This window comes from Scyliorhinus torazame, chromosome 15 (assembly GCF_047496885.1).
Source record: "Scyliorhinus torazame isolate Kashiwa2021f chromosome 15, sScyTor2.1, whole genome shotgun sequence".
Classification (NCBI taxonomy): domain Eukaryota; kingdom Metazoa; phylum Chordata; class Chondrichthyes; order Carcharhiniformes; family Scyliorhinidae; genus Scyliorhinus; species Scyliorhinus torazame.
Genome location: NC_092721.1, coordinates 11,987,709 through 12,126,751, shown reverse-complemented (window position 1 = coordinate 12,126,751; position 139,043 = coordinate 11,987,709). Strand labels below are relative to the sequence as shown.

Below are 139,043 nucleotides of genomic sequence, written 5' to 3'. Positions count from 1 at the left end.
ATCTGAGACCTCTTCCCTCCTGGCCTCCTGAACCCCAATTCGCTCAAACCTTCTCGCCAAGACCCCCGACCCCAGACTTTCCTGGGCTCCTCGGCGTGGTGGGACTTCCTGTAGTTCCAGACATACATAGATACACAGAAGATAGGAGCAGGAGGAGGCCTTTCGGCCCATCGAGCCTGCTCCGTCATTCATCACGATCATTGTTGATCATCCAACTCAATAGCCTAATCCTGCTTTCTCCTCATAGCCTTTGATCCCATTCTCCCCAAATGTTATATCCAGCCGCCTCTTGAATATATTCAAAGTTTTAGCATCAACTACTTCCTGTGGTAATGAATTCCACAGGCTCACCACTCTTTGTGTGAAGAAGTGTCTCCTTATGTCTGTCCAAAATGGTTTACCCTGAATCCTCAGGCTGTGACCCCTGGTCCTGGACATACCCATCATTGGTAACATCTTCCCTGCATCTACCCTGTCTAGTTCTGTTAGAATTTTATAAGTCCCTATGAGATTCCCCCTCATTCTCCTGAACTCCAGCAAGCACAATCCCAACCTATTCAATCTCTCCTCATATGACAGTCCCGCCATCCCTGGAATCAGTCTGGTAAACCTTCGCTGCTCTCCCTCGAGAGCAAGAACATCCTTCCTCAGAGAAGGAGACCAAAACTGCCCACAATACTCCAGGTGTGGCCTCACCAAGGCCCTGTACAATTGCAGCAACACATCCCTGCTTCTATACTCGAAACCTCTCGCAATGTAGGCCAACATACCATTAGCCTTCTTTACCGCCTGCTGCACCTGAATGCTTACCTTCAGCGAATGGTGCACAAGGACACCCAGGTCCCGCTGCACACTCCCCTCTCCCAATTTACCACCATCAGGTAGTAATCTGCCTTCCTGTTTTTGCTTCCAAATTATACTGCATCTGCCATTGGTTTGCCCACTCGCCCAACCTGTCCAGATCTTGCTGTAAGATCCCTGAATCGTCATCACAATTCACCCTCCCACCTAATTTGGTATCATCTGCAAACTTTGAAATGTTGCATTTTGTTCCCTCATCCAAATCATTAATAATATATATTGTGAATAACTGGGGTCCCAGCACCAATCCCTGTGGTACCCCACTGGTTACTGCCTGCCAATTTGAAAAGGACCCATTAATCCCTATTCTTTGTTTCCTCTCTGCCAACCAGTTTTCTATCCACCTCAATACATTTCTCCCAATCCCATGCGCTTTAATTTTGCACAGTAATCTCTTATGCGGGACTTTGTCAAACACCTTCTGAAAGTCCAAATATACCACATCGACTGGCTCTCCCTTGTCGACTGTACTGGTTCCCTTTTCAAAGAATTCCAACAGATTTGTCAAGCGTGATTTCCCCTTCATAAATCCACGCTGACTCTGACTGATCCTGCCACTGCTTTCTAAATGTTCCGCTATAAAGTCCTTGATAATAGATTCAAGCATTTTCCCCACTACCGATGTTAGGCTTACTGGTCTATAATTCCCTGATTTCTCTCTACCTCCCTTTTTGAATATCGGAGTGACGTGAGCTACCCTCCAATCTGCAGGGACAGTTCCAGAGTCTATAGAATCCCGGAAGATGACCACCAATGCATCCACTATTTCCAGAGCCACCTCTTTAAGCACTCTGGGATGCAGATGGCCACCGGGCCCGGCTGGCGCTGCGGGGACTACAGAGCTGACAGCCGTACGATTGGCCAGCAACTCTCTCAGGTGAGACTGCATCCCAAGATAGGGCTGGAAGTCTCACCTTAAAGGAAATAACCCTGCAGCTGGGAGGAGTGGGTGGGGACCGCAACATCCCATAACATAGCTCAGTGTGTGGGTTTTAATGCTCTCCTGATCCATCCTCCTTCCTTATGATTTCTAATTTCAGGGGCAGCACGGTGGCGCAGTGGTTAGCACTGGGACTGCGGCGCTGAGGACCTCGGTTCGAATCCCGGCCCTGGGTCACTGTCCGTGTGGAGTTTGCACATTCTCCCCATGTCTGCATGAATTTTGCCCCCACAACCCAAAGATGTGCAGGTTAGGTGGACTGGCCATGCTAAATTGCCCCTCAATTGGAAAAAATATATAATTGGGTTCTCTAAATTAAAAATAAATGATTTCTAATTTCTTTATTCCCTGTTCAGTACCGAGGCAGTGCTGCACTGTCAGAGGTGGCATCTTCCAGGTGACACATTAAACAAAGGCCCCATTTGCTCCCTCAGATGGGTATAAAAGATTCCACGCATACAATTTTGACGAAGAGCGGGGGAGCTCTTGTCAATGTCCCGGGCAATATTTATCCTTCCAATAACCTCACTAACACAGATTATCCAGTCATAATCAAATTGCTGCTTGTGGGAGCTTGTTGGGTGTTTGTTGGCCGCTGTTTCCAACATTACAACCGTGACTAAAACTTTTTAAGTACGTCATTGGTTGTAAGGCACTTTGAGACATCCTGGTGATTTGAAAAGTGCTGCATCAATGAAGTCCTTTTTATCCACAGATTTGCCTCCTCTCCAGTAAAGCTGGGATTGTTCCCCAAAGAGCAAAGATGTTTAAGGGGAGTTTTATAGAGTTGTTACAGCGCAGAAGGAGGCCATTCGGCCCCTCTGTCTGCACCGGCTCTCCAAATGAGCGATTCCCTTTGTGCCATTCTCCCCTCCATCCCCAAACCCCGCACATTCTCCCTGTTCAGATAACACACATAATTCCCTCATGAATTCTTCAATTGAATCTGCCTGCATCACAATCTCAGGCAGTGCATTCCAGGACTTGACCACTCACTGCGTGCAGAAGTCTTTTCTCATAGAACTTTTGTTTCTTTTGCCAATTAAAATCAGTGCCCTCTCGTTCTCGATCCTTTTACCAGCAGCAGTAGTTTTCCCCTATCTATTCTGTTCAGCCCTCGCAGGATTTTTGAACATTTCTATCGAACCTCTTTGCCTTCTCTTTTTCCAAGGTGAATTGTCCCAACTTTTCCATTCCAATGAGATAACTGAAGTTCCTCAACCCTGCAACCATTCGCGTGAATCTTTTCTGCGCTCGCACCACGCCTTCATATCATTGCGAGAGTGAGGCGCCCAGAACTGGAGGCAATGCCCCAGCGGAGGCCAAACTGGTGTCGCATGCAAGTCCGACAAAGGTGTGTTCAAAAATTACAAGGGGTTTTGGTGGAATGAACGAGGTGAAAAATGCAGAGGTGAGATGTGGGGAATTTGCTCCACGCAGTGAGTCATCACCTGGAATACGTTGCCTGAAAGGATGGTGGCAGAAGATTCAATAAGAACCTTCAAAAGAGAATTGGACAAATGCATAAAATGTAAAAAAGAGCAGGGTTATGGGGAAAGGGTGGAGGGCGGGGGGGCGCGGCGGGGGGTGGGGGGGGGATTAATTAGAACCTCTTTCAAAGAGCTGACACAGACACAATGGGCCAAATGGTCCTTTTCTGTGCTGTCCGATTCTATAATTCTATGAAGGCATCCACCAGATAGTTGACTCAGAGACCTTTCCGCACATTGACCTTGCCCACGTTCTGTTCTGAAATACACTCATGTAGTTAAATGGCCTCAAAGTCATGATTTTCCAGGCTCCTTGCCAGCAATGTGCTTCACAATGACTGAGGTCACAGAAAATAAGAAAAACGACTTTGTTGCCAAGACATACGCATGTCGTGGCTTTCTTCACAGAAAAGTAAATTAGCTATTGTCAATGAAGCGAGGAAGGTAACTGACGGCACGTCAACTGGGAATAGAGTCAGTGCAAGAATAAAAAGGGTATCATTGAGAGTTGAAGACCAGCCATGATCTTATTGAATGGTGGAGCAGGTTCGAGGGGCTGAATGGCCTCCTCCAGCTTCTGGTTTCTTATGTTCGGTAATGAGGTGCTGCACGAGACTCGGCCCAGATAAGAGGGAAATTAAGGGTTATGGGGAGACGGCAGGAAAGTGGAGCTGAGACATATTGAATAGCAGGGGTGAAAAGGTCAATGGCAGCCCGGCGGTGCAGTGGTTAGCACCCGTCAATGTGCAGGGTAGGCGGTTGGCCAGGCTAAATTGCTCCTTCATTGGAAAATTGCTTTCAAAAAAAGGGATGAAAAGGGTCAGCAGGATTTGAGAGCTTTATAAATCGGGAGCTACAATACGAGGGTGAAGGAATCAAGTCCAATTTGCACAGAAGATTGGTTTGACTCCAGCTAGACTACTTCATGTTGGTTTGAAGACCCCCAGTTGTTGGAGTTGGCATATCTTCACAGCCATATACTGTTCATTTTAACCCTTTGGGGAATAGTGGTGGAAGGATTTCTGAGCTGATTACCAGCCTGTTGAATCCCGTTGAACGCTCCTTCCATGGTCAACAAGTCCTGGCATTGGACTCCGAACCGGAGTTTCTGGTCCAACGGGAGGGGCGTTACCACTGGGCCACAGGGGCTCCAACCAAGACCCCCAGTATTAAGGGGACATTAGACAATTCACCAAGGCAATGGCAGGAGTGTGAAAGTAGAGTTATGAGGAACACTTTACAGATTTGCATTCTTCTACTGCTGAGAGAGAAGATGTTCTGCAGTATTCTCCATCAGTGGGATTCTCCGCTTCGCTGGCAGCGCACCCACGCCCGCGGGTTTCCTGTGGAGTGACCACAATGGGAAATCCCATTGACCGGCTGCGGGAACGGAAATTCCCGCTGCTGGTGGGGCCCACGTCAGAAAACGGGGCTGGCGGCATGGAAATCCTGCCGTGGAGTTTGAAGAGAGATTTATAAAATTGTGCAAGAGGCTTGATAGGGGCAATTAGGCAAAGATCATTCCCTTCTTCCTTGGGAAATCAGTGATAAAGGGGACACCAATTTAAGAAAATGAGGGGAAATGTCTTTATCCGAAGAGCTGTGGAAACATGGAATTCACTATCACGGGGAATAATTGAAACTGAGAGTCTGTCATCTTCAAAGGAACAGGGAAGGTAACAGGGTTCTGGAAAGAGAGTGTGGTATTGAATCATCAAGGACCTTATCCCTACTCCCATTGCCTTGATAAAGCGGTTTATTCATGAGCAGAAGCTGGCATTTGTGTATAGAACCAACGGTATGGACTGAGGCCACTCGGTCCAGTTTATCTGTGCTAGCTCTCTGCAAGAATTACCTACTCAGTCCCCAGCTTTTCAACATAACCCTGCAAGTTATTTTCTCTTCAGGTCAATACACTTTTGAACACCTCGATTGAAACTGCCTCCACCACACTCTCAGACAGTGCATTCTAGACCCTAACCACTCGCTGTGTGAATCTGCCTCCACCATACTCTCAGACAGGGCATTCTAGACCCTAACCGCTCGCTGTGTGAATCTGCCTCCACCACACTCTCAGACAGTGCATTCCAGACCCTAACCGTACATCCTTGTTTCTTCCACCAGTATATCCGTTTATTCATAGATATTTCATAGAATTTACAGTGCAGAAGGAGGCCATTCGGCCCATCGAGTCTGCACCGGCTCTTGGAAAGAGCACCCCACTTAAGCCCACACCTCCACCCTGTCCCCGTAAACCAGTAACCGCATTTTAGCTAAGGGCAACTTAGCATGGCCAATCCACCTAACCTGCACATCTTTGGACTTGTGGGAGGAAACCGGAGCACCCGGAGGAAACCCACGCAGACACGGGGAGAATGTGCAGACTCCGCGTAGACAGTGACCTAAGCCGGGAATCGAACCTGGGACCCTGGCGCTGTGAAGCAACTGTGCTAACCACTGTTCTAACATGCTGCCCAGTTGTTGATAAATAATAACATTTATTAATTTTACACGGGATAAAAGCCATATACTGTATGCGGATGCCAGAATCTGAAACCAAAGAGAAAATGCTGGAAAATCTCAGCAGGTCTGGCAGCATCTGTAGGGAGAGAAAAGAGCTAACTTTTCGAGTCCAGGTGACCCTTTGTCAAAGCTAAAAGATAGAGAAAGTGGAGAATATTTATACTGTGGAGTGAGAATGAAAGATGAGTCATAGCCACAGAAATCCAGGGAACAGGGTGCTAATGGCCACAGAAACCAAGGGAACAGAGTGCTACTGGCAGTCCCGAGAACAAAGGATGTGAAAGGCCAAACAGCAGGGAAACTAACATCAGAGGGTAAACTGTGACAGATGTAGATGTGGGGGAGGGGAGGGGTAGCAAAGGGGAGAAAAGGTAAGGAAAGGGAGATGAGATGGGGGGGGGGGGGGGGGTAAATATATATAAAGAAAGACAAGAAAGAAAGAAATGGTAAAAGATAGTTAAAATGAAATGGGATAAAAACAAAGGGGTCGAAGTGAGGTAGAGCTAATCATCTGAAGTTGTTGAATTCGATGTTGAGACCGGAAGGCTATCGCGTGCCTAGCTGTAAGATGAGATGTTGTTCCTCCAGTTTGCGTTGAGCTTCACTGGAACATTGCACCAGGCCAAGAACAGACATGTGGGCCTGGGAGCAGGGTCTTGTGTTAAAATGGAAGGTCAGGGTCGTGAATGCGCACAGACTGAAGGTGCTCAGCCAAGCGATCACCCAGTCTGCGTTTGATCTCTCCAATATAGAGGGGACCACATTGGGAGCAGCAAATGCTATAGACCAAATTGACAGAGGTGCAAGTGAAACACTGCTTAACCTGGGATGAGTGTTCAGGGCCTGGGATCAGTGGGTTCCTGTAATATAGGTAATCCAGGTATTGAATTGAAGTTATTTAGAAGCCTAAACATTACTTAGGGAAAGGATTATTCACTGGATAGTTATTGACTGAGCTGGATAACAAGGGACTTTATGAGCCGAGTCCAAAAGAAAAAGGATGTATTTGTCAGGGCTAGAAGGCTGGGAACAGACGAAGCCCATGAGGAATATAAGGAAAGGAGGAAGAAACTTAAGGAAGGAGTCAGGAGGGCTAAAAGGGGTCATGAGAAGTCGTTGGCAAAAAGGATTAAGGAAAATCCCAAGGCTTTTTATACGTATATAAAGAGCAAGAGTGTAGCCAGGAAAAGGGTTGGCCCACTCAAAGACAGGGGAGGGAATCTATTCGTGGAGCCAGAGAAAATGGGTGATGTACTAAATGAGTACTTTGCATCACTATTCACCAAAGAGAAGGACTTGGTGGATGGTGAGTCTGTGTAAGAGTGTGTAGATTGTCTGGGTCACATTGAGATCAAAAAGGAGGAGGTGCTGGCCGCCTTGAAAACATTAAGATAGATAAATCCCCAGGGCCTATTGGGCTCTTCCCCAGAATACTGAGTGAGGCAAGGCAGGAAATTGTTGAGTCCTTGACAGAAATCTTTGTGTCCTCACTGGCTACAGGTGAGGTCCCAGAGGACTAGAATAGCTAATGAAATGAAAATGAAAAATGAATGAAATGAAATGAAAATCGCCTATTGTCACAAGTAGGCTTCAAATGAAGTTACTGTGAAAAGCCCCTAGTCGCCACATTCCGGAGCCTGGTCGGGGAGGCTGTTACGGGAATTGAACCGTGCTGCTGGCCTGCCTTGGTCTGCTTTCAAAGCCAGCAATTTAGCCCTGTGCTAAACAGCCCCTGTTGTTCCTTTGTTTAAGAAGGGTAGCAGGGATAATCCAGGAAATTACAGGCAGGTGAGCCTTATGTCAGTGGTAGGGAAATTATTGGAGACGATTCTTCGAGACATGATTTACTCCCATTTGGAAGCAGGTGGACATATTAGTGAGAGGCAGCACGGTTTTGTGAAGGGGAGGTCGTGTCTCACTAACTTGATAGAGTTTTTCAAGAAAGTGACTAAGATGATTTTTGAAGTTAGGGCAGTGGATGTTGTATACATGGACTTCAGTAAAGCCTTTGACAAGGTACCTCATGGCAGACTGGTACAGAAGGTGAAGTCACATGGGATCAGAGGTGAGCTGGCAGGATGGATACAGAACTGGCTCGGTCATAGAAGGCAGAGAGTAGCAATGGAAGGATGCTTTTCTAATTGGAGGGCTGTGACCAGTGGTGTTCCACAGGGATCAGTTCTGGGGACTTTGCTGTTTGTAATATATATAATGAATTGGAGGAAAATGTAACTGGCCTGATTAGTAAGTTTGCAGACAACTCAAAGTTTGGTGGAATTGCAGATAGCGATGAGGACTGTCAGAGGATACAGCGGGATATAGATCAGTTGGAGACTTGGGCAGAGAAATGGCAGATGGAGTTTAATCTGGACAAATGTGAGGTAATGCATTTTGGAAGGTCTAATACAAGTGGCAAATATACAGTAAATGGCAGAATCCTTAAGAGTATTGATAGGCAGAGAGATCTGGGTGTACGGGTACAAAGGTCACTGAAAGTGGCAACACAGGTGGAGAAAGTAGTCAACAAGGCATACGGCATGCTTGCCTGCACTGGCCAGGGCATTGAGTATAAAAATTGACAAGTCATGCTGCAGCGTTATAGCACCTTGTTAGGCCACATTTGGAATATAGTGTTCAATTCTGGTCGCCACACTACCAGAAGGATGTGGAGGCTTTGAAGAGGGTACAGAGGAGATTTACCAGGATGATGTTTGATATGGAGGGTATTAGCTATGAGGAGAGGCTGGTTAACTTGGTTTGTTCTCACTGGAACGATGGAGATTGAGGGCGACCTGATGGAAGTCTATAAAATTATGAGGGGCATAGACAGAGTGGATAGTCAGAAGCTTTTTCCCAGGGTAGAGGGTTCAATTACTAGGGGACATAGGTTTAAGGTGTGAGGGACAAAGTTTAGGGGAGATGTGCGAGGGACGTTTTTTACACAGAAGGTAGTGGGTGCCTGGAACTCGCTGTCGGGGGAGGTGGTGGAAGCAGGGACGATAGTGACGTTTAAGAGGCGTCTTGACAAATACATGAATAGGATGGGAATAGAGGGATATGGACGCTGGAAATGTAGAAGGTTTTAAGTTAGATGGGCACAAACTTGGAGGGCCGAAGGGCCTGTTCCTGTGCTGCACTTTTCTTTGTTCTTTGACCAAAACCCACAGCCATGCAGGCTGAACCTTTGTTCATAGAATTTACAGTGCAGAAGGAGGCCATTCGGCCCATCGAGTCTGCACCGGCTCTTGGAAAGAGCACCCTACCCAAGGTCAACACCGCCACCCTATCCCCATAACCCAGTAACCCCACCCAACACTAAGGGCAATTTTGGACACTAAGGGCAATTTATCATGGCCAATCCACCTAACCTGCACATCTTTGGACTGTGGGAGGAAACCGGAGCACCCGGAGGAAACCCACGCACACACGGGGAGGATGTGCAGACTCCGCACAGACAGTGACCCAAGCTGGAATCGAACCTGGGACTCTGGAGCTGTGAAGCAATTGTGCTATCCACAAGGCCACCGTGCTGCCCTGAACATGAAGCTAACTGAAGCTTTAACCCTTTCATATCCAAAAACATAAAATTAAACTTACTTGAAGCTATGCATTGTTTCTAATACCCACAAATACAAACATAGATTACTTAAAAACTACCCCTGTTTCCTGACCATAGTAAAACGTGCTGAGGCATTTCACAGGAGTGCTATCAAAAACGAAAAGTGACACCCAGCCACATAGAGAAATATTGGAACAGCTTGGTCAAAGAGTTAGGTATAGGAGCGTCTTGAAGAAGGGGAGAGAGGCAAAGAGTGGGAGGTTTAGGGAGGGATTTCCAGACCTTAGGGCCCAGACTGCGTTGGCAGACTTACCGGAACAGATGAAGCAGTCTCATTCTGTAGATGACCTGTGCGCTCCCTAATTTCAGACTCTCGCCCAGAATGATGGACAAAAAAGTGGGAAAATATGTCATTTCCACTGCGATGTAACAATCAAACTGTGGTTTCCTCACTTAGTGACTCACATTTACTTTAAATTAAACAGCGAGTAGCACCATTAGAAACGTGAGAAACTGCCCCAAACACCAGGAAACATCCATCTTCGACTGACCAACCTTATATTAAAGTGGAAATTGGAAGGGTTTTTTTGTGCCCACTGGTATGTCGAATAGATTCCAGTCAAAGCCTCGTTATGAAAGGATAAATGTCTCATTATGGAAGGCATTGATGATTATAGGCTGACTATAAACATTATTGGTCAATAACAATGTGGAACATTATGAATCCAGTCTTGCAGAGGTGGTGAGAATGAAATCCTGCCTGTGGAGTTAAAGAGTGTGGTTTCCTGGTGTCACGGCCATCAGTCAGAGGTTTTGTTACGTTCGCTGAAAAAGAGAAAACAGATTTTTTTTATCTGTAGATTTATTTTTATTCACGCCGGGGATGTATGTGTCGCTGGCACATCCGGCATTCCTTGCCATCCTAATGAAAATGAAAATCGCTTATTGTCCCAATTGCCCTTGGAACAAAAAGAATGAAATGAAAATCGCTTATTGTCACAAGTAGGCTTCAAATGAAGCTACTGTGAAAAGCCCCTAGTCGCCACATTCCGGCGCCTGTTCGGGGAGGCTGTTACGGGAATCGAACCGTGCTGCTGGCCTGCCTTGGTCTGCATTCAAAGCCAGCGATTTAGCCCTGTGCTAAACCAGCCCCTTGAACTGAGGCTTGCGAGGCCATTTCAGAAGGGGCAGTTAAGAGGCAATCACATTGCTTTGTACCTAAAGCCATGTGTAGGCCAGCCCAAGAAAGGATGGCAGATTTCCTTCCCTTAAGAATATCAGTGAACCAGATCAGTTTTTAACAACACTCCAGTATTTCACGATTGTTACCAACGATGGGATTAGCATTTTATACCAGATTTATTAATGAATTGAATTTAAACTCTCCCCCGGATACCATGGTGGGATTTGAATTAATGTCTTCAGAGTATTTGTCCCAGTCTCTGGATTTCTAGTCCATTGTACTACTGTTACCAAAATCATAATCATTAATATCTTCTCGCGGTCAAATAAATTGGGAGGGTGGATTCTATGTGGAACATTGAGAAGGAACAAAATTACTTATTATTATCTCATTCCATGTTTACGTATGTTCCTGTGGTTTTTAAACTAAATTCAGGGGATTTGGGGGTCGCTGGCTAGGCTATCATTTACTGCCCACCCCTAATTGCCCTTGAGAAGGTGGTGGTGAGCCGCCTTCGTGAGCCGCTGCAGTGCGTGTGGTGTAGGTACACCCACAGTGCTGTTCGGGAGGGAGTTCCAGGATTTTGAGCCAGCGACAGCTCTTTGCACAAGAAGCCCAACAAATTCTGGGCAGACCAAAGAGTGCTTGTCACTAAGTTGATGATCCTGAAGTAGCAACTGATGCTGTCTCGGTGCGCGGCCCTGTGGGCAGCCTGTGAGACACTAAACCCTCCATTATGTGGCTGTTCCCGAGGACCATTGCGAGGCATCTCTCCTTCTCTTCTCAGACCTGCTTTGCAAACGTCGATTCCACAAGGAGGTGGAGAACAACGTCTTTCCCAGCACAGCCATCTCGAGGGCAGCCTTCAGAGGGGATGAGACGACAGGCGTGCAGGAAGGGTCTGATGGGGGCGAGCCCTTCTCACCACCGACCAAGCTATGTCTCTTGGTGCTTGTTTGAAAGTCCTAATGAAGACATGTTCTGTTTGCCTGACGATTTGCAGATGCTATTGTACTGAACTCCACACCACATGACTCACTTAAAGCTGGTGTTGATAAAAAACAAAGCACGGTTTTAACTTATGGGGATAGTCTCGACACTTTAATCCCAGGTTGAGATGCATATTGTAAATCAAACATCAGTGGAGCTCACTCTGCCCCCAGACTGAACTGCAGAACGCAATATGGAAATCACTTCCGTGAAATTCCTAGTCGCAATATAATAACTCTGGAAAAAGTTTGCCGACGAGGATCAATTTTCGTCCATTGCTTTGTAAATTGGATTGAATCTGAGCAGCATTCTAAAACCAAAACTGCAGCTTCAACCATCCCTTAAGAAATTACAGGCGGTTCCCTCCTTGACCTCCACGAAGGTAACCGACTCTTGTTCATTCCTAGTGCGAAGAAGAATTCCCGACAACAACAACCGAATGCATTTCGGAAGCGTCTTTAAATGTCGTAGAAATTTCCAAAGTGCTTCACAGAAACTCTTTCAAGCAGAGTTTGCCATTGAGCCGTGTGAGGAGATATTGTAATGGGTAACCAAAAGATTAGTCGAAAGATAGGTTTTGGTTAAGTGATCATTGAAGGGAGGAACGAGAGAGAGAGATGGAGCGAGACAGAGAGGCTTAAGGAGGGTTTTTTTTTTAATTTGTTCATCCCCGGGAGGAAGGCCAGTATTTATTGAAAAGGGCAACTACAGAGGTTAGCATCTTGACAACCGATAGCAAGGCCGCCTATGCTGGAGTGTTGAAACCCACGATTGTGCAAGTGGTCAGAATTGGTGAGATCTCAGAGGGCTGTAGGAGGTTGCAGAGATAGGGAGGGCCGTGTCCGTGGAGGGATTTGAAAACAAGGATGATTGTTTTAAAACAATGTAGGTCGGCGGGTACAGGGAGAGGTGTGAGTCAGCAGGTGAGCTGGAGAGCTTGGAATTACCTCAGTCAAAAAGCTTTCACTAGTTTGAACATGCGCACTATCATCCTACTATCCAAGATTAAAATTTCTTACTTCACTTTCTTTGAAACAATATCAAAATATCTATTTTGAAGGCTTAGGTGGTGCTGAATTTATAGCATAAACTCTTCAGGTAACAGAATAGCCTGAAATTGTTCTTCGATATTGTCAGCTGAGATATTAATTTTTCAACGAAACAGTTTTCACGCTGAATATTGCTCTTTTAATTTGACCTTCCTCCCAGTTGCAATTCTCATCTTTTTTTGTATTTAGTTTTCTTCTCCATTTTAGTTCTCCACACATTCTCCACCCAGCACCAGGGAGGCAAGAATACAGGCCGCAGGAGCAGGAGTGTGTTGTGGCCATTTCGGAGACATGGAGAGAGCAGGGACAGGAATGGTTGTTGCAGGTGCCGGGGTTTACATATTTCAGTAAGCTCAGGGAAGGTGGTAAAAGAGGGGGAGGGGTGGCATTGTTAGTCAAGGACAGTATTACGATGGCAGAAAGGACCTTTGATGAGGACTCGTCTACTGAGGTAGTATGGGCTGAGGTTAGAAACAGGAAAGGATACGTCACCCTGTTAGGGGTTTTCTATAGGCCTCCAAAAAGTTCCAGAGATGTAGAGGAGAGGATTGCAAAGATGATTCTGGATAGGAGCGAAAGCAACAGGGTATTTGTTATGGGGGACTTTAACTTTCCAAATATTGACTGGAAACGCTATAGTTCGAGTACATTAGATGGGTCCGTTTTTGTCCAATGTGTGCAGGAGGGTTTCCTGACACAGTATGTAGATAGGTCAACGAGAGGCGAGGCCATATTGGATTTGGTACTGGGTAATGAACCAGGACAGGTGTTAGATTTGGAGGTAGGTGCGCACTTTGGTGATAGTGAACTCAATTCGATTATGTTTACTTTAGTGATGGAAAGGGATAGGTATATACCGCAGGGCAAGAGTTATAGCTGGGGGAAAGGCAATTATGATGCGATGAGGCAAGACTTAGGATGCATCGGATGGAGAGGAAAACTGCAGGGGATGGGCACAATGGAAATGTGGAGCTTGTTCAAGGAACAGCTACTGCGTGTCCTTGATAAGTATGTACCTGTCAGGCAGGGAGGAAGTGGTCGAGCGAGGGAACCGTGGTTTACTAAAGCAGTCGAAACACTTGTCAAGAGGAAAAAGGAGGCTTATGTAAAGATGAGACATGATGGTTCAGTTAGGGCGCTCGAGAGTTACAAATTAGCTAGGAAGGACCTAAAGAGAGAGCTACGAAGAGCCAGGAGGGGACATGAGAAGTCTTTGGCAGGTAGGATCAAGGATAACCCTAAAGCTTTCTATAGATATGTCATGAATAAAAGAATGACGAGGGTAAGAGTAGGGCCAGACAAGAACAGTCGTGGGAAGTTGTGTGTGGAGTCCGAGGAGATAGGAGAAGTGCTAAATGAATATTTTCCGTCAGTATTCACACAGGAAAAAGACAATGTTGTTGAGGCGAATACTGAGATTCAGGCTACTAGACTAGAAGGGCTTGAGGTTCATAAGGAGGAGATGTTAGCAATTCTGGAAAGTGTGAAAATAGATAAGTCCCCTGGGCCAGATGGGATTTATCCTAGGATTCTCTGGGAAGCTAGGGAGGAGATTGCTGAGCCTTTGGCTTTGATCTTTAAGTCATCTTTGTCTCCAGGAATAGTGCCAAAAGACTGGAGGATAGCAAATGTTGTCCCCTTGTTCAAGAAGGGGAGTAGAGACAACCCTGGTAACTATAGATCAGTGAGCCTTACTTCTGTTGTGGGCAAAATCTTGGAAAGGTTTATAAGAGATAGGATGTATAATCATCTGGAAAGGAATAATTTGATTATAGATAGTCAACATGGTTTTGTGAAGGGTAGGTCGTGCCTCACAAACCTTATTGAGTTCTTTGAGAAGGTGACCAAACAGGCGGATGAGGGTAAAGTAGTTGATGTGGTGTATATAGATTTCAGTAAAGCGTTTGATAGGGTTCCCCACGGTAGGCTACTGCAGAAAATACGGAGGCATGGGATTCAGGGTGATTTAGCAGTTTGGATCAGAAATTGGCTAGCTGGAAGAAGATAAAGGGTGGTGGTTGATGGGAAATGTTCAGACTGGAGTCCAGTTACTAGTGGTGTACCACAAGGATCTGTTTTGGGGCCACTGCTGTTTGTCATTTTTATAAATTAGGGGCAGCACGGTAGCATAGTGGTTAGCACAATTGCTTCACAGCTCCAGGGTCCCAGGTTTGATTCCCCGTGGGTCACTGTCTATGCGGAGTCTGCACGTTCTTCACGTGTCTGCGTGGGTTTCTTCCGGGTGCTCCGGTTTCCTCCCACAGTCCAAAGATGTGCAGGTTAGGTGGATTGGCCATGCTAAATTGCCCTTCATGTCCAAATTGCCCTTAGTGTTGGGTGGGGTTACTGGTTTATGGGGATAGGGTGGGGGTGTGGGCTTGGGTAGGGTGCTCTTTCCAAGAGCCGGTGCAGATTTGATGGGCCAAATGGCCTCCTTCTGCACTGCAAATTCTATGATAATAAATGACCTGGAGGAGGGCGTAGAAGGATGGGTGAGTAAATTTGCAGATGACACTAAAGTCGGTGGAGTTGTGGACAGTGCGGAAGGATGTTACAAGTTACAGAAGGTCATAGATAAGCTGCAGCGCTGGGCTGAGAGGTGGCAAATGGAGTTTAATGCAGATAAGTGTGAGGTGATTCATTTTGGAAGGAATAACAGGAAGACAGAGTACTGAAATGAAAATGAAAATGAAAATTGCTTATTGTCACAAGTAGGCTTCAATGAAGTTACTGTGAAAAGCCCCTAGTCACCACATTCCGGCGCCTGTTCAGGGAGGCTGGTATGGGAATTGAACCGTGCAGCACGCCTGCTTTAAAAGCCAGTGATTTAGCCCAGTGTGCTAAACCAGCCCCTTAACTGGGCTAATGGTAAGATTCTTGGCAGTGTGGATGAGCAGAGAGATCTCGGTGTCCATGTACATAGATCCCTGAAAGTTGCCACCCAGGTTGAGAGGGTTATTAAGAAGGCGTATGGTGTGTTAGCTTTTATTGGTAGAGGGATTGAGTTTCGGAGCCATGAAGTCATGTTGCAGCTGTACAAAACTCTGGTGTGGCCGCATTTGGAGTATTGCGTGCAATTCTGGTCACCGCATTATAGGAAGGATGTGGAAGCATTGGAAAGGGTGCAGAGGAGATTTACCAGAATGTTGCCTGGTATGGAGGGAAGATCTTATGAGGAAAGGCTGAGGGACTTGAGGCTGTTTTCGTTAGAGAGAAGAAGGTTAAGAGGTGACTTAATTGAGGCATACAAGATGATCAGAGGATTGGATAGGGTGGACAGTGAGAGCCTTTTTCCTCAGATGGTGATGTCTAGCACGAGGGGACATAGCTTTAAATTGAGGGGAGATAGATATAGGACAGATGTCAGAGGTAGGTTCTTTTCTCAGAGAGTAGTAAGGGCGCGGAATGCGCTGCCTGCAACAGTAGTGGACTCGCCAACACGAAGGGCATTCAAATGGTCATTGGATAGACATATGGGGCGAAATTCTCCGGTATTGGCGCGATGTCCGCCGACTGGCGCCCAAAATGGTGCAAATCAGTCGGGCATCGCGCCGCCCCAAAGGTGCGGAATGCTCCGCATCTTGGGGGGCCGAGCCCCAACCTTGAGGGGCTAGGCCGGCGCCGGACGAATTTCCGCCCCGCCAGCTGGCGGAAAAGGCCTTTGGTGCCCCGCCAGCTGGCGCGGAAATGACATCTCCGGGCGGCGCATGCACGGGAGCGTCAGCGGCCACTCATGGCATTCCCGCGCATGCGCAGTGGAGGGAGTCTCTTCCGCCTCCGCCATGGTGGAGACCGTGGCGAAGGCGGAAGGGAAAGAGTGCCCCTACGGCACAGGCCCGCCCGCGGATCGGTGGGCCCCGATCGCGGGCCAGGCCACCGTGGGCGTACCCCCCGGGGCCAGATCGCCCCGTGCCCCCCCCAGGACCCCGGAGCCCGCCTGCGCCGCCTTGTCCCGCCGGTAAGGTAGGTGGTTTAATTTACGCCGGCGGGACAGGCATTTTAGTGGCGGGACTTCGGCCCATCCGGGCCAGAGAATCGCGGGGGCGGGGGGGGGGGGGGGCGCCAACCGGCGCTGCGCGATTCCCGCCCCCGCCGAATATCCGGTGGTGGAAAATTCGGCAACCGGCATGGGCGGGATTCACGCCAGCCCCTAGCGATTCTCCGACCCGGCGGGGGGTCGGAGAATCTCGCCCATGGACGATAAGGGAATAGCGTAGATGGGCTTTAGAGTGGTTTCACAGGTCAGCGCAACATCGAGGGCCGAAGGGCCTGTACTGCGCTGTAATGTTCTATGTTCTATGTTCTAGATGGCCTGTCAAGCCTGCTCCTCCATTCAATGCCTTCATCGCTGATCATAGGTTTCATGGACGGCAAGGTGACACAGTGGTTAGCACTGCTGCCTCACAGCTCCAGGGTCCTGGGCGCAATTCCGGCCTCGGGTGACTGTCTGTGTGGAGTTTGCACATTCTCCGGGTGCTCCAGTTTCCTCCCACAGTCCAAAGATGTGCAGGTTAGGTGGATAGGCCAGGCTAAATTGCTCTTAGTGTCCAAAAAGGTTAGGCGGGGTTACTGGATTACGGGGATAGGGTGGAGGCATGGGATTAATTAGGGTACTCTTTCCAAGGGATGGTGCAGACTCGATGGGCTGAATGGCCTCGTTCTGCATTGTAAAGTATATGATTCAACCCCACCTCCCTGCTCCCGCTGCACTGTCAGAGGAACTATTTTTTCAGATGAGGCAGGCCCACCTGCCCTCTCAAGATCCCATGGCCACCATTTCAAAGCAGACTGTGGTGGTCGCCCCAGTGTCCTGGCCAATACTTATCTCCATGTCAACAACACAACAACAGATCATCTGGTCATTCCACACTGCTCTTTGTGGGAGCTTGCTGTGCACAAATTGGCTGTCACGTTTCCCACATTACAACAGTGACGACACCTCTGAGGTACTTTGGGACAACCTGTGGCTGAATAAATGCAAGTCTTTCTTTGTTTCAGTTATCCGGCATAGACCCTGTGGGCAGAATGGCCTCCTCTGTGCTGTATAACCCACCTTCGCCTTAATTCCTGATATTGAGGTGATGAAAGTCAGAACATTATGAACAGCCCTGTGGCTGTCAAAATATTTCCATTATTTTATTTAAAAACAGATTAAAGTCAATGAAGCAAGAATGTGGTTCTTTGGAATTTGCTTGCTCCCGTGTGATTTATTCTGCTCTCTTTGTGCAGAATGGTTGAACCTACAGAACAAACCCACCGCAGCCACAGTCATCAATCATCTTCCAGATCATTTTTCATTCCACGCTTGGACAAGAAAGTAGCTGGTGTGGGAGAATTTCATTCAGCAGTCAACTACCTCGCTTATCTCCAGACAGGAGTCATTATATTTAATGGAAAAAGGTCCATCTGGTCTCTGCACATCTCCTCCCACTCCTCTGCACCCCACCCTATCAGCATATTCTCCGTTCTCGCTGGCAAAGTAACGGGACGGACCTGCAATGGGGAATCCCGGCCCGCTGTCACTTAGGCGAATGCTTTTTCACTTTTTGAGTGATTGGATAGCTTTCTAGATCGGTCTCCATTCTCTCTTTTCTGTAACACTACTCTGTCGACTTCACCTTGCATCTGATAACCTGTGGTTAGAACCTTGGTTAGCACTGTGGCTTCACAGCGCCAGGGTCCCGGGTTCGATTCCTGGCTTGGGTCACTGTCTGTGCTGAGTCTGCATTTTCTCCTCGTGTCTGCGTGGATTTCCTCCGGGTGCTCCGGTTTCCTCCCACAAGTCCCAAAAGACGTACTGTTAGGCAATTTGGACATTCTGAATTCTCCCTCTGTGTACCCGAACAGGCGCCGGAATGTGGCGACGAGGGGCTTTTCACAGTAACTTCATTGCAGTGTTAATGTGAGCCTACTTGTGACAATAATAAAGATTATTATTATTATCCTTTTATTCCTTTCCAACCCCCCCCACTTCCCATGTTGCTCATCCAGATCCCCCTTAAATAACTGTCCTGTGAGCAGAGATTGAGGAGACTGGGCCTGTATTACCTAGAGTTTAGGAGGTTGAGGGGTGATCTTATTGAAACAAACAAAACAAGTGCTCTCACGCCCCCAGGTGCTCCCGTGATGCCCGACGCAAACTGGAAGGACAACATCTCATCTTCCGATTAGGCGTGTCACAGCCTGCTGTACTCAACATCGATTTCAACGGCAATGGACTGTGAATGTTCCCCTCCATCTGGACTCCACCCCATTTGTGTTTGTCTCTCGGTTGGCCTCACTCAACGCGACGCCACCCCGCTCCCACAGGGCCACTCCCACTGAGCTCTGACCTTGTTCTCCGATTAACAAAATCGGCTATCTTACCTTAACCACCATTAACGCTCGTCAGTCCTTACTGGCACCATGAACATCGCACTTTCTCTTACGTTGATCACATCTTTGTCAATCTCTCCTTTACACCGACCTATCCCAGTCCTTCTACTCTGCCCCACCTCCCCCCAACCACCCCCCCCCCCAACCCCACCACCCCCACTCTCCAGCTCTGTAATTCATGCCATTTCTATCCTTCTTCAGTTCTGTAGAACTTGAAAAGTTAACTCTGTTTCTCTCTCCACAGCTGTTGCCAAGCCCCCTGCGTTTACCCGGCATTTACTGTTTTTATCTCAAACTTCTTAAGGGGCTGGACAGAGTTAGATGCCAAAAGGATGTGCCCCTGGCTGAGAGTGTCGGAACCAGGGAACACTGTCTCACAATAAGAGTTGAGACATTTAGGACTGAAGACGAATTTCTTCACTCAGAGGGCGGAGTATCTTTGTAATTCTCACCTGTGGTGGGGGGGTGGGGGTGGTTTGAAGGGGGAAGGGGTTGGAAGAAGGGTTGGGGGGGTTGAAGGGGGAGGAGAGGTGGATGCTCCCGAGGGGGGGCGGAAAAGTCTCGGGGGGAGGCAGGGTTTGCGGGGCGGGGGGGGGGGGGGGGCGTTGGTGTCTACTCACTTGTGCTGCTTGGTGTAGTTTATTACCTTTTTCGAAAAACCCATCTGGTTCACTAATGTCCTTCAAGGAAGGAAATCTGCTGTCCTTACCCGGTCTGGCCTATATGTGACTCCAGACGCACAGCAATGTGATTGACTCTTAACTTTCCCCTCAAGGGCAATTAGGGATGGACAATAAATGCTGGCACAGCCAGCGACGCCCACATCTCATGAACAAATAAAAAAAAACATGCTCTGGTTGAATGGCAGAGCAGACGCGAGGGGCTGAATGGCCTACTCCTGTTCCTAAACATCTATTCTATTCATAGTCATGGAGTCAGAGTCATAGAGCACAAAGAGACTCTTCAGCCCATCATCTGCACCAGCCATCCAACACCTCTCTATTCTAATCCCATTTTCCAGACTTATCTTCTATGGTTTTCCAAATGCTCTTCTAGTTCTCCCCGTGTCTGCGTGGGTTTCCTCCGGGTGCTCTGGTTTCCTCCCACAGTCCAAAGATGTGCAGGTTAGGTGGATTGGCCATGCTAAATTGCCCTTAGTGTCCAAAAACGTTAGGTGGGGTTTACTGGGTTATGGGGAGAGGGTAGAGGTGTGGGCTAGGATAGGGTGCTCTTTCCAAGGGACGGTGCAGACTCGATGGGCCAAATGGCCTCCTTCTGCACTGTAAATTCTATGATTCTATGATAAATGCTTCTTAAATGTTGTGAAGTTCCTATCTCCAGTACCTGCAATTCTTGGCATTTGCATGGTTTCTATACAGATACATAGGAGTTCCAATGTATTCTACAAAGTATCTGTCCTCTGTAAAAACTGATCACTTCCTGCGATTAACACACTGCAGTGCCACAGTCATTTATTTTTAAATTAAGGGCTAAATCGTGAGGATTGATTGACGCAGTCACTAACATGTAACAGAAGGCTACAAAGACTTGTCCGTGACCAGGGTTTTCAGTGGCTGTTGCAGAAATGAAGCGGGCTTCTTCCCTAAACACGATGCATTGTCAGCACTGAATGTTGCACAGTTCTGCTCTAATCTCTGCCTTCCTATCACTTGCTGGCACCGTGTGTTAAACAAACTTCCATTCCTTTTGTCGTTTGCTGAAATATGGCCTGAGATGCTCAACGGTTTAATGGCTCCTGATGCGTTGGGTGTTCTGGATCACATACAGGTCACCAACACTTGATGTAGTGCAACACTATTTTATTAAAAGGTTAACTATTTAAACATACTTGAACTGTGGGTAAATACGATACCAGCTTTAACTAAAGACCTTTGCCTTGTCCTAACCAGTTGATGCACTCAGCACATGGTGAATGTCTGTGTTGCAGGCTGTGAGCTCTGTGCTCCTAGCTAGCTGCTACTCGAATGAGCGGGAACTCTGATGTCCCCTGTCTTTATAGTGCGTGTGCTCTCACTGGTGATTGGCTGCAGTGTTGTGTATGTTGATTGGTTCCACTGTGTGTCCATCAGTGTGTGTCTGCACCATGATATATATTATGACAGCTCCCTTTATTTGAACACGCCTCCAGAGTCTTCTGGCTATTTAAGTAACTCAAATGAGAAAGAATTTCTTTGGAAACAAGAAATTTCCAATTCATTTCCAACGGTTAGATTTCCATTTCACTGTTGAGTAACTTTTCCAATTAAAAAATCCAATGGTTTTCGGCTATCTGTGTAAACATTTATTGAATGTACTGGGCTTAAAGTTGAAACTAAAGCAGTTTTTTTGTTGCATCACTGAAAATACTTGTTAAACATTTTGATAAATGCTAGAAAATTAGATTGATAGACTTTTGTTGTGTAAGGCTGTTAAGGGTTATGAAATCAAGGTGATTACATTGAGTTACGGTACGCATCAACCATGATCCAATTGAATGACAGAACAGGTTCAAAGGGTTAAATGGCCTCCTCAAGTGCCTGTGTTTCTATGATTTGTTCCTGGATCCATTATTATAAACTTCCAACTGAATAACCGCAACTTGCCTAAATAAAGAAAAGCCCCAAAGTGCTTCACCAAAATGTTGCCAAACAACAGTCGACACTGTGGAAGAATGTGGGGATTTCAGGTGTATTGTATGAGCTGTATTTGGTGCTGTAAGGGTTAAAAGCGGGGGTTAGTGTGTGTATGACTGCTGCGGTAATGTTTTTTCACATATCCTGGTTTGAAAGACAGCTAGGTTTTTTTGGTGCCAGGGGTGTAATTAAAGCATCGTAAAAGCTTGGGCTAATGGAGTTTTATTTATATTAAGAGGGTCCCTGTGGAGTAGTTAATTAGAGACAATGGGTACAATCTAATCAGATCTCGCGAGACGTTCCAGTCTTACATGGCTATGTGAGTTTAAGAACCCACTTAGCCATGTTTGCGCTGGATCTAATGGCCACCCGGCGTCTATTGGCCTCGCTGAGGAGACTCCAGTCGGGTCTTCGTCCTCCAGGTACCAGGCCTTAAAATTGTGTTGATGACCATGGACCTCCATTGGACAGGACCATGATCCAGTTTTACAAAGTACTGCAGAAGAAGAGAGTGACAGAGAGAGAGAGAAAGAGACAGAGAGAGAGAGAGGATGAGCCATTGGTTTAACTTGTCATTCAAAGGAGAGCACCCTAAAGCAGTCCCACAGTACTGTACTGGAGTATCAGCCCCGACATTTGTACCGGTTTAGCTCAGTTGGCTGGACAGCTGGTTCGTGTTGCAGAGTGATGCCTATAGCATGGGTTCAATTCCCGTCCTGGCTGAGGTTATTCATGAAGGCCCCGCCTTCTCAACCTTGCTCCTCGCCTGAGGTGTGGTGACCCTCAGGTTAAATCACCACCTGTCAGTTCTCAAAAGGGGAGAGCAGGGTAGCACGGTGGCACAGTGGGTTAGCCCTGTTGCCTCACGGCGCCCAGGTCCCAGGTTCGATCCCGGCTCTGGGTCACTGTCCGTGTGGAGTTTGCACATTCTCCCCGTGTGAGGCAGTACTGCTAACCACTGCGCCACCATGCTGCCCCTTCCATTTGCCTTCTTTGCTGCCTGCTGTATCTGAACATTTGTTCACTGAGTGCCTTCCATTGATTGTCCACCTTCCTTTCAGTTATGTTTTCCAGTCCACCATAGCCAGCTCATGCCTCCATCATAGTTACCTTTATTGAGACCCTAGACTCAGAATCAACTACCTCACTATCTACCTTGATAAAGAATTCTACCATATTATGGTCACTCATCCCCAAGGGTTCTCTCACAAATTGATTGCCAACTAATCCTTTCTCATTGCACAACACCCAGTTCAAGATGGTCTGTTCCCTTGTTGGTTCCTCAATGTATTGGTCCAGAAAACCATCCCGTACACTCCAGAAATTCCTCCTCTATTGTACTGTGACTAATTTGAGTCACCCAATCGATATACAGATTAAAGTCACCCATAATCACAGATGTTCCTTTATCGCAGGCATCTCTGATTTCTTGTCTAATGCTATTCCCAACATTACCACCACAGTTTGGTGGTCTGTGTACCCCCCATGAATGTTTTTTGCCCCTTGGTGTTTCTGAACTCGACCCACACAGATTCCACATCATCTGTGCGAATATCTTTCCTCAATATTGTATCAATATCTTCTTTAATCAACAATGCAACTCCACCATCTTTTCCTGTCTGTCTGTCCTTCCTAAAAACTGAAAAGCCCTCAATGTTTAGTTCCCATCCTTGGACACCTTGGAGCCATGTCTCCGTAATCCCAACTATATCATCTCCCTTTACATCTACCTGTGCAACTAATTCATCCAATTTATTTTTCATTATTTAAAAAAAATTTAGAGCACCCAATTCTTTTTTTTTCCAATTAAAGGGAATTTAGCGTGGCTAATCCACCTACCCTGCACATCTTTGGGTTGGGGGGGTGAGACCCAGGCAGACGCAGGGAGAATGTGCAAACTCCACACGGACAGTGATCCGGGGCCGGGATCGAACCCAGGTCCTCGGCGCCGTGAGGCAGCAGTGCTAACCGCTGCATCACCGTGCCACCCCCATCCATTTTATTTTGAATGCTCTGCGCGTTCAGGTACAAAACCTTTAGGCAAGTCCTTTTAATGTTTCCATTTGGGTCTTTCTCGGGGTACAAACTAAACCTAGTGAGTATTTTGTGGTGTCTCGGCCGGGGGTGGGGGCAGGGGTGGGGGGGCTGCCATTCCGTAGGGCAGGGACTCACTTACAACATTTCTAGTTTGGTGGGGAGAGTGAAAGCTGATTTGGCAAGGTGGGATGTTCTCCCTCTGTCACTGGCGGGTCGGGTACAGGCGGTTAAATTGAACATGTTGCCGTGATTTCTGTTTATTTTTCAATGCCTGCCGATTTTCCTGCCAAAGGCTTTTTTCAGAGAGATTGTGGGAAGGATTACTTCGTTCATTTGGAGAGGGAAGGGGGCCAGAGTTAGAAAGGTGCTGCTACAGAGGGGAAGGCAGGCAGGGGGTTTGGGTCTTCCGAACCTGATGTATTACTACTGGGCGGCGAATGTGGAGAAGGTGCGGAGCTGGATCAGAGGGGTTGATTCCCAGTGGGTCAGGATGGAGGAGAGTTTGTTCAGGGGGTCATGGTTGAAAACACTAGCAACAGCGCCGCTCCCGATAGCTCTGGGGAAATACTCAGGGAGTCCGGTAATAATAGCTTCATTGAGAATTTGGAGGCAGTTTCGCCAACACTTCGGGTTGGGGGCAGGGTCAAGAGAAATGCCGATTCGGGGAAACCACAGATTTGAGCCAGGGAGGTGGGATGGAAATTTTCGGAAATGGGAGGAGAAGGGGATTAAGACACTAAAAGATTTGTTTCTTAGGGGTCGGTTTGCAGGATTGAAGGAGCTGGAAGCGAAGTATGAGCTGGAGCAGGGGGAAATGTTTAGATACATACAGGTTCGAGATTTTGCCAGAAAGGAGATACAGAGATTCCCGGTGGAGCCGGCCTCCACATTGCTGGAGTAGGTGCTGACGACAGGGGGACTGGAGAAGGGGGTAGCGTCAGCGGTTTACGGAGCTATTTTGGAAGAGGACAAGGCACCACTAGAAGAGATCAAAGCAAAGTGGGAGGAAGAGTTGGGAGACGGTATAGAGGAGGGGTTCTGCTGTTAGGTGCTCCGGAGAGTGAATGCCTCCACCTCGTGTGTGAGGTTGGGGCTGATACAGCTGAAGGTGGTATACAGAGCACACCTCACGAGGGCGAGGGTGAGCCGATGCTTTGAAGGAGTAGAAGATGTGTGTGAACGTTGCGGGGGGGGGGTGGCGGGGCGTTAATCGCGTTCATATGTTTTGGTCCTGTCCAAAGCTAGAGGATTACTGGAAGGAGGTTTTTAGGGTAATCTCTAAAGTGGTGCACGTGAAACTGGACCCGGGCCCGCGGGAGGCCATATTCGGGGTGTCAGACCAGCCAGGGTTGGAAATGGGTGCAGAGGCAGATGTTGCTTCGCCTCGTTGATCGCCCGAAGGCGGATCCTGATGGGTTGGAGAGCAACCTCTCCACCCTGTGCCCTGGCGAGGCGGGGGGACCTGTTGGAATTCTTGACTCTTGAGAAGGTTAAGTTTGAACTGAGGGGAAGGATGGAGGGGTTCTACAATTCATGGGCATTATTCATCATGCACTTTCAAGAACTGGACAACATCGAACATTAGTTGGGTGGGGGGAGGGAGGGTGGGGGGAAGGGGGGAGGTGTGTGTTAATAGTGACAATGGGTGATTCCTGATTCCTTTTTGTCATTTGTTTATGTGAACATGCGGGCTAATGTTTGGGGTTTGGTGGGAGGATGGGATCGTTGTTATTGATATGGGGATTGACATATTTGTTACTGATTATTGTTTATTGTTGGTGGGTGTAAACTTGGGAGAAAATGTGAAAAAGGAGGAGAATAAAAAATATATATATTTTAATAATCCTTTTAATGTTCCTTGTCCCGTCCCTACTATTTTTGACACAGATAATGGATGGCAGCAGACTTTAACAAGCTGACGGGATCTTTCTTTGCATTTAAGCAGACTTGAAGCTGGTAACATGTTCCAAACATGACAGATTATTGCACTCTGTTATTGCACTCTTGTGGACACATGTGGTATATATGGAAAACAGATAGATGAATAATGGGTTATTGTGGGACTGCACGATTACCAGCTCCGATTCTCAGGTTAAATATTTAAAAGACATTACGCTATAAATCAGTCATGCAAACTAATCATTGATTCCAACCGTGTTATGCTCAGATGTGTTTTTGTATTTTTAGGAAGGTGAAGATACTGCCCATTACAAGCCACAATCACAAAGTACAGAAATTCTGGAACTGCTGAACAAGCCTCTAGATCAAAGATTGCTGTTATATTATTGCTGTATTATTCCATTATGATTTAGGAATGATATGTTCATGTGTATCTGTTCAAAAGTATCCAGAGTGCCACATCACTCACCGCTGTGCTACAGTCTATGTAGCAAACTGACAATGTATCAGATGCACAGGGTGAAACCTGAAATACACTTATCAATGAAGCTCCAGCATTTCAGTCGAAACGTGTGATTGTTTTGAACTTCTGGGAATCACATGACCCAGCAGTTGTTAATTAAATTAATATTTGGAGGTCATTCTTCCAGAAGGCATGTGTGTATCCTCTAAATGTGGGAGAACCTTTTCGTACACTGGCTTAGATAGGCTCTCGTACAAACCAGATTTTGTATTATTTGGATGTTGTCAACCTGATGCCTGTGACAGTTCGGTCAGTATCACCCATTTATTTCTGTAATCACTGTTGTCAGGGAGTTATGACTGTGGAATGCGTGTCACGGTAGCACAGTGGTTAGCACTGTTGCTTCACAGCTCCAGGGTCGCAGGTTTGATTCCCTGCTTGGGTCACTGTCTGTGTGGAGTCTGCACGTTCTCCCCGTGTCTGCGTGGGTTTCCTCCGGGTGCTCCGGTTTCCTCCCACAAGTCCTGAAAGACGTACTGTTAGATAATTTGCACATTCTGAATTCTCCCCCAGTGAACTCGAACAGGGGCCGGAATGTGGTGACTAGGGGCTTTTCACAGGAACTGCACTGTATTCATTGCAGTATTAATGTAAGCCTACCTGTGGCAATAAAGATTATTATTATAAGGGTGGCGCAGTGGTTAGCAATGCTGCGTCCCTCATGGTGCCAAGGTCCCAGGTTCGATCCCGGTTCTGGGTCACTGTCCGTGTGGAGTTTGCACATTCTCCTCGTGTTTGAGTGGGTTTTGCCCCCACAACCCAAAAGATGTGCAGGGTAGGTGGATTGGCCATGCTAAATTGACCCTTAATTGGAAAAAATGAATTGGGTACTCTAAATTTATATTAAAAAATAAAGATTATTATTATAAATGCTGGCCTAGCCAGCGAAGTCCACATCCTTTGAATGAATAAAAGAATATATGAAAGCCATTGCTAGTTTGCTGGTATCGAGTGCGACTGTGTTAATGAATGAGAGCCCTGTAAGGCAAATTGCCAGACTGTACCGCCCCTGTGACAGTGATGAATGGCTCCCACTCTCATCGCATTCCCTTACTGCTCTTCATTTCAGTAGGCAAGAGCACCCCCTTAAGGGCTGGAGCCATAATGCGGCCAAGCTTTGATCTGATGACCATGGCAATGAGAATAAGCCCATGTTCAGGTCCTTCAGTACAAAAAAATTATTTTGCATGATTTTTGTTCAATTATTATTTCAATAAAGCGGCAGCTTAATCCACGTTTCTCAGAGATGGGTTAATTTTACAGCTTGTTTTTCGAGGCAGTTAAAGTGGGGAAATACATTCTTAAGATGATGGATTTGGTGCTGGCTTCTCCTGTCGCTGTGGCAGCCGAGTGTTCGGCAAGGCTGGCTTTGTGAAATGCTCACTTTCACTGGACCTGATTCCGTTCCCCTCAGATGTTCGACGTCAGAGATTTTTCCATTTGGGGTCTATCCGGGTTTGTTTCTTCCTCATGCTGTGGGGCGCAACTTAACAGGCTCCGAGATTGAATCTCAGAATGTCCTTGTGCACACGATTCAAACAAAGGGCTGGATTCTTCCGCCCTGCCCATCGCAAGATCACCACAGGCGACCAGAGAATCCTGCCCCGAGTGTCGTTTTGGGCAGGTTTGGTGGGGTGTTTCTCATAAGGGTTTTTGGAGAAGATCCTCACGGGTATTCGAGTTGGATTGGTTTATTGTCACGTGTACCGAGATACAGTGAAAAGTATTTTTCTGCGAGCAGCTCAACAGATCATTAAGTACGCGAAAAGAAAAGGAAATAAAAGAAAATACATAATAGGGCAACACAAGGTACACAATGTAACTACATAAGCACCGGCATCGGGTGAAGCATCGAGGGTGTAGTGTTAATGAGGTCAGTCCATAAGAGGGTCATTTAGGAGTCTGGTAACAGCGGGGAAATATGTTTTCGAGTCTGTTCATACGTGTTCTCAGACTTTTGTATCTCATAGAATTTACAGTGCAGAAGGAGGCCATTCGGCCCATCGAGTCTGCACCGGCCCTTTACTCAAGCCCACATCTCTACCCTATCCCCATAACCCAGTAACCCCATTTAACCTTTTTGGGCACTAAGGGCAATTTAGCAAGACCATTCCACCTAACCCGTACACCTTTGCTCTGTGGGAGGAAACCGGAGCACCCGGAGGAAACCCACGCAGACACGGGGAGAACGTACAGACAGTGACCCAAGCCGGGAATCGAACCTGGGGCCCTGGAGCTGTGAAGCAACTGTGCTAACCACTATACTACCGTCCGCTCTATGGAAGAAGTTGGAAGAGTGAGTAAGCCGGGTGGGAGGGATCTTTGATTATGCTGCCTGCTTTCCCCAGGCAGCGGGAGGTGTAGATGGAGTCAATGGATGGGAGGCAGGTTCGTGTGGAGGATGAAGTGTTGGGTACTCTGATACACAGACGGACCAACACGGTTGCGAATGGTACAACGCAGTTTTATTTCAATCAACTATTAACATAGTAAACTCTGGTACTCAGCACATGGTGAACGTCTGAGTGGCTGGCAATGAGGTCTGTGCCCTGAGCCCTCTCCTGCTCGAGTGCCCAGGAAGTGTCGTGTTCCCTGTTTTGTACTGTGTATGCTCTTGTCTGTGATTGGCTGTCGTGTTGTGTGTGTTGATTGGTCCATTGATCTGTCCATCATTATGTATGTATATATGTGCTATGATGTTCACCTGAATATCATGACATCCCCCCTTTTTTACAAGATTATGTGCCTACGTGGTTATAAATAGAGATGTGTACTGAGTGCAGCTAAATGTGTGTGTGTGTGTAATATTTACAGCATGTACATGGGGCTTAACTATATACAAGGGGCGATGTCGGGTGTGACATAATAACGAGGTTGTACCATAACAAAGAACGGGGAAATGTTGAACGATAAAACAAATTCCTGTAACGATAAGAACATAAACATATTAACACAGTGGTTGCATGAGTTCAATGTATAAACAGTCTCATAAGTCCAGTCTAGTAGGTGGGTGACGAATTCGGGTAGACCGTCAGCGTGGCACACCATTCATCACCCAGATTGATCGTGTTAACTCGGTTCCCATCAATGACCGCAACACGGAAGGCGTCTCGGTCATCTGTGTCACCGGTCTGGATGTCGTCTGGGCACGATTCGTAATGGGGAGGCTGAATGGTCCGCACGTCCCTGCGAGGTTGTCGGAGTTGTGGAAGATTGACAGGTTGAGCTGCTCGACAGTAAGCAGCGTCGTGGCCCACCTTGCCACAGCGTAGGCATTGTCGGGTTCTTGCGGGACATTGCCGCTTTAAATGTGCAGCTCCACAGTTGCCGCACGTCGTGACGTCATGGCGTTCGTTGCGCCACTGCGCATGCGCAGTTCGGTCTTGCGTCGAGCGCGCCTGCGCATCACGTCCCTCAGTATTGCCGTAAGTTTTGGCGTGCACAAGAGCGGGAGGCCTTGAAAAGCGTGCGAAATGGCCGCTCTCGTCCGGGCCGCGGGCCGGGAGGAACTCGATCGCCTGGACCCATTCGGCCTCGTGGGGCACCTGGCTCGCCGATCCGGCCGCGTAGGACCCCGGCCACGCCGATTCGGTCGCCTGAAATTGGGCAGAGCGGCTAGTCGCGTTTTCGTGCCGGACACGGGCTTCGATTGCGGAGGCTAAGGTGATGCCTTTTATTTTTATGAGCTGCTGGCGTAGGGTGCCCGAGGCGACCCTAAAAACGATCTGGACCCGAATCATGGAATCTGAGGTGGTGTCGTAACCGCAGGACTGCGCGAGGATGCGGAGATGCGTAAGGAATGACTGAAAGAGCTCATCCTTACCTTGCAGGCGCTGCTGGAAGACATACTTCTCGAAGCTCTTGTTGACCTCGATGTTGAAGTGTTGTTCGAGCTTGAGAAGGACCGTCTTGTATTTGGATTTTTCCTTGCCTTCCGCGAACACCAGGGAGTTGTAGACATGGATGGCGTGTTGACCTGCCGTGGTGAGGAGGATGGCGATCTTTCTGGTGTCCGAGGCACCCTCTTTGTCATTGGCTTCCAGGAAGAGCTGGAAGCGCTGTTTGAACAGCTTCCAATTGACACCGAGGTTCCCAGCGACTTGCAACGGCTGCGGTGTGTTGACGGTGTCCATGGCGCAGGATGGCAGATTTGTGGGTAGGTATCAAATCACTCCTGGTACCATGAAGTGTTGGGTACTCTGATACACAGACGGACCAACACGGTTGCGAATGGTACAACGCAGTTTTATTTCAATCAACTATTAACATAGTAAACTCTGGTACTCAGCACATGGTGAATGTCTGAGTGGCTGGCAATGAGGTCTGTGCCCTGAGCCGTCTCCTGCTCGAGTGCCCAGGAAGTGTCGTGTTCCCTGTTTTGTACTGTGTATGCTCTTGTCTGTGATTGGCTGTCGTGTTGTGTGTGTTGACTGGTCCATTGATCTGTCCATCATTATGTATGTATGTATGTGCTATGATGTTCACCTGAATATCATGACAGTGGACTGGGCAGTGTTCATGATTCTCTAATGTTTCTTACAGTCTTGGGCCAAGCAGTTGCCATACCAGGCTGTGATGCAGCCCGATAGGATGCTTTCTATGGTGCATCTGTAAAAGTTGGTAAGTGTTAATGTGGTCATGCCAAATTTCCTTAGTTTCCTGAGGAAGTATAGGCGCTGTTGTGCTTTCTTGGTGGTAGCATCGACGTGGGTGAACCAGGACAGATTTTTGGAGATGTGCACCCCTGCTAACTGAAACTGCTAACCATCTCCACCTCGGCCCCGTTGATGCTGACAGGGGTGCGTACAGTACTTTGCTTCCTGCAGTCAATGACCAGCTCTTTAGTTTTGCTGGCATTGAGGGATAGATTGCTGTCACTGCACCATTCCACTAGGTTCTCTATTTCCCTCCTGTATTCTGACTCGTCGTTATTCGAGATCCGGCCCACTATGGTCGTATCGTCAGCAAACTTATCACTGGAGTTGGAACCAAATTTTGCCACAAAGTCGTGTGTGTACAGGGAGTATAGTAGGGTCTAAGTACGCAGCCTTGCGGGGCCCCGGTATTGAGGACTATTATGGAGGAGGTGTTGTTGTTCATTCTTACTGATTGTGGTCTGTGGGTCAGAAAGTCAAGGATCCAGTTGCAGAGTGGGGAGTCAAGTCCTAGGTTTTGGAGCTTTGATATGAGCTTGGCTGGGATTATGGTGTTGAAGGTGGGGCTGTAGTCAATATATAGGAGTCTGATGTAGGAGTCTTGTTGTTGAGATGCTCTCGGGATGAGTGTAGGCCAGGGAAATGGCGTCTGCTGACGACCGGTTGCGGCGGTATGCCAATCGCAGTGGATCAAGGCGTTCTGGGAGTATGGAGGTGATGCGCTTCATGACCAACCTCTCGAAGCACTTCATTACGACTGAAGTCAGGGCCACCGGACGATAGTCATTGAGGCACGTTGCCTGGTTCTTCCTTTCTCTCTTTCGCCTTGCTGTGCTTGTTGTGGTCGTTGTCGTTTCCTGAGCTCTCCCCCCCCCCCCCACGGGTTTGTGTTCCCTCCTCTTTCTTCCCTTCTGGCTCCCCTCTGTCGTTCTCCTTCCCTCACAGTCTGATTGGGATGCTAGGCAGTGACACTCGACTGCGAAGTGGCACATCTACCCACGGGAATCCACTTGAGAGCTATGAAGTGCTCATATAACTAAAAATGCCAATTCCCTATTGGCAATAGCCTTCAGTTGTGCAACCAGAGGCCGGCGTGATCAGAGGGTTGTCCGCACTTAGCTCCTGAATAGTACTTCCTTGTTGGTTCCTCATTATGATGATGTTTGCAACTTTGGAATGGACATTGTGATGAATATGGTGGTCGGCCTGTCCGGATGTATTCAGTTCATGGAGGTCTTCATTCCCTATCACAATTAAATTTATTGGCTTTGGAGATGAATTGGCTTCCAGAAAGCACAGCTTAACGTGATGTCAGAACAAAGTAAATTCAGATAGAAGATTGGACCTCAAAATAAATCAAAGTCCCCAGAAAGTCCAGCCCGCCAAGAGCTCCCGACCAGTCAGACCCAACTCTCCTGTACTCACACCGGGGAGGCAATACCTTATCCACCGGAGGCTTTGGACCGAGGGTCTCAGGCACAAGGATGTAAATTCAAGCATGGGATTGTGGTTGATGGAAGCCAATCTTCTCTGTCAAAAAATATTGCTTCACAGCCCAGGGACCCGGGTTCGATTCCCCGCTGGGTCACTGTCTGTGCGGAGTCTGCACGTTCTCCCCGTGTCTGCGTGGGTTTCCTCCGGGTGCTCCGGTTTCCTCCCACAAGGCCCGAAAGACGCGCTGTTAGGTAATTTGGACATTCTGAATTCTCCCTCTGTGTACCCGAACAGGCGCCGGAATGTGGCGACTAGGGGCTTTTCACAGTAACTTCATTGCAGTGTTAATGTAAGCCTACTTGTGACAATAAAGATTATTATTATTATAGGGGGTTACAGTGATCTTCACCATATTACCTCAGTCGGGGCTCTGTCTTGGGGGTGTTCAGTGGGACGGACAGGCAGCAGCTGCAGTTGCCCCTGGTATGGGTACACACGATACGGGGGGGTGGCCTGTTGTATCCACAGGCACTGAGCCCCTTACCCCACAGCCCAGGGGTGACCCCCCTCCCACCAACTGCCCAATCACTGGCTGTTGTTATTGATTCCTTTAAAGTAACTTTAATTCCTTTTATGATCAAAGGTGATTATTTATAAGTGAACTTAGGATGGGTTATTTGTTTTAAATCTGCGCTATATTATTATATATTTTACATGTGAAATGCATAAAAGTGTTTGTCTGTTTTAATTTAGATTATGGTCATAAGGTTTTAAAAGCTCCCCAGGGCTATTTGCTGTCACTGTCCGTGTAACATCTGATTATTTTTTGATTTGTGTTTATAGAATCTTAGCCCATCGAGTCTGCACCGACTCTCCAAAAGAGCACCTTACCCAGGCCCCGCCCTATCCTCGTAACCCCACTTAACCTTTGGACACTAAGGAGCAATTTATCGTGGCCAATCCGCCTAACCTGCACATCTTTGGACTTTGGGAGGAAACCGGAGCACCCGGAGGAAACCCACGTAGACACGGAAAGGCCGGTATTGAATCAGGGTCCTTGGAGCTGTACCCCGCGCTTTTCCCCATTTGGTTGTGCTTTGTGCAATTGCGCGCAATAGGCACCGAGCTGCTTACTTGGCCCGTGAAAGAATCTTTATAATGGACTGACAGAGAGGATACTTTGGTGCAACACTACTGGTTGGATATAGAAATGAAGCAACAATGGCACCAACTCACTCTACCACCATCCAAGTTAACGATCTCATCAGTAAAGTGGAAAAAACACAAATATACAAAATAGTACCAGGCCATTCGGCCCCTCAAGCCAACTGCACCATTTAACAAGATCATGACCGATCTGATTGCGGCCTCAACGCCACTTTCCTTGCGACCACCAGTGTTTTTCAACTTTTATACGGGGACCCACTTTTGTCAACCGGCTGACCTTCACGACCCACGCGCCACGTTCACTTCCGTTTAATGCGAAAGGGGAGCCTGCTTGGTCCTCACAATCTCAGTTGAATCAGGTTGAATGGAGGAGAGGGCAATGCGATATCAGGTGCAGACATCAGCCAGTTCTAACCTCGCACGTGCACGTCATCATGAAAGGTAATAGCAACAAAATGCTTGTTTTACTCAGCAGTGGATACTCCTGGAAGATGCTACTCCAGAATGCTGTCAGCCTCATGGGCTTTTGGCCTGTTTTTAACGTGGTATCACAGGTCAGCTACAGCAGAATAGCCTTTTAATTTGAAGTAATCTGTAAGTTAATAACTGATTGTGGGGTCTCAACCGCAAAAGGAATCTTTCACCCAAAACTTTGCTTTCAAAATCTGAAACTTCTAATGTCATTTTCCAGCACTTCTCTGTATATAACACACATGGGGTTTGCATCCTTATTTGCACAGGCACAATTGACAAAACCATACCTCAAGAAATTATCTTTTCCTGCTTTATTCCCGAGTTAAGCTTCTTCTTTGTAGGTCCTGGAGCTTTGTACAGAGCTAACACTAGCACTGCTCTGTCCTGCCCTGGACTCTCCTGAGCAGCTCTCTCCAGCAGATTCTGTTGTGAAGTCCTGTCCAGTAGGTACACTGCCTATTTGATTCTCTGGCCATCTCTTACTTTTAAGAAAATCATCCATCCTCACAGTTTACTTGCCTTGCTTGCCAGCAGCTAGGAAATGGAAGCAGCTCTCCTCTGTGATTTTAGCCAAAAGCACGCTCATAGATGGCACTTGACGTCAAGAGCACGTGCAGGGTGCGTGACCTGCTCTCTGCTGCTGCTTCTGGCCGGAAGACTGCCTACAGCCTCATTTATTTTCGTTTAAAAGGCGGCAGCGGCCGTCGTTTTCAATTTAAAAGCTGGTAGTGGCAGTTGGGCACTTCTCCCCTGATCGGTACCACAGCGGGAATGGCACAACCGATTGCTCCACGACCCTCCCGACACTAGCCTGCGGCCCACCCAAGGGGCGCGACCCGCACCTTGAAAAAACCCTGATCTATACCCTTTCACTCCCTTTTCAATTAAGAATAATTAAGTGTAGGAGATTTAAGTTTAGACGGGCAGCATGGTCGGCACGGGCTTGGAGGGCCGAAAGGCCTGTTTCTGTGCTGTACTTTTCTTTGTTCTTTGTTCCTCACCTCCGTCTTAAATGGGAGAGCCCTTATTTTGAAACTCTGCCGCCCCAACTCTTCAGCCTCAACCACCAACTTAGGCAGTGAATTCCAGGAGCCCGCCACCCTGTGGGGGAAAAGGTTTTCCCTTATGCCCCCTCTAATCCTGAAATTTAAGGCCCCTCGTAATTGGCCCCTCAGCTAGGGGAAAGAAGTCTCTATCCTCTCTACTGAGGTGATGTGCCTGTGGGCTACATCATAGTTGGATGGTGTGCGACCTCCAGCCAGCAGATGGCGGTACAGACACACCGTGCGGTCTCCAGACCGAGGTCATGTGACCTGTGACTGCGCTATAAAGGGAGACACATCCAGCCATCTTCAGAAGAAGATTGAGAGGGTAATAAGACAGACATGTGAATGGTCAGTGCTGGGTGCAAGTTCCTGAGGAGTAGTTAGCAGACTCCACGATAACGTGCTCTGTGTCAGATTGCTCTCTTACCACACGAGACTCAATAAAAGATTTTAATTTGAACAAGTCGAGGCGTTTGGTGGATTCCTTCGTAAAGCACAAAGGACCAAACACAACATCTAGGCCCCTCATAATTCTGTACACCTTAATTTGAAAGCTCTTCATGTACTGGACTCTGTAAACATGGTGATGGGTGCGGGCGATGACATTTTGCAGAGTGCTAACTGAGGCTATGGTGAAACAATGAATGATTTGATTAAGTGGGAGTTAAGATATAAAAGACACTCCTTTAACCTTTGCACCAATAGTTTACTAACCTAATCCTAAAACCTGGGCACTATCTATGTAATATTAGACATCTGCAGTGTCTTTGAAGAATAACTCATTAACATACAATAATTCCTGGCTGATGATCTTCCTATAGATGGGGGGATAGTGCAATGCAGAGGCCTGCCAATCTGTGCCCAGCATCGCAGAGAGTGGAATTTACATGGTGGACCGGACTGACCCTCAAACGAAATGTCAGAGCAGGATTCAGGATTCCACAATCCTCAAAAAGACAATCCTGTTGCTAACAGAAGAAGACTAGGTACCAGACATTTCATATGAGTTTTGCAATTGTTTAGTTCAAGCCAAGTAGAATGATTATTAAGTAGGCATATGTGTGTATGCATGTGCAGGCAGACATGCACATACCTGTGTGAAGTGTTAACTTATGAGTGTGTGTGCATATGCGTATATGTGGCAAATGCCTGTATATGTGTGTGTACATATGTTGCTGTTATGTGTACGTTTGTTATGTGTGTGTAAGCTAGGGCAGCACGGTGGCCTAGTGGTTAGCACAGCTGCCTCACGGCACTGAGGTCCCAGGTTCGATCCCGACTCCGGGTCACTGTCCGTGTAGAGTTTGCACATTCTCCCCGTGTCTGTGTGGGTTTCGCCCCCACAACCCAAAGATGTGCAGGGTAGGTGGATTGGCCGCGCTAAATTGGAAAAAATAATTTGGTAATCTAAATTTTTTTTTTAAAGTGTGTGTAAGCACACAAAAATGGATTGCCCCTTAGCTACCTCTGTTCTAAGGAAAACAACCCTCACTATCCAATCTCTCCTCATAGCTGTAATTTTCAAGCCAAGGCAACATTCTTGAGAATCTCCTCTGCACTCTCGCCAGACCAATTATGTCCTCCCTGTAATGTGGTGACCAGAACTGTACACAATACTCCAGCTACGGCCTTACATAGTCCCATCATTCCATCCCTGCTTTTGTCTTCAATATCTCGCCCAATAAAGGAAAATATGCTTCCTTGTCCGCCAGTCCTGCCACGTTCAAGGACCTGTGGACATGCACTTCCTCAACCCCTCTCAATATCTTCCCATTTATTAAGTAGTCTCTTGCTTTGTTTGCCCTCCTGATAGATCTGTACTTGGATAATATATCTTATGTGTCGCCGCACTCATATATCACTATTCAGAACATTTGTTGATAATCAACAGTTCTTGATAATTTCTTCAAATGAAAATACACAATACAGAGAAGTTGGAAATAAACAAAATGGAGGCTTTCAAATAAAAGCACAGGAAATAGCTTCAAAAATGAATGTTGCTCTTTTTAGCCTTAGTTTTATTACCTCTGATTATGTCACCTTTGCTCACGAGTCGCCAGGTATCTTTCTGATACCGCCACGTGGTTCAAGCTCGAGTTATGATTAATAAGTCAGCACACCGCTTAGTAAGATTGAAATCAACGGCCATTTATTATATACAACAATTAATGCTTACACAATAATCCTACTATCTATATCGAAACCTACCACTACTGGCCAATACTTAACTTTAGGAAGGGCCCACCAGGTCAGGGAAACGAATGGTTTATCGAATTGGATCTGGCCCGCGGGATTCAAAAGGCTGATACGGGTCGATGGCTAGGAATCTTTATCGGGTAGCGATCGCAGGAGTCAAACTTACAGTTTCTGGTCGATGTTCTTGCCAAGGTCGCGAGCAGGAGAAGAAGGGAGAGAGAGAGAGAGCTGAACTTGGCCCCTCACTTTATAGGGCCCAGGGGCTTCCCGCCTCTCGGGGCGGCCCTTGACCCTGAGTCCCAAGTGATTGGACTTGTACCCAATCACTGGGTTCAATATGCTCCAATAATGGGGCGATTCCTCGATCAGTGGGTGGTCGTTCACCTGTCTTTGTTTCGGCCACTGCAGGCACCAACAGGTCTGGCCCGGCATTCAATTGCTAATATGTTGCAATTGTTCCCGGGGTAGCCGATTAAACTGCAGATGTCTGGGTTGATGTGCTGCTAATAGTCTTGAGTATCGATCTGGGCCGACGTCCCCAGAGCCGAATACGCTATTCTGTCTGCAGCTGTCCGTTTGTGTCCTGTTGGCTGCTTTTCCCATCAGCCTTTTCGGTTAGCCATTTTAAATCGGGTTTTGGCCCAATTAATAGGGAATCAGCCATTTTAGGTGGCTACATGAAATAAGATGATCCCGGGATGAATTGTTCATACCGGCACCTACAAAGAACAAAGAACAAAGAAATGTACAGCACAGGAACAGGCCCTTCGGCCCTCCAAGCCCGTGCCGACCATGCTGCCCGACTAAACTATAATCTTCTACACTTCCTGGGTCCGTATCCCTCTATTCCCATCCTTTTCATGTATTTGTCAAGATGCCCCTTAAATGTCACTATCGTCCCTGCTTCCACCACCTCCTCCGGTAACGAGTTCCAGGCACCCACTACCCTCTGCGTAAAAAACTTGCCTCGTACATCTACTCTAAACCTTGCCCCTCTCACCTTAAACCTATGCCCCCTAGTAATTGACCCCCTCTACCCTGGGGAAAAGCCTCTGACTATCCACTCTGTCTATGCCCCTCATAATTTTGTAGACCTCTTTCAGGTCTCCCCTCAACCTCCTTCGTTCCAGTGAGAACAAACCGAGTTTATTCAACTGCTCCTCATAGCTAATGCCCTCCATACCAGGCAACATTCTGGTAAATCTCTTCTGCACCCTCTCTAAAGCCTCCACATCCTTCTGGTAGTGTGGTGACTAGAATTGAACACTATACTCCAAGTGTGGCCTAACTAAGGTTCTATACAGCTGCAACATGACTTGCCAATTCTTATACTCAATGCCCCGGCCAATGAAGGCAAGCATGCCGTATGCCTTCTTGACTACCTTCTCCACCTGTGTTGCCCCTTTCAATGACCTGTGGACCTGTACTCCTAGATCTCTTTGACTTTCAATACTCTTGAGGGTTCTACCATTCACTGTATATTCCCTACCTGCATTAGACCTTCCAAAATGCATTACCTCACATTTGTCCGGATTAAACTCCATCTGCCATCTCTCCGCCCAAGTCTCCAAACAATCTAAATCCTGCTGTATCCTCTGACAGTCCTCATCGCTATCCGCAATTCCACCAACCTTTGTGTCGTCTGAAAACTTACTAATCAGACCAGTTACATTTTCCTCCAAATCATTTATATATACTACAAAGAGCAAAGGTCCCAGCACTGATCCCTGTGGAACACCACTGGTCACAGCCCTCCAATTAGAAAAGCATTCTTCCATTGCTACTCTCTGCCTTCTACGACCTAGCCAGTTCTGTATCCACCTTGCCAGCTCCCCCCTGATCCCGTGTGACTTCACCTTTTGTACTAGTCTACCATGAGGGACCTTGTCAAAGGCCTTATTGAAGTCCATATAGACAACATCCACTGCCCTACCTGCATCCATCATCTTAGTGACCTCCTCAAAAAACTCTATCAAGTTAGTGAGACACGACCTCCCCTTCACAAAACCATGCTGCCGCTCACTAATACGTCCATTTGCTTCCAAATGGGAGTAGATCCTGTCTCGAAGAATTCTCTCCAGTAATTTCCCTACCACTGAAGTAAGGCTCACCGGCCTGTAGTTCCCTGGATATCCTTGCTACCCTTCTTAAACAGAGGAACAACATTGGCAATTCTCCAGTCCTCCGGGACATCCCCTGAAGACAGTGAGGATCCAAAGATTTCTGTCAAGGCCTCAGCAATTAATTACCTTTAAGGTAATTGCTATCGTCAATGTTCTGTCCCCTTTCTGGCTGTGATTGGGTCATAATAATTATAGTTCATTTAATTCGATTGAAATGTCTGTCCATCAAATTTTGCCTGCCGAAATATGGTGTGATTGAGATATTTCTTTCCCACCAAGCTTTTTCCGTTGCCATGCAAACTGGACTAGGAACATTGCCCAGATTTTCATACTAACAAAATGTATCCTTGCTTCTGTCTGGCCTATTTTAATCTGATCATTCCATTGCTATTCAGCAGTTTTCACTGTCATGTTTGAAATGTGTGACTTTAGTAAACCATTTTACTTCTAAACCATTTCTTCCTTTAAACCTATTACTTCTTGAAAAGGTAGATTTCTGTCACCTCCCATGCATTAACTCACACTTCTGTGGGTTGAATTCAATTTGCCACTTCTTTGCCCAAATCAGATAAATCACTGACATCATTCTGGCGTCAGCTGCTATCCTTTTCACTATCAACGACAGGGCCAGTTTCTGTGTCTTCTGCAAGGGGGAGGTTATATCTTGTAAGGCCCACAGGGATAATGTTGAGAGGGAGGGGAGGCCGAGGTTGGTGGATGCTATTGTAGCGGTGGATTGGAGGTACTCTGGAGCCCCGACTAGGAGCTGCAGGCTGAACGGAAGAAACTGCAGGGTCAGTTTGACCGAGTGACAACAGGGAAGGCGGTGGGTCATCTTTGCCGCTCGAGGTGGGTTCAGTATGAGTTTGGGGAGAAGGCCAGTCGGCTGCTAGCCCATCAGTTGAGGTGGCATGTGGCTGCACGGGAGATTGCGCAGGTGAGGGGGGGGGGGGGGGGGGGGGGGGGGGTGATGACGCCAGAAAACAAATCAATGAGTCATTTGAGGCCTTCTATCGGGGGGGAGGGGGGGGGGTCTGAGCCTCAGTGGGAGGGCGCGAAAATGGGGCATTTCTTTGGATGGGTTGGTGTTTCCGGAGGTGGAGAATGGGAAGAGACAGGGATTGGGTGGGCCATTGGGGTTACAGGAGATAATGGAGTGTGTGGAGTTGATGTAATCAGGGAAGGTACCGAGGCCACATGGCTTTCTGGTAGAATTTCAGGAACAGTTATTGGCAGAATTGACGCCCCATCTCCTGGATATGTACAATGAGTCATTAGCAAGGGGGGAGCTGCCAGCCATACTTGCACAAGCTTCTATTTTGTTGATCCCAAAGGTGGATAAGGGCCCGACAGAGTGTGGGTCTTACAGGCCCATCTGCCTACTGAATACAGATGTGAAGGTATTGGCTAAGTTGTTGGTCAGGCATTTGGAAGGGTGTGTGCCGAAGCTGGTCTCGGAGGACAGACAGGTTTGTTAACAGGCGGCAGATGTCAAGCAACATCAGGAGGCTGTTGAATGTAGTAATGACCCCATCAAGTGGTAGAGCGGCGGAGGTTATCATATCAATGGATGTGGAGAAGGCCTTTGACTGCGTCAAATGGCGGTACCTATTCGAGAACCTGAGGAGGTTTGGGTTTGGACCACTTTGTGTTTCATGGGTGGGGTTGCTGTATGTGTCCCCCATGGCTGGTGTGAGGGCGGATGTGATGAATTTGGGATATTTTAGGTTGCAGAGGGGAACAATGAAATGAAATGAAATGAAATGAAAATCGCTTATTGTCACAAGTAGGCTTCAATGAAGTTACTGTGAAAAGCCCCTAGTCGCCACATTCTGGCGCCTGTTCAGGGAGGCTGGCACGAGAATTGAACCGAACAGTGCTGCTGACCTGCTTGGTCTGCTTTACAAGCCAGCGATTTAGCCCAGTGTGCTAAACCAGCCCCTAACAAGGCAGGGATGCCCGCTGCCCCCATAGTTTAGGGAGAAAAAGGGGGGAATTTGACAAACTGTTTGAATCATGTTTATATTTGGTTGCTGTTTGTGCATGTTATTGATTGTGTTAGGAATAAAATATATATATTTTTTAAAGGACTAATCGGATATGGTAATCGTCAACTCCACTTTCCTGCCTTATCCCCCATAACCCTTAAAATTCAGTAAGGGAACATACTTAACACCCAGTCTCTATCGTACAAAATTCCACAGATCACTATCTCGGAGAGAAGAAATTCCTCCTCATCTCTGTCTTTTAAAAAAATAATTTTAGAGTACCCAATTATTTTTTTCCAATTAAGGGGCAATTTAGCGTGTTCAATCCACCTACCCTGCACATCTTTGGGTTGTGGGGGTGAGACCCACGCAGACACGGGGAGAATGTGCAAACTCCACACGGACAGTGACCCGGGGCCGGGATCGAACCCGGGTCCTCAGCACGGTGAGGCAGTAGTGCTAACCACTGCATCACTGTGCCCCCCCCCCCCCTCATCTCTGTCTTAAATGGGCCACCCCTTACTCTGAGACCCTCTGGTCCTAGCCTCTCCCACAAAGGAAAAACCTCTCAGCATCTCCCCTGTCAAGCCCCCTGAGAATCCGATATGTCTCAATAGGGTTACCTCTCATTCTTCTAAACCCCAATGAGTACAGCCCCAACCTACTCAACTTCTCCTCATAAGAAAATCCCTCGATGCCTGGGCTCAACCTAGTGAACCTTCTCTGGACTGCCTCCAATGCCGGTATATCTTTCCTTAGATAAGGAACCAAAACTGTTCACAGTATTCCAGGTGTGGTCTAACTAATACCTTGTATAGTTTTAGCAAGACATCCCTATTTTTATACTCCATTCCATTTGAAATAAAGCTCGATGGGCAAAGTGGCATATTTCTGCTCCTAGGTTCTATGATCTTATGGTTTTTGCCAATATGATTTGCCCAATCGAAAAGTAAATTTTAAATCATCCATAATTACTGCTGCCCCTTTGTCAAAACGCCCATGAATTCTTCCTGTACAAGCCGTCCTCCAGCGCGGTTACTGTTCAGGGGTGTACAGAGCACACCCACCAGTGATTTCCCATCTTCCCCTATTTCTTATCTCTACCCCAATTGATTCTACATCCTTGATCTTTGGAACTAAGATATTCCTTCTCTATTGTACTAATGTCATCCATCATTAACAGGGAAGAAAATTGTGGAATAAGCTCTTCATTAACGATAAACAAACAAAAGACAGGTAACTTTGACAATTTCTAACAGAGAGAACATTTGTCCCTTGCGAGTACGGAACTTGGGTATGGCTGAAGAAAGGAGCATGTTGTCAAAGCACGTGGATAGAACATGATGGGAGCTGAAAATCTACAAATTCTCCTAAAATTCATCGTCCATGTTTATATAACCGTGGGCGGGATTTCCGGCGCAACGCGGGTGGCAGGAGGTGTCCCGGCATTGTCTGGTGGCTGGGTCTTCCAGTCCCGCCATTGTCGACAGGGATCCCCGTTGAATGCGTGAAACCCATGGGGCTGGGGGGGGAGGGGAGGGGGGGGGGGGTTCGCCGTGGGCAGGACTTGAAGATCCCACTGGTGTAAACGTTAGGAAAGTTCCAGTCAACGTATTGAATCAACTATCACAAATTGTGATGTGTTATTAATTTGGACCATCACTCAGAATCTATCATTTTAATAACAAATTTGTTCATTTTAATCATTTAGGTTTGACCTTTATATTGCATTATCTCGAATTCTTCATGCACACCAAACACTGCGTCGTTTCGAAGATTGCCTCTAATGTTCATTAGGTTGTGGTATAGCAAAAGGAATTACAAAGGTACTGTCTTGCATTTCAGCAACTTATATAGGAGAGAAGGAGGCTGACGGAAAGTTAGTCGCAAACCCCCCTGCTTTCCATCCAAAGTCCTGCAAATGTTCTCCATCGAGTATTTATCCAATTTGCTTTTGAAGGTTACCGTTGAATCTTCTTCCACGAGGCTTTCAGACAGCGCGTTCCAGATCACAACAACTCGCTGCATGCAACAATGGACCGTAACTTCCTCGGAATGACGAGCTGTGTGTCGGATTGCCGCTGTCTGTCCAATGGGGCTGGTTTAGCACAGTGGGTTAAACAGCTGGCTTGTAATGCAGAACAATGCCGGCAGCGCGGGTTCAATTCCCGCACTGGCCTCCCCGAAGTGTGGCGACTAGGGGCTTTGCGCAATAACTTCATTGAAGCCTACTTTTGACAATACGTGATTATTATTAATTACTTACATTAAATTCCTTCCGTGTCTGTGTGGCCAGATCTTTTTTTAATATAAATTTTAGAGTACCCAATTCGTTTTCTCCAATTAAGGGGCAATTTAGTGTGGCCAATCCACCTACCCTGCACATCTTTGGGTTGTGGGGGCGAAACCCACGCAGACATGGGGAGAATGTGCAAACTCCACACGGACAGTGACCCAGAGCCGGGATCGATCCTAGGACTTTGGCGCCGTGAGGCAGCAGGGCTAACCCACTGCGTCACCGTGCTGCCCGTGGCCAGATCTTTTGACTCAGGCCTGGCTGGATCCAGGCAGTGCAGTTGTCAATGACGCCCAGCCTCACAGTGCAGCAGGTTCGGATTGAGGGACGACATGCCTCCTTTTCCATGGCACTAGCTGCCGTAAACCAGGTAAGTTCAAATGTCCAATTGAAATTGACAGGCCAGGGTGGATGTGAAGTGCCAAAGGTAAGTGAATAAGATTTAAGAGTGAGGGGATCGGAGGTTGAGTTGGGGGGGGGGGGGGGTTGTTCAGACCATGGGGGGTGCTGGAGGGTTGTAAAAGGGGAGGGGAGGGATCAGACATTGAGGGAGTGGGGGAGCAGAGTCGAATCTTGGGCGGGGGCTCAGACATCAGAGGAGTGGGTGGGCGGGCCTGGAGGACAGGGGGGAGAAAGGGTCGGGCCATGGGTGTGTCAGGTCAAGTTGTGGGGAGGGAGGGGGGCATCTGGTTAGGGATGGGGTCTAGTCGGGTCCGGGGGGTTGTTCAAGCCTGCAATGAGGGGATGGGGGGGGGGCAGGAGTGGGTCCCATTAAGTCGGGGATGAGTCGGGTCAGTGGCGGGGGGGAGGGGGGGGTGGAGTGGGATGGTGGAGCGCCATGCATGTGATGAAAACCCCACGGGAGTTGGGGGTATGCGGGAGCCCCAGGGGAGAGGGGTGGGGTGGGCATTGTGGTCTGTCAGCGTGTTCACAATACTTACCCAGAAGTTAGAAGAGGCTTTAATTCTTCTAAATCTTTCTGGATAACTATTGGTGTAACCCTGTCAGAACCATCCAAAGTTTGCGATTTAAAACACATTTTCAGATAGCTACGAATGCAGGGCAATTGCCCCAAATATGCCACAGAGATTTACAGCACAAAAGAGGCCCTTTGGCCCTTCCTGTTTGTGCTGGTCATCAAGCACCTATCTATTTTGATATAAAGGCAAAATACTGTGGATACTGGAATCTGCAACACAAACAGGGAATGCTGGGGCGGCACAGTGGTTAGCACTGCTGCCTCACGGCGCCGAGGTCCCAGGTTCAATCCCGGCCCCGGGTCACTGTCCGTGTGGAGATTGCACATTCTCCCCGTGTCTGATGGGTCTCACCCTCCAAAACCCAAAATGATGTGGCGGGTAGGTGGATTGACCACGCTAAAATTTCCCCTTCATTGGAAAAAGATGAATTGGGTACTCTAAATTTTAAATCAAGAGATAAGGGTTAGGATGGGGTTGTTTCCCTTGGAATAGAGAAGGCTGAGGGGGTTCCTCATCAAGGTGTACAAAATAATGCGGGATATAGAAGGGTGTACAGGAAGAAACCTTTCCCCTTGGTAGAGAGTCAATGACCAGGGGGATGGATTTAAGGTAACGAGCAGAAGATTTAGAAGGGATTTAAGGAAAATAAATTTCACCCCGAGGATGATGGGAATCTGGAACTCACTGCCAGAAAGTAAGGCAGCAGTGCTAACCACTGAGCCACCATGCCCCCTCGTGTCACTTGATAGCTGATACGCTCCAGCCAGGGCAACATCCTGGTGAATCTCCTCTGCACCCTCTCCAGTGCAATCACGTCCTTCTTGTAATGTGGCGACCAGAACTGCACACAGTGCTCCAGCAGGGCCTTAACAAGCACTTTATACAGCTCCATGGTAACCTCCCTGCTCTTACATTTTATGCTTCGGCTAATTAAAGTTGGCACTTCTGCGAAACAGAAATGCTTAACAGTAAAGCTCCGACAGGGGTTCACCCCTCCCCAATCAGACACTGGTGAGCTCAGACATTATGGCCCAAGATGTTAAAGAAACTTTTGTGAGGGCCACGAAGAATCCAGCAAGAGTTTCAAGGATACAAGAAATAACATTTATTTACAATAATATACATAACAGCGGCAACCTCACTTGCTGCTCACTCCTTCCTGCTAGTTCTAAACTGGCCAGCTTTATTTATACAGGGAGTCTGCTAATGATTTCTCCGCCCCCCCTCATTGGGGAAGCTCATACTCCCACAGGATTGTGGGATTGTCATTAGTCCCCAGCCAATGGTAAGCAGGCAGGTTATAACAGAAACCATCAAGACAGGGTATAGAACATACAGTGCGGAAGGAGGCCATTCGGCCCATTTAAGCCCTCACTTCCACCCAATCCCCGTACCCTAATAACCCCTCCTAACCTTTTTGGACACTAAGGGCAATTTAGCAAGGCCAATCCCACGCAGACACGGGGAGAACGTACAGACTCCGCACAGACCAGTGGGGAATCGAACCTGGGACCCTGGCGCTGTGAAGCCACAGTGATAGCCACTTGTGCTACCGTGCTGCCCATATATAATTTTACTCATACTATGAATGTTTAAATGTGGTAAAATGCAGTAAGAATATATCAGTTAAAAATTGTTAATTTTAATAATGAAAGTAGTTAAACTTTATCAGGTTGTGATATGTAAGTTTTGTTGATTCATAAGGAGTTTGTGAAATCCAATTCCCTGAATAACGTTTCCTTCATTCACCAAAGTCTGGATGCAGCAGAATACTTTTGCAGCTTTTATTCGCGTTAATTATTTTTTATTAAAACCGATAATTGTGATTGTCAGAAGGTTACGAAACAGCTTTGTATTGTTTTAAATTTAGTGTCAATTGAAGGGCGGCACGGTGGCACAGTGGTTAGCGCTGCTGCCTCACGGCGCAGAGGACCCATGTTCGATCCCGGCCCCGGGTCACTGTCCGCTTGGAGATTGCACATTCTCCCCGTGTCTGCTAGGGCCTCACCCCCACAACCCAAAGACAGATGCTTCCTCTTGTGAGGCATTCTAAAACGAGAGGTCATAATCTTAGAATAAGAGGTAGAACATTTAAAAGACTTGAGGAGTACTTCTCCCAAAGGGTTATGAATCTGTGGAATTTGTTACCCCAGAATGCGGTGGATGCCGGGACAGTGAATAAATTTAAGGAGGAGTAGACAGCCTTTTAATTGGTAATGGGTTATGGAGAACGGGCAGGACGGTGGAGTTGAGGCCAGGATAGGCTCAGTCATGATCACATTGAAGATGTTTAGGCTTGGGAGGCTGAATTGCCTATTCTGCTCCTAGGTTTGGATTGGATTTGTTTATTGTCACGTGTACCGAGGTACAGTGAAAAGTATCTTTCTGCGAGCAGCTCAACAGATCATTAAGTACATAGGAAGAAAAGGGAAGAAAAGAAAATACATATAGGGCAACACAACATATACAATGTAACTACATATGCACCGGCATCGGATGAAGCATACAGGGTGTAGTGTTAATGAGGTCAGTCCATAAGAGGGTCATTTGGGAGTCTGGTGACAGTGGGAAAGAAGCTGTTTTTGAGTCTGTTTGAGCGTGTTCTCAGACTTCTGTATCTCCTGCCCGATGGAAGAAGTTGGAAGAGTGAGTAAGCCGGGTGGGAGGGGTCTTTGATTTTCCGGTCCGCTTTCCCCAGGCAGCGGGAGGTGTAAATGGAGTCAATGGATGGGAGGTAGGTTTGTGTGATGGACTGGGCGGTGTTCACGACTCTCTGACATTTCTTGCGGTCCTGGGCCGAGCAGTTGCCATACCAGGCTGTGATGCAGCCCGATAGGATGCTTTCTATGGTGCATCTGTAAAAGTTGGTAAGGGTTAATGTGGACATACCGAATTTCCTTACTTTCTTGAGGAAGTAAAGGCGCTGTTGTGCTTTCTTGGTGGTAGCGTCGACGTGGGTGGACCAGGGCAGATTTGGAGATGTGCACCTCTAGGAATTTGAAACTCCTAACCATCTCCACCTCGGCCCCGTTGATGCTGACAGGGGTGTGTACAGTACTTTGCTTCCTGAAGTCAATGACCAGCTCTTTATTTTTGTTGGCATTGAGGCAGAGATTGTTGTCGCTGCACAACTCCACTAGGTTCTCTATCTCCCTCCTGTATTCGGACTCATCGTTATTCGAGATCCGGCCCACTATGGTCGTATCGTCAGCAAACTTGTAGATGGAGTTGGAACCAAGTTTTGCCACGCAGTCGTGTGTGTACAGGAAGTAGAGTAGGGGGCTAAGTACGCAGCCTTGCAGGGCGCCGGTGTTGAGGACTATTGCGGAAGTGTTGTTGTTCATTCTTACTGATTGTCATGTGTTCATGTGTTCTAGGGAGGAGATGCTCTGGCTGATTTTGCAATGAAGCTCTTGGTCTGTAGCATTATAATAATAATCTTTATTATTGTCACAAGTAGGCTTACATTAACACTGCAATGATGTTACTGCGGCACTGTAGCACAGGCGCCGGAGTGTGGCAACTAGGGGCTTTTCACAGTAACTTCATTGCAGTGTTTTTTTAAAAAATAATTTTTATTAAGGTTTTCTTAAAATATCAATAACAAAATGAAAAAGAAGTCCAACAGAGTTAAGTACAAAACACAGTCCAAAAATGCAACCCTCCATACCCCTCTCCCCCCGTACATAAATAATAATTTAACATTAACACCCCGACTTAACACAACAGGTATATACACCCCCTCAGACCCCCCAGTGTAAATAACAAAAACAAAATAGAAAGTAAACCCCCCCCCCCTGGGTTGCTGCTGCCATTGACCAATGTCTATCGTTCTGCCAGGAAGTCTAAGAACAGTTGCCACCGCCTAAAGAGCCCTTGTACCGACCCTCTCAAGGCGAATTTCACCCTCTCCAACTTAATAAACCCCGCCATATCGCTGATCCAGGATTCCATGCTTGGGGGCCTCGTATCTTTCCACTGAAGAAGAATCCTTCGCCGGGCTACCAGGGACGCAAAGGCCAGAATTCCGGCCTCTTTCGCCTCCTGCACTCCCGGCTCCTCTGCCACCCCAAATATTGCGAGCCCCCAGCCCGGCTTGGCCCTGGAACCTACCACCCTCGACACCATCCTCGCTACGCCCTTCCAAAATTCCTCCAGCGCTGGGCATGTCCAGAACACATGGGTGTGATTCGCTCTACTCACTGAACACCTAACACACCTGTCCTCACCCCCAAAGAACCGGCTCATCCTTGTCCCGGTCATGTGTGCCCTGTGCAGCACCTTAAACTGTATGAGGCTGAGCCTCGTGCACGAAGAGGAAGAGTTCACCCTCCCTAGGGCATCTGCCCACGTCCCCTCCTCTCCCAACTCCTCCTCCCACTTACCTTTCAACTCCACCACCGAGGCCTCCTCCTCCTCCTGCATCACCTGGTAAGTTTCCGAGATCTTCCCCACTCCCACCTACCCCCCCGAGAGCACCCTGTCCTGTACTGCGCGTGGCAGCAGCCACGGGAATTCCACAACCTGCCGCCTGGCAAACGCCCTTACCTGTGAGTACCTGAAGGTGTTCCCCAGGGGGAGCCCGTACTTCTCCTCCAGCTCACCCAGGCTCACGAAGTTCCCGGCCACAAACAGGTCCCCCAATCTTCGTATCCCTGCCCTGTGCCACCCCGAAAACCCTCCATCTGTTCTCTCTGGGACGAACCGGTGGTTCCCCCGTATTGGGGTCCACACCGAGGCCCCAACTTCCCCCCTGTGCCACCTCCACTGCCCCCAGATTTTGAGGGCAGCTGCCACCACCGGGCTCGTGGTATACCTCCTTGGAGGGAACGGCAGCGGCGCCGTTGCCAGCGCCCCCAGACTCGTACCCACACAAGACGCCGTCTCCAGCCTCTTCCATGCAGCCCCCTCCCCCTCCATCACCCACTTGCGCACCATCGTCGCATTGGCGGCCCAGTAGTACCCACATAGGTTGGGCAGTGCCAGCCCCCCCTATCTCTACTCCGCTCCAGGAACACCCTTCTCACTCTCGGAGTCCCTCGCGCCCACACAAACCCCATTATACTCCTGTTGACCCGCCTAAAAAAGGCCTTCGGGATAAACACGGGGAGGCACTGGAACAGGAACAAAATCCTTGGGAGCACCGTCATTTTGACTGACTGCACCCTACCCGCCAAGGACAGCGTGTACGCGTCCCACCTCTTAAACTCCTCCTCCATTTGCTCCACCAGCCTTGTGAAATTGAGCCTATGCAGGGCCCCCCAGCTCCTGGCCACCTGGCCACCCCCAAATACCTGAAGCTCCTCTCGCCTTTTTTAGTGGGAGCTCGCCAATCCCCCTCCCCTGGTCCCCTGGGTGAACCACGAACAGCTCGCTCTTCCCCATGTTGAGCTTATACCCCAAGAAACCCCCGAATTCCCAAAGGATCCTCATTACCTCCGGCATTCCCCCCATCGGGTCCGCCACATATAGCAGCAGGTCGTCCGCATAGAGCGACACCCAATGCTCCTCCCCACCCCGCACCAACCCCCTCCAGTTCCTTGACTCCCTCAGTGCCATAACCAGGGGTTCAATCGCCAGTGCGAAGAGCAGGGGGGACAGGGGGGACCCCGTCTCGTCCCCCGGTGCAACCGAAGTACTCGGACCTCCTCCTGGTCGTGGCCACACTCGCCATCGGGACCTCATACAACAGCCTAACCCACCTGACAAACCCCTCCCCAAACCCAAACCTCTTCAGCACCTCCCACAGGTACCCCCACTCTACCCTAGCGAAGGCTTTCTCAGCGTCCATCACCACCACTATCTCCGCCTCCCCCTCCCTCGCCAGCATCATGATAACGTTCAGAAGCCTCCGCACATTCGCGTTCAACTGTCTCCCCTTCACAAACCCCGTCTGGTCTTCGTGGATGATTGCGGCACACAATCCTCAATCCTCGTGGCTAAGACCTTCGCCAGCACCTTGGCATCTATGTTTAGCAGCGAAATCGGCCTGTAAGACCCACACTGCAGGGGATCCTTGTCTCGCTTCAGGATCAAGGAGATCAGTGCCCCGGACATCGTCGGGGGCAAAGCCCCCCCCCCTCCCTTGTCTCAGTAAAGGTCCTAACTAGCAACGGGCCCAGCAGGTCCATATACGTCTTATAGAATTCGACCGGGAAACCGTCCGGCCCCGGTGCCTTCCCCGCCTGCATGCTCCCTATCCCTTTGGTCAGCTCCTCCAGCCCAATCGGGGCCCCCAATCCCATCACCAGTCCCTCCTCCACCTTCGGGAACCTCAGTTGGTCCAGAAAGCGGCCCATCCCTCCCTCGTCCAGTGGGGGCTCGGACCGATACAATTCCTCATAAAAGTCCCTGAAGACCCCATTGATGCCAACCCCACTCCGCACCACAGTCCCTCCCCTGTCCTTAACTCCCCCGATCTCCCTAGCTGCGTCCCGCTTCCGAAGCTGATGCGCCAACATCCGGCTTGCCTTTTCCCCATACTCGTAAATCGCCCCCTGGGCCTTCCTCCACTGCACCTCCGCCTTCCTGGTGGTCACCAGGTCGAATTCGGCCTGGAGGCTGCGCCTCTTCCTCAACAATCCTTCCTCGGGCACCTCCGCATACCTCATGTCTATCCTCACCATCTCCCCCACTAGCCTCTCCCTCTGCTCCCTCCTCTCCTTATGGGCCCTAATGGAGATCAGCTCTCCCCTCTCCACCGCCTTCAGCGTCTCCCATACCATCCCCACTCGGACCTCCCCATTATCGTTGACCTCCAGGTACCTCTCTATGATTCCTCGGACCCGCTCACTCACCTCCTCTCCCGCCAACAGCCCCACCTCCAAGCGCCACAGCGGGCGCTGGTCCCTCTCCTCCCCCAGCTCTAAGTCCACCCAATGCGGGACGTGATCTGAAATGGCTATCGCCAAGTACTCTGTATCCTCTACTCTCGCTATCAGCGCCCTGCTCAAAATAAAAAAGTCGATCCGGGAATAAGCCTTATGGACATGTGAGAAGAATGAAAATTCCCTCGCCCCCGGCCTTGCAAATCTCCAAGGGTCCACCCCTCCCATCTGATCCATAAACCCCCTCAACACTCTAGCCGCCGCCGGCTTCCTACCCGTCCTAGACCTGGAGCGATCCAGTGCCGGATCCAACACCGTGTTAAAGTCTCCCCCCATTATCAGGCCCCCCACTTCCAAGTCGGGGATCCGACCCAACATGTGCCGCATAAAACCCGCATCGTCCCAGTTCGGGGCATATACATTGACCAGCACCACCCTCTCTCCCTGCAACTTACCACTTACCATTATGTACCTACCGCCATTATCTGCCACAATGCGCGACGCCTCGAATGACACCTTCTTTCCCACCAAGATCGCCACCCCTCGGTTTTTGGCATCTAGCCCCGAGTGAAACACCTGACCTACCCACCCCTTCCTCAATCTTACCTGGTCTGCCACCTTCAGGTGTGTCTCCTGGAGCATAACCACATCCGCCTTCAGGTGCGCGAACACCCGGGCCCGCTTGACCGGCCCGTTCAGTCCCCTTACATTCCAGGTTTTCAGCCGGATCAGGGGGCTACCCGCCCCCCTCCACCGCCGACTAGCCATAACCCCTCCTCGGCCAGCCACGCGCCCGCACCCCACGCCCGTTCCCTACGGCGGCATACCCCCGTCTCGACCCCCCCCCACTCGCTCCAACTCCCCCTTGACCATAGCAGCAGCAACTCGGTTCCCCCCCCACCCACCCAATCCCGGCTAGGACCCATCCTAACTTCTTTACTCCCCCCATTGCACTTCCGCAAGTCAGCCGACTCCTGCTGACCCCGGCCACTCACGCCTCTCCTTTGACTCTTCCCATTGTGTGACACACCCTCCTCTTCCATTCCCCATCCGCAGGCTCTCCCCCTCCCCCTTCCATCCCAAGCGCGGGAAACAGCCCTCGCTTCCCCGCCCCCTCCAGTCTTCAGCGTGGGAAAAAACCCGCGCTTTCCACCTACCCGGCCCCGCCACCTCTGACGCAGCTCCTTTTACAGGCCCAGTCCCCTCACCCCCGACTCGGGCCTCCCCGTCCCCCGCTGGGCTCCATCTCACTGCCGGCCATCCACCCCTGTTCCATTTGCTTACCCCCCTCCAAGAGCCCCCCCCGACCAACCCAACCCTAACAGTGCCCAGCCCGCCCTGACCACCCTCACCGAACCGGAAAGGAAAAACAAAAACAAAAGCAAAGGACCCCCCTCAAAAAGTAACATGTCAACCGCAATCGCCAAACGCCCATCCCAACCCTCAATCTGTGTCCAACTTCTCGGCCTGAACAAAGGTCCACGCCTCCCCCGGACACTCAAAATAATGGTGCCGGTCCTTGTAGGTGACCCACAGTCGCGCCGGCTGCAACATGCCAAACTTCACCCCCTTCCAGTGCAGCACCGCCTTCGCTCGATTGTACCTGGCCCTCCTCTTCGCCACCTCCGCACTCCAGTCCTGGTAAATTTCAGCCTCCGCGTTCTCCCACCTGCTGCTCCTCTCCTTCTTGGTCCACCTGAGCACACACTCCCGATCAGCGAACCGATGAAACCGCACCAGCACCGCCTGCAGCGGCTTGTTAGCCTTGGGCCTCCTCGCCAGCACTCTATGGGCCCCTTCCAGCTCCAGGGGCCCCTGGAAGGACCCCGTTCCCATCAGCGAGTTCAACATGGTGACCACATAGGCCCCCACATCCAGCCCCTCCGGGAAGTATAGAATCCGCAAATTCTTCCGCCTTGACCGATTCTCAATCTCCTCGAACCGCTCCTGCCATTTCTTGTGGAGCGCCTCCACCTTTACCGCCAGGCCTAAGATCTCGTCCTCGTTGTCGGAGATCTTTTGCCGGGCCTCGCGGATCGCCATCCCCTGGGCCGTCTGTGTCTTATAGCCACCTAAAATTGGCCAACTCCCGATTTAAAATGGCGAACGGCAAAGGCTGAAGGGAAATTCAGCCAACACAGGCAGAAACCAGCAGGTGCAGGTTGGCTGTGTATTTAACTCTGCAAAAGCCCAGACAGCATCGATACCAGCGACCATCAGCATAATAATGTAGCAGCCATCTACATACTAATGAGCAATCCCCGGGAACAAGAGCAACATTTGGGACACACAAAACTAAGCCAGACTACACGGCGCCAGTAGGAGCAACACAAAAGAGGTTAACGGACACCTCAAGACCATCGATCAGGGAACCGCTCCAGTATTGGAGAAATCGAAGCAAGCGATTGGAACAAAGTCCAATCACCTGGAACCAGGTACGGGGTCCGCCCCGAAAGGCGGGAAGCCCCTGGGGACTATAAAGTTAAGCCCCCAAGTTCAACTCGCTCTCTTCTTCCTGCCCGGGTCACCCAGCAACACGAACCAACCTTGACCGTGACCGGTGCAGTGACCGCCGAAAGAAGTCTCAAGTCAACGCTCGTTACGAGATAGGTGCTCCTAGCTACCAATCCGTACCAACTTCGAATCCCGCAGACTCAGAACCCGAACGAAAGGCCATTTGTTCCCCTGACCTAGTGGGCCAGTCCGAAGTTAAGAATAGGCCTGTTAGTTGTAGAAGTAGCTTAGACGTATAATTTGTGCATGAGTAGCAATTACTGAGTAAAATAAATGTGCTTTGATTTGAATCTTACTAATCGGTGTATTGAATTATTGATCATTACTTGGACTTGAACCTCGTGGCGGTATCATCAAGATACCTGGCGACTCGAGAGCAAATACAACAGAGCAATTGAACCAACCGGAATGTTAGCAACAGTCTCCAGCAGCTTATCGATAAAAGCCTTCATCAGCTCAAGCAGGTCCGCTTTAATCTCCCTGAACCAGCGCCTGATAACCTCCTGTTGCTCCTGCGCCCACTGCATCCACGCTGCCTGGTCTCCGCCCGCCGCCATTTTGTTCTTCTTCCCTCGCACCTTCTTTGGGTCTACCACCACTTTTTTAGTCGCCCCGCTCCTGGTAAAAGCCAAATACTGTCGTGGAACTATTGTACTCTCCTTCCCACCGCGGGAAACGTCGAAAAAGTGCCGTTGGGGGCCCTGAAAAGAGCCCAAAAGTCTGTTTTTTGCGGGAGCTGCCGAATGTGCGACTTAGCTCTGCATAGCCGCAACCGGAAGTCTCCTTCAATGCAGTGTTAATGTAAGCCTACTTGTGACAATAATAAGATTATTATTAAAGTCCCTTAGTCACCACATTCCCGCACCTGTTTGGGTACACCGAGGGAGAATTCAGAATGTCCAATTCATCTAACAAGTATGTCTTTCGGGACTTGGGGGAGGAAACCGGAGCACCCGGAGGAAACCCACGCAGACACGGGGAGAAAGTGCAGACTCCGCACAGACAGTGACCCAAGCCGGGAATCGAACCTGGGACCCTGGCGCGGAGAAGCAACAGTGCTAACCACTGTGCTATCGTGCAACATATCAGCCATGATAGAATGGCGGGGCAGACTCGATGGGCCGAATGGCCTAATTCTGCTCCGAAATCTTATGAACTGATAAGCAGGATAGGTCACGGTAAATTGCCCCTTAATTGGACAAAAAAAGTAAGAATTGAGTACTGTAAATGAAAAAAAATTGAGTTTAAATTGACATTCCATGTCAGGCAGCCTGGGGCAGAGTATTTGGTGTGAGTGATCAGCCAGGCAAGCACCATGGACTGAGAGGACAAGCTGCCTGTCTGCAGATGGCTACTGATCCATTCATTCAAAAGGCGCGGTGCCCGTTTCCCGCCTTCAGGCTGACTGACATGACATCATTGCACTGCCTCCGCCAGCTCCTCTTTATTGAATGGCCGGGAGCCTCAATTCTGGCGCGCTGCCACTTCAGCCAATCGGGGGAGGAGGCGTTGGCGCCCCGCCCTCTTTGTGATGCAGTGGTGTTTGGGGGGGGTAGTCGACAGTTCGCATGCTCCACCTTTCCGCCGGCCGAACCACGCTGCTGGCAGCGGCGTGCAGAACGTCATCACGCCGAGGATGGGCTGCAGCTATCCGCCATCGTGAGCTGCGCTCTCCGGCCTCACGCCGAGGCTGGACTGCGCCTGACGTCATCACGCAGTCGCTGGAGTGTGCCAGACGTCATCACGCCGAGGCCTGGTGGTCCTCAAGCTCAGGGTTGTTCGGTGCTTTGCGTCACCACGTTGAAGATACGCTCTTGCCTTACGTCACCTCGCATTGTACACCAGCGTCCTAGCCACGCCCAGCGGCGAGAGGCCCCGCCCTCTGGGCAGGTGTCAAAGGTTAGCTGAGCCGGCCTTTCCCTCCCCCCACCTCTCTTTCACACTGGGCGCAATGGCGGAGCAGCAGCAATTCTATCTCCTGCTCAGCAACCTGCTGAGCCCTGACAACGTCGTCCGGAAGCAGGCCGAGGTAACCGCGCCGCGGCGGCGGGCGCTCACATCACTTTCATCCGGCCGGGGCTGTGGGGAGGGGAGTGTGGCCTAATCCCCGCCCGGCCCTCAGGCGGCAGCTCCCGCCCCCCGGCCTGGGGGCGGAGGCCCACGTGGAGCCCGCCGGCTGCCTGGGCGCCGCATCTTCAGCCCCATGTGCTTCCCGTGGGCCCAGCAGCTCCACATCCACCCGTCCGGTCTCCCCCATGGAAACCAGCGGTGCAGGGAGCCGGGGTTCCTCTCCCCGGGGCAGCCGGGGCTCCTCTCCCCGGGGGGGGGGGGCGGGAGGGAGCTGGGGCTCCTCTCCCCGGGGGGGGGGGGCCGGGGCTCCTCTCCCCGGGGGGGTGGGGGGCGGGGGCCGGGGCTCCTCTCCCCGGGGGGGTGGGGGGCGGGAGCCGGGGCTCCTCTCCCCGGGGGGGGGGGGGGGGGGGCGGGAGCTGGGGCTCCTCTCCCCGGGGGGGGGGGGGGGCGGGAGCTGGGGCTCCTCTCCCCGGGGCAGCCGGGGCTCCTCTCCCCGGGGGGGGGGGGGCGGGAGCTGGGGCTCCTCTCCCCGGGGGGGGGCGGGAGCTGGGGCTCCTCTCCCCGGGGCAGCCGGGGCTCCTCTCCCCGGGGGGGGGGGGGGGGCGGGAGCTGGGGCTCCTCTCCCCGGGGCAGCCGGGGCTCCTCTCCCCGGGGGGGGGGGGGGGAGAGCCGGGGCTCCTCTTCCCGGGGGGGGGGGGGGAAGCCGGGGCTCCTCTTCCCGGGGGGGGGGGGGAAGCCGGGGCTCCTCTTCCCGGGGGGGGGGGGGGGAGCCGGGGCTCCTCTCCCCGGGGGGGGGGGGGGGGCGGGAGCTGGGGCTCCTCTCCCCGGGGGGGGGGGGGGCGGGAGCTGGGGCTCCTCTCCCCGGGGCAGCCGGGGCTCCTCTCCCCGGGGGGAGGGGGGGGGAAGAGGAGGGAAGCCGGGGCTCCTCTCCCCGGGGGGGGGGGGGGGGGAAGCTGGGGCTCCTCTCCCCGGGTGAGTGGGGGGAGGAGGGAAGCCGGGGCTCCTCTCCCCGGGTGAGTGGGGGGAGGAGGGAAGCCGGGGCTCCTCTCCCCGGGGGAAGCTGAAGGGGGTTGGGCTCGCCTCAGCACCGGTAGAAACAAGCAGAGAATGCTGGAAAAGCTGAGTGGGCCTGGCAGCCCCTGTGGGGAGAGGACCCAGAGTTAACGCTCTGCACACAGTGTGACATCCTCGGAGTTTGACTCCCAACATTAACCTCTGGTTTCCCTCCTCACAGAGGATGCCAGACTCGCTGTGCTTTTCCAGAATTTTCTGTTTCTATTTTAAATCTAGATCACCAACATCCTTATTTTAGTAACGAAGGAGAGCCTTTTAACATTGAATCAGAGTATTATGCTCTGTCATGGGCACCGCATTTTAGAAGGGTATGTTAAAGGGAGAAGGCATGGAATAGATCCAGGTGTGGGAGAGACTTCAGTTCCGTCGATGGGTTGGCAAAGAGAAAGCTTGACAGGCATTCAAAATCATGAGGGGACTGGACAGAGTACGTAGGGAGTTACTGCCCTGTTTGGCAGAAGGTTCACCAGCCAGGTGATTGACAACAGAACCTGGCGCAAAGAAAAAACATTTTATGCCACAGTTCGTTAGGATCTAAAAGAGTGACTCTCAAAAGAGTATCGGCTAAACATGCAAAGAAAATTATTTGCAAAGCTATGGGAGACAAGTGAGGCATGGGACTAGCAAAAATTATAGTCATGGGTACAATGTGCTTGCTTATTGGTGTCCTGTATTTAGTGACGGGAGTCAGTGACCAGATAGCATAAATTTAACATAATTACCTAAAGAAGGGAGGTTTTCTTTTTAACTGAGTAATTTCTTGTCTGAAATGAGCTGCCGAAAAGGGCTATGGAAGCAGATTCAAATGGGAAATAGTTATCAACTTGGACTGAAAAATTCACAACCGGGGAAAAGAGAAGGGGGAGTGGGATTAATCGGATAGCTCATTGAAGGAACTGATATGTGCTCGAAGGGTCGAATGGCCTCCTTTCTGTTTGCTGTATGAATATCTGGTCTGGTGGGGTAGATGTTCTGCAGCTTGTTGAATACAGGATTTAACATGGATCCTTTTTAAACTGTGGATCTGAATGTCAGCAGTCCCTGATGGGAGAAGCTTTTTTTTTGATTAATCATATTTTTATTGGGGGAGTGAAGGGATTGAGCTAAGCAACAACAAAAAAAACGCAGGCCTCACCTAATGCTGTCTTTGCACTTCAACTCTGGGAGATGAAGCTCCTAAAACTGTTTTCCTTCCCATTCAAAGTAGATTTGTACTTTCCTTACGGAATCCATTGGTTAAAGGTGCTGGCAAATCCTTGTTTGTTTATATAAATTGGTTAGTGAGGTTTTTTTATGGTGATTTGCAAATTGGCCATTTAATTGTAACCACAATGTAGGTATTCTTGTATTGCCTTTCTTTTTTGCAAAGTTATAACTTGTGAATGGGAGTGTGGTTGCCTTCAGAAGGCCGGGTGCAATTTAAAGTGCTGTCACTTTAGTGTGTCTGAGATGGTTAGTGAGGATAGGATTGTGTTGGGATTTGATGTGAGGCTCCATCTGGGCACTGACGAGGTGTGCAGATTAGCAATAGTGAAAAGATTGAGGTAACGGAAGGGAGGGTGATACGTGTGGGACCATCCCTCTGAGTCACAAATTGGTTCTAAATAGGGCAGCAGATTTGAAACGTTAGTTTTATTTTTGAAAACTGCTCCATTTGGAATGCTTTTTTTAAATACACATATTTTATTGAGGTATTTTTGGTACTGTAACAACAACAAAGTAACCAATGTACATGAAACTATAAACATAGTGCAAATGCCGTTTCCCTTCCTTACAGGTCCCACCTTTATTAACCCCCTACTCTGAGCTAAACTACCCCCCCCCCCTCCTTCTGCTGACGATTAATTTTCCGCGAAGAAGTCGACAAACGGTTGCCACCTCCAGGTGAACCCTAACAGTGACCCTCTCAAGGTGAACTTGATTTTCTCCAAACCGAGAAAGCTAGCCATGTCCGATAGCCAGGTCTCCGACTTTGGGGTCTTTCAGTCCCTCCAAGCTAATAGTATCCATCTCCGGGCTACCAGGGAAGCAAAGGCTAGAACGTCTGTCTCTTTCTCCTCCTGGATTCCTGGGTCTTCCGACACCCTGAAAATCAGCATCTCTGGACTCAGTACCACCCTTGTTTTTAACACTGTGGACATGACATCTGTAAACCCCAGCCCTAATCCCCTAAGCTTCGGGCATGTCCAGAGCATGTGGACATGGTTCGCTGGTCCTTCCGCACATTTTGCATACCTGTCTTCCAGCCCAAAGAATCTGCTAATCCGGCGACTGTCATGTGAGCACAGTGAACGACCTTGAATTGAATCAGGCGGAGTCTGGCACAAGTTGCGGACGCATTGACTCTACTCAACGCAGCAGCCCATAGACCATCCTCTATCTCTCCTCCCAGCTCCTCCTCCCACTTGCGCTTCTGCTCCTCGGTCTGCGTCTCCTCTGACCCCATAAGTTCCTTGTAAATGTCAGAGACGCTCCCTTCTCCTACCTTCCCTCCGAAAACTACCCTATCCTGAATCCCCCTTAGCGGTTGGAGCGGGACGGTTGACACCGGTTTACCCAGGAAGTCCTGCACCTGTAGATACCTGAATTTGTTTCCCCTCGCCAACCCAAACTTCTCCTCCAGCGCCCTCATACTTGGAAAGCTCCCCTCTATAACCGTATCCCCCATCCTCTCAATCCCTGCTCTCCGCCTTCAGACCTTCCACTATCTCTTCCAACCCGATCGGGGCCCTCAGCCCTTCTACCAGCTCCCCGTCCACCTTTGGGAAATTCAGCCCCTCCAAGAAGTGTCTCATCCCCTCCGGCCCCGTAAGGGGTTCCGACCTGTACAGCCCACTGTAGAAATCCCATAACTCCTTATTCACCCCTGCTAAATCTCCAACCAGGTTCCCATCTCCGTCATTTACTTTCCCTATCTCCCTGGCTGCCTCCCTCTTTCTAAGATACTGTGCAAGCATTCTGCTGGCCTTCTCTCCGTGCTCATACCTCGCCCCCCTCGCCTTTATCAGCTGCTCCACTGTCCTCCCTGTGTTTAACAAGCTGAACTCCGCCTGTAGCCACTGCCGTTCCCTTAAAAGCCTTGCCTCTGGGGTCTCTGCATACCTCCTATCGATCTGTAGTATCTCCTTTACCAGTCGGTCCGTCTCTGCCCTGTCCATCTTCTCCATAAGAGCCCGTATCGAGATCAGCTCCCCTCTGACCACCGCGTTCAGTGCTTCCAGACCACCGCTGCTGAAATTTCTCCTGTATCGTTGACCTGCAGGTAGTTCTGAATACATTTCCTCAGCTGCTCGCACACCCCTTCATCAGCCAAAGGTCCCACATCTAACCTCCAGTGCGGGCTCTGGTTACTGTCTTTACTAACCTGCAGGTCAACCCAGTGCGGAGCATGGTCTGAGATTGTGATCGCCGAGTACCCGTGTCCACCACCCCTGCCAGTAAGGCCCTGCACAAAGTAAAGAAACAATCCGGGAGTACGCTTTATGCACGTGTGAGTAGAAGGAAAACTCCTTCACCCTCGGCTGCCCAAATGTCCATGGATCCTTTTAGTTCCTTTGCCATTGCTGGCACCCTGCCCATTTTTGAGCTTGACTGGTCCAAGCCAGGGTCAATAACTGTGTTGAAGTCTCCTCCCATGACCAACCTCTGCGGTTCCAGGTCTGGTATCTTCCCCAGCATCCTCTTGATAAACTCCATATCATCCCAATTTGGTGCATACACATTTACTAATACCATCTGCACCCCCTCCAGTTTCCCACTGACCATAATGTACCGACCTCCCACATCCGCGATTATTCTACCCGCCTCAAACACCACCGGCTTATTGATCAGGATCGTGACCCCTCTAGTCTTTGAGTCTAGTCCCGAGTGAAAGACCTGGCTGACCCAGCCTTTCCACAATCTAACCTGGTCAGTTACTCTAAGGTGCATCTCCTGCAATATTCCTACATCCGCCTTCAGTCCCCTAAGTTGCGCAAACACACATGCCCTCTTGACCTGCCCATTTAACCCTCGAACATTCCAGGTGATCAGCCTAGTTGGGGGGCTCATCGCGCCCCCCCCCCCACCTTCGCCGATCAGCCATCCCCTTTTATGGGCCCGCCTCCAGCCCATGCTCCGCGCCTCCACCGGTCCGCCCCCAGGCAGCCTCCGCCCCAACCTCCTCTCTGTCCCTTAGCCCAAGTCCCTCCCTCGTCCCCACCCCCCAGTAACAGCACTCTGTAACCCAACCCCTTTAATAAACCGAGCATATGCACCGGGCCCCCCCCCCCCACTGCACTTCCGTGAGCTAGCCCGCCCAGCTAGCTTGGTGGCCCCCATCCCTGGCGCCGGATAGTCTCCCACCTATTGCCCCCCTCCCGCTCATACAAACATACTCCCAACATCAAACAATCCCCACACAATTGCCTGACCGAAAACCACCAAGATCTAAACAAACACACCTCCATCGCCCAACAGTGCAAATTAAAACCGTAACTCACTCAGTTCTACCGCTGGTCCCAAATCAATGCAAAAGGCAATACAAACAGCTTCCACAAAACAAAAAATGAGAAACTTTTTTTAAAAAAAAGAACAGAAAAACAAAAAGAAGAACGTTGCAGCAAAGTTCAAAAGTTCTCAGTCCACCACCAGTCCTTCCCTTTTCGAGAAATCCAGCGCGTCCTCCGGTGACTCAAAATAAAAGTGCTGTTCCTCATGCGTGACCCAGAGATGTGCCGGATACAACAGTCCGAACTTTACCTTTTTCTTAAAAAGGATCAACCTAATCTGGTTGAAGCCTGCTCTTCACCTGGCAACCTCCACACTCCGGTCTTGGTAAACCCGTAGGATACTGCTGTCTCACGTACAACTCCGTGACTGCTTGGCCCAATGTAGAATGCGCTCCTTATCCAAGTACCTGTGGAATCTCACCACCATTGCCCTCGGGGGTGTGGGGGGTCTCCCATTCGCGGCTTCCTCGCGAGTGCTCTGTGAGCCCTGTCCACCTCCAAGGGCTGGGAGAACGCCTCATCCTCCAGCAGCTTCTCAAATATGTCTGCGATGTATGCCCCAGCGTCCGCTCCTTCGGACCCCTCCAGGAACCCAACGATTCTCAAGTTCTGCCGGCGGGACCTATTCTCTAGGACCTCCACCTTCTCCAGGAGCTTCTTCTGCTGGTCTCTCAGCATCCCCACCTCCAACTCCACCGCAGTTTGATGTTCCTCCTGCTCAGCTAGCGCCTTCTCTACCTTCTGGATCGCCGATCTTGGGCGTCCAATCTAAGCTCCAGCCGCTCAATTGACTCTTTTATCGGGTCCAAGCAGTCCTGTTTCTGCTTAGCAAAGCCTTCCTGAATAACTTGCATCAGCTGCTCCGTTGACCGCTGGGTCGACAAACCAGAGGTCCGGTCCTCCGCCATGCTGTCTCCTGCTGCAGCTTCAGCCCAAGTCTTCTCTGTCTTTCTGTTTTTGCCTTTACGAGCACTTCTAGTCCTTCTCTCCATGCACCGATGTGGGAATTCAGTACACAATTGCCTCTGTCATCAGTTTTACAATTCAAGTCCGGTAGAAAATAGGGGGAAAAGGTCCAAAAGTCCGACCAGAGCGGGAGCCACCAAATGTGCGACTTACTCCTTCATAGCCGCCACCGGAATTCCTCCATTTGGAATGTTGCTCCGAGCTTGAAGCAGTGTCTGAATGATGTATCATTTGGTCACTTTTAATTAGTGTTCATCTAGTATTCAGGAATAAGGCTTGGATCTCCAAAGATGATGGGCAGCACGGTGATTTGCACTGCTGCCTCACAGCGCCAGGGACCCGGGTTCAATTCCGGCCTTGGGTTACCGTTTGGGTGGAGTCTGCACGTTCTCCCCGTGTCTGCGTGGGTTTCCTCTGGGTGCTCCGGTTTTCTCCCACAGTCCAAAAATGTGCCGGTTAGGTGGATTGGCCATGCTAAATTGCCCCTTAGTGTCCAAAGGCTTTGGGGGGGTCCTTCAGAGGGCTGGTGCACATTTGGTGGGCGAAATGGCCTCCTGCACTCTAGGGATTCTATGCTTTGTCAACCATGGCTGGTGGTAACATTCCTGCCTCGGAGTCAGAAGGTTGTGGGTTCAAGTCCCACTTGAGAGAGGCAGTATAAAAATCGAGGCTTGCATTTGCAGTGAAGTGCTGCACTGTTACAGGTGTCATCTTTTGGGTTGGATGTTTGAACTGAAGGCCCACCTGCTGTCAGGTGGCTGTCGAAGATGGCATAACACCATAATAGGGGGAGCTTTCCTTCGTGTCAATGTTTATTCCTAGACCAACATCACAAAAACGGATTGTCTGGCTATTATCACATTGCTGTTTGTGAGAGCTTGCGGGGCACACAATGGCTGTCACATTTCCAACATAATAGCGAATACACTTCTAAAAGTACTTGGACTGCTCTGGAATTCCTTTTTTAAACCTCTCTGCCCCTCTTTCCTCCTTTAAGACAGTCCTTAAAACTTACCTCTTTGCCCAGCTGATCCAATATTGCTTTATGTAGCTCAAATCTTGTTTTGTAACACTCCAGTGCTGTGGGACATTTCATGATTGATAAAGATGCTGTGTCAATAAAAGCTGTTTAAATTTATTTTAAGAAAGAAATTCAAATCTTTATTTTCTTGAAGACGATTTAAGAATATGAGATGAAACTATCTTGTTGAGCTAAGGTTTAAGCTACTTCATTTTAAAATGTATTTTGCATCTACACTTTAGGTGTTGAGAAATTGGAAGTGATTTCCCCCTCAGAACCATTTATATTTTTGCTCAAAACATTTACTGTAAAGTTTTCAACAGGCCTGTAATTTGGGCAGCACTATTTGTTAAGGCAGTGGGAATGTCACTGTCCTCAATATACTGAGTTGCTGACTTGTGCAGATAGGTTATTACACTGGGAACTGGAATATCAACTTCTGACCAAATTGTGCTTTTCCTTGCTGCTGTTAGTTTCAGTGACATTAGATTGGTGACAGGCACAGGCCCTGTCATTTTGTTTGGCAGGGGGGGGCGTGTCGATATTCTTTGGTTCAGGAAGATTTGGCATTAAGCTATTCCTGCAATGACTTTCACAGAGTGAGCACATGTGCCAAGTTAGTGTGTGGGATGGTAAAGAATTATTAGTGTGCTGTGTGAATAGGATGGCATCTTTTAAAATACTTTTTTCCATTTGTATGTTGTCGGGCTTCCAGTTGTGAAGACTGGAGCTGGTAACGTAAAATACTCTTGCAATTTTGAGCGTACAGGGAGTTGGCCCAGGTCAGTCAGAGCATTGAGAAGTTGAGCAAAACTTGAATTACTTTACGTGGGTTTTGTTTTCAGTAATCCAAGTAGATTTTCACTCTTATTTTGGTCCAGTTACCAGAGGTGAAATTTGAAAAACAAAATGCTGGATGAGCTCATCAGGTCTGGCAGCATCTGTGGAGAGAGGAACAGAGTTAACGTTTCGAGTCTTGAGACCCCCCCCCCCTCTACACACCCCACCCACCCACTGGGCTATCTGTCACTTGTTCATTAGTTTTGCTTTCACTGAGCACTGACCTTGGCTCTCCTGTTAATACATTCTGCTATCTTACCTTCTCAGCACCTTCTGTAGCCCTTAATGCTACCATTAACACTCCCTTTGGCTTATGTCCATGACATCTTTGTCAATCTCTCCTTAGCTCCGACCTATCCATGACCTTCTATTCTGCTCGATCTTCTCTCTCTCCCCCCTCACCCGCCCCCTCCAACTGTATAATCCATCACATTTCTTCCCCTTCTTTAGCTCCGAATGAGACTCCTCCTGGACCTGAAACATTTACTCTTCTTCCGCCACAGATACAAAGAACAAAGAAATGTACAGCACAGGAACAGGCCCTTCGGCCCTCCAAGCCCGTGCCGACCATACTGCCCGACTAAACTACAATCTTCTACACTTCCTGGGTCCGTATCCTTCTATTCCCATCCTATTCATATATTTGTCAAGATGCCCCTTAAATGTCCCTATCGTCCCTGCCTCCACTACCTCCTCCGGTAGTGAGTTCCAGGCACCCACTACCCTCTGCGTAAAAAACTTGCCTCGTACATCTACTCTAAACTTTGCCCCTCTCACCTTAAACCTATGCCCCCTAGTAATTGACCCCTCTACCCTGGGGAAAAGCCTCTGACTATCCACTCTGTCTATGCCCCTCATAATTTTGTATACCTCTATCAGGTCGCCCCTCAACCTCCTTCGTTCCAGTGAGAACAAACCGAGTTTATTCAATCGCTCCTCATAGCTTATGCCCTCCATACCAGGCAACATTCTGGTAAATCTCTTCTGCACCCTCTCTAAAGCCTCCACATCCTTCTGGTAGTGTGGCGACCAGAATTGAACACTATACTCCAAGTGTGGCCTAACTAAGGTTCTATACAGCTGCAACATGACTTGCCAATTCTTATACTCAATGCCCCGGCCAATGAAGGCAAGCATGCCGTATGCCTTCTTGACTACCTTCTCCACCTGTGTAGCCCCTTTCAGTGATCTGTGGACCTGTACTCCTAGATCTCTTTGACTTTCAATACTCTTGAGGGTTCTACCATTCACTGTATATTCCCTACCTGCATTAGCCCTTCCAAAATGCATTACCTCACATTTGTCCAGGTTAAACTCCATCTGCCATCTCTCCGCCCAAGTCTCCAGACAATCTAAATCCTGCTGTATCCTCAGACAGTCCTCATCGCTATCCGCAATTCCACCAACCTTTGTGTCGTCTGCAAACTTACTAATCAGACCAGTTACATTTTCCTCCAAATCATTTATATATACTACAAAGAGCAAAGGTCCCAGCACTGATCCCTGTGGAACACCACTGGTCGCAGCCCTCCAATTAGAAAAGCATCCCTCCATTGCTACCCTCTGCCTTCTATGGCCTAGCCAGTTCTGTATCCACCTTGCCAGTTCACCCCTGATCCCGTGTGACTTCACCTTTTGTACTAGTCTACCATGAGGGACCTTGTCAAAGGCCTTACTGAAGTCCATATAGACAACATCTACTGCCCTACCTGCATCAATCATCTTAGTGACCTCCTCGAAAAACTCTATCAAGTTAGTGAGACACGACCTCCCCTTCACAAAACCGTGCTGCCTCTCACTAATAGGTCCATTTGCTTCCAAATGGGAGTAGATCCTGTCTCGAAGAATTCTCTCCAGTAATTTCCCTACCACTGAAGTAAGGCTCACCGGCCTGTAGTTCCCGGGATTATCCCTGCCACCCTTCTTAAACAGAGGAACAACATTGGCTATTCTCCAGTCCTCCGGGACATCCCCTGAAGACAGCGAGGATCCAAAGATTTCTGTCAAGGCCTCAGCAATTTCCTCTCCAGCCTCCTTCAGTATTCTGGGGTAGATCCCATCCGGCCCTGGGGACTTATCTACCTTAATATTTTTTAAGACACCCAACACCTCGTCTTTTTGGATCACAATGTGACCCAGGCTATCTACACCCCCTTCTCCAGACTCAACATCTGCCAATTCCTTCTCTTTGGTGAATACTGATGCAAAGTATTCATTTAGTACCTCGCCCATTTCCTCTGGCTCCACACATAGATTCCCTTGCCTATCCTTCAGTGGGCCAACCCTTTCCCTGGCTACCCTCTTGCTTTTTATGTAAGTGTAAAAAGCCTTGGGATTTTCCTTAACCCTATTTGCCAATGACTTTTCATGACCCCTTCTAGCCCTCCTGACTCCTTGCTTAAGTTCCTTCCTACTTTCCTTATATGCCACACAGGCTTCGTCTGTTCCCAGCCTTTTAGCCCTGACAAATGCCTCCTTTTTCTTTTTGACGAGGCCTACAATATCACTCGTCATCCAAGGTTCCCGAAAATTGCCGTATTTATCTTTCTTCCTCACAGGAACATGCCTGTCCTGTATTCCTTTCAGCTGACACTTGAAAGCCTCCCACATGTCAGATGTTGATTTGCCCTCAAACATCCGCCCCCAATCTATGTTCTTCAGTTCCCGCCTAATATTGTTGTAATTAGCCTTCCCCCAATTTAGCACATTCATCCTCTGACCACTCTTATCCTTGTCCACCAGTACTTTAAAACTTACTGAATTGTGGTCACTGTTACCGAAATGCTCCCCTACTGAAACATCTACCACCTGGCCGGGCTCATTCCCCAATACCAGGTCCAGTACCGCCCCTTCCCTAGTTGGACTGTTTACATATTGTTTTAAGAAGCCCTCCTGGATGCTCCTTACAAACTCTGCCCCGTCTAAGCCCCTGGCACTAAGTGAGTCCCAGTCAATATTGGGGAAGTTGAAGTCTCCCATCACCACAACCCTGTTGTTTTTACTCTTTTCCAAAATCTGTCTACCTATCTGCTCCTCTATCTCCCGCTGGCTGTTGGGAGGCCTGTAGTATACCCCCAACATTGTGACTGCACCCTTCTTATTCCTGATCTCTACCCATATAGCCTCACTGCCCTCTGAGGTGTCCTCTCGCTGTATAGCTGTGATACTCTCCTGAACAAGTAGCGCAACTCCGCCTCCCCTTTTACATCCCCCTCTATCCCGCCTGAAACATCTAAATCCTGGAACGTTTAGCTGCCAATCCTGCCCTTCCCTCAACCAGGTCTCTGTAATGGCAACAACATCATAGTTCCAAGTAGTAATCCAAGCTCTAAGTTCATCTGCCTTACCCGTAATGCTCCTTGCATTAAAACATATGCACTTCAGGCCACCAGACCCGCTGTGTTCAGCAACTTCTCCCCGTCTGCTCTGCCTCAGAGCCACACTGTCCCTATTCCCTAGTTCTCCCTCAATGCTCTCACCTTCTGACCTATTGCTCCCGTGCCCACCCCCCTGCCATACTAGTTTAAACCCTCCCGTGTGACACTAGCAAATCTCGCGTTATTCCAGATGCTGAGTTATTCCAGCATTTTCTGTTTTATTTCATATTTCCAATATCAGCAATATTTTGCTTTTATTTATAGCAGCGTTGGAGAGGTGGGTTTTAACTCGCTGATCTGACCAGTCTCCCTTTCATTGACAGCATTTAACTGAATCTGGCAATTTGAATACTGAGGATTTATTTCAATATGTAATAATAATATTTATTATTGTCACAAGTAGGCTTACATTAACACTGCAGTGAAGTTACTGTGAAAAGCCCCTAGTCGCCACATTCCGGTGCCTGTTCGGATACACAGAGGGAACATTCAGAATGTCCAAATTACCTAACAGTGTGTCTTTCGGGACTTGTGAGAGAAAACTGGAGCACCTGGAGGCAACCCACGCAGACACTGGGAGAACGCGCAGACTCCACACAGACAGTGACCCAACCTGGGACCCTAGAACTGTGAAGCAACAGTGCTACCCACTGTGCTACCGTGCCGAGTATAGCTTCTGTATGATGATGCAGCTGTGCTGTATACAATAGATTATTACAAGTTACCAGCCATGTTTCAGTACACTGCACACTCGTCTTTGAGTCATGTACTGTGGAATCCTGGCTGCAGTCCTATTATGAGACTCAGAGCATTGAGTTTTAGATGGGACATTAAACTGAGGCTGCCTCAGGCGGATGTGTAAGATCCCATGGTGCTGTTTCGAAGAAGAGCAGGGGAGTTCTCACTGGTAGCCTAGCCAATCAGCATCACCACAAAAAAAAAGATTTGTTTGCTCATTATCACGTTACTTTGTTTGGGAGCTTGCTGTGTGCAAATTGGCTTCCATATTTCCTACATCACAACAATGACCACACTTCAAAAGTACTTCAGTGGCTGTAAAATGCTTTGCAATGTCCTGCGGTTGCAGAAGGTGCTATAGAAAAGAAAGATTTGCACTTGTGAAAAGAGTTCTTAAAGTTGGCTGAATGTTGTCTGATGAACCACGCTGATCATAACGTGGCCAAATTCATCATCTGGTCTCTGTTAAATCAGCAGCAGTGTCATGGTGAAAGATGAGAAGTGGAGGATCCAGGAGTGGGAAATTTGGCTGACTGTTAGCTGACTATGTACACACTGACCCATGATGGGTGACGACACCAACAAATAGCATTTATATAGCACCTTAATAAAACTTCCCAAAGCGCAGCACAGTGGTGCAGTGGTTAGCACTGCTGCCTCACGGCGCTGAGGTTCCAGGTTCGATCCCGGTTGTGGATCACTGTCCGTGTGGAGTTTGCACATTCTCCCCTTGTTTGCTTGGGTTTCGCCCCCACAACACAAAGATGTGCAGGCTAGGTGGATTGCCCTTTAATTGGAAAAGATGAATTAGGTACTCTAAATTTATTTTAAAAAATTAAACTTACCAAAGTGTTTCACCGAATGTTATCAAACAAAAATTGACACTGAGCCATGTGAGGCGATACTAGGGCCGATGAACCGAAAACTTGGTCAAAGAGGTTGGTTTAAAGAGGCTTAAAGGAGGAGAGAGAGGTAGAGGGCGGAGGGGTTAGGGAGGGAACTCCAGACTTGAGGGGCTGGGAAACTGAAAGCACGGTCGCCAATGGTGGTGCAATGACAATTGGGATTACTGAAGAGGCCAGAATTGGAGGAGCACAGAGATCTCAGTGTTGTAGGGCTGGAGGAGAGATATGTGGGGATTTCAAAAGCAGGATGGAGGTTTTAGAATAGAGGTGTTGCTAAACCAGGAACCATGCAGGTCAGCGAGCACAGGATGATAATGGGACTTGATGGAGTTAGGAAACAGGCAGCTCAGATTTGTGGAGGGGAGAATGTAGGAGACCAGCCAGGAGAGCATTGGATTAGAAGTTAGAAAGCATGGGTGAGGGTTTCAGCAACAGATAAGCGGAGGTAGGGGCAGATTCAGATGATCTTGCTGAGATGGAGATGGGCAGTCTTCCCAATGCCGTGGAGGTTGTGTACAGCCTTGATCTTTGTCAGATAGGTGCCAGTGAGAGGGGTGGAGTCGGTGGCTAGTGAGCAGAATTTGTGGCAGGGACCAAGATGGATAATGGTTTCTGCCTTCCCAATATTTAGTTGGAGGTAGGCATGGTTTTGGGAGGTGACAGCACATTCAAGGACTTTGGAGAGGGAATGAAGATTGGACATGGGCAACAGTTTCCAAGGACCGAGTGGCTGGTTTCTGTTTTCAGAGGGCTGAACAGTACCTGAAGAGAGAGAACCATTAAAAATGGTTTTAAAAACATGGAAGCCAGGAAGGCCAACAGTTTAGTGGGAGTTGGATTGCGGGAACAGGAGGGGCTGGTCTTGTGGACAAGATGAGCTCTGAGGGGGCACAAGGTGGGGGGGGGGGGGGGGGGGGGCATCAAGAAAGTTGGCGTGGGATAATGGAGGAACAATGTAGAGGCAACCAATCTAGCGGTCACAAACTTAGTGACAGCATCTTGTATACTACTGGCAAATAAGGTTGAACTTTACTGCACTGCTCTCCTGTAGTTGCAGAGAAAACAAGGAAGAACTTTTATACAGTGGCATCAAAGACCTTGGGGCATTCTGCAGCATTTGACTGCCTTTGGAGTATAGTTCTGTTATGTAGAAAATGCAGCAGAGATTTTACACCTAGCATCGCCCCACAGACAGCAATGATGACCAGATAATCTGACTTGTAACGGTTGGTTGACAGGTGAATAATGGCCAGGACACCAGAAATAATGCCTCAGCTTTCCCTTGAAATGGTGCCATGGGATCTGTTGCATCCAATAGAGCGGATTAATGGCAATCTGAAAGACAGCATCTCTGTTAGTGCAACACATGGCCAGTGTTGCACTGCGGCGTCGGTTTAGGCTTTGGTTCTGAGACTAATTCAATGGGACTGGAATCCATAACCTTCTAACTGGGATGCTAGTGCCAGCAGAGCTGGGCTGATAGTGAACTGTTGATGTATACTCTACATTTGTGGCGATGTTACTGGTGAACCATCTTCAGGAGTGGTGAAGATTGGTTCAAGGAATACTCTTTTTTAATTGACAGCGCCAGAATTAAACACTTAGCGTTATTACTGAATCCCCCACAATCAACATTCTTGAAGTTGTCACTGACTGGAAATTGGACCAGCCATAAAAATGTTTTGTCTATCTGCCCCCTCCATTTCATAATAATAATGTGAAAAATCTGTCACTAAGACTGGTCAGGGGTTAAGCACTGTAGGCTGAGTGGCTCATTCCCTGAATCCCATAGTCTTTCTACCATCTAAAAGGCACTTGACAAGATTATGATAGGATATTCTCCAGTTGCTTGGATGTGTGCAGCTCCATCAGCACTTGGCACCAACCAGGCCAAAGCATTTCTGCCTCACCGACCAGCTACGTACACTGTCGCATAGGGGCTGCCGCATCCATCATCGACAGGATGCACAAAGCAACTCGCTTAATTGATCTCTACCGCCTCGAGGCCAAGTGCAGCAGACACATGGGATATAGGTGCCTGCAAGTTCCCCATCCAAGTCGCACACCTTCCTGACTCGGAACTGCACCGCCATTCCTTCGCTGTCACTGGGGTCAAAATCCTGAAACTTCCTTCCTAAAAGCAATGCTTGTGTATCTGCACCATGTGTACTCAGTGGTTCAAGAAAGCATCATTATCTTTTCAAGGGCATTTAGAGATTGGCAATAAATGCAGGCTTTTCCTGTAACACCTGCATCCCTAGAACAAATCTTAAAAACGGTTCCAAGTTATAAAATGCTCAGCATAATAATTGTACATGTATATACCACTGATATCAATATGCTGCAAAACATTTGGAGCTATGAAATGCAGGTTTTTCTATGAGAGCAAATCAACAACAGTCATGAACCAAATGACTAGTTAGCGAGCTAGGTAATATTAGCGGAGGGTCAAATATTTGACATTGGTCATTGAGAAATGCCTGCTTTTTTTTTAATAATGGTGTTGTGGCATTTTTAATGCCCACTATGAGCAGCAAATGGGGCATCAGTTTAATTTTCCATCCAAAGTATTTCACCTCCAACAACGCCGCTTTCCATTAATGCTGCTCGACAAGAGCATTGGCTGAGATTATGGTGTGGGGCCTCAAACCATACAGAATGCGGCGCTTCATTTCAAGCAGGCTTTTGTATAGCAGGCGAGAGCTCTTTGTGATTCAGTTTGTTCATTCATTCTTAAAAATGCCTGCGTTTCTATTCTTGGGCCTGGTGGGGAATTCCATTATGGATTCAATAAGCTTCTATGTGTCTAGTCAGGGCTGAGCTGCTGCTGGGCGATGAATGGCCATCAAAGCCTGTCCTTTTTTTATCAGTTGCAACACTTTTAATAATCAGCACATTCATTCTTAAAAGACAATTGATTAAGATCTGAAAATAGATGAGTTAACGCTTACTGAATTTTGTAATCCTGGCGGGAGATTTTTTTTTGGTCTGTTCAGAAGTCTTTTATTCAGGGTTATGGTGTGGTATTAACAACAGTGACCACTGGATTGTACTGCGACTGAAAGGGGGTACAATGCCATGAGTAGTCTAGATACATGTTTGGTTAGGGTAGTCATTGTTAATGGCTGTCATTGTGACTTGAGTGCGTTAACCATTTGAAAAAGGATTTCTTTTACTTTCTGTCCTCGTATGTTATGTCCTAACTTTTGTTGGGAAAATGTTAGTTAGTTACCCCACCTACCCAGCTCCCCTCATTTTCTCCTGTTCTTTCCTGCTCTGCTTCCCAGTTGAGAGAGAGCGAGAAAATCAGCATGGGTGCAATTTAACCAGTGATTTTGTTCTATATCCGCCATCAAGGACACGTTTCGTTTCCAAGCAATATCATTTTTCTCCTTCGGTATAACTCCTCTTGTCAACTCGTACACCCTCCATTTGATGGGAGGGTAATGAGTCAGCAATTGGGAGTGCAAATCTGTCCCGTTCTACCCTCCCCTAATCCCCATAAAAATCAATCTGTCTCCGTTTTGAAAACTTCACGTGACTCCCAACCCTGGCAGCTCTTTGGAGGAGAGGGTTCCAGGCATCCACGTCCCTTTGTGTGAACAAGTACTCCCTGACATGACTCCTGAGAAGCCTGGTTCTAATTTTAATGTCATGCCCCTTGTTCTGGACTCCCTGCATCACAGGAAATAAGAAATGATTAACTCTTTTTTTTAATCATCTTGAGCACCTCCGTTAGATCGCCCCTTAAACCTTCCACTCGCTTCTCCACCTTTTGGCTAAGGTCAAGCGTCAGATCGAGCGCAAGATGAGATGCGGTGCCTTCTCTTGTCAGCTTGGATCTTGTATGTCTCTTGTGGAGTTGTCTACATCATACGCTGCAGGAAAGGATGTCCCGAAGCGTGGTACATTGGCGAGACCATGCAGACGCTGCGACAAGGAATGAACGGACATCGCGCGACAATCACCAGGCAGGAATGTTCCCTTCCAGTCGGGGAACACTTCAGCAGTCAAGGGCATTCAGCCTCTGATCTCCGGGTAAGCGTTCTCCAAGGCGGCCTTCGGGACGCGCGACAACGCAGAATCGCCGAGCAGAAACTTATAGCCAAGTTCCGCACACATGAGTGCGGCCTCAACCGGGACCTGGGATTCATGTCGCATTACATTCATCCCCCACCATCTGGCCTGCGAAATCCTACCAACTGTCCTGGCTTGATACAATTCACACCTCTTTAACCTGGGGTTACCCCATCTCTGGATCTGTAAAGATTTAATCACCTGCTAATGCTCGCATTCCAAGCATTGTCTGGCATCTTTGAATTTGTCTATATACATGTTTCTGGAACATACCTCTTCATTCACCTGAGGAAGGAGCAGCGCTCCGAAAGCTAGTGATGTCGAAACAAACCTGTTGGACATTAATCTGGTGTTGTAAGACTTCTCTTGTGGAGCCCATGGATTGGATTCAATTTGCATTTGAATTGGTTTTTGGAGCAAGCAATGAGATGGATTATGGGCTTGCCCTGTCCATTCTGTGCATTGGCTTTGTAACTTTAAGAATAGAGTGGGAAAAAAAATCCAAGGGAGTACAAACCTAGTCTGTGCACCCTGGTGCCTTGCACTGGAAGCACTTGTCTAAAGGGGCTCCACACAGCTGTAACGCTACTTCTACCCCTTAGTATTCCGGCCCTCTTGACACAAATTAGCCTTTTAGCCTTTCACTTGGGTCAGTGTGTATATTAGTAGAGCTGGTTGTGACTGTAAACCTGCCGGTTTCGGCTGGCCTGGATAGGATTGTCTTTCTGTTTGGTAACCTGAGCTTTGCTCAGTGGAGGTAAACAAGCTTGAGTGACTGTAAAAACGTGAATCGGCCGTGACGTAGTCAGATGCCAAACTGGGCAGGAATAACACATTCGTCTCCCAATGGCCTGTAGTTGCCTAACTTGTCACTAAACTGTCACTGCCAGCAATTTCTCATTTTCCCCCCCCATGGATCTCAAAACAACCTCTGTATTTATATGTGATGGATCCCAAAGGTAGCTGATTACGTTAAATACTCAACACTTTGGAACAGATAATAGGTTACTACGTAGAGGTTTTAAACTGTTGTACTGTTTGAACTTTGCTTGTTTTGTATGAATCAGTGTTTTGATGGAGATTGCAAATTACCTAAACCTTTTCTGTAAAGGTGTCACAATGGTTGGCACTGCTGTATCAGCGCCAGGGTTCAATTCCAGCTTGGGTTACTGTCTGTGCAAAGTCTGCACTTTCTCCCTGTGACTGCGTGGGTTTCCTCTGGGTGCTCTGGTTTCCTTCCACAGTCCAAAGATGTGCAGATTGGCCATGGCCACTGGGCAGGATTACGGGGATAGGATGGGGGAAGTGGGCCTATGCAGAGTGCTCTTTCGGAGGGTTGGTGCAGACTTGATGGAGCGAATGGCCTCCTGCACTGTAGGGATTCCATGGATTCTAGATCAGATGTGAATCAGATCAGCATTGCTCTGACGCAGGTGCTGATGACATCAGGTTTTACCCCTCTTACTGAGGGATGCCATCAACGTCTACCCATTGACACAGTTGCCAAATGGACATCCCACCACTCCCGAGCCTTGCTCCAGAGCCTCAACACACTATGTAAGTCTTAACCTTGACATTTGAGGCCAGTAGTGCCCATTTGATCTTTATAACTTGAAAAAAACGTATATGACATACCCACATTAACTCGTTCTCAATTATATTTTCTTACCTTCCCAATGGGAAGTGACCTTGGACTTGTTCCTCAATTTAATATTGGGAATTGTACTTGTGGTGAATTGTTACCTTGCAGTTTCATTACCATCATCTTGAGCCTTTGTATTGGCACAAAAATGTACGCCAGCATTATCATTTAGCTTGAGCTTGTGAAGAAGGCGTTTTAAACTTTCCCCGGTCGCAAAAGCATTGCCGTGTGTGCTGCAAAGATGGTTAACCATTTCACAAATGCTTCCTTGTCTCTTTGGAGAAATAAAATCATGTTTTGTCACTATTGAAGTGGAATTGGGGGCAATTTGGGGAGGCGGGAGGTGCAATTTTCTATAGGGTGGAGGGTGAGGGAGAAAGAATAGCCTCTCTCAGGATGGAGGAGCGATGAATTCTACTCTGCCAATTGTTTTATTCAGATTTTCTCTTGGCATAATCTTTGCGGAGGAGGTGATAACTTGTCCTGTGTTAAAAGTGGTACAAATGAATTACCTGTAATGTGGATTCAGCAACTTTGTGCCTTCATTTCATTTCTATATCTGTACAAAGATCCCTGTTTCACTGGGGTAACTTTCAGTTAGTATCGGCTCAAACTATTATTCAATATAGCTAGATTCAAAATATTAGATCCTCTTGGCGAGTTTTACAAAGTTGTGATAAATAAGAGTTTTTCTGAATGTGTGACTTTATAAGCCTTTTTTAAAGACTCTTAACGGTGAGCGTGTGTATGAAGTGAAAATTTTAGTGCATGTCTATATCGTCTGATCTGTTTCTGTTATTCAGGAAGCCTACGAGAATATCCCTGGCCAATCGAAGGTCACGTTTCTCTTGCAAGCACTCCGGAATACAACAGCTGCAGAAGAGGTAATTGTCAAAATCTTTGCTTTCCCTTCAGTCCAGCATTGACAAGCTCACGGGGAATGAGTAGTGTTAAAGATAGAGCCGGTTAGTGGAGGATGAGTGTCCAAAACCTGTTTCGAGGTCTCGGGCTGCACAAAAGGGATTGAATAGGGATTCTGAAACTATATCTGATAATGAGCAGAGGTCTGACTCTGTTCCATGCTAAACAAATGTTTATCAGCCTCGATGTATGATGTTTAAATTTTAGATACATCTGAATAAACCCAATTATAATCATCTTTATTATTGCCACAAGTAGGCTTACATTACCACTGCAATGAAGTTACTGTGAAAATCCTCGAGTCGCCACACTTCGGCACCTGTTCGGGTACACAGGCAGAATTCAGAATGTCCAATTCACCTAATAAGCACGTCTTTCAGGACTTGTGGGAGGACACCGGAGCACCCGGAGGAAACCCACGCAGACACTGGGAGAATGTGCAGACCCCGCACAGACCGTGACCCAAGCCGGGAATCGAACCTGGGACAATGCTAACCTCTGTGCTACTGTGTCGCCCATTGCTTGTACTAATATTAATGGAATATATGACAAGGCGCAATGTTTAACCTACATCATAAAACACCAAGCCTCATGGTGATAGTAAGGCAGGTGACCTAAAACCTGCTAAAAGAGAGTGGTTTAAAGGGGTATCATAAATGAGGAGAGAGAGAGATAGGCAAAGAGGCTTCAAGAGGGAATCCCAGAACTTTGGGATCTGAGCATCTGGTTATTTTTCAATGGAGTTGGGATGGTGCACAGGCAATTCCTCCGGAACACATCGTTTGGTGGGGCAGTTGTGTCGCTGAAGGCAAGTTGAGATGACTGCTTTGGGTAGGTAGGAATACAACCACCCCCCCCCCCCCCCCCCCCCCCCCCCCAAACAAACCTCCTTAAAGAAATCCGGAATCCCGTGAGGTCGCTCACCCACACTCAGCGGCTTCGAGTCCCGCCACCCCACCAAACTCCGTCTCCAGGCTATCAGGGAGGCAAAGGCCAAAGCATCTGCCCCTCGGACCCCCGGATCTTCCGCGCCCCAAATATCGCCACCTCTGGTCTCGGGGCCCTTCTCCACACCCAACATCTTGAACATCACGTCCAAGAACTCCTGCCAGGACTTCCTGAATCTTGGACATGCCCAGAAAGTTTCAGACCTGCAGGTACCTAAAGCCGTTCCTCCTCCAGGTCCTCTATTTTGTAGATTTGCCCCTGATGCACGATCAATGACCACTGAAGCGAGGTTGCAGTCCAACTGAAGGCTTTAATAAGCTAGATGTTTCCCCCAACAGCTCAGGTACAGAATGAAGGCTGCTGGGGCAGCACGGGCTCTTATACCCTGCCTTGCAGGGCGGAGCTACCATACAGCTTGGCCAATAGGAAACATACAATATCTACCAATGGTGTTCCAGCATTACCAGGTACCGTAATACCTCCACAGACTACCACATTCACCCCCTGTTAAAAAAGAGTCCGGCGGGGGTGGTGGCCTGAACGTGGTAGAAATTATAGTTATGGAGGTACCGTAATACCTCTGTACAGCGTTTTGTAAACTATTTACAATTCTATTTACTATTTACAATTTATGATTCATAATTAACTATACACTTTAAAATGAAGCAATTAGTCGATCGGGGGCCCTGGTTGTCCTCTGTGATCGTCGAAGCTTCGGTGGTGATTCCGGTGGAGGCTCGGGGGTCTGTGACTCCGGGAGCGTGGCCTCGATCTCTGTGGCAGCTTCGACACCCCTAGACGGCGCTGGTGGAGAAAACTGTTGACCTGGGAAGGAGTGTCTGCGGGGTGCATCGGTGGGTGGGGGGGCCTAGACGGGGCCGGCGGAAGGACCGGTCCTCCTGTAAGGTCCACTGGTGGGAGGGAGGGTGGGACTGCTGGCTGGGGTGTGTGGGGGGGCTCTGGTGGGCACCAGGTCTTGTAGGGAGACCGTATCTTGTTGGCCGTCGGGGTACGCCACGTAGGCATACTGGGGGTTAGTGTGGGGAAGATGGGCCCTCTCGACCAACGGGTCTGACTTGTGCGCCCGCACGTGTTTTCAGAGCAGGATGGGTCCGGGAGCTGCCAGCCAGGTCGGGAGCGAGGTCCCAGAGGAGGACTTCCTGGGGAAGACGAGGAGACGTTCGTGAGGTGTTTGGTTGGTTGTGGTACAAAGCAGTGACCGGATGAAATGGAGGGCATCCGGGAGGACTTCTTGCCAGCGGGAGACTGGGAGATTCCTGGACCGTAGGGGCAGTAGGACGGTCTTCCAGACCGTTCTGTTCTCCCTCTCTACCTGTCCGTTACCCCGGGGGTTGTAACTGGTCATCCTGCTCGAGGCGATGCCCTTGCTGAGCAGGAATTGACTCAGTTCGTCGCTCATAAAGGAGGACCCCCTATCACTATGTAAGCGGGGAACCCGAACAGTGCAAAGATGCTATGGAGGGCCTTGATGACGGTGGTTGAGGTCATGTCGGGGCAGGGGATGGCGAATGGGAACCGGGAGTACTCGTCAATGGCGTTCAGGAAGTACGTGGAGGGGAGGGGGCCTTTGAAGTCCATGCTGAGGCGTTCAAAGGGACTGGAAGCCTTTATCAGGTGCGCTTTCTCTGGCTGGTAGAAGTGCGGTTTGCACTCCACTCAGATTTGGCAGTCCCTGGTGGCTATCCTGACCACCTCAATGGAGTAGGGCAGGTTGCGGGTCTTGATAAAGTGGGAAAAGCGAGTGACCCCCCGCGTGGCAGAGGTCCTCGTGGAGGGCTCCGAGGCGATCCACTTATGCGTTGGCACATGTGCCGTGGGACAGGGCATCAGGAGGCTCATTTAGCTTCCCGGGACGTTACAAGATCTCGTAGTTGTAGGTGGAGAGTTCGATCCTCCACAGCAAGATCTTATCGTTTTTTATCTTGCTCCGCTGTGTATTATCGTACATGAAAGCAACCGACCATTGGTCAGTGAGGAGAGTGAATCTCCTGCCGGCCAGGTAATGCCTCCAGTGTCGCACAGCTTCTACTATTGCCTGGGCCTCCTTTTCGACTGAGGAGTGGTGAATTTCGGAGGCATGGAGGGTACGAGAGAAGAAGGCCACGGGTCTGCCCGCTTGGTTGAGGGTGGCGGCCAGAGCTACGTCAGACGTGTCGTTCTCGACCTGGAAGGGGACGGACTCGTCGATGGCGTGCATCGTGACCTTTGCAATGTCTGCTTTGATGCGGCTGAAGGCCTGGCGGGCCTCTATCGACGGGGAAAACTGTGGATTGGATCAGGGGACGGGCCTTGTCGCATATTTGGGGACCCACTGGGCATAGTAAGAGAGAACCCCTAGGCAGCGCTTTAGGGCCTTAGAGCAGTGAGGGAGGGGGAACTCCATAAGGGGGCGCATGCATTCAGGGTCGGGGCCTATAACTCCATTTCGCACTACGTAGCCGAGGATGGCTAGGCGGTCGGCGCTAAACACTCATTTATCCTTGTTGTATGTAAGGTTAAGGATCTTTGCGGTCTGGAGGAATTTTCGGTTGGTGCCGTGGTCCTGTTGGTCGTGGCCGCAGATGGTGACATTATCGAGATACGGGAATGTTGCCCGTAAACCGTACCGGTCAACCATTCGGTCCATCTCGTGCTGGAAGACTGAGACCATATTGGTGACACCGAAGGGAACCCTTAAGAAGTGATAGAGCCGCCCGTCTGCCTCGAAGGCAGTGTATTTGAGGTCACTAGTGCGGATGGGGAGCTGGTGGTAGGCGGACTTGAGATCCACCGTGGAGAAGACCTTGTAATACGTGATCCTGTTTACCAGGTCGGATACGCGGGGGAGAGGGTACGCGTCCAGCTGCGTAAACCTGTTGATGGTCTGACTGTAGTCGATGACCATTCTATGCTTCTCCCCGGTCTTTGCCACCACTACGTGAGCTCTCCAGGGACTGTTGCTAGCTTCAATGACTCCTTCCCTCAGTAGCCTTTGGACCTCTGACCTAATAAAGATCCGATCCTGGGCACTGTACCGTCTGCTCCTGGTGGCGACGGGTTTGCAATCCGGGGTACGGTTCGCAAACCGGGAAGGCGGATTGACCTTGAGGGTCGCGAGGCCGCAGATAGTGAGGGGGGTATAGGGCCGCCAAATTTGAAAGTTAGACTTTGGAGATTACACTGGAAGTCTAACCCAAGGAGTGTGGCCGCGCAGAGGTGGGGAAGGATGTAGAGCCGGTAATTTTTAAACTCCCTTCCCTGGACTGAATGCTACACAACCCCTTTATCTCTACTAAGTGGGAACCGGAGGCCAGGGAGATTTTTTGATTAACGGGGTGGACGAGGAGAGAATAGCGCCTTACCGTGTCGGGGTGTATGAAGCTCTCCATGCTCCCAGAGTCGATTAAGCAGGACGTCTCGTGCCCGTTGATTAGTACTGTTGTTGTAGCAGTTGAGAGAGTTCGAGGCCGGGACTGATCCAGGGTCACCGAGGCTAATCTCAGCAGTTGAGTGTTTGCTTCGGGCGCTGTGCGGTCAGCTGAGCTGGGAGTCCATCCAAGATGGCAGCTCCCATTGGTCGCACATGGCTGGGGGTGCACAAAATGGCGGCATCCGTCCAGCGAACGTGGCGTCCACGGGACAAGATGGCAGCGCCCGGGGCCCGCACGTGGCCCTGGAGTAGGAAGATGGCAGCGCCCGCTGGCCGCACGGGGACCGTGGAGAGGTTTGTGGTGGCGGTCCGCCCCGCGGGAGACCGCAGCGACTGCACGGGCCTGGCATATCACCACAAAGTGGCCCTTTTTACCGCTTCCCTTGCAGCCGGGCAGCGCTGCCGGGGGTGCTTGGCCAGCCCGCAAAAGTAGGGGCCCCCCCGGGGTTGCCAGGCCGCTTTGCAGCACAAGCTTGGGGGGGGGAGATGGGGGGTGTCCCCGGAGTCGGCTGCGGAGGGGTTCCACACTGCCCAGGGGGCTGCCGCGCAGTCGGGAACGTAAGCGCGGGCGTTTCTGGAGGCCACATCCAGGAAACCTGCATGGGCCGTGCCTCCTTGAGGCCTACGGTGTCTTTTTCCAGCAATCGCTGGCGGATTTGGGAGCACCGCATACCTGCCACGAAAGCGTCCCGGATCAAGAGTTCTGTGTGGTCGCTCGCTGAATCTTGCGGGCATCTGCAGTTTCTCCCCAACACCAGGAGCGCACTGTAAAATTCTTCCAGTGATTTCCCCAGGGATTTGTCGCCTCGTTGCTAGCAGATGTCGGGCGTAGACTTGGTTTACCGGGCGAATATAATGTCCTTTTAGCAGCTCTATTGCTGCATCGAAGTCTTCCGCGTCCTCGATGAGGGTGTAAATTTCCGGGCTCACCCTCTAGTGCAGGACTTGCATTTTCTGTTCTCCCGTGGGTGTGTTTTCGGCCGTTCCGAGATATCCTTTAAAACAAGCCAGCCAGTGCTTGAAGATTGCCGCTGAGTTCGCCGCGTGGGGGCTGAGTTGCAGGCACTCCGGCTTGATTCGGAGCTCCATCCTTTTAAATCTAGCTTATTAAATTGATGCACGATCAATGACCACTAAAGCGAGGTTGGGTCCAACTGAAGGCTTTAATAAGCTAGATGTTTCCCCCAGCAGCTCAGGTACAAAATGAAGGCTGTTGGGGCGGCACGGGCTCTTATACCCCGCCTTGCAGGGCGGAGCTACCATACAGCTTGACCAATAGGAAACATACAATATCTACCAATGGTGTTCCAGCATTACCAGGTACCGTAATACCTCTACACAGACTACCCCCCCCCCCCTGTAAACAGATTGCCAAATCGCTTAAACCCTGCTGGCCGCCGTCCCCGAAAATTTGCATCCAGCTCCCCCAGCGCAAACCTATGGTTATCGCGGATCGGTGCCAACACCAAGGCACCCTACAGCCCCAAGTGCTCCCTTAACTGCTCCCACACCCTTAGGGCTGACACCACCACTGGGCTCACGGAGTATCTGGCCGGCGGAGGCGTCGACAACAAAGCTCTTCATGTTCCCGAACATGATGCCGCCTCCATCCGACACCACACTGACCCCACTGCCCATTTCCTAACCAAGGGCGGCAGGTTGGCACAGTGGTTAGCCCTGTCGCTTCACAAGATGGGGGCAGACTTCTATAAAATGCCTCTAACATGCCATTCACCCCCTCCAGGTCCATCACCACCGTACCCTTATCATCCCTCACTCTGCCAATCTCCCTCGCCGCCTTGGCTGGTGGGCCGGCATCCTGCTCGCTTGCCTTTGCCTACATTTCCTCGGGGCATCCTGAAGACCATGTCTCTTTTTCTTTTCAGCATAGCTCCTGATGCTTTCCTGCCACTTTGCTCAGAGACCCTTCAGCAGCAAATTCCTGACTTTGTAGTTTTGCCTGGCACGTGTGTTTCTGTGAACTTAGGGGTGAGATTTGAGTAGAATTGGTGGAACAGAAATGGAAAGGACATTTATTCCACTGGGAAGAGCAAAAAGCTACCCATAAAAATCGTTGCTGAGGGTGAGACAGTAGCGTAGTGGTATTGTCCCTGGACTAGTAGTCTAAAGGGGTCAGAGTTGAAATCCCACCATGGCAGCTGGTGGAATTTAAATTCAATCAATTGAAATTGAAAGCCAGTAACAGTAACCATAGCACTGTCGTCTGATTCACCCAGTAGAAATACAAGTGATTTTATACGATGTGGGTATCGCTGATTAGGCCAGCATTTATTGTCCATTCCTAATTGCGCTTGAGAAGATGGTAGTGAACTGCCTTCCTGAACCGCTGCGTGAGGTGTGGGTATGCCCACAGTGCTGTTAGGGAGGGAGTTCCAGGATTTTGACCCAGTGGCCGTGAAGGAGCGGCGATATATTTCCTAGTCAGGCTGATATGCGGCTTGGAAGGCAACTTGCAGCTGGTTGAATTCCCATGCATTGCTGCCCTTCTCCTTCTAGGTGGTAGCGGTCGCTGGTTGGAAGGTGCTGTCGAAAGAGCCTTGGTGAATTGCTACAGAACAGCTTGCAGATGGCACACTAATGACCCTTAGGCAAAGAAATCTGCTGTTCCTCGCTGCTCTGACCCACAGCAAGAGTGGTTGACTCTTAACTGCCCTCTGAAATAGCCCAGTAGGCACCTCTGTCCAAGGGCAGTTAGCATGGGCAAAAAATGCTGGCCTTGCCAGTGATGTCCACTTCCCATGACAGAATAAAAAAATCACATTTGTCTTCTGCAAAATTAATTCCTATAATTCAGCAGCAGTTTTCATTTTTGGGTACACTCAAACTGTTCATTCTGTATGCAAAACCTCCATGTGACAAGACTGCACTCCATTCCATGCGTGTTAATATTTTGTCAAAATGTCTTGATGTGGGAAATGGAACAATTCATTCCTGGGTACAGGGCATTGTACTGTGCGCATAATTGTGTAGTGCCTAAATCTGCTGTATCTGTTAGTGTGCACTCAGAAAAGAAATGTTTTAATTCCCCAACATGTATTGCCTTCATTCGAAGCATAAAAAGCCTGGTATTCTTGTGGGAATCACTGTGCATAGGTAACGTCTTTGTATCCTTGTAAGATTATGAAGATAGTAGTAAATAAGGAACCACTGTTTCCACTGTAACAGGGTCTGTAACCAGTGGACACTATAAGGCAAAGTGACCAGAGAGGAGATGTGTGACTTTTTATTGCACAACGAGCTATGATACCTGAAAGTGTAAAAGCAGCAGATTTAGTAATAACATTCAAAAGGGAATTAAATATATCCTGAAAAAACAAACCTTTTTCAAGGGATATGTGGAACGGGACAGGGGATTAATTGGATAACTTCCCCAAGAATAGAAAAGATGGGCCAAATGGAATCATTCCATGCTGTGTGGATCTATGATCAGCTGAAACTTCTAAAAAGGTCCCAATGATCTTTCACCTTAAGAGGGCGTTAATTGCATTTCTCTTTATTTGCAGGTTAGACAGATGGCTGCTGTTTTAATGCGGCGAATGCTGTCTGCTTCTTTCGATGAGGTATTCCCAAGCCTAACCCCTGAAATACAAAATGCGGTTAAAGATGAGCTACTCCTTGGTATCCAGATGGAGGGGTCATCGAACATCAGGAAGAAGACCTGTGACATTGCAGCAGAGCTCTCTAGAAATCTGATTGGTCAGTAACTTGTGTGATTTCCTTGATTATAACAAAGAACAAAGAAAAGTACAGCACAGGAACAGGCCCTTCGGCCCTCCAAGCCCGTGCCGACCATGCTGCCCGTCTAAACTAAAATCTTCTACACTTTCTGGGTCCGTATCCCTCTATTCCCATCCTATTCATGTAAACGGAGCTTTGGTGTTTCGTAGTAGTGAATTTTCACAGCTATGGCATTTTGCTGAAACTTTTATTAAAGTGGAAATTCCAGTATTTAACTGGAGTGCATTCGATGCATCCGTTTCTCTTCTGTTTCCCCTCGTGCCCTGTGTGCGGGTTAGAAAATTAGATTGGGATCTGTGATATGTATTGTAGTTTATAAGATGCCAAAGCTGCTTGCCTTTGAACTATTCGACCAAATGTATTGTTGCCCAAACCAATTCTAACTGCAGCAGAGAGTGATTGCAGTGACGAAATCTCTACTTAGCGGAGCCATTAAAAATTAATCCAAACACGTGTATTGCTTTAGTGTCAACTGTCGCTCAGTTGGTAGCACACTTGCCTCTGAATTACATGATTTTGGGCTATTCTAGAGCTCAAAAATCAAAGCTGACGTTCCAGTACAGTACTGAGGGAGTGCTGCAATGGAAGGTGTCTGTCAGATGACCCATCTGCTTTTTGGGTAGATGTCAAAGATCCCACAACACTATTTTGAAGACCAACAGGAGTTATAGCCAGTGTCCTGGGCAATATTTGTCCCTCAATCAACATCACATAAAACAGGTGATTTGGTCATTATCACATTGCTGTTTGCTGCCGTGCTGGGTGCAAATTAGCTGCTGTGTTTCCTCCATTACGACAGTACCTACACTTCAATATGTACTTCATTGGGTGTAAAATGAAATGAACCTGTCTGATGATCATTAACGGCACTTGATTGTTGCAAGTTTTTTTCCTTTACACTATCTTATTTAACAATTGTACTGGTAATGTAATTACCATACAAGGGTAATAATGGTGGTAAAATACATGGGCATTTCATAATCAAATATGGGTACACTAATGGGCAGTGAAGGCTCGGAAATGGAAAATGGCCACATGGGTGTTTAGCTCAAAGGTTCCAGGTACCTGTGAACCCCAACATGCCAGTAGCTTGAGCAGAGAGGGGGAAATTGGGGGTTCTAGAACCTGAGCCCCCTTTCCGTAGTGATGGCATTCGATACCTTGCAGTCACTTTGAGCAATATCATTAAAAATGAAGCCATCCTGAGATAAACCTACATCTGGTAACTTAGCTGACAGGAGTTGCTGAGAAGGGTGACGGTGGTTTGCACTGCTGCCTCACAGCCAGGGGCCTGGGTTCGATTCTGACCTAGGGTGACTGTGCAGACTTTCTCCCCATTCCTGCGTGGGTTTTCTCCAGGTTCCTATGTTTCCTCCTGCAGTTCACGGACGTGCAGGTTAGGTGGATTGGCCATGCAAAACTGCCTCTTTAGTGTCCAAAGATGGGCCGGTTAGGGGGATTGGCTATGTGAAATTGTCCCTTTAATGTCCAAAGATGTGCAGGTTAGGTGGATTGGCCATGCGAAATAGCCCCTTTAATGTCCAAAGATGTGCAGGTTAGGTGTGGTTACGGGGTAGGGCGGTGGAGTGGGTCTAGGTAGGGAGCTCTTTCACAGGGTTAGTGCAGACTTGAATGGCTGAGTGGCCTCCTGCACTGAATTCTATGGTTCTAAGATGTTTCCTAGTTAGGTGCAATCGATACAAGATAGTCACCAAAATATCCCTTTGGAATTTGAGAAATTTCTATGCTCAGAATGTGAAACTCCTTAAGTTGTTAAGGTGCATGAGAGAAAGGAATAGAAGGATATGTTGATAGAATTAGGGTCAGAGGGGGCCTGTCGAATTGTTGGGTCGGATGGCCTCTTTTTGCATAATAGATTCCATATATTCAACCTTTCATTCAGATGCCAGAGCCACTTTCTAAGCTGTCCAGCCAAAGTGAATGTCTAACCTAAAAATATTCCTCCAGTATTAATGCAGGCTGAAGATGTTGCTTATTTATATTTATATCCAGATGATGATGGCAACAACCAGTGGCCCGAAATTTTGAAGTTTCTCTTTGAATCCGTCAGCTCACAGAACGTGGCATTGCGTGAAGCTGCTCTGCACATTTTCTGGTAAGTCGTCCATTCCCCCCCCCCCCCCCCAGTTAAATTTCACCTAGCCGACCGGGTGAGGCTGAAGCAGAACGGGATGAGAAAAATCCCAGAATTGGCCCCAGTGAGTAAGTGACATGCAGCCGCAAATCCTCCAGTTCTTAATGTCTTCCCAGCTCTCATTTCCATGGCAAAGAATCTTAAAAACCTGCAGCGCTGAGGTCATGCTGCCACCTGTGCCAGGTATTCAAAAAAAAAAATCTTTCAAAAGAAAAATGTTGTTCCCCTGCCCTTCTCCATTGCCCTGCATTTATTTCCCCTTTAGATGTTTATCCAGTTCCCTTTTGGAAGTTGTATTTAATGTCCTTCCCACTACCCTTTCAAGTTCCAGATTATAACTGCAGGCGGCTGCTGACTCGATGGGCCGAATGGCCTCCTTCTGCACTGTAAATTCTATGAACTCTCCTGTGCTTGTTTTGCCAACTATCTTTAAAGCTGTCTGCTGGTGCGCGACCCACCCACTATTGGAAGTAGTTTCCCCTTATTCGCTCTCTCAAAACTCTTAACTTTTAAGCAGCACTTCTGTTAAATCTTCCCGTAACATTCTGTGTGTTAAGGACAACAACCCCAGTGTCTCTAGTCTGGGAGTGATTGACGTCCCACTGGCCCCTCCAGTGTAGTCCTGGGGGAATGAGTGCTGCATCAGTGAGACATAGACCACACGTTTGCCTGGTCTCTAGGCGGATGTAAAAGATCCAGTGGCATAATTCAAAGAAGAGCAGGTGCGTTCTCCTCGGTGTTCCACCCAATATTTATCCCTTAAGATTGCTAAAACTGGTGATCTGTCCGTAATCTGCTAGTTGTGTGACTTCCTGTGCACAACAGTGCTGCTGTGCTTCACTGCATGAAGAAATATCCCAGAATTGGCCCCAGTGAGCAAAGAGGCAAAAGTCTTTGCAGGGCAGCATGGTGGCGCAGTGTTTAGCACTGCTGCCTCATGGCACTCAGGTCCCAGGTTCTATCCCGCCTCCGGGTCACTGTCTTTGTGGAGTTTGCACATTCTCTTTGTGTTTGAGTGGATTTCGGCCCCACAACCAAAGATGTGCAGGGTAGGTCGATTGGCCACGCTAAATTGTCCCTTAATTGGAAAAAATGAATTGGGTACGCTTAAAATGTTGCTGGGGAAGCACTTTGGGATATTTTATGAATGTGAAAGGTGATATGTAAATGCAAGTCGATTCTTTAAGCTTGCACCACTGGTCCTGGATCGGTAGATGCTGGCTGACCCTTCTATCTGTGGTTTAAAAGAATAATAAATTTAGAGTACCCAATTCTTCTTTTCCCAAGTAAGGGGCAATTTTGTGTGGCCAATCCACCTGCCCTACAAATCTTTGGGTTGTGGGGGTGAGACCCACGCAGACATGGGGAGAATATGCAAACTCCACACGGACAGTGACCCGGGGCTGTGAGGCAGCAGTGCTAACCACTATGCCACCATGCCGCCCAACCTTCTATCCGTGATAATCGCTGGGAGAGACATATTGATGCAAATAATATGACTCTTTACTGCTGCTTTGCAAATGGAATTTGTGTCGGTTCAGAACGAGCAGGTGGTGTAACTGCAGCAGCTCTCGTCTGTCTCACGTTGTGGGAGGCTGCTATTTATGTGGAAAACCTCTGCCACGTTGGAACAAGAGAAGCTATTCGACAATCTTGCTCATTACTTTTATAAGTGGATGCGTTCGTTGTGGAAATCTGGAACATTTTCCTCAAATCAAAACCGATTGAAGGGGCGATGACCCAAATGGTGCGCGAGCTGCTCGATATTTCCGCATTTATAAAAAAAAAAAAGTTTAGATTTCCAGCGTTTTACCTTTTATTGGGCAAGTGAGTAACGGGCTATGGATCCAAGATGGGTAACTGGAGTTGAGATACAGATCAATCCTGGCCTAATTGAATGAGTGGTGGGACTGGCTTGAGGGGCTGAATGGTCTTCTGTTCCTATATTACATGTGTTCCACGTGGTCAATGTGACTGGGAGAAAAAATGCTTGATCAAAGCCCTCTTGAGTAAAGCTGATACTTTGCAGATTTATTTTCCTTAATTCTTTCATGGGTTGCGGGTGTTGCTGGCCACGCCAGCATTGTTTTGCTCATTCCTAATTGCCCTTGAACCGGAGTGGCTTGTCAAGCCATTTCAGAGGGGAGGTTTTCTGGAGTCGGATGTAGGCCAGACCGGATAAGGACGGCAGATTTCCTTTCCCAAAATACAGAAGTGAAGCGGGTCGATTTTTCCAACAGTTGACAATGGATTCATGGTCATCATTAGACTTTTGGTTCCAGATTTTTAATGAATTGAAATTTCACCGTCTGACGTGGTGGAGTACGAACCCAGGATCTGAAGTCACATGTAGGCCCGACCAGATAAGGATGGGACATTTCATTTGTGATTAGGCATGAGTGAACCAGATAGCTTTTTATACTAATTGAAACTAGTTTTGTGCTTGCCATTACTGAGACTAACTTTCAATCCAGATTTTCCTTCCAACTTAATTTAAATTCCGCCAATTGCCATGGTAGTATTTGAACCCGTGAACCCAGGGACTCTGGGTTACTAGGCCAGCGATATTCCCACTACACCATCTCTTCTGACCCGCCAAGCCACCTAGAACCTGGAATACTGGTATTACCAATGTTTTTTTAGACTGGAGAACCGCATCGCTGGCAGTAAAAAGAGGGGCCGATTGGCCTACTCCTATAACAAAAACAAGAAATACTGCAAGTCGGGTAGCATCTGTGGGGAGGAAGAGTGGTAACGCACCTTGGGCCAGATCTCTACTAATTCTTTTGGCAAAAATGGTGTCCCATTTAAAAGGGGTTGGTTTCACTGATTCAGTGAATTCCTACAGATGCTTGTTTGACGGCATTCTAATTTGCATATTTTAAAGAAATAGGCTTGAAAGCTGAACCGATTTTGAAACTTTATGACTGAGGCTTTCTAAGCCAATCTGTGAATATTAGCTTAGAAGCATAGGAGCAAGAGGACTTTCAGTCCCTTGAGCTTATTCTGTCAATTCAGTTAGATTATGACTCGTCTGTATCTCCGCTCCATTTATGTAACCCTTAATACCAATACCTAACAGAAATCGTATCAAGCTCAGTTTGGAGATGTTCAGTGCGGCCCCAGCTTATGCTTCTTGACATTTCTTCAAATGACTTGGCTCCAATTTTAATAATAATCTTTATTGTCACAAGTAGGCTTACATTAACACTGCAATGACGTTACTGTGAAAAAAACCCTAGTTGTCACATTCGGGCACCTGTTCGGGTACACGGGAGGGAGAATTCAGAATGTCCAATTCACCTAACAGCACGTCTTTCGAGACTTGTGGGAGGAATCCCACGCAGACACATGGAGAACGTGCAGACTCCGCACAGACAGTGACCCAAGCCGGGAATTGAACCCGGGCCCCTGGCACTGTGAAGCAACAGTGCTAACTACTGTGCTACCGTGCAAGGTTGTAACCCCCTTGTTTTGCTCTCTTTCTTCTCTCCCCCCCCCCCCCCCCCCCCCCCAAAAGAAATGGTTTCTTTCCATTCACCCCATAAATCCCCCATATTCATCTTAAGCCCTCAATCTGATGACACTTGGGGAGTGAGCTGATCCTATAACTTTTTGCACCTGGGGCTTTAGTGTTAATTGAAGAAGCTGTAACGTAATAAATGCTTTAATTGGTACTGGAGTCCTGACGCTGGTAACTGTTATTCTAGTAGGACGTGAGTAGAAAACAGACATTAATCTATCTTTGTTTTTACAACTGTTTAGGTAAAGTCTTGCCCCATATTTCCACCTTTTACTCTCACCCACTTTCAAACCAATTGGCGCACGTCATGTGGTAATCTGTCTTGTTACACTGGCATTCTCCTCGTTACGCTGAAACTCAAATCAGTATTCAATTATTGTTTAAAAATTTGCTGGCTCAGGTATGTATAATAATCCGTGGAGATGCTTCTGAGATTTTGCTTTTAATCTATCTGACATGTACTAGAACATAGAACATACAGTGCAGAAGTAAGCCATTCGGCCCATCAAGTCTGCACCAACCCACATTAAGCCCTCACATCCACCCTATCCCTGTAACCCAATTACCCCATCTCACCTTTTTGGACACTAAGGGCAATTTAGCATGGCCAATCTACCGAACCTGCACGTCTTTGGACTAAGGGTGAAAACCGGAGCACCCGGAGGAAACCCACGCAGACACTGGGAGAACGCGTAGACTCCGCACAGACAGTGGCCCAAGCTGGGAATCGAACGTGGGACCCGGGCACTGAAGCAACAGTGCTAAACACTGCGCTACCGTGCTGCCCTATTCCCAGAATTAACCTTCAGCCTCGAGATTGTGCACTGCTTCTAAAACTGACTCCCATTATCTGGAATAAATTAAAGATCAGGTGGATTAATGAGACTGTTCTGTCTTGTAACAAAAATAATATTGGCATCTTGAAACTCCAGGCTATCTCAAAGCTTTCAACGTTTCTGCAGCTTTCTCTGGTGATTTTGAAATCCGTTGTCATTAGAATTATCATAGAATTTACAGTGCGGAAGAGGCCATTCGGCCCATCGAGTCTGCACCGGCTCTTGGAAAGAGCACCCTACCCAAGGTCAACACCACCAGCCTGTCCCCATAACCCAGTAACCCCACCCAACACTAAGGGCAATTTTGGACACTATGGGCAATTTAGCATGGCCAATCCACCTAACCTGCACATCTTTGGACTGTGGGAGGAAACCGGAGCACCCGGAGGAAACCCATGTGCAGACTCCGCACAGACAGTGACCCAAGCTGGAATCAAACCTGGGACCCTGGAGCTGTGAAGCATTTGTGCTATCCACAATGCTACCGTGCTGCCCTGAACCGGCCATTGTCCCCTCTGGAGATGCAACTTCTACTCGTCTTGGTACATTTAAAATCGAAACCTATATGCATACTTGAAAGATAAATGTGATTTCAGCTCTGGCTTTTATTCCCCCACCTCTTTCCAGTACCCAGGCGGCAATGGGGCAAGTCTAGTTTGAATTTAGGTTAAAGCTAACCACAGCATAGAATGAAATTGATTGTGATTCACTGCTTACAGTTAATTTTCAGTTGTGTACTGAACTATGAGTTGATTTTATCACCCACCAATGTTTAGGAATTTCCCGGGAATTTTTGGAAACCAGCAACAACATTACCTTGACGTTATCAAGCGAATGTTGCTTCAATGCATGCAAGACCAGGAAAAAACGGTAAGGATCGTCAACGTGGGTGTTTTCACTGTGTTCTACTGTGAGATGTGCTTTATAATGGAAATGCATTTAAAAAATTTTATTAGAGGACTAGGAAGCTGGTTAACTAGTGACAGTGTGGCTGTTTATCCTGTAAAATTAATTGTAACAATTAACAGAAGACATTTTTATTGTTACAATCTCATTGCTGTTCATTTGAGATTATTCCGAAAGCAGTATGGATAGTGGAATAATATACATTTCTGCTGTTTTTCATAGTCCCCAAGTGTAGATTTACTTCCCACTTAAAAAAATGTTTTTAAAAATTAAGTAATTACTATTGATTGGCACTCCAGGTTTTATTTTGCTTGCAAAAGGCACTTGTTATTCAATAAGGTGCCACATAAAAGGTTGCTACACGAGATAAGTGAGTTATATATCAGCATGAATGGAGAATTGGTTAACATCAGGGAAATAGAGTTTGGACAAATGACTCATTTTCAGGTTAGCAAACTAACCAGTGGTATAGGTATAAGTGCTGGGGCCTCAATTGTTTGTAATCTATATGAATGACTCTGGTAAAAGGACGGTGTGTGTTGTAGCCAAATCTGCTAACAATACAATGATTAGTGGGGCAACGAGTTCTGAGGAGGAAGCCGAGAGATCTTGATAGATAGTGGTCAAAAAATTGGCAGATGGAGTTTTTTTGGGAAAATATGAGTTTGTCAACTGTTCTGGAAGAATAGAAAAGCCAAATATTTTTTGAATGGAGGGGGATTAGAGAATGCTACAATGCAGAGAGTTCTGGGTGTCCTTTTAGCATGCGGGTATAGTAACTAAATAGGAAAGCATAGAATCCCTACATTGCAGAAGGAGGCCATTCAAGTCTGCACCAACCCTCTGAAAGAGCACTGCCCCACCCAACCTGCACATCTCTGGACACTAGGGGGCAATTTTGTATGACCAATCCATCTAAACCTGCAAATCTTTGGACTGGCGGGGGGAGAAATCCATGCAGACACGGGGAGAATATGCAAACTCCATACAGATAGTATGAAAATGGAATGTTGGCTTTATTGCAAAGGGAATGAAGTAGGGAAGTAAGTCTTACTACAACTGTACATGGCATTGGCGAGGATACATCTAGAATACTGTGCACAGTTTTGGCCTCCTTATTTAGGAAGGGTTATATTAGCATTGGAAGCAGTTCAGGTGAGGTTTACTAGGCTGATTCCTGAGCTGAAGGGGTTGTCTTGCGAGAAAAGGTTGAGCAGGTCAGGCTTATAGTCAGTGGAGGATGGAAGAATCCGAAGTGATCTTACTGAAACACAAGATTCTGAGAAACTTGAGGGGAGGGGTATTGAGCGGATGTTTCCCCTTGTGGGGGAGTCTAGACTAGGGGCCACAGTTTTGAAATAAGGGGGTCTCCCATTTAAGACTGGGATGGGAAGAAATTTTTTCTGGTTGAATCTTTGGAATTCTCTATCACCCAGTGCACTGGTGGTTGTATCATTGAATATATTCAATATTCAACCTGGTGTTGTAAGAAATTTCTTGCTGAATATATTCAAGGCTGAGTTAGCCAAATATTTGATCTAGAAGGAACTGGGCGGTTACAGGGGTGGCGGGAAGGAAAGAAAGTGGAGTTGAGGCCATGTTTTTATTGAATGGAGTGGAGCAGGTTTGATTGGCAAATTGTCTTTCTCACTCCTAGTTCTTAAGTTCAGGCTGTAACTCATCAGAAATGAGTGCTTTTTCCGGTTGGATTTAAGCACTATTTTCTGGTTACTTCAATTCAGTATCATCGGTAAATTAAAAACAAATGGAAAATTTGATTGCTTTAGGTCCACATAGGATTATAAACAAAGAAAATAGTTTTAAAATCGGGGGCAATTCACATCTAAATGAGCAATTTTAATAAAATGGGATGTTGAAAGCTGCTGTTTGCTTCTTTTGGTAGATTCAAATGCTTGCTGCTAGGGCTGCAGCAGCATTTGTGCTGGCTAATGAGAATAATGCTCCTCTTCAAAAGCACTTTGCTGACATGCTACCTGGAATCCTACAGGTATGGAATTTATTTTTGCTATTTGAGTGAAAGCCTGAAACATCTGATGTGTGCGTTTCTATTTTACGTCCATTGCGGAGTTTATGAATTTGGAATCTAATCTTATACTTAATAGATAACCAAAGTGTTTGTGGGTGTTGTGCAACTGGCCAGTGCTAGGACGATTGTTCAGGGTTTCGTACAATGGACATCAAGAAGATATTTTCAATTGTGGGACATTCAAAAATGGACATCTTAAATATAAGATTCGCTTCTAAATTCGGGAGAAACCTCTTTGCCCGGAGAGTGGTGTGAATGTAGAACTCGCTACCAACGAGTGGTTGAAACGAGTAACAGAGCATTTAAGGGGAAGCTAAATAAACACAGGAGGGAGAAAGAAATAGATGGATATGTTGAACGGGTTGGATGAAAAGGAATGTGAGGTGGCTTGTGTGGAGAATAAACCCCGGCATAGACCTGTTTTACTGACTGGTCTGTTGCTGTGCTGTAAAATTCTGTTATTGCAGTGGTTATTTTGAAATACTTTTATTGCTTGTGATTTTTTTTATAGAAGTGAACGTAATTCAGTGTAAATGATTGTTTAACGTTGTGGGTAACAGTATTAAGTTATGGACAACACCTAATGTTTATATTAAACGCTTTAAAATGAGTCTGACGTCCTTTCCAAGGAGGGTCATGGGACACAATTTGACACCGGGCCATGTAAGGAAATGTTTGGATAGGTCAGCAAAAGCTTGGTTTAAGAGCATCTAAAAAGAGGAGAGAGGCGGGAGAGGTCCAGGGAGGAATTCCAGAGCTTGGGGCTTCAGTAACTGAGGGCATGACTGTCCGTGGTGGAGCAATGAAAATCAGAGATACACAAGGGACCAGAATTGGTGAAACAGAGTTCTCGGGATGTACAATGAAACCATTTAAGTGTCTTGGAGAGATACTGGTGTCAGTAGTGGTCATACGAGAACGGAGGCATTCCTTTAAATGTTTGATTTTGTTTTGGCTTTCAGTTTTTGATTCTGGTGCTTTTCGTGAGCCGCAGTGCCTTTTAAAATGTTTTAAGTATTATGGGGACCTTTTTGGTTAATTCTGCGCTATACTTTTATTCCTCTTTTGACCTTTGATTTAGGCCGTCAATGACTCCTGTTATCAAAATGATGATTCGGTGCTGAAATCGTTGGTGGAGCTTGCAGACACAGCACCAAAGTATTTACGTCCTCACCTTGAGCCCACTTTAACATTAAGCCTCAAGGTAAGCATTGCAGATTTCTGCTTAGTCTCCCGTTTAAACACCTACATAAGTTAGTTGTATAAATACCATCCTCGGTTTGGATTTTATCCTGACTAAGTCAAATTTAAGACAACCAGGTACTGTTCATTTGACTAAGTATTTCGATATAAAATTTCCATAGAATCATATAGTACAGAAGGAGACAATTCAACCCATTGTCTCCATTCTGGCACTTTGGAGAACTATCCAATTAATTATATTCTCCTACTCTTCCTCAATAGCTCAAAAAGTCTCTCCTTACGAGCATCTACTCTAGAACATAGAACATAGAAAATACAGCACAGAACAGCCCCTTCGGCCCACGATGTTGTGCCGAACCTTTGTCCTAGATTATCATTGAATTTACAGTGCAGAAGGAGGCCATTCGGCCCCCTGAGTCTGCAATGGCTCTTGGAAAGAGCACCCCACCCAAACTCAACACCTCCACCCAACACCAAGGGCAATTTTGGACACTAAGGGCAATTTATCATGGCCAATCCACCTACCCTGCACATCTTTGGATTGTGGAGGCAAACTTTCCACTTTCTGTTTTTAGAATTGTACCTCCTGGAATTTAAACAAATCCTATTCTCTTTACATTATGTTTCAGAAATAAAAATGCAAACCATACCAATTTATTTGTGTTTTTTTTGGATCCATACAACAAGGTAGATTATTTCATATTATTTGTTCCTGGCGAAAGGTGGTGGTGAGCTGTTGATTTTGACCCAGGGCAGTGATATATTTCCAAGTCAGGATGGTGGGTGACATGAAGGGACACTTCCAGGTGGTGTTCCCATTCATCTGCTGCTCTTGTCATTGTAGGAGGTGGAGATCCTAGGTTTGAAAGGTGTTGTTGAAGAACGAGAGAGCTGTGGTGGATTTATACTTTTTTTAAAAATCCGTGCAAGATTCCATTTTCCAGCACTCTTCCAAATATAAATGCATCATACTGTGGATGCTGGGAATCTGAAATAAAAACTTAAAATGTTGGAAATACTCAACAGGTCTGGCAGCATCTGTGGAGAGGACAAGTTGACGTTTCAGGACTCTGGATTCAGGATCCGTTTCAGGATTCTTTCTTCACTCTCCACATATTTTGCCTGATCTGAGTATTTTCAGCATTTTTTGTAACTATTCCAAGTATCGTGGAATAGTTTCAATCCCAGTGGGTGTGTTGAACCTGAAAGAGGCGTAATTACCCGGGAGAGCATGGGAGCAAGGAAAGGGCTGAGATGGTCGGTATCTACAGCAGGTTAACTTTATCCGTGTGTGTTACTTGGTTCGATTTTGGTCAAGTGGTTGATTGGTTATACTTCTGCTTACTTACCATCTTTGAAAATAATGTTTGAGTTGATATTAATTTGTCCGACTTGAATCAACAGCTCTGTGCAGACACTGGACTGGAAAACATGCAACGTCAACTGGCACTGGAAGTGATTGTGACTTTGTCTGAGACGGCCTCTGCCATGCTGAGGAAACACAGCAATATTGTATCACAAGCTAGTAAGTAACTGTTAACTTCTCTCGGTTTAGATTTCAGGTATGTGCTAGATCTGTACCTAGAGATTGCAACCTGGAAACTAACCATTTGGCCCATCTGATCCATGGCAGCTTTTATGCTTCCCACAAGAAAATAGTCTTGATCCCATTTATCTACCCTGTTGCAGTTTGCTTCGCCTAACCACCCAGACTGATATTGAATGTTGACGTTTCTGCTTCATAGGGCATACAGTGCAGAAAGGAGGCCATTCGGCCCATCGAGTCTGCATCGACCCACTTCAGCCCTCACTTCCACCCTAACCTAATAACCCCTCCAAACCTTTTTGGACACTAAGGGCAATTTAGCATGTCCAATCCACCTAACCTGCACGTCTTTTGGACTGTGGGAGGAAACCGGAGCACCCGGAGGAAACCCAGGCAGACACAGGGAGAACGTGCAGACTCCGCACAGACAGCAACCCAGCGGGGAATCGAACCTGGGACTCTAGCGCTGTGAAGCCACAGTGCTAACCACTATGCTACCGTGCTGCCCCGTGTGATGCAAAGCTGGGTGAGCTGTGAGTAGGTTGCGGCGATCCTTCAGTGTGATTTGGGCAAGTTGAGCGAGTGGGCAAATGCATGGCAGATACAGTATAATGTGGGTAAATGTACGGTTGCGAGGCTATCCACTTTGGGCACAAAAGAGAAAGGCAGATGATTATCTCAATGGCTATAGTTTGAGAGAAGGGAATGTGCAATGAGACCTAGATATCCTTGTACACCGGTCACTGAAAGTAAGCACGCAGGTGCAGCAGGCAGTAAAGAAGACAAATGCTTTGTGGCCTTCATTGCGAGAGGATTTGAGTACAGGAGCAGCGATGTCTTGCTGCAATTATACAGGGCCTTGGTGAGACCACACCTGGAATACTGTGCAGTTTTGTTCTCCTTACCTGAGCAAGGATGTTTTTGCTATGGAGAGAGTGTAGCGAAGGTAATTTTAGAAACATGGGAACCAGTTTGGGGTCAGCAAGCTCTCTCAAACCGCAATGTGAAAATGACCAAATAATTTTTGTGATATTGATTGAAGGATAAATATCGGATGGTTCACCAGAGATAACTTCCCTGCTCTTCTTTGAAATAGTGCCATTGCGATCTTTGACATCCTCCCAGACAGGCCTCCGTTTAACATCTCATTTGAAATATGCCACCTCCAACAGTGCAGCACTCCCTCAGTATTGCACTGGAGTATCAGTCTTGATTTCTGTGCTCAGACCCTGGAGTGGGACTTGAACCCAGAATCCTGTGATTGACAGGAGAGTGTGCTACCCAATAAGCTACAGCTGACATTAGTTCTGGTAAACTGACATCAATTGTGTTTTAAAATGATGCATGTGCTACAATCCCATTTTTCCTGGTCTACCTCCAAGACAGATGGTTTATTGCTGAAGTGAATAAACAAAGAACAGCACAGGAGAAGGCCCTTCGGCCCTCCAAACCTGCGCCGATCATGGTGCCTAAACTAAAACCTTCTGCACTTCTGGGGTCCGTATCCCTCCATTCCCATCTGATTCATGTATTTGTCAATATGCCTCTTAAAATGCTGCTATCGTATCTGCTTCCACGACCACCTCTGGCAGCGAGTTCCAGGCACTCGCCACCCTCTGTTTAAAAGAAAACTTGCCTCACGCATCTCCTCTAAACTTTCCCTCTTGCTCCTTAAACCCTTGTCCCTAAGTAATTGACTTTTCCACATTGGGGGAAAAAAGCATCTGACTATCCACACTGTCCATGCCACTCATAATTTTGTAAAACTCTCCCTCAACCTCCTTCATTCCAGTGAGAACAAACCAAGTTTATCCAGCCTCGCCTAGCTAATGCTCTCCAGACCGGGCAACATCCTGTTAATCCTCTTCTATACCCTCTCCAAAGCCTCCACATTCTTCTGGTAGTGAGGCGACCAGAATTGTGTACACTATCCCTAATTAAGGTTGTGTACAGCTGCAGCATGACTTGCCAATTTTCATACTGAATGCCCTGACCGATGAAGGCAAGTATGCCATTTGCCCTCTTGACTACCTTACCCACCTGTGTTGCTATTTTCAGTGATCTGTGGACCCATACACCCAGATATCTCTGCCTGTCAATACTCTTAAGGGTTCTGCCATTTATTGTATAATTGCCACCTGTGTTAGACCTTCCAAAATACATTATTTCACATTTGTCCGGATTAAACTGCATCTGCGATTTCTCCAACCGATGTTAACAGATACTGAGTTTTATTTTCAATTAATATATCTTTCCTCAGTTCCACAGATGCTGGCAATGATGGTGGATTTGGAGAATGATGAAAACTGGTCAAATTCGGATGAACTTGAAGATGATGACTTTGACAGGTAATTTGCATTTAATGAAAATGAGCTGATTATGGAAAGACGTGCGTTTAAATCAAATGCGCAACAGATGAGCACCAAAGAAGCTGTATTGTAATTTGGCTGCATTTCTTGTCCAAGTTATCTTTAACAAGACCACCATAAAAGCTAATCAATTAATGGTTTGCACTGGGCAAGTTTAATTGCAACTAAAGCCCTGATTGTTTATTCTTTGTGTGACGAATTTAGTTATTTCCTGTGGCTAGATGAATCGATTCCATTGTAATGAATATCTTCCAAGGTGAAGTAAATTATCCGTTGAGAGAGGCATAAAATCTATTGAAACTCTTATTATGTTTGATGTCAGAATAGGATAGTGGATTATATTACAAAATAATGCTATAATCGATTGAGAAGATCACCAATTTTAATTATCACTGTGATGAGCAGTAATGATTTTGTTCTTAAAAGGGATATGTTCCTGGCTTGAGGTTATACACCCTGCCAATATGAGTGGGATAGGTAGTTAGCTCCCAAGCTGATTCCTTCTTAACTGGTTACCAGAAAACTTCTTTCTAAGTGGACTCCATTCTCACCTGAAAAATATTTAGTTAGTGTCCAAAATCTTCCCCTGCGTGCTTTTGTGCTTGCCTTGTAGATTAGCTCACTTACCTTTGGTAAATCAGTCGTGGTGTACAAGAGTTAGAAATTAGAAGCGCAGCAACATTTTGAAATCATTTTGCGCCTAGCTCTCCTGGCCAGGCTCCACCCTCTGCTGCCTGTATCTGAACTCACATCAAGTCTTGTTCACCCCCTTGTGGCCGATGACCTGCATTAGTGTCCAATGCAGCACTGTCTCCATTTTGAAATTTTCATCCTCTTTTCAAATCCCTCCCGAGGTCCTGCCCATCCCGTCTCTGAATGCTCCCCCTCCGTCGCTCCGACTCTCGCCCCCTTTACAAGATTCCTTAAAATCCTCCTCTACGACCAAGACTGTGGTCACCTGACCTAATATCTACTTCTGAGGCTCGGTATCAAATATTGATTGATGTTCAGATGAACTGCCTTGGGATATTTTTATTACACTGAAGGTTTTAATGAGTGCAATAGTTAGTGTAATTGGTGATATGTTATCCCTGTTAAGGTTGGAACAAAATTAAAACTTATTAATTTGACTTCAGTCAGTTGCAATTTGAATTTTTAAAATTAATTCTTAATAGCTTTGCTAGTGACTTGTTTTGACTGTTTTAAATTAGCAATGCTGTTGCTGGTGAAAGTGCCTTGGACAGGATAGCCTGTGGTCTCGGTGGTAAAGTCGTGCTTCCACTGATAAAAGAACACATCATGCAGATGTTACAAAATCGTGAGTATGGTGCATTGTGATTTTAATTGCTTTGCAGTAAGTTATCTATTTTAGACAAGACCATAAGACAGAGGAGCAGAATTAGGCCACTCGGCCCATTGAGTCTGCTCCGCCATTCAGTATTGGCTGATATTTTTCTCATCCCCATTACCCCTGATCCCCTTATCTCTGTCTTAAAGACACTCAGTGATTTGGCCTCCACAGCCTTCTGCGATAAAGAGTTCCACAGGTTCACCACTCTCTGGCTGAAGAAATTCCTCCTCATCTCTGTTTTAAAGGATTGTCCCTTTAGTCTGAGATTGTGTCCTCTGGTTCTAGTTTTTCCTACAAGTAGAAACATCCTCTCCACGTCCACTCTATCCAGATCCCCCCTCATCCTTCTAAACTCCAGTGAGCATAGACCCAGAGTCCTCCAACGTTCCTCATACGACAAGCTCTTCATTCCAGGGATCATTCTTGTGAACCTCCTCTGGACCTTTTCCAAGGCCAGCACATCCTTCCTTAGATACAGGGCCCAAAACGGCTCACAATACTCCAAATGGGGTCTGACCAGAGCCTCATATAGCCTCAGAAGTACATCCCCGGTCTTGTATTCTAGCCCTCTCAACATGAACGCAAACATTGCATTTGCCTTCCTAACTGCCGACTGAACCTGCACGTTAACCTGAAGAGAATTGAGAACAAGGACTCCCAAGTCCCTTTGTGCTTCTGATTTCCTAAGCATCTCCCCATTTAGAAAATAGTCTATGCCTCCATTTCTCCTTCCAAAGTGCATAATCACTTTTCCACATTGTATTCCATCTGCCACTTCTTTGCCCACTCTCCTAGTCTGTCCAAGTCCTTCTGCAGCCCACCTGCTTCCTCAATACTACCTGTCCCTCTACAGATGTTTGTATCATCTGCAAACATAGCAACAGTGCCTTCAGTTCCTTCTTCCTGATCATTAATGTATATTATGAGGGCAGCAGTGAGTTAGCCCTGCTGCCTCACGGCGCCGAGGTCCCAGGTCTGATCCCGGCTCTGGGTCACTGTCTGTGTGGAGTTTGCACATTCTACCTGTGTCTGCGTGGGTTTCGCCCCCACAACCCAAAGATGTGCAGAGTAGGTGGATTGGCCACGCTAAATTGCCCCTTAATTGGAAAAAATTAATTGGGTACTCTAAATTTATATTTTTTTAAAACATTTTTAAATTTAAAAATGTATGTATATTATGAAAAGTTGTGGTCCCAGCACCGACCCCTGAGGCACACCGCTAGTCACCGGCTGCCATCCTGAAAACTTGCTGCTTGGAAGGGGCTAAAACCCCCAACAAAGCTAAAGGGCCTCATAGAAGTCAGGTGAGAAGGAACAGGAAGGAGAAGTGCAAAGCTAATAGCGGCGCACGCAACAGATGGGCCATCTGGAGCAATCTTTCGAGCGACCCAGCTGCTCTACAAGACCAATAGGCGCTAGCTGGCTAGATAGATCATGGGCGCCCCATCCACATTCACCTGTCCTCTACTGAAAGAGGAGCTTGAACGTAGCTTTCAAGAGAAGCTCTCTAAACCCAATCCCGAGGCGAATTTGAGCAAATTCGCACCGACGAAGGCAGTGCCGATAATGGGGAATTGATTAAACCAATCGTGGGAGAAGAGGTAACTAAGGCGATCAAGGGCATAGACGCGAAAAGTGCGTCAGGCCCAGATGGCATGAATTGATCGACATCCATGACGAGGACGAAACACGACTATCTCTGCTCTTCTCCCTTTAGTTGAAATCAGCGTCGACCCCTGAATCACTCAAAAAGAATAGACCGGTCTTGATTCCTAAGTGCGAGGATCAAGGATGCCTGAAAGACATAAGACAACTGGCGCCCAATTACCGTAGGTCCTATGCTGCTTCGTCTGTTCGTGAAGATCATGGCGAACGCCTCAGCGAAGCAGTATGAATTAAGCCGAGGCAAAAGGGTTTCCCAGCAGCAACTCCCGGGTGCAATGAGAACATTGCAGTCCTCAAGAACATCATAAAGGGAGCAAAGAAGAACAGAAAGGACCTCGCAGTTGTCTTTGTCGATCTGGCTAAGGCGTTTTGACTCAGTTGGGCACAAACTCCTAGTTAAAGCATTATAAAGAATGTGACTACCAACAGAGTTCGTAAAAATGGTCACAGACCTGTACACGGGTAACACCACTGTGATCGAAAGTAATAAAACAAAGATCAGCGAAATAAACATTGAGAGGGGTGTCGAGCAAGTAGACCCGCTCTCGCCAATTCCTTTTAACATAGCTTTGGACCCCCTGATATGCTCCCTGGAGAAGGCCAACTCGGGAGTAGTCATGCCCCTGGGGGACAGACGAGTCAACTGCTCTGTTTTGACTCCCGCGGATGATATAGCCCACTCTCACGCAGCAATGGAAAGGAATTTGAAGCTCCTCCAGTCTTTTTGCACTCTCACGGGGTTAATTATTAACACTGCTAAGACGCTTCCACTTTACATACAAGTCGAAGACTTTCGTATCCAATCACAGCAAAAATTGGAATCTCTGGAAAGTCGTTATTGCCTACATCCTTCCAGGGGGGACACAAATACCTGGGAGCCCGAATAGACCCATGGGCAGGTGTGACAGAGGGGAGTGGCCGGAGAAGCTCAAAGCCCGGACTAAAGCTTTGCAGGCGGCGGCTCTCCGACCAGCACAAAGTCGACATCCTGAAACACGTCATGCCCAGGGTGCATTATAATTTAATCCTTTCGGAGGTATAGCTCCCGTAAACTGGACCAGATCATCCGGAACGCCTCAAAAGAACTCCTATACCTCCCACTGCACGTCACCGGCAGCCACCTGTATTCCAACAACAGGAGTGGCGGATTGGGTATGCTGAAACTAGAAGTGCAAATTCCATCCGCGGTTATTCGCAAACGCGAGGCACTCAATGTCCACTGACGTGGTCACAAGGGCGTCCTTCCAGTACTGGGCTGAAAGCAACACCGACACCATCGGAGGACTGTGCATGCTCAAGGTCCTAAAGAAAATCGAGGATTTCTGGTGGCGGCATTCTCCATGGAGAGAGGTCAATCCCGGCCCAGGGAGAAGCCGGTGATTAGGTACGCTGCGTAGAGAGAGTGGGAGAAGAGAGTGGAGTCAGAGATAAAGGAATTAACTGGTGGATCTGAACCAAAACTCTTGGCTTTGTGCTGGGCACAAGAGGCAAATGGCTCGATTTAAACGACACCCTGTTCAACTTCCTCAATATTGAAAGATACAAGTCCTTCGCCCAGCAGGTATCCAGACTCACGATACCCCTGACGCTGGAAACGATGCAAAGCTTTAGCGGCAGGTGAATGAGATGTGTTCCATCCACATGGCCCAGCTACGAACTGGCGACGACAAGCTGACCTTCGGTGCCGAGAGATGGTGTTAAGACCACTGAAGGCGAATGGAGGTACCAACACTGGTGCAATGGTAACGGCCCCAAGGTGCGACACCAGTGACTCCCTACTGTCCTCGCTTAATAACAGTATGCCGGATGTGGCAATGCTAGAGGTTTCAACCACATCGGCGAGCGACGCAAAGACTCGGAAAAGGCACTCTCATCAAATCTGGTCTTTTAAAAGTGTATTGGCCTTTAAGGCGAATCTCAGATTTTCTTCAGTTAATGTTTATAACAAATTCACAAGACACTTCCCCAATTGGAAAGCAGACATTGCTTGTTCGACATTCCATCAACCACCTTAAACAATCACGCCTCCATTACCGAGACACTGGCAGCAGTGTGTACCATGTGCAAGATGCACTGTAGGAACTCATCAAGGCTCCTTCAACAGCACCTTCCAGACCCACAACGTTATAACCTCGTGTTACGATCCCAGATAATTGGAGGAAAGATCCCAGAATGGAACCCTGGCTCAAAAGACGACAACTTTCATTTTTCTTTATAAAACCTGGAGGAACAAAGTCACAGGACTGCTAATTAGTTTTACCAACAACAAAAATTGATGAAACAACACGCCTTCACCCCCATTTAAAAAATAAATAAATTTGGAGTACCCAATTCATTTTTCCAATTAAGGGGCAATTTAGCGTGGCCAATCCACCTAGCCTGCACATCTTTGGGTTCTGGGGGCGAAACCCACGCAAACACGGGGAGAATGTGTAAACTCCACACGGACAGTGACCCAGAGCCGGGATCAAACCTGGGACCACGGTGCCATGAGGCAGCAGTGCTAACCATTGTGCCACTGTGCTGCCCTCCTTCATCCCCATTTTAACAATTCCAGACAAGTTTTAGGATTAACATGGATTACAAAGTACATCTTCATCTATAATGGTCTCTTTAGCACACAAAGTCCCTTTTAAGCACACAAGATGACTGTGGGTAAATATACTCTCCATTCTGAACCCCAAGTGAATTGTTTGTGGAGTCTCCTCTGAACCCCCAGATGATTGCCATGTGAGAGTTTCCAAACTCCACTCCCAAAAAACACACTTTAAAATCTTTTCTCATACTTTCCCATGGCAGTTTGCACTCCCAAATCCAGACCAGGTTTTCCAAATGACACTTTTAAACAAAAGCTTCCACTCCACATTTAACAGCAAATCCAATCCAAGATTTTACACCACCTCCATTTAGGTTTTCTTAGATTTAACTGATTTTACACAAACTCCTGAGATCCAGCTACTGTTTTCCATAGTTATTTCAACTCGTTCCAGAGGTTGTAGTAAAATCTCTCAAACTTGAAAAGCACTTCAGATATCTTGCTGGTGTCTCAACCTTCTCAGCTCTGTCTGTTTTTACTGAACAGTTCTCCGTTCTAGTATCTGTACCCTCAGACCATGGTATGGCTTTTCTTCCATCAAAGCTGAGAGAGATGTTCTCTCTCCAGGCTTCTAAACCAACTGCTTCATGCAGAGCTGCCTTTTCTCTCACTATCTCCAACTGCCACCAAATTCAGCTAAGACTAAGAACAAGGGAAATCCTTTCCATCTAGAAAGTGGGCCCTTGTTGCTGAGGAATGCCGTTTCATTCTCCAGGCTCTTATTTACTCTTCATGCTGCAACCCTCTCTAAATACGAAAGGACCACGGTTGTAACGTATCCAACCCCCACACATGTAAATAACTTTGTCCGGCATGAGTCCAGCCACAGAAACATTAAATTAAACCCACTTGAAGCTATATCTTTGGATGTTTACCAATACATAAGAACATAAGAAGCAGGAGTAGGCCATCTGACCCTTCGAACCTACTCCGCTATTCAATGAAATCATGGCTGATCTTTTTGTGGACTCAGCTCCACTTTCCTGCCCGAACACCAGAAACTTTTATTCTTCAAAAAACCATCTATCTTTATCTTGAAAACATTTAATGAAGGAACCTCAACTGCTTCGCTGGGCAGGGAATTCCATAGATTCACAACCCTTTGGGTGAAGAAGTTCCTCCTGAGCTCAGTCCTAAATCTACTTCCCCTGAGTTTGAGGCTTTGCCCTCGAATTCTGCTTTCACCTGCCAGTGGAAACGACCTCCCTGCATTTATCTATTCCCTTCATAATTTTATATATGTTTCTATAAGATCCCTTCGCATCCTTCTAAATTCCAATGAGTATAGTCCCAGTCTACTCAACCTCTCTTCGTAATCCAACCTCCACCAACTCTGGGATTAACCTAGTGAAAATACAAAATATAAATCCCTTAAAACTAACTTTATTTTCCTAACACTAGAAGGACAAGTACAATAGATGCATGGGAACAACACAATCTGCAAGTTCCCCTCTAACTCGTACTTGATCCTGACTGGGAACTATAATCACCGTTCCATCACTGTTGGGTCAACGTCCTTTCCTCGCTGCATTGCAGGTGAACCTATGCCACATAGACTGCAGCAGTTCAAGAAGGCAGCTCGCCACCAACATCTCGAGGGCAATTAGGGATGAGCAACAAATGCAGCCAATGCTCAGTCAATGAAAGGATTAAAAACAAAATTGGAAGGGCAGGAAAGCAACCTATTTCAAGCACTATTAAAGAAGCTTCACTGATACTTTGTTCAGCTACAAATAGTACTTGTTGGCCTCAACACAAAAATCTGTTTATTCTGGAGTGAAGGGATTCCTAGTTTCTGGGCAGCCCTTGGCATTGGTGTCAGATTAAAATCCAATATTTTACATTTGAGATTAAAGGAATTACGAAGAATGTGCTCTGCCAGTTTCCAAGCTGCTTGGCAGGATGTTGGCTGTAGTCTGCAGATTATGCGAGAAACACCCTCTTTTTAAATTAAATTTAAAGTACCCAATTCTTTTTGTTTCCCAATTAAGAGGAATTTGGTGTGGCCAATTCACCTACCCTGCACATCCTTTGTTTTTTGGGTTGTGGGGGTGCGACCCACACAGACACCGCGCGAAGGTGCAAACTCCACACCGACAGCGTCCCGTGGCCGGGATCGAACCTGGGTCCTCGCCGCCGAGAGGCAGCAGTGCTAACAGCTGCGCCACCATGCTGCCCTGAGATATACCTTCATTAATTAGCATAAACTGAGTATGGTTTATTCCACTTGGGCGGGAGGGGGGGGGAGAGTAACTTCTCTGGTGCATTCTCCATGGCAACACCGCCAAATCCGAGTCGACTTGCCAAACAATCGCACCCTTTTCCTGTGAAATATAGTTTGTTGTTCCCTTTGAGTTTTGGTATTCTTATGATTCTGTCTTGCCTGATGGGTGCAAGATGAAAAGCTTCGACAGGATGTCACTTTTTTTTTGTTTGAGCAATATTTCACTTAAATTAATTCCATTAATCTAACTGAATCCTGCCACATGATATGTCAATTTTGTTTGAAGGTAGACAGCAGCCAGCTTTTTAACTGCTATTTATGCTCGGCTCCTATAATCCAGTGTCAGAAACACTCAAGGATTACTATCCAACAAAACACTGTTCACCAGAAAACCAAACCCATAATGAATTGGTGAAAATCATAATTTACATTCCATCACAAGTCCAAATAGCCATTCTTTTTTTTTAGGCAAAAGAAAATATGCTGGAAATATATAGTAGCACCTCTGAAAAGCAGAGATGGTTTTGTATTTCAGGTTTCTATCAAAAATGGAAAATTCTGGTAGTACCTTGGAAGAACCATGGAAATTAGGTCTCTGCTGCCTCCAGTGTGCCGTCGCCTGTTTTGGCAGGGGCACTTTAGTTCTAATTGGCAGAAAAATCAGGGTTCTGAAAGTGTGCATCAGCTGCATGTGTTACACAGGCACTAGCACAGGTATTATTCGCTGTATTCAAACAGTCTTTATGTGCAAACCTTCCCTCTGTTATTTTATGTATTCTTGTAGCTATTGCAAATTAATTCCCCACAATCTGTGTAATCTCTTGTACTCCCAGTTTATTTTACAGCTGCAAATTTGCTTGTTCACCCCGAGCCCTTATGTGACCTCCCGCCCTTCAAATTATTGTCCTGCTGCGTTAGTCCCAATGGGATGTGAAGTTATGGAAGGTACTTTAACTCTCCAGCACTTGGAAATTCAGTATTACTTGTGGGCCAGTTGTTCTCCTGGTGATCCTATTTCCAATGTTGTTTATCTGTGCAATTCAGCTCGTGAGTGAATCATTCACACGTGTATTGGAAGACTGCAATATTGCACTTGTCAGCAAGTTGCCAGCTGTTGAGGTTCATGGCTTACCTTCCAGACCACTTTTTCTCGATCCACTTGTGTCGAGGGGCCATTGATCGAGCAGCCAGCAACACTAAAGTAGATGATCCTGGCCATTACTGTTTTTGCACCTTGCTGCGAGCAGAATCGTTGATTATGACATTGACTACACTTAAAGTACTTCAGCATTGGTGGCTGTGTCTCCTTCCTCCCAGCTCCTAAGCTCTGAAATTCCCCCTCTAAACCTCTCCCACTTTCTCTGCTTTTAAGATGAGCTTTAACCCCCTTTTAACCATGATTTTAGTAACTTGTCCTAAAACCTGCTTTTGACACCCAATTTCTGTCTGACTGCACTCTGTCTTAGGCGGGCTTCTGATGGTCAATTTACTGTAATTATGCATTTTAACGCGAGGTGTGATGTTTCCTAGCAGCTGACTGGAAATACCGGCATGCGGGTCTGATGGCCTTGTCTGCTATTGGGGAAGGTTGCCATCAGCAAATGGAGGGGATCCTCTGTGAGATTGTGAATTTCGTCTTGCTATTTCTTCAAGATCCAGTAAGTGAAATAAAATAAAACCTGTTATCCTGCCAGTGGCTTTCGCCTTGCATGTGGAGGCTAGCCATACCACTGAGATGTTGCCACCCGTGATCCGGTGCGAGTCAGCTTCTTATGGCAAGTTGAAGAGGCTTGGTTGAGGAAGAATGATATTAGAGCACCCTGGTGGTCTTGAATTTGGTAAAATGAACAAGGTGGTCACTCTATCGAGCAGCATTTAGTACATCCAATTGATAAAGCTGTCCTATTCCAAATTATATACTCAGTGGTTTTCTACAGTTAATTTGGACAATTCTAAAATTTGAAATCTTTTATGTTTTCTCTGATGGATTGCAGGAATACTGCTGAATTTAAAATGTAATATGCTTTTGATTTCATTTTAGCACCCAAGAGTTAGATATGCAGCTTGTAATGCAATAGGCCAGATGGCCACAGACTTTGCACCGACCTTTCAAAGAAAGTTTCATGACAAAGTAAGCATTTATTTATTTTTTTTAGATTATGAACTTCTTTGTAAAGCAATAGCAAGATCTCATACGTTTACATGACACTGTTAATGATTCATGCTAACATAAACACCGCTGACAACCTGACTGTCATGTCTTTAGCCATAGAACATAGAAAAATACAGCCCAGAACAGGCCCTTCGGCCCACGATGTTGTGCCGAACCTTGTTCAGTTCTTCATCTTTTTTAGATTTTGAAATTACGGCTGAACATTATATTTGGTCTGGCTTTTCTGTGAAATTTGTGAAAGTCCCGTTGTAGTTGGAACGTAAAGGGGAAACATCAGTTTGGGCTAGCAGCATTTTTATTGTGTTTCAAACAGGTCATTTCAGCTCTCCTGCAAACCATGGAGGATCAAGCTAATCCACGAGTTCAAGCTCATGCTGCTGCTGCTCTTATTAACTTCACTGAAGATTGCCCCAAATCGCTGCTACTCCCATACCTCGACAATCTAGTAAACCACCTGCATGTTATCATGGTAGCTAAATTACAGGAGGTAAGATATTTCGGTATCCATTTTTGATTCGACCATTTCAATCTAATACTAGGTTAAACTTCATTGCACAACCTAAACCGGGATAGTGTTTAAAAAGGGTCATCTGTTGTACGTAGCCGAGATTTTAAGTCCGTTTAGAATAATGAGGTTTGTCATTGAGGTAGAGTTAAAGGGAATATTCTTTGATTGACGGAATGTGACAAGTGATGTTCCTTGGGGACCTGCGCTGGGGCCTGAGCTTTTCACCGTATATTTATTTATTCATGACTATTTTTAATGCCCCCAGAGAGCGCTGGAGGCTGGGTCATATATTCAAGGCTGAGTTAGACAGATTCTTGATTGGCAAGGCAGTTGAGAATTATGGAGGGGGGTGCAGGCAGGAAAGTGCAGTTAATGCCACAGATCGGGTTAGCAAAGACCTTATTAACTGGTGGAGCAGCTCATGAGGCCGAAAGTACTCCTATTTTAAAGTTTTGTTTATTAATGACTGGCATGGAGGAATGAATAGTTTCCATGTTTACAAGTTGGGTGACGAGCTTGGTGTACGGGTGGAAGCTGGTAGTTATAAAGGAATAGGGGCAGATTAAGTGTGTGGCAGATGGAGTTCAGTGAGGGGGGAGACAAATCAGAAGGTTTTCTTAATGGCTAGAGAGTAGAAACTATCGAGGGCCAAAGGAATTCTGGTGCTGAGGTACAGTCAATAGCAGCTAAAGTGCAGGTACAAAAGTAATCAAAAATGGAAGTGGAATGTTGGGCTTTGCCTCCAGAGGCTTAGAATAGGTAGAATCTAGGTCAGGCCTGAAACTGGAGAACTGAGCTCAGTTTTGGGCTCCTTTGCAGGGGTACAGTGCAGATTATCTGACTGACTGAGTCTAAAGGGTTACGTTGAGGGGCATAATCTTGTATTGCCATGAATTTGGACGGCTCAGAGCTGATGTGGGTGAAGTGGTTAAAATGATGAATGGATTTGGTAGGGTAGATAGAGGGAAAAAGTTTCCCCCTCGTGGGTGAATCTAGAACAAAAAGGCATAAACTTGGAGTGCGACTTTGAAAAGCGAAATCAGAAACAGTGTTTCTCACCAAGGGAAGTGACTGTGTAATTTGTTATCTCAAAAGGCTGGATGCTGCAGTTAAATTTAAATTTTCACAGCCGCAATATGTTTTTGAGTTAGGGTGTAGATCAAAGGTGGGTAATTGGAGACCATGATCTAATTGAATAGTGGAACAGGCTTGAGGGGCTAAACAGCCGCCTCCTATTCGCCAAGTGACCTTGAGATGAAAAAGCTTTGTTTGTTTACTCCACGCTGTCCGCGTGTATCACGACTGCGGCAAAATTGATGTTTTGTTCTCTCTAAAGCTCGTGCAGAAAGGGACCAAGCTGGTTTTGGAGCAGGTTGTGACATCCATAGCGTCAGTAGCTGACACCGCAGAGGAGAAATTTGTCCCATACTACGACCTGTTCATGCCATCGTTGAAGCACATTGTGGAAAACGGAGTGCAGAAAGAGCTCCGGCTCCTGCGAGGGAAAACTATTGAGTGCATCAGCCTGATAGGCCTCGCTGTGGGTAAAGATAAGGTAACCCAGGTTCATTCGAAGCTTCAGACCTGTTCCTAGTTTCAGCATTGGTGTTCATTCCATTAACTCCAGTTGTGTTTTATAGTTCATGCAAGATGCCTCTGACGTGATGCAATTGCTCCTAAAAACCCAAACTGATTCCAGTGAATTGGAGGATGATGACCCACAGGTATGGCGGCTTATTTTGCAACCCTCTGACAATGAGGATATGGTATTTGAGTGCTTAGTCGATCTGGAAGGAATCACTTTTTTCATTGAATATTGTGTTGCAGCAGATGTGCCCCCTTCCAGTGAACTGGCATGGCAAGTTTTCCCGTTTCTGCGAATTGACTCTGCTTTCCAAAGATCCTCATAACTTTAATTTGTTGTTTTTTTCCTTCCCACATCCACCTGGGTTGGGGATTACTGCAGGCTAATTGTGCCCTTTTATATTGCTGGCAGTGCTAGTGTGCAAGTAAAGCACAAGTTAAATCCTCCGACTGTGCTGTTGATAGCTAGCGGCAACTGTTGGGGGAGCAGGGAAGAGGGAAAATTATGTCTCTGCTGCTGCTCTTTGCCAGCCATTAAAGAAGCTGGGAGAGGGACGTTGAGTGAGAACGTAGTTGAGGAAGATGTTGCAGCCCGTGCCAATTCCAGATTGGCTTGCTGGCGTGCAACTCAATCTTTTAAGCAGCAGCTGCTTGACCAAGGACCGAGAGCATCTCTGGATCTGTGGGTGAGTGGAAATTGAATGAGGGATGGTTGTCTTTTTAAAACCGCAAAAACATTGGCCTATCTTTCTCTGCGGCAGTATCTGTTCATTGGCTACCACCTCTGCAAGAGTCTCCCAGCTCATCATTTCACTGCCAGCCCTTGTAAAAGGGCTATCAAGTTAGTCCCTTCGAATTTTTGCATTCTTTCCTTTTCTGGTAATTATCCAGTTTCCTTTTGGAAGTTACTTATTGAGACTGCTTCGTTATCCTGATCATTGTAACTCTTTAAGAAGAAAATAAAAACACTCTCCTCAACTGTTATGTTTTTGCCCATTGTATTGGAATCTGTGCTTTCTGGTTACCTACTCTCCTGCCAATGGAAACACTTGGAAATGGGGTTATCCATATGGAAGGATCTTCTCTTAACTGACCAAAAGAAACATTAACTTAGCTACATAACATCAGATTGACGATGCGCAGTGGTTCTGTCTGCTGTAACCTAAGCTCAGTACTTAAAACCGTTTAATATTGATGGCCTTTTCCTTAACAAGAATGGGACGAGGAAACTTTAATTTTCATCATGATCCCATTTGCCATGGGTATAGTAATATAGTGGTTGTGTTGCTAGATTAGTAATCCAGAGACCGGAGTTCAAATTCCACCATTGCAGTTGGGGAATTTAATTTCAGTTAATCGACTAAGGGGGTCTACTGGATCGTCATTTAAAATTTCTGTCTGGTTCGCCAATGTCTTTTGGGGAGAGAAATCTTGCCATCCTTACCTGGTCTGGCCTATATGTGTCTCCAGACCTAAAGCGGATGCGCTTGCCTCTAACTACCCTTCGAAATGACCGGGCAAACCAATTGGGTGTATTTAAAAAAAAAAAAAACTGCCAAACAACGCTATAATCCACATGGACTCAGCGGTTCACAAAGTCAGCTCATCGTCACCTTCTCCAGGCCAATTCAGGCTGGCCTTGCTAGCAAAGCCCACATCCCATAAATTAAATTTTAAAAAGTGTTTGAATGTCTTGGATAGAAGCATTTTACAACATTGTCGATGCTCGATAAGTACATCAGTAATCCACACTTTGCAAAATGTCAATTTCTCTTGCGTGAAAACATTTTGAAATCCATTTTCAAACTAAAATCACTTTTAACTTTTCTCTAACTATTTTCCATATCATTATTTGTATTTTTTTTTTTTAAATGCACATTTTCTTCAATATTCTGTACTCCAACCTTGATTTAGACTTGTCTAAACTTAAAAACCACATATTCCCCTCTCAATATTACATAAAACTGTTCATCTTAAAATCCCAGCCGTGTCCTTAGTAGGTGAATCTTAGTATGTGTCCTATAACAACACTGTGGGCCTGACTATTAATTGTTAGCTCTGAAAAGGAATGATGAGAGATTTTGAATTCAGGCTGTCAATTGAGCTAATTTTCTATTTTTCATTTAGATCTCTTACATGATCTCTGCTTGGGCAAGAATGTGCAAGATCCTTGGGAAGGAGTTCCAGCAGTATCTTCCTGTTGTTATGGGACCCCTGATGAAGACTGCTTCAATTAAACCTGAAGTAGCCCTCTTAGACAGTAAGTGCAGCAGACGCACGTAAGCCCACCTCCCTGCCCTCGCCCATTCTCCAGGGCTGAATTTTGAAAGTAGGCTGTGAACCGAGTAACTGTACAGTCTTTTCTGGTTAGCACTGCTGCCTCACGGCGCCGAGGACCTGGGTTCAACCCTGGCCCCGGGTTACTGTCCGTGTGGAGTTCGCACATTCTCCCCGTGTCTGCGTGGGTCTCACTCACAGCCCAAAAAGATGTGCAGGGTAGGTGGATTGGCCACGCTAAATTGCCCCTTAATTGGGAATAAAATGAATTGAGTGCTCCAAATTTTTTTATTTTTTTTAAATAAAAATAATATATCTATACAGTCTTTGTGCTTTTCTATTTGATAAGCCATGATCCACCGACTTTTATTTTGAGTATTTGTAATGGTGCTTCGGGCAAGCAGATATAAACATTTTGTAATAGCGCTAGTACAGAAACAGTCCAAAAACTCCATGCTAGTGTATGCCAATTATACTTAATGGCGATTTACTTGATCCTTGTAAACTATTTATTTATGCCTGAACTGCCCTGGTGAATATTATCCCCAAGGCTCGGGATGAAACAAATTATGGCTTTTTGAGGCCTACTGGGCAAGATCACTGCAGATTTACAAATAACCCTGCAAATCAAAGCCTAACTCTGCCTGCCTCTGAGCGAATCCCCTAGACCTACCATTGTCGCACTGCAAGAGTGTCTGTTTATTTATGTTTGCCTTGGGTTTAATGTCCCACAAATTGAAGTTTTAACAGCACTGTCACATCAGTCATTTTAAAATATATAAGTACTGTTGTGTTTAAATAGCATCTCTAACCTACTGCTGCCCCAGGCCCCTGCACTTCTTCAAGTCTTGCCTCTTGTACTCGTGGGGAGCATGGTAGCGCAGTGGTTAGCACAGTTGCTTCCTAGCGCCAGGGTCCCAGGTTCGATTCCTGGCTTGGGTCACTGTCTGTGTGGAGTCTGCACGTTCTCTCCAAGTCTGCGTGGGTTTCCTCCGGGTGCTCCGATTTCCTCCCACAGTCCACAGATGTGCGGGTTAGGTGGATTGGCCACGCTACATTGCCCTGTAGTGTGCAAAGGGTGGGGTTACAGGGATAGGATGGAGGTGTGGGCTTAGGTTGGGTGCTCTTTCCAAGGACCATTGCAGACTTGATGGGCCGAATGGCCTCCTTCTGCACTGTAAATTCTATAATTCTACTTGCCCACATATTCTCAACTTTCCACCATTGTCGACGATGACTTCAGCTACCTGAGAATTTCTCTCCCCTCATCCCACCCCATCCCCAAGTTTCTTGCCTCTAAACATTTTGTTATCCAATTGAGCGGCAAATTAGTGTGGCCAATCCACCTAACCAGCACATCTTTGGGTTGTGGGGGTGAAACCCACGCAGACACGGGGAGAATGTGCAAACCCCATGTGCAAACTCCACACGGACAGTGATCCAGGGTCGGGATTTGAACCCAGGTCCTGAGCGCTGTAGTCCCAGTGCTAACCACTGTGCTGCCCCCTTTCTCACCTCTTAAGACGCTCCTTAAAACCTACCTCTTTGACTAAGCTTTAAACGCATGTTTAGTATCTCTCTATGTGGCTCATGGTAAATTCTGTGAGAACACTGAGATGTGTTTACTGCCTTAAAAATAATGCGCAAGCTGTTGAACAGTGTATAAAGTACATTTTACTACTTTTATTAGCACAGGATATGGAGAACATGAGTGAGGATGATGGCTGGGAATTTGTAAATCTTGGAGATCAGCAGAGTTTTGGAATCAAAACAGCGGGGCTTGAGGAGAAAGCAACAGCTTGTCAAATGTTGGTAAGTGGTAGTTTTGCTTCTGTTAATGTAGCCCATGTTAAACTTTTTTAAGCAAAGCGTTTCAGAGCACTGATGTGCAATTTCTTGAAAGAGATTTAACATCAGGTTCAGCTAAACATTGAAGGTTGAGTAAAATTCTGTGTCTACATTATGGCCCAGTAGCAAGTTGTTATCCCTCTAGATTCATGCAAAGAATGTCAATTGAGGGCAGCACGGTGGTGCAGTGGTTAGCACTGCTGCCTAAGGGCGCCGAGGTCCCAGGTTCGATCCCGGCTCCGGGTGACTGTCTGTGTGGAGTCTGCACATTCTCCCTGTGTCTGCGTGGATTTCGCCCCCACAACCCAAAGATGTGTAGAGTAAGTGGATTGGCCTCGCTAAATTGTCCCTTAATTGGAAAAAAATGAATTGGGTATTCTAGAAATTTTTTTAAAAACATAATTAGTGAAAAAGGATTTTTTTTTTTTTTTAAAGAATGTTAATTGAAAAACGTGCTTTTCAATGTAAACCCTTTCACTTTTAGGAGTGCAGTTATAATTTTAAAAGTACTGAAGATACAAATAAAAGATTAGAAGAGTCTACTAACTGGCTGAAACATAGGCCTGCTGTTAGGGAAGTAGAAATGTACATTCAACACTGTTGGGCTCCTTTTATTAAAATAACTGAATGCTGCAAATATTTTGTTTATTTATCCCATAAACATTCACTTTTGCCTTGAGCCACCATTCCTTCTGTCATTTCATCACTCCTGCCGTTCACCCAGTCAGGGAGTGTCATTCTCCCCTTTCCAACTCTGGCAACGGTTCTTGCTTAAAAACCATTAAATCTCCAACCCTTTCCAGTTCCGATTAAAGGTCATTGACCCCTAACATTATCACACAAAGCAAAATACTGGCAATCTGAATTAAAGCAGAAAATCATGGGAACACTTAGCAGGCCTGGCAGCACCTGTGGAGAGCGAAACAGAGTTGAGTTAGTTTTCTGATCTAAACCATTAACTTTCTCTCTTCACAGAAACTCCCTCTAAAATGCAGGATTGTCAAATACTGATGATCTCCCTCTTCCACCACCCCCCCCCCCCCCCCCCCCCCCCCCCGAGTGGGTGGAATTCAGATTGCAATGCCTCGTGAGATCCCATTACATCTTGCAAGGCATGGCGGACCGAGTAAAACCTGGAAAGCACCTCTCCCGGCATCTACCCGCCACTTCGCGCCTCCATTTGGGTGAAGGGGGCCTGGCATGGCCGGTAGATCGCACCCATAACTAATTGCTGGAGTCATGTGTCCTGTTAAATATTTTGACCAATGCCAACCAGCCAGTATTATTGCATCTTTCAGCAACTCTATTAGCAAATCAGCATTGCTATCATTACATTTGCCCATTACATAATATAATTGGTCACTTAGTTAAAGTTACAAGTAAATGTTTTCATTTAACCCGGATAATTTTGCTTTAGTAATGATCTGAATTCTTTCTGCCGATTTGAATGTACAAACAAATTGTGATTTCTGCCCCTAGGTTTGTTATGCGAAAGAGTTAAAGGAAGGGTTTGCCGAGTATACTGAGCAAGTGGTGAAACTGATGGTTCCACTTCTTAAGTTTTATTTTCACGACGATATCCTTTTTTTCGAAGCTTGATTGTAATTATTTTTTAGATCACCTATTTGGCTCCTACATTTCAGCAGTTACTGCACTTCAAAAGGCTGGAGACATCTGGTAGCTATTAGAAGTGGAATATAAAATTAGTGTATAAAAACTGTCAAAGTTAGGTGTCTATATTGAAGCAAATAGCAATGACAAACTCGCTTCATGACGTGTCCATTTCATATGGGCTAACAGCTCTTGAACAAAATGAAATTGGAAGTCCTGTTCCTCTTTAAAAATGTGTTTTTATGATATTCGCAAAGTGTTTTAATATACAACTGAGTGGTATATTTTTGAACTTTCTATACAAGAGTGTTATGTTGGGACAACTTAGTCACTGTATGCTTTGTGTCGAGAATTCAAATGAAAAATTGGTGTTTAGTGCCTTTATCTGTTTAAACAAATGTGGTGAAAGACCATTCCAACCACATCATGCGATAGTTAATTTAGAACCAGGTATCAGCTGTGGCTTAGTTGGTAACAGTCATGCCTCTGAGTCGGAGGTTGTAGATTCAAGTCAAACTCCAAAACTCGAGCTCAAGAGCCAGGCAGCTCAGTACTGAGGGAGTGCTGCACTGTTAGAGGTACTTCTTTTGGGCGAGGCATTAAACGGAGACTTCCCCTACACTCGGAGTGGGGAGGAATGTGTCTTCAAGTTATGAATTTAATATCTAATCCTCTTGGCAGTGAGTTCAATTTGTGTTTTTACATTTTTTTAATATTGCGCATTCTTCCTTGACTGTGAAACGTGTTCGTGTAGCTGCGGCTGAATCAATGCCTCTGCTGCTTGAATGTGCCCGCGTCCAAGGACCTGAGTATGTGACACAAATGTGGCATTTTATGTGTGACTCCCTCATCAAAGGAATCGGTACAGAGCCAGATTCTGACGTCCTTTCTGAAATTATGCATTCGTTTGCAAAGGTAATCTTTTGTGTCGCATATTTAAAATTTGTTTACATTTGTTTTGCATGATAAAGAATTGGATGCCTCTAAAGATCCATATCAAAGTATATTTGATAGTATCCTTCAGAGCGGCACGGTAGCACAGTGGTTAGCACTGTTGCTTCACAGCTCCATGGTCCCGGGTTTGATTCCCGGCTTGGTCCACTGTCTGTGCGGAGTCTGCACGTTCTCCCCGTGTCTGCGCGGATTTTCTCCGGGTGCTCCGGTTTCCTCCCACAAGTCCCGAAAGACGTGTTGTTAGGTGAATTGGACATTCTGAATTCTCCCTCAGTGTACCCGAACAGGCGCCGGAGTGTGTTGAGGGATTTTCGCAGTAACTTCATGGCAGTGTTAATGTAAACCTACCTGTGAGACTAATAAAGATTATTATTATTAATATGGAGGAGCGTAACGTGAAAACAAAATTGGGCTAGGAACAGGCAATTTCGATCTTGGAGCCCCTCTGCTATACGGTAGGATCACTCTTCAACCTCAGCTCCACTGTCCTTCACTATCCCCATATCCCTTAGTTTCATAGTGTCTAAAAACCAAAAGATCTCTCTCCTGAAGAAAGCATAATGGATTCTGCTGCTACAAGGTCTTGTAGTCTGCATTGTTAGCTGCTACTTGAACAGTCTTTGCTTTAGCTTTCCAACTTGCAACACCTTCCTTCATTTAGTTCATTATCCACTGTGAAATGAGGCAGCTAAAACATACTGAATATTGAATATCAAGGGAGACAAAGAGTATGTGAACAAAGTTTACACTATACGATTACACAAGCATTAAGAATTCATATGCAGGGGTAGCACGGTGGCGCAGTGGGTTAGCCCTGCTGCCTCACGGCGCTGAGATCCCAGGTTCGATCCCGACTCTGGGTCACTGTCTGTGTGGAGTTTGCACATTCTCCCCATGCTTGCGTGGGTTTCGCCCCCACAACCCAAAGATGTACAGGCTAGGTGGATTGGCCACGCTAAATTGCCCCTTAAATGGAAAAAAATGAATTGGGCACTCTAAATTTAGGGGAAAAAAGAATTTGTATGCATAAGCCCACTATGGTGGGCCCTTTATGTAGGACCAGGGTGGCGTTTCTTCCAGTGTAAATCTTGCTTGCCTTCAAAGACCAGAAGTGTTTTGTCTTCACCTTGTCTTCATCTTTCTGAACGATCAGCTGATGCTGATTAATTTGACTTTCTTTACAATCTGTGCTGAAACAGGAATGGCCATCCTGCATTTTAAAAGCTTCTTGCCTCTGCATCCACTGCTCACCCTACACTGTCCCTCCCCAAACACAGCTGATGCCTTTTTAAAATATAAAGTTCTCAAAATATCCCAAAACATGATTAAACAGGTCCAGCTGCAGTGTGTCTAGCAGCGCAAATGAACCTGCAGGCAATCCACCTGTGCAGAGAAAATAGATTGGTGATGCCCCGAATAGTGACAGTAATGTCAGATCGCTATAAATACAGGAGCAAGAGCAAAGCTTGAGTCACTTATTTGGAATGGCTGAAGTGTAACTAACTTGATTGCGATGTTTCCATTTATTTTTTTTAAAAAGCAATGTTTTATTTACGCAGTTGTTGCATGTTTCTCTCTCTTTAGTGTATAGAGCTGATGGGTGAAGGCTGCTTAAACAAGGAACACCTCGAGGAACTAGGAAACATTATGAAGGGGAAATTGGAGGAACACTTCAAAAATCAAGAATTGAGACAAGGTAACCGTGTGGTGCACCTGTAAAGCTAAACTTGTAAAAAGAAAGGTCTAGCGTTGGTCACTCTTTATGATGTTTTGTGCGTGGTTCTATCACCTCTATCTTTCCTTCGCCCTTCCTCCTCTCACGTTCTATTCGCAAGGGCTTTGACTAGATTTATAACACTGCAATTTGTTCATTGTGTTTTCTGCCTTTAGCGAAAAGACAAGATGAAGACTACGATGAACAAGTTGAAGAAAATTTACAAGATGAAGTAATATTTTATATTCATATTATAGATTGTGCTAAATTATCTTGGCAATTATTTGCTGTAACATCGCTCCAGTGACAAAGTAATTTGGTGGCGAGGAAAGAAATGTTTAGGATCTTTTGATTCTGATTATTACCGTGGCTAATTCTGAATGAATTCTGGCTTCTTTAAACTGTGTGCGCGTGTGTGTAATGCGGTGTTTTAATTGCTTATAGGATGATAGTGATGTTTACATCTTGACTAAAATTTCGGACGTCCTGCACTCAATGTTCAGCTGTTACAAAGACAAAGTGCTGCCGTGGTTTGAGCAAATTCTACCACTAATAGTCAATCTAATTGTAAGTTTAAAGCAACAAAGTTTTCCAGACTTTTTTTTGGCATTGACTCCCAATTCTCCCAATGTTTTCTAGCTGATGCATACTTTTCATTTCTGTAGTGTCCACACAGGCCCTGGGCAGACAAGCAGTGGGGTTTGTGCATCTTTGATGACGTAATTGAGCATTGCAGTCCTACCTCCTTTAAATATGCAGAGTACTTCCTGAGGCCCATGTTGCAATACATCTGTGACAACAGTCCTGAGGTCAGACAAGCAGCAGCATATGGCGTTGGAGTTATGGCACAGTTTGGTGGAGAGAATTACAGGCCATTCTGTACTGGTAGGTTTAATGGGTTACGGTTTTCCGTTTTATACGGTTGAATCACAAAAGCAAAAAAGTTAGAAACAGTGTGGGATTAAAGCAGAGACCTAGCATGTGGTGTTCAAGCTCTTTTAGCTGTGCACCTTTATAATATGTATTGACATGATATCTCAATTTCAGGATGCTGTCGGAATTTTTAGCGTTGCTTCAACAGACAATAAACAGATCATGAGCAGTTAATAGCTCTAATCTATGTCTGTTGCTTACAAAAGCTTCCTATCGAATTTCGGCATGTTTACCCTCGGGGAGGGGTGGAAACTTAAAATTGTTCAACTGTGACTGGCTATTTTGGAGCTCGATTTATTGGTGTGCTGGATCCTGAGCTGTTTTCCACAACGGCGTAACAGCCTTATCTGAAACATGCTGTTCGGTTTCATCCTGACCGCAAAAGTGCAACTCTCTTGTAAAAGCCAGAGGTGACCTAGATGGTGCATATTTATTATTACTATTTTCCTGTAACCTTATTCAGTGTGTGACCTTTCCTTTTCTACTTTAATGCACGAGGGAACGAGCCTGTTTCAAAAGTGGCTCCGTATAATTGTAAATCGTAGTGGATAATAGTGATCAGGGTTTTTGTGATTTACAATCTTAATTGATTTACTCACCCTGCAGCCTTATCCTTGCATGGAATACGTTGGATCACTATCACTTTTACGATAGATGACCAAATATTTTAACCAAGCAGTTTTGTGCCAGGTAACATTTTTTTCAAAATTAATTTACGTGATGTGGGCATCACTGGCTAGGCCAGGATTATTGCCCATCCCTAGCTGCCCTTCAGATGGTGGTGGTGAGCTGTCGCCTTGAACCGCTGCATTCCCTGAGGTGTAGGTACACCCCAGTGCTATTAGGGAGGGAATCCAGGATTCTGACCCAACAGTAGTGAAGGAACGGCCATATATTTCCAAGTGGGATGGTGAGTTACTTGGAGGGAAACCTCCAGGTGGTGGGTTCCCAATTATCTGCTGCTCTTGTCCTTCTACATGGTGGGTTTGGAAGGTGCTGCCTAAGGAGCCTTGGTGAGTTACTGCACTGAGTCTTGTAGGTGGTACACACGGCTGCCACTGTTCGTCAGTGGTGGAGGGTTTGAATGTTTATGGATGGGGTTCCAGCCAAGCGGGCTGCTTTGTCCTGGGTGGTGTAGAGCTTCTTGGAGCTGCACCCATCCAGGCAAGTGGAGAGTATTCCATTACACTCCTAATTTGTGCCTTATAGACAGAATTTAAGGGCTCAGGAGGTGAGTTGCTCTCTACGGAACCCCCAGCCTTTGACCTACTCGGGTAGGCACAGTATTTATATGGCTAATCCAGTTCAGTTTCTGGTCATTGGTAACCCCTGAATGGGTTGTACAGTGGTTAGCACTGCTGACTCACAGCTCCAGGGACCTGGGTTCGATTCCCGGCTTGGGCCGCTATCTGCAAAGTCTGCACAATCTCCCCGGTTCGGCGTGGGTTTCCTCCCAGAAGTCCAAAAAGACATGCTGTTAGGAGAATTGGATATTCTGAATTCTCCTTTAGTATAACCGAACAGGTGCTGGAATGTGGCGACGAGGGGATTTCCACAGTAACGTCATTGCAGTGTTAATGTAAGCCTACTTGTGACACTAATAAAGATTATTATTGACAGTGGGGGACTCAGCGATAGTAATGCCATTGTATGTCAAAGGGAGATGGTTAGATCCTCTCTTGTTGGAGATGGCCATTGCCTGGCATTTTATGTGGCGCAACTGTCGGCCCAAGCCTGGATATTGTCCAGGTCTTGCTGCATTTGGACATGGATTGCTTCAGTAACTGAGGAGTCATGAATGGTGCTGAACATTGTGCAGTCATCAGCAAACATCCCCATTTCTGACCTTATGATGGAATGGAGGTTATTGATGAAGCAGCTGAAGATGGTTGGGGCCGAGGACACAACCCTGAGGAACTCCTGCAGTGATGTCCTGGAGCTGAGATAATTGATTTCCAACCACCACAACCATCTTCCTTTTGTGCCGGGTATGACTCCAACCAGCGCAGAGATTCCCCCCTGACTCCAATTCACTCCATTCCTAGGGCTCCTTGATGCCACACTCGGTCAAATGCTGCCTTGATGTCAAGGGCAGTCACTCTCACCTCACCTCTGGCATTCAACTTTTTTTTTTTTTCTTTTGTCCATGATTGAACCAAGGCTGTAATGAGGTCAGGAGCTGAGTGACCCTGGTGGAACCCAAACTGAGCGTCCGTGAGCAGGCTATTGCTGAGTAAATGCCGCTTGATTGTTTTTAAGACGGGTGAGTGCCCTTCGCCAGTACCGGGATCGAACCCACGACCTTACGGTTTGCACTGCGCTCTAATCATCTGAACTAACCGGCCATGTTGTTGACCTCTTCCATCACTTTGCTAATGATCAAGGATGGACTGATGGGGCTCTATTTGGCCGAGTTCAATTTGTCCTGTTTCTTGTGCGCAGGAACTATCTGGGAAATTTTGCACATTGCCGGGTAGATATCAGTGTTGTAGCTGTACTGGAACAGCTTGGTTGGAGGCACGGATATTTCTGGAGCACAAGTCTTCAGAACTATTGCTGGAATGCACTGACTTCAGCCATTTCTTGATAGCTCATGGAGTGAACCAAATTGGCTGAAGACTGATATGTGTGATGCTGGGGACCTCTGGAGCAGGCAGAGAAGGATCATCCACTTGGCACTTCTGGCTGAAGGTTGTTGCGAATGCTGCGTATTCTTTGCACATATGCGCTGGACTCTTCGAATCATTGAGGCTGGGGATATTTGAGGAGCCTCGCCCTCCAGAGTTGTTCAATGGTCTACCATGGCTTGATGTGGCAGGACTGCGGAGCTTGGATCTTATCCGTTGGTTGTGGAATTGCTTAGCTCTGTCTATTACTTGCTGCTTATGCTGTTTGGCACGCAAGTAGTCCTGTGTTGTAGCTTCATCAGATTGACACCTCCTATATGCTTGATGGTGTTCATTGATCCAGGGTTGATCCCCTAGCTTGGTTGTTGGTGATTAGGACAATAAATACTTACACCCCCAAGCATTTATATTGCCAATAACTAAAAGCTGCTGCATGTAATGTATTTATTCTGATGGGCAAAATCCTGCTGTCGCAAAATTAGATAAATGTGCCATGGCGGGGGAATTTCGCACCATAGCTGTGGAACTTCATGGTTATCAGATGTGTTTATTGTATAGTGTGATCTCTAGTTCAGCTATATTTGATCTTAATCTCCGTGTGGAGTTTGCACATTCTCCTGTGTCGGCGTGGGTTTCTCCCCCAAAACCCAAAGACTTGCAGGGTAGGTGGATTGGCCACGCTAAAATTGCCCTTAATTGGAAAAAATGAATTGGGTACTCGAATTTTAAATTTTTAAAAAAATATTTGATCTTAATTTGTTCTATTGTATTAATCTTTTGGGCAAGCTTGAACTGAAAGGACCATTGGACGCGCATTGAGTTTTGTTGTCAAATGTTGTTCAGTCTAATCGGTGCGCAGTGGTTCTGTGGTTTTTTAAAAATTCCAGGTAAGTGGCAATTTAGTGTGGCCCATCCACCTACCCCGCACATCTTTTGAGTTGTGGAGGTGGGACCCATGCAGACATGGGGAGAATGTGCAAACTTCACACTGACAGTGACCCGGGGCCGGGATCACACCCGGGTCCTTGGCGCTATGAGGCAGCAGTAATAACCACTGCGCCACTGTGCCGCCCCATGTTTCTGTGGTATTGGTTCAATTACAGTCCGATTAGTGGGTAAACTCCCTGTGGTATCGGATGCTGAAGTTGAAATGTTGATCCTTCATTTGTGCGTCCCAGGTGATTCTCGGAGTGCTGTCGGCTGCTTGAGATTGGGTAAGCAGGGTGGGGTGATGCCGCAGTTCCTGATCGCTGGCATCTAGTAAGCCCTTGCTGGAGAATGCACGCTTGTGGGTAATGCAAAGAACAAGGGTCAGAATTAGCAATTAAATAATCAGAAGGTGCCTTGTTTCCTCCATGGGGATTCTGGGGGTGCTGTTGGTCAGGGCAGCTGGGGTGTAGGTCCGATCTCTTCCTAAACAGAATAATAAAAAGGTTTATTTTTGTTCTTATCCAACAGAGGCAATTCCACTCCTGGTGGGTGTTATTCAAATGGAAGGGTCCAAAACCAAAGAAAATATTAATGCAACAGAAAACTGTATATCTGCAGTAGGCAAGGTCATGAAGTGCAGACCAGAATGTGTAAATGTCAACGAGGTTCTGCCTCACTGGTTGTCGTGGCTACCACTGCATGAAGACAAGGAGGAAGCAGTCCACACTTTCACTTACTTGTGTGATCTTATTGAAAGGCAAGTTTTATATCTCAACACAATTCTGATTCCAGCTAAATATAAAAGTGACTTGTAATAACTTGAAGTATCCTTGAGATGAGGGGATATTTGCAAAGAAGGGGTGAAGAGCAGGACCCGCGGGACAAATTGAAAAGCTCCTTCAAGGAGGTGGCACAGGCAAATAGGGATGTGTCGCGTGCTTCTACAACATACTGTTCAACATGTCTGTTTACTGATTTTATCCTCTGCTTCACCTTCCTTGCGGAAGCTGCAAGTTGATGAGATCTGTCACTTTTGATCCTTTATGTAAAGGGGCTGCTAATTTTTACAGGGATTAAAAGGATGATCATTTATTCTACTGTTGGAATTAATTTTGGTCAACTTGTGCAGCTTATAAAATTTGTTCCCCGACAGTCCGACACACCAGTAGAAGTTTAGGACTAAAATCACACTGGCCTGGCAGCACATCTGGGGGTAAAATTGCGAAATGTTCCCAGTCGGAACGTTTCATCGGAACTTGACTATGTTAGGGATGTGACTAGGAAAGGGAGTGTGGGGAGCAAAAGGGGGAAGGTCTGCAACGTAGTTGAAGGCAGGAAAAAATTAAATGATAGAAAAAAGTGGTGTTGGTTGAAGGCACTAGCGGGATGGTAAAGGAACAAGTAAAGAAGCAACCGATGAGTCCAGTGGAGGTGTAAATGCGAAAAGCAGAATCAAATGCTGACCAAGTAAACGGGCAGAGTTTACAATCTGAAATTGTTGAACTCCGTATGGGGTCCAGAAGGCTGAGTGTGTTTAGGAGTCCTCTCATTTCTAGAGTACATCTACTCACTCAGCATGACTCTGCTATTTGTACATAGGTTTGCTTTCTTTTGTTAGCGCTGCACTACAAATGTCATGTGAGATTTCACCTTGTTGGTATCAGAACAACTTTAAAGTCCGAGCTTTGTGTCTAAAGTTTTACCTTAAACGAAACAGCCAACAAAACTTTTCATCTGCAAAGTCAGTGTGTTCAGTGGACGTTGTCTGCTTTCCTAGCCTTATTGCTCACCTTGCTTGGCTCAATCAATTTTTCTTGGTGCCAGTTGTGTTGCAGAGGAGATGAGGGAAGCAAGTAAGTTGGAAGTTTCTTGTTCATCTCCTCAAGACTGGCTAACTGTTGATGGAGAGCCGGAAGGAGATAATGAACCAGTGCTCTGGCAAGTGCCACAGTCGTTCTTGCCTAACACCACTGCTGGTCTAAAAATAATTTATTACCAGAGATAACAGATTCAACTTGTCTCCATTTGCAGCTCCTTTTACATAAAAAGGATTCTGCTGTAGAGCCCTGACTGATCACAAGGGCCATCAGGACAGGGGTCTTGCCTTCCATTTGCTTGAATTGCCTTTGATGCGAAAGTCTGCATATTGTGAAACATAGAATATGCTTATGGTTGAGTTGAACCTCTTTTATTTTTAATTAACCGGGGATGCAAGTGTACAGATTTAACCCTAAAGTAAAACTGAACTATCCCGATTATTCTCTCTGTATCTTAACCGAGCACAAATGACGCCTGCCATCAGTTGAACCTGAATGCTCTTATTCTAGCTTGAGACCCACCAGAATGAGAGGCAAAATTAGGCGTAGCCATCGGGGACCTGCTTAGGGGGAGTGGGAGTTTCTTGCAAGCAGTTATTGGAACTTTGGTGCATGAACAACAGCAGGCCCATAAGACATAGGAGCAGAATTAGGCCACTCGGCCCATCGAGTCTGCTCCGCCATTCAATCATGGCTGATATATTTCTCAACCCCATTTTCCTGCCTTCTCCCCATAACCCCTGGTCCCTTATTAATCAAGAACCTATCTATCTCTGTCTTAAAGACACTCGGTGATTTGGCCTCCACGGCCTTCTGCGGCAAAGGGTTCCACAGATTCACCACCCTCTGGCTGAAGAAATTCCTCTTCTTCTCTGTTTAAAAGGATTATCCCTTTAGTCTGAGATGGTGTCCTCTGCTGCTAGTTTTTCCTACAAGTGGAAACATCCTCTCCATGTCCACTCTATCCAGGCCTCGCAGTGTCCTGTAAGTTTCAATGAGATCCCCCCTCGTATCCGACCGTCCGTTCACGAGAGTCGCCAGTGTTTACCCAGTCACTGGTTGTCCTTGAGAGGCAGTCGCAGATTAATTTTAGCGCATTGCTGTCGGGGGGGGCATTGTTCGTTCCCACCTCTGACATCTCAGCGGTAAGACAGGTTTTCCTCCAGGCGCCTGGTTGTTTTTTTTCTACGATAATTTGAAGTCCATTTAACTGGCACGCGGCAGCAAACGGTGTCTACTTCCCGTAAGAGGTACAGCAAACTGAACAGGAGACTGTATCTGTCGCAGATTGTCCCAACAAACGATGGGCTCCGGCTCCAGCAGATCTGTGTGGCTTGAGTTGATCTGTTGAGACTTTGTTCACCCCCCGCCCACAATAACCCAATGATTTTATCCCCTCAAAAAAAAAAAAAAAAAAATCCCCCCCATATCCTTCTAAACTCCAACGAGTACAGACCCCGAGGCCTCAACCGTTCCTCATACGACAACTCGATTGCTCATTAGCTTTCTGCTGGGGGTTCAGCAGTCGATCACGAAAGCCTGCAAGGAAATTTTACCCCAGGAATGTTAGTGTTATGAACTATTATGTGTATTAATTGGGTGTTTAATTGTATTCAGGTGATGGGCATTAACTAAGAATTCACTTGTGCACCGTTATATAGGAGTAGACCGAAACTGTGGTTGTTTGAGGTAGTAGGTGTCTCTGTAAATGAAAACTTATAAAATGTGTAAAGATTAGGCTCCTTCTTTCTGGATTGCCAAGTCTTGAAGGGTAGGGCACGAGCCAATGTTGATTGAATGCTTCTGAAGCTGGGTACAGTCGCCACTGCTTACAGTTAACCCGTTTGACCTAATGCGGTTTGACTGCTGTATGTACTGGACGCTCAAATGCATCGATAACCATGTAGCACGGGCGAATGTCACTGATGGGTATTTGCCTTTCTTCAATCCAACATCATGGTAGCACAGTGGTTAGCACAGTTGCGGCACAGCTCCAGGGTCCCAGGTTCGATTCCCGGCTTGGGTCACTGTCTGTGCTGAGTCTGCACGTTCTCCCCGTGTCTCCTCCGGGAGCTCCGATTTCCTCCCACGGTCCAAAGATGTGCGGGTTAGGTGGATAGGCTATGCTAAATTGCCACTTTGTGTACAAGAAGGTTGGGTCGTGTTACAGGGTTACAAGGATAGGGTGTGGGTTTGGGGAGAGTGCTCTTTCCTACAGCCGGTGCAGACTTGATGGGCTGAATGGTCTCTTTCTGCACTGTTTTGCACTGTAAATGTTATGATTCTATGAACACTTAACGGGACCCGGTTCCAGTAATCACGCCAGATTGATGTCCTGCAACTGTTTGGGAAACGGCCAGGCTGTGATGAGGGCGGGCGGGAGGTGACTCTGAATTTAACACGAGCTGTTTGTACTTTCTCACAATTCATTAGAGCCCTTGCACATCGGTTGCCAATTGTTTATTGGACGGGATAAAAATTTGTGTCATTTGCTCTGACTTGCGGAGGGAGGATTAGGAGAGCTAAGTTATCAGCAGTTTGAACTGTCTGGGATAGTCAACCTGGCCAGTGCAGTTTAAGCAGCTCCTTTGTAATTGCTGCCACCATTTGCTGAAAACAGGCGGGGCGGGGGGTGAGCAGTATGTGTGTAACTGAACATTAATCACTGCTGTGTATCCACGTGAGCCTCCAGATGGTGCTAGAGCACAGTGTAACCAGTTACACTGGAGGGTCAACACCAGTCCTGTTTTCCCAGGTTTAGTAAACGGATCTTTAATATACCATTATGCTGAAGGAGCGATGATTTGGATTGATTCAGGCAAAACGTAAGGCAGCTGATGTTTGAACAACTTGCATTTGTGCAGTGCCTTTTAAAGTAGCACTCACGGCAGATACATTTTGGGATCAAGCCATGTACGATTTTGGAATGGGCAACCAAAATTGACCAGAGGCAAGTTTTTGTTTTGATGAAGGCAGAGAGGTTTAGGGAGGGAATTCCAGACCTTGGTGCCCAGGCAGGTGAAGACAGAGCAGTGGAAATCCGAATATGCAAAAGACCAGAATAGGAGTAGCGCAGTGGTGTCGGAGAGTAGAGTTTCAGCGTAAACTCTTTGATACTGTGGGTGAACCGAGTTCACAACACACAGAACAAAGAGAAATTTGGTTATTTGTTTTACAACTGGTTTGGTGAAGTTTGAGTGAGTAGCAAACTTTGGTACTGTAAAGAATTTCAGAGCAAATAAGCGCTGCAATCTAAGGCTTAAATACATTGTTTTCTCCACAGTAACAATCCGATTGTCCTTGGACCTAATAATTCCAGCCTTCCCAGAGTGTTTGCTATCATTGCAGATGGCCTCACTAATGAAGCTATAAAGAATGAAGACGCCTGTAGCAAACGGCTGGCTAATGTAATTCGACAAGTCCAGGTCAGTATGTTAGCGCATAACTGCGACTAGTTATCAAATGAAGTACCTCTCAATTCTACCATTGTGTTGTTATTAAAACTGACTGGTTTGCTAAGTTGTCTCAACTGAATGCATGTGTTGCATTAAGGGGAGATGGTGGTGTAATGGTAATCAACTGGACTAGTAATCCAGGGGCCCAGGCTAATGCTCTGGGAGATATTGCTTCAAATCCCATAACAGCAGCTGGTGGAATTTAAATTCAGTTCATAAATGTGGAATGTAAAGCTAATCTCCAGGGTCCCAGGTTCGATTCCCACTTGGGTCACTGTCTGTGCGGAGACTGCACGTTCTCCCCATGTCTGCGTGGGTTTCCTCCGGGTGCTCCAGCTTCCTCCCACAAGCCCCGAAAGACGTGCTTGTTCGGTGAATTGGACATTCTGAATTCTCCCTCTGTGTACCTGAACAGGTGCCGGAATGTGGCGACTAGGGGCTTTTCACGGTAACTTCATTGCAGTGTTAATGTAAGCCTACTTGTGACAACAAAGATTATTATTAATTAATCTTAGTAATGGTGACTATCACAATGATCATCGATTGTTGAATAACCTATTGCTTGGGGAGGGAAATCTGCCATCCTTACCTGGTCTGGATTCCCGCCTCTCAGAGATGCGGTAGGCTGTGAAATGTCCTAGCGAGTCCCTGAGGGCAATGAAGGCTCCACCTGCAATCTAAAAAAAATAAAGAAAAACATACTTCAGATGTGCTCATTTTAAAGACACCATGTCCATTCCGAAAACAGTTTCAAAACACGGCAATTTGTATTCTCTACTTTGATGTACACTTCAATAAAATGCTGTTCACTTGAGGGTCATGTCTGTATTTTAAAAATAAATAAATTTAGAGTATCCAATTATTACTTTTTCCCAATTGAGGGGCAATTTAGCGTGGCCAATCCACCTACCCTGCACATCTTTGGATTGTGGAGGTGAGACCCACGCAGACACGGGGAGAATGTACAAACCACCGGGGCCAGGATCGAACCTGGGCCCTCGGCGCCATGAGGCAGCAGTGCTAACCACTGGGCCACCGTGCTGTCCTGGACGCGCCTGTAGGATGCACCAAAACGTTAGATGAAATGAAAATACTGTCAAAATTACTGAAAGGCTGGTTTTCCTTTTGATTTCAGGGTTCCGGAGGTCTGTGGACAGAGTGCATGACATCGCTTAATGAAGCCCAGCAGGCAGCGATACAAAATCTGTTGAACACTGCTTGAATGGCCTTAAATATTAACATGCAAAAAAAAAAAAAAAAAAAATCATTCATGATTTGTCCTTTTTCTCCCTCTTCTGTGAGAGAACTGTTCTGTGGGTCACTTATGCAGACCGCAGTGAGTACCAGGAAGCTCTGTGGTTCAGTAGGTTGTGTATTAAGACTGCTGCAAATTACAGAGGAATATCTTCATAATCGCGCCCCCACCCCTCCTCCTCACAGCACTGATAGTTATTTTTCTACTTGCACCACCGGAACATGGCACAAATGCAGTCAGTTTAAACAACAAAAAACTTTCATATCAACCATAACTATTTTGAAACAAGTTGCTCTAGTGTTGGTATGCATTAAACTGGTACGGTATTTCTATACAACTAGTATTGTACTTCTGAATAGTGTGGAGATTTGTTTTCTTTTTCAAGGTAGGTATAGACTCCCTTGCCGGTTAAAGCGCAGCATGCAAGATCTCCCATTTGTGCTGTTGTTTTGATAATCCCGCCCTCTTTCCATTTCTTCCCCGAGCACTGAATGATGTCTTGCAAACGTTTCTGAAATGTGAATTTCTTTACTGTGTTCAATGGCGCATCCCAGTCCGGAAAAAGATAAGCTACAATGGCAAATCGATGTGAAGTGCGCCTTTTATTAACTCGAACACAGCTTTCATTGATGTCCCACCACCTGCAGACAGACCGATCTGTTGATGAATTTACACGGTGACTTGGTTTTTTTGGCTGTCGTGGAATACCACCTTCCTACAAGGACAGTCTTTTGGCAGTGCTCATTTGATCCCATCAGTGAGAGAGGGAAACGAGATTGGGGTACTTCTTAGACAAATTGGTAATTGTACCTTGCTTTATTATGCAACTTCAAACTTGCAATAATAAAAGTAGCATTATTAAATGGTCTGGTGTCACAGATTTATGTACATTCGAAAGGTGCGTGGTTTATATTTAAATCATTGCTTGAAATGATTTTCGCTCACATTTCAGTGCATTGCTGCTCCATCCCAGTGTATGTTGTATGTTTTATAGGAAACGCAGACTGGCAACTATGAAACAGTGACATTTTCGCTCTTGAGTAATTTGAAGTAGTTTGTTGGGATGTGCAAACTTTAGAGCAGGGGTTGCGTGACGTTGTGGCACTAGCAGCCAGGAGCGAGAGAATGGCACTACACTTCGTGCGTGGATGTAAAGCAGTTTTAATTATTTTTTTTAACGTTTAGGACAAATGAAGTGATGTTTTACAAAAACCGGCTGATTTAATTTCCCTTACATTTAAATAACTTGAAGACAATAGAAGTAAATTTAGCAACGGAATCAAAGTAATATTTGAAAGGAGCTGGAAATTTAATGAGTCATGGCGGATCGTTATTCTGCTAATTGCTGCTCTGGCAGTGTTCAAAAGATATTTTCTAGTTAATTTTCTTAGACCTCATTTTTTTTCACATTGCTAAATTTTGATTTTACTAACTTCTGTAGAAAGCAACTCTAAAATGTAATTGCAATTTCAGAATAAACAATGCAAACCTGCCCTGTCCTGGTAATGTCTTTTTGTAGCTTACATTTTGTTCTTGGGCTTGTCAGTGTGCAAAATAAGCATTCTAGATTTGTTGTTTTCAAACCCGGAATAATAAGAATGCTCTTTCTTTCTTTGCAATATTATGCCACATGCCAGCATTCGTTTATTTATTATTTTTTTTAAAATAATTTTTATGAAAGGTTTTCATAAAATATCAATAACAAAATGAGAAAGAAAAAAGAACCCAACAGGGTTAAGTACAAAACATGATCTAAAAAAGCAACCCCCAAACCCCCACCCCCTGTACATAAATAATAAATTAACATTAAAACCCCGACGTAACACCCCCTCAGATCCTCCAGCGTAAATAACATAAACAAAAATAAAGTAAACCCCCCCCCCAAGCTGCTGCTGCCATTGACCAATGTCTATCGTTCTGCCAGAAAGTCTAAGAACGGTTGCTACCGCCTAAAGAACCCTTGTACCGACCCTCTTCAGGCGAATGTCACCCTCTCAAATTTAATGAACCCTGCCATATCGCTGATCCAGGATTCCATGCTTGGGGGCCTCGCATCTTTCCACTGAAGGAGAATCCTTCGCCGGGCTACCAGGGACGCAAAGGCCAGAATTCCGGCCTCTTTCAACTCCTGCACTCCCGGCTCCTCTGCCACCCCAAATATTGCGAGCCTCCAGCCCGGTTTGACCCTGGATCCTACCACCCTCGACACCGTCCTCGCTACGCCCTTCCAAAATTCCTCCAGCGCTGGGCATGCCCAGAACATATGGGTGTGATTTGCTGGGCTCCCTGAGCAGCTAACACACCTGTCCTCACCCCCAAATAACCGGCTCATCCTTGTCCTGGTCATGTGTGCCCTGTGCAGCACCTTAAACTGTATGAGGCTGAGCCTCGCGCACGAAGAGGAAGAGTTCACCCTCCCTAGGGCATCTGACCGCGTCCCCTCTTCGATCTCCTCTCTCAACTCCTCCTCCCACTTACCTTTCAACTCCACCACTGAGGCCGCCTCCTCCTCCTGCATCACCTGGTAAGTTTCCGAGATCTTCCCCACTCCCACCCACCCCCCCCCCCCCCCCCCCCCCCCGAGAGCACCCTGTCCTGTACTGTGTGTGGCAGTAGCCGCGGGAATTCCACCACCTGCCGTCTGGCAAATGCCCTTACCTGTAAGTACCTAACTTCCCCCCTATGCCGCCTCCACTGCCCCCAAATTCTGAGGCCGCCGCCACCACCGGGCTCGTGGTATACCGCCTTGGAGGGAGCAGCAGTGGCGCTGTTGCCAGGGCCCCCAGACTCGTACCCACACAGGGCGCTGTCTCCAGCCTCTTCCACGCAGCCCCCTCCCCCTCCATCACCCACTTGCGCACCATCGTCGCATTGGCGGCCCAGTAGTGACCACAGAGGTTGGGCAGCGGCAGCCCCCCCATATCTACTCCGCTCCAGGAACACCCTTCTCGCCCTCTTGAGTCCCTCGCGCCCACACAAACCCCGTTATACTCCTGTTAACCAGCCTGAAAAAAGCCTCCGGGATAAACACGGAGGCACTGGAACAGGAACAAAAACCTTGGGAGCACCGTCATTTTGATTGACTGCACCCTACCCGCCAAGGACAGCGGCAACGCGTCCCACCTCTTGAACTCCTCCATTTGTTCCACTAGCCTTGTAAAGTTAAGCCTATGCAGGGCTCCCCAGCTCCTGGCCACCTGGACCCCCAAATATCTGAAGCTCCTCTCCGCCCTTTTTAGTGGGAGCTCGCCAATCCCCCTCTCCTGGTCCCCTAGCTGAACTACGAACAGCTCGGTCTTCCCCATATTGAGCTTGTCCCCCGAAAAGTCCCCGAATTCCCTAAGGATCCTCATTACCTCTGGCATTCCTCCCACCGGGTCCGCCACATACAGCAGCAGGTCATCCGCAAAAAGCGACACCCTATGCTCCTCCCCCTCCAGTTCCTCGACACTCTCAGTGCCATAGCCAGGGGTTCAATCGCCAGTGCGAAGAGCAGGGGGGACAGGGGACACCCCTGCCTCGTCCCTCGGTGCAACCGAAAGTACTCTGACCTCCTCCTATTTGTGGCCACACTTGCCATCGGGACCTCATACAACAGCCTAACCCACCTGACAAACCCCTCCCCAAACCCGAACCTCTTCCGAAGCTCATGCGCCAGCATCCGGCTTGCCTTTTCCCCATACTCTTAGACCGCCCCCCCGGGCCTTCCTCCACTGCACCTCCGCCTTCCTGGTAGTCACCAGGTCGAATTCGGCCTGGAGGCTGCGCCTCTTCCTCAACAATCCTTCCTCAGGCTCTTCCGCATACCTCCTGTCTACCCTCACTTTCTCCCCCACCAGCCTCTCCCTCTCCCTCCGCTCCTTGTGGGCCCTAATGGAGATCAGCTCTCCCCTCACCACCGCCTTCAGTGCCTCCCATACCATCCCCGCTCGCTCACCTCCTTGTCTGCCAACAGCCCCACCTCTAAGCGCCACAGCGGGCGCTGGTCCCTCTCCCCCATCTCCAAGTCCACCCAATGCGGGGCGTGGTCCGAAATGGCTATTGCCGAATACTCGGTATCCTCTACTCTCGCTATCTCAAAATGAAAAAGTCGATTCGAGAATCAGCCTTATGGACATGAGAAGAATGAAAATTCCCTAGCCCCCGGCCTTGCAAATCTCCAAGGGTCCACCCCTCCCATTTGGTCCATAAATCCCCTCAACTCTCTAGCCGCCGCCGGCTTCCTACCTGGAGCGATCCAGTGCAGGATCCAACACAATGTTAAAGTCTCCCCCCATTATCAGGCCCCCCACTTCGAAGTCTGGGATCCGACCCAACATCCGCCGCATAAAACCCGCATCGTCCCAGTTTGGGGCATACACATTGACCAGTACCACCCTCTCTCCCTGCAACTTACCATTATGTACCTACCGCCATTATCTGCCACAATGCGCGACGCCTCGAATGACACCTTCTTTCCCACCAAGATCGCTACCCCTCGATTTTTGGCATCTAGCCCCGAGTGAAACACCTGACCGACCCACCCTTTCCTCAGTCTTACTTGGTCTGCCACCTTCAGGTGTGTCTCCTCGAGCATAACCACATTCGCCTTGAGCCCCTTCAGGTGCGCGAACACGCGGGCCCGCGTAACTGGCCCATTCAGTCCCCTTACGTTCCAGGTTATCAGCCGGATTAGGGGGCTACCCGCCGACTAGCCATGACCCCCTCCTCGGCCAGCCACGTGCCCGCACCCCACACTCTGCCCGTTCCCCACAGCGGCATACCCCCGTCTCTTTCCCCCCACCCCCACTCGCTCCAGCTCCTCCTTGACCTTAGCAGCAGCAACTCTATTTCCCCCCCCCCCCCCTTTCCCGGCTGGGACCCATCCTAGCTGGTTTACTCCCCCCATTGCACTTCCGCAAGTCAGCAGACCCCGGCCACTCCCGCCTCCCCTTCGACTCCTCCCATTGTGTCGCACACCCTCCTCTCCTCCCCATCCACAGGCTCTCCCCCTCCCCCCTCCGTTCTAAGCGTGGGGAACAATCCTCGCTTCCCGCCCCCCCCCCCCCAAGTCTTCGGCGCGGGAAAAAAGCCCGCGCTCTCCTCCTACCAGGCCCCGCCACCAACCAAAACAGTGCCCAACCCGCCCCATCCACCCTCCCCAACCCGAAAGAGAAAAACACAGAAAAAGAAACCCAAAACAATGCAAAGGCCCCCCCGAACCAAAAAAAGGCATAACATATCCACCGCAGTCCCCAATTGCCCATCCCGACCTTCAGTCTGTGTCCAGCTTCTCGCCTGAACAAAGGCCCACGCCTCCTCCGGAGACTCAAAATAATGGTGCCGGTCCTTGTAGGTAACCCACAGTCCCGCCGGCTGCAACATGCCAAACTTCACCCCCTTCCTGTGCAGCACCGCTTTCGCTCAATTGTACCCGGCCCCCCTCTTCGCCACCTCCGCACTCCAGTCCTGATATATCCGAACCTCCGCGTTCTCCCACCTGCTGCTCCTCTCCTTCTTGGCCCACCTGAGCGCACACTCCCGATCGACGAACCGATGGAACCGCACCAGCACTGCCCGCGGAGACTCGTTAGCCTTGGGCCTCCTCGCCAACACTATGGGCCCCTTCCAGCTCCAGGGGCCCCTGGAAGGACCCCGCTCCCATCAGCGAGTTCAACATGGTGACCACATAGGCCCCCACGTCCGGCCCCTCCGGGAGGCCCAGAATCCACAGAAACTTCCGCCTCGACCGATTCTCCATCTCCTCGAACCGCTCCTGCCATTTTTTGTGGTACGCCTCCACCTTTACCGCCAGGCCTAAGATCTCGTCCTCATTGTCAGAGATCTTTTGTCGAGCCTCTCGGATTGCCACCCCCTGGGCCGTCTGTGTCTCCAGCAGCTTATCAATAGAAGCCTTAATCGGCTCTAGCAGGTCCGTTTTAATCTCTCTGAGGCAGCGCTGGATACCCTCCTGTTGCTCCTCCGCCCACTGTCTCCACGCTGCCTGGTCTCCGCCCGCTGCCATTTTGTCCTTCTTCCCTCCCTTCTTCTGGTCCACCACCACCTTTTTTGTCGCCCCGCTCCTAGTTAAAGCCATATACTGACGGGGAGCTATTATTAACTCCTTCCCACACTGGGAAACGTCGAAAAAGTGCCCTTGGGGGCCCTGAAAAGAGCCAAAATATCCGTTTTTGCAGGAGCCGCCGAATGTGCGACTTAGCTCCGCATAGCCGCAACCGGAAGTCTCGAGAGGGAATCCTTTTGTCAGTGTTCGCTTCGCCAATCTGCCCCAAAAGGTCTGTGGAAACTCCTGAAAAAGGTCTGAGAGTCCGTTCCAGACGGGAGCTGCCGAATGCGCGACCTACTCCTCCATGGCCGCCACCGGAAGCCTCCTCCCTGCTTCTTCAATGGCCTTGGTAGATCTTTTCACAGTTGTTCCCTCTGCTGCTAGAATTCACCTTTAATAGAGCCTTTAATCAGCTTGCAGCTTTAAGCTTGCCTTCCCCCGCCTGCATGCTGGAAGAGGCCCCTCTCTCCTCTGCAGTTACAGCCAAATCTTTTACTGTTTCTGCCAGGTCTGGTAACCAAAAGACATACCATTCCTGGGGGACACTGTCGGGGGAATGTTGCAGTCGTCTTCCCACACCGGGAAATGTCAAACAAATGCCGTGGGGGCCCTGTAAAGAGCCCGAAAGTCCATTCCAAGCGGGAGCTACCGAATATGCGACCTAGCTCTACATAGCCGCACCCGGAAGTCCCATTCGTTTATTTATTGAATAGTGCGCATATCTTTGTACTCCTTTTTCTACCCTTTCTTCACATTTCACATCCTCCCTGCCCCCTCTTGTCTCGAGAGGGGCGAAGAAGGTCTCTGTGTTCATGGTCATCTCAACAACTTTGGTTTATAATAGCAACTTAATGAAACATCGCAAGGCCCCTCATGGTAATATTAGAATATTACAAAACAAAGTACGACATCCAGTCACAAAAGGAGATGGTGTGTCGGATGACCAAATGTTTGGTCAAAGAGGTGTGTTTCAAGGAGTGTTGTAAAGGAGGAATGTGAGTTTGAGAGGTGTAGGGAGGGAATTCCAGAGCTTGGGAGTCTAGGCAATTGAAGAGACGGCATGGTGAAACAATTCTAATTCGGGTGCACGAAGGGCCAGAATTGGAAGAGCACCGATATCTCAGGTGGATGTGGAGCTGGAGAGATTACAGCAATGGGGAGCAGCAAGGCCATTGAGGGCTTGACCAAGAGCCAGTGTAGGTTAGCGAGCACAGGCATTCGGGTTTTGAATGATCTCCAGTTTATTGTGGGTAGAATGTGGGAGAGCAGCCAAGAGTACATTCAAAATAGTCAAATTTAGTGGTAACAAAGGCATGAGTCAGGGTTTCAGCAGCGGATGTGCTACGATGGGAAATGACGAGCAATGTTAGAGGTGAAATAATAATCGCTTATTGTCACAAGTCGGCTTCAATGAAGCTACTATGAAAAGCACCGAAAAGCTGTGAAAATAGGTGGTCTTCGTGATGGTGCAAAATAAGAGGCCAGAACCTTAAAGCACGATCAAATGTGACAGCAAGGTTATGAACATAGGCTGTTGCCAGGGAGAGGATTTCGGAGTTGGTAGCTAGGGAAGTTGTTGTGGCGAGGGAAAACAATGACTGCAGTCTTTGCGATATTGCACTGGAGCTCATTTCTGCCCATCCGGTACTGGATGTCCGATAAGCAGCCTGATAATTTAGCAACATTGTCGGGGGCTGAGCGATGTGGTAGTGAGGTGGATCTGGGTGTTGTCAGCGTACGTGTGAAAATGGAACGCTGTGCCTTCGGATGATGTCACCAAGAGATCGAATATATCAGTAATCCTGCAGGAAGATGAGGATGGAATTTGGGGTGGAGTTGGTTTTGGTGCCTTCCCTTGTACAATAACTGGTGATGTTGTCAAAGCGCAAACATTTAGAACAGCACGTTGGCCTTTCTTGGAGCAAATTGAAAGTGAGTCAAAAACCTTTTTAGAGGAGGTGTAAAATGCACATTCCTTGACTTAACATGAACAGGAGTAGGCCATTCAGCCCTTGAGCCTGCCCTGCCGTTTGATATGATCATGGCTGATCTGATCGTGGTCGACTCCTTTTACAGCATCTCAATACTGTTGGTCGGTGTGGGCGGTGGAAGTCGGGTGAATCTCTTCATTGTGAAGACAGTGGGGTGAGGATTGCACTTTGGGTAAAGGCTGGTTTAGCACAGGGCTAAATCGCTGCCTTTTAAAGCAGACCAAAGCAAGCCAGCAGCCACGGTTCAATTCCCGTACCAGCCTCCCCGAACAGGCGCCAGAATATGGCGACTAGGGGCTTTTCACAGTAACTTTATTTGAAGCCTACTTGTGACAATAAGCGATTTTCATTTCATTCCAATCGAAAATGTTCTCTTGAAACATTGGATATTTTACGATTCAAGTATCTGCTTAAATTAATTTGCATAATCACAGGTAAAATCTTCCGTGAACTAACACAATTGTTTTTTTTTTAATTTGAAGTACCCAATTCTTTTTTCCACTTAAGGGGCAATTTAGCATGGTCAATCCACCGATCCTGCACATCTTTGGGTTGTGGGGGTGAGACCCACGCAAACACGGGGCAGAACGTGCCAACTCCAGACGGAAAATGACCCGGGACCAGGATCTAACCCGGGTCCTCGGCGCTGTGAGGCAGCAGTGCTAACTACTGCGCCACCATGCCGCCCGAGCCAACACAATTAGACGCTGGAGTAGAACATGATCCATTCTTTCCATTAGAATGTGCTCCTTGATGTATTTACAAGTTTGTAACCTGTTGCAATTTTATTAATTCAGCAAAAAGTGGATTTTTCACCAAAAATAAGAATTTTCACTCGAGTGTGCTGTGAATAACCAAGTTAAACATAATTAACTTCAT

At 47.4% G+C, this 139,043-nt stretch overlaps 1 protein-coding gene across 2 annotated transcripts; it reads left to right on the top strand.

Moving 5' to 3' along the window:
* Nucleotides 1-55,616: 55,616 nt before the first annotated feature.
* On the top strand, nt 55,617-130,990 carry kpnb3 (karyopherin (importin) beta 3). 2 transcript variants are annotated; one of them, XM_072476102.1, is made up of 26 exons: nt 55,617-55,791; nt 75,766-75,846; nt 83,786-83,978; nt 86,034-86,136; nt 91,311-91,404; nt 93,344-93,448; nt 94,569-94,691; nt 96,095-96,215; nt 98,497-98,584; nt 99,817-99,923; nt 107,975-108,099; nt 108,483-108,572; nt 108,928-109,101; nt 110,459-110,677; nt 110,763-110,846; nt 112,834-112,966; nt 114,674-114,795; nt 116,311-116,407; nt 117,185-117,357; nt 118,981-119,092; nt 119,287-119,342; nt 119,555-119,677; nt 119,776-119,995; nt 124,129-124,357; nt 128,701-128,842; nt 130,008-130,990. In XM_072476102.1, the coding sequence occupies exons 1-26, from the start codon at nt 55,714-55,716 to the stop codon at nt 130,092-130,094; spliced, it is 3,279 nt and encodes a 1,092-aa protein (XP_072332203.1). In that variant the 5' UTR covers nt 55,617-55,713; the 3' UTR covers nt 130,095-130,990. The 2 variants fall into 2 exon arrangements, with proteins under 2 accessions (XP_072332203.1, XP_072332202.1); XM_072476101.1 differs by having other exon boundaries at nt 107,972-108,099.
* Nucleotides 130,991-139,043: the final 8,053 nt, after the last annotated feature.

Coding starts and splice junctions, on each gene's coding strand:
- kpnb3 (XM_072476101.1), top strand. CDS start 55,714: ATGGCGGAGCAGCAGCAATTCTATCTCCTGCTCAGCAACCTGCTGAGC. Junction 112,967..114,673: donor TGAAGTAGCCCTCTTAGACA/GTAAGTGCAGCA, acceptor TACTTTTATTAG/CACAGGATATGGAGAACATG. Junction 124,358..128,700: donor TTGTGTGATCTTATTGAAAG/GCAAGTTTTATA, acceptor TTTTCTCCACAG/TAACAATCCGATTGTCCTTG.